At 43.4% G+C, this 129,639-nt stretch overlaps 2 protein-coding genes across 4 annotated transcripts; one reads left to right on the top strand and one right to left on the bottom strand.

Moving 5' to 3' along the window:
• The first annotated feature begins 16,577 nt into the window (after window positions 1-16,577).
• TEK (TEK receptor tyrosine kinase) lies at window positions 16,578-78,804 on the top strand. 3 transcript variants are annotated; one of them, XM_030567412.1, is made up of 23 exons: window positions 16,579-16,832; window positions 32,602-32,913; window positions 38,093-38,203; window positions 39,449-39,601; window positions 42,195-42,326; window positions 47,018-47,158; window positions 48,310-48,438; window positions 49,798-49,952; window positions 51,291-51,429; window positions 53,946-54,107; window positions 55,659-55,793; window positions 57,340-57,636; window positions 60,925-61,224; window positions 61,813-61,970; window positions 63,011-63,221; window positions 67,449-67,559; window positions 68,550-68,740; window positions 71,885-71,998; window positions 73,747-73,817; window positions 75,469-75,509; window positions 76,818-76,914; window positions 77,615-77,714; window positions 77,898-78,804. In XM_030567412.1, the coding sequence occupies exons 1-23, from the start codon at window positions 16,781-16,783 to the stop codon at window positions 77,970-77,972; spliced, it is 3,387 nt and encodes a 1,128-aa protein (XP_030423272.1). In that variant the 5' UTR covers window positions 16,579-16,780; the 3' UTR covers window positions 77,973-78,804. The 3 variants fall into 3 exon arrangements, with proteins under 3 accessions (XP_030423274.1, XP_030423272.1, XP_030423273.1); XM_030567413.1 differs by lacking the exon at window positions 53,946-54,107 and having other exon boundaries at window positions 16,580-16,832; XM_030567414.1 differs by lacking the exons at window positions 53,946-54,107; window positions 55,659-55,793 and having other exon boundaries at window positions 16,578-16,832.
• A 4,529-nt stretch (window positions 78,805-83,333) lies between these two features.
• Window positions 83,334-120,563, bottom strand: LOC115653390 (RNA exonuclease 1 homolog). Its single transcript, XM_030566646.1, has 16 exons — window positions 120,416-120,563; window positions 115,745-117,210; window positions 114,902-114,997; window positions 110,821-111,028; window positions 108,165-108,307; window positions 105,776-105,913; window positions 103,786-103,900; window positions 99,748-99,810; window positions 99,055-99,204; window positions 98,272-98,385; window positions 97,856-97,929; window positions 91,159-91,269; window positions 90,538-90,653; window positions 89,505-89,643; window positions 88,221-88,341; window positions 83,334-83,425 (listed from the first exon to the last, which is right to left on the bottom strand). Exons 1-16 carry the CDS (start codon window positions 120,561-120,563, stop codon window positions 83,334-83,336), a joined length of 3,294 nt encoding a protein of 1,097 aa, XP_030422506.1.
• Between the last annotated feature and the right edge of the window lie 9,076 nt (window positions 120,564-129,639).

Below are 129,639 nucleotides of genomic sequence, written 5' to 3'. Positions count from 1 at the left end.
AACAACAAAAAAAACCCACACACATAATTGGAAATCCCTTTGTAAGAATCTGCTATGAGTGGATTCCTTGGAAATAACGTCTGCTTCTCGCTGATAAGCTATCTAGGGGAGGGTGTATCTTGCAATGAGTAGAAAAAGTTGGATTCAGAAATCAACAAATCAGAATGGATTTAATAAAATACAGTCCAAAGACGATACTAGCCTTCTGCAGGCACTTTGCCCTAGATATAGAGATGTGCGTTCTCTGAAATAGCTTTTTCTCTTTCTTTCCCCATTTAGGGTTGTATGTGGATTTGGGACTTAGGAAAGGACTGCCTTGGAGACAAGTGCTATGTTATCCAGAGAACAGGTACAGTGACAGGTGTATAAGGGACTCAGCACACTGCTAGATCAGGCCTTCAATGAGTAATGTTATGTCAATGCCTGTTAATATGAGGGTTGTATTAACATGTCATGAAATATGTTGTTCACTGATTTTAAACTAATTTTACAGCCTCACTTTACTTATACATGTGGAGGAGGGATAGCTCAGTGGTTTGAGCATTGGCCTGCTAAACCCAGGGTTGTGAGTTCAATTCTTGAAGGGGCCACTTAGGGCTCCAAAGCAAAAATCAGTACTTGGCCCTGCTAGTGAAGGCAGCAGGCTGGACTTGATGACCCTTCAGGGTCCCTTGCAGCTCTGAGATATAGGTATGCCTCCATATGTATGGTGCTTGCTAGTTAATAAACTAGACACAAATTACATTTAAATCAATAGTAGAGCCCAGTTGAAAGTTCTCATGTTTAGAAATTTTGTCAATATTTTGAAATTAAAAATTTCAAAGGAATTGTGGGGGAAAATGTGATTCCTCCCTCCCAACCCCTTTTATCAGCCAGACCTAATGATCTGTTTACACACAGGGTATGTTGTCAGTCCAGAGTTAACTTGCTCTCTTACCCCTAATCCCCTCCCACACACAAAAGCTACTCACCCAAGTTTGGTAGTGCTTGCTACCCAAGCTAGCTAGCCTGAATGGGGGTTATAGGTTAATGCATAGGTGCCGCTTTCATTCAGGCTGGTAGCCTGCCCACTTTGGAATGGGGACACAGGTCAAATAACTCTAGTGCTGATAGTCCTCCAGTGCCTTCCCACAATTCTCCCATATGCCCAGAAGGACACACAAGTTCTCCCATAATACAATAGAAAGGAGTCATAGAGCAGCTCACCTTACTGCAGCACAAAAGGCCATGGGACATAGCCCCAGAAGTCCTACTGACCCACATGGAGAAGTGCGGCAACAGTGAGGACATGTCAGTTCAGGTAAGTCTTTGCAGTTTGGTTGCTCACACTCAGGTTAAGCTAACTCGGGTGCCAATCACTCAACTGTAGTGAAGAAATACCTATTTATCATGTAAGGTGAGACAGTGCTATAGAAGATGAAATAATCTTGTACCAGTAACAGAGTTATTTTACTTTATTTCATTCTCTCTTGATCTTAACAGGTCCTGAGACCAACTGAAATCTATCAGCATATGCAACAGCTGTAGCATAGATCAGTGCACTATTCAGTTTGGCTCTGTTCCCTCCAAGTCCACCAGTTTGCACACTCAAGACCAGATTCACTGAAATATTTTGGCTGCTTTGTGCCACTCTAGTGACACGCAGCATCTGTAAATCAGTTTAACTACCTCTCTAGGTAGGTTTGTGGCTTTTCTGCATCACTAGAACATATCACTGACTGTAGATGTTAGAGTTTATATGGGAAAGTGATGTCTGGAAATTTTTTTTAAAAGTAAGAGAAAATATCAAATAAAAAATGCCCCAAATCAAAATAGCAATTTCAGGTTTGAATCTGAGTTCAAAGCTCATAGTTCTCTCCTTCATGAAAACATCCCTCCAAAAACACAAGAGCACAAAAGTTAGTCAGACGTGTATTAAATATACAGGTTTTAGAAGGTGGAGAAGGATTCTGAATCCTAGATATTCCTCTGTCATAAAAACATGTGCATAAAAACGTGACCCCTAAAGGCTCAAAATCATAGGCAAATTGAAAGAACCCAACATTTATTATTTTAAAAATCTCACAATTTTTAAATTAATCTCATATTTTTTCAGGCCTGACTCCTGACTCTTGAACATGTGGGCTCGGCAATATGTTTTCCCCATAGTCTTTGTTCCCTTCTGCACTGTGCAGGATTGTGTTTATCTAGGTTCAAAATACAGTGCAGAGTTCTTCTGGCTATGAACCAGGCGATTGCCGTAGATGTCTACATGACTTATATTCAATTAACTGTGGATGCAAAACTGGAAGCTTGGTTAAAGCTAGGTGAAAAATTATCCCTAACTTGATACCCTTTTCTAAAGATCACTAGCCAAAACAAAAGGACTCAAAATTAGAGAGGGGCCAATTTGGGGTCTTACGTGTGTCTTGTATAATTTGATCATTTCAAGGGCATATCGAGTGCTACATGTAAATACTTAATAGATAAAGTGCCAGTAGATAGTACTCCAGAATACGTAGCATAGATCCTGGGTTGCAGAGGGCCAGTAAAACGGGTGCAGTGCAAATGACTTCCTCTGGTTGCTCTTTACATCAGTTCTTAACCACTGGGTTTTCATTCTCTTGTTAACAAACATATCACATCTTTACACTGAGGAATGGGGCTCTAATTTCAAGGCAATGGACACCATTCATGGATCAATTAGAGAAGCCGAATTCTTCTTTTACTAAGGTGGCAGTTTTACCTGTGCAATGTTTGGGAGCAGACAGACAATTTGGGCAGAAGAAAGCTTTGTAAAGGCTCAAAACAAGGAAGCATTTGGTTGTAACCCCATTTTGAAAAGTGTTCCCTCCTCAGGGCAAAATCTTCTCCCTACTCCCCAGCATAGGCGCCAACATCCTCTCTACCCAGGGGGTGCTCGACAGCCTCGCCCCCGTGCCAGGCCCAACCCCCACTCCACCCAAGCCACCATCCCTGCCACACCTCTTCCTGCCCCCGCTTTGCCCCTGGCCCTATCCTTCCCTGACTCTTTCTGCTCCCTCCCTCAAGTGCACCCCATACCCCGCTCTTCCTCCTCCCTCCCAGCACTTCCTGCATGTGGTAGAACAGCTGATTGGGGCGGAGGTGCTGAGAGGGAGGGCAAGTTGATCAGCAGTGTTGCCGGTGAGCGAGAGGTGCTGGGGGGAGAGGGGGAAGCTTGGCTGCTGGTGGGTACTAAGCACCAGCTAATTTTTTTCGTGAGTGCTCCAGCCCTGGCAGCATAGCTGGGCAATGGCTACTATTGCAGCCACATGGCTGGAACAATGACTCCTAAGCTGCCCTTTGCTATGGGTAAGTGTGACAAGTTGGATCACAGAACCCCCCTTTGGAACTGCCAACTGATGTGCCAAGACTACTTCTGCCCCTGCTTTCCCTGCCAGCTTGAGACTCCAGCACCCTGCCTTGTTGAGCCAGACATGCCAGTCTGCTCCAACACAGACCCAGGGTCTGAACCACATGCCCCAAAGCTGAAGACTTAACTGAAAGCCGCTTAAGAAGTGTTCCTGTCTTTAACTCTCAGATGCCCAACTCCCAATGGGGTCCAAACCCCAAATAAATGAGTTGGCCCTGGCAGTTTATAAAGCTTATGCAGGGCAAACTCATAAATTGTTCACCCTCTATAACACTGAAAGAGAGAGATGCACCGCAGTTTGCCCCCCAGGTATTAATACATAGTCTAGGTTAATAAATAAAAAGTGATTTTATTAAATCCAGAAAGTAGGATTTAAGTGGTTCCAAGTAATAGCAGACAGAGCAAAGTGAATTACCAAGTAAAATAAAATAGAACATGCCAGTCTATGTCTAAGAAAACTGAAAACAGATAAAACCTCACCAGTTCCAGTAAGCTTCCTTTTACAGACTAGTCTCCTAGTCTGGGTCCAGCAATCATTCACACTCCCTGTAGTTACTGTCCTTTGTTCCAGTTTCTTTCAGGTATCCTTGGGGGTGGAGAGGCTATCTCCTGAGCCAGCTGAAGACAAAATGGAGAGGTCTCCCACCGGCTTAAATAGACTTTCTTTTGTGGGTGGTGACCCCCCCCCTCTTGTGCAAAGTCCAGCTCCAAGATGGAGTTTTGGAGCCCACGGGCAAGTCACATGTCCATGCATGACTCAGTTTTTACAGGCAGCAGCCATGGCTTACCTGCAACCTTGAACGTCCTCATGTAGACTTCTTATGTTGATTGGAGCCCCCCAAGATCCATTGTCCCTTAAGTGCTTCTTGACTGGGCACTTAATTTGCACATTCCTTTCTCAAGAACCTGACCAAATGCTTTACAAAGACTACTTAAAAATCAAACCAATGCCCACCCAATATTCATAACGTCAAATACAAAAATAATACATGCACACAAATAGGATTAATAGATTCAGTAGATCATAACCTTTACAGAGATATGTTACACGGCATATGTAGCATAAAACATATTCCAGCTATATCATATATACATTCATAAGCATTTTCCCATGAAGCCTTATGGGGTATACCATCACAGTAAGGACAAGCATATTCATATAGTGGCAGATCTCCAATCTTGTCAGTAAACAACGTCCACCCTCAGCACATCATCAGACAGAGAATCTTATAGAAACTTCACCCCCTCACACACCCTGCCGCCCCTGCACAAACAAGCCACACTGATTCTGCTGCAAGATAGTTTGTCACACCACAGAAGAGAGAGAAGGATTTTTCTCCATCTGGACTGGGAAACAATTCATAGGCTATATAAGCCAGATCTTGAAGCCAACAGAACTATCCTTGACTTGCACCAGCTCAGGATCTGACCCTATAAGGTATGCTGATATAAGGGGGAAAGTACTGACTAGCACCAAAGCAATTTCTTTTAGATTTTAGGTGGAAGACTACTTAGTGAAAACAGCTTTCAACTGGAAGGACGTGGTCATCCCACTGAGACCACATCAGTTAAAAATGAGGGACGAGGTAACCTACTTTTACCTATGTAGACATTTTGGAAAGCTAATGTGAGTAATAAATGAAATTTGGGGATAAAAAAATATGCAAAAGTTATTTTGATGCATCCATGGCAATAAACAAGGGGGCGACATGTATAATGCAATGTCTTTAATGCCCTGATTCAGCAAAGCACTTAAGCACATGCTTAACTTTGATTTCAGTAGAACTTAAGCACATCAACAGACAGGATGTTTAAGTGCTTCTCTGAATAGGGATGGACTTAAACATGAACTCAGGCACATGCATAAGAACTCTGCTGAATCAGGACTGATATCTGCAGTTATTTCAAAGAATAACTGTTCTTGTATTTAAAAAACAAGCTGAAATATACCAGATTTACAGCTCAGAATGTGGGTTAGATTCTAACTTGGCTAGTTACATTCTTCCCTGGCAGTTTCAGTTGGATGCAATATTCTTCACTTGCTGTTCTAAACTACTGTATAGTGTTGCTATATGCTGTTAAGTAATTGACATGCTTCACCCCAGAGATGGTTACATTTCAGTGACAGAATGATCAGTGGGCATTAAGTAATGCTTCAGAGGAAAGTGAATTATCCTCATAATGGACTTCTCCAATTATGCATGCTGTATTATAATCATGATCATCATACTTAGCCCTTATGTAGTACTTTATATCTACTAAGTGCCTTACAAATGGGGAGAGGATGGAATTCCCGCCTGATCTCTCCAGTGATCAGTTTATGCCCTGAAGAATGAGATTTGGTTATCTTACCTTGAAATAAGCTACAGACCAATGGTAACTTCATTCAGGAGCCAGGACCTGGGTTAAATGGGTTAAAACACTGAGCAAACTGACAAAGTAGACCAAAAAAAGAAAGATGCTTATTTATATCATTACCCTATTACCACATCTCCTTGGAGCCATAGTTGTGGATCATGACCCCACTGGGCTAGATGTTGTACATACAAAGAACAAAACATGGTCCATGCCCCAAAGAGTTTACAGTGTAAGTATGAGCCAACCGATAACAGATGACAGGCAGGGGAGTACAAGGAAACAGTGAGACAATAAATTAGGCCGAGTTCCTGCTAGTGATGGGTTCAATGCACAACTTTTTGACTTGCAGCCAGACTTCAAAAACCCTAGAGTTTGAGGGTGTTTAGAGTTGGGATTTTGGTTCAGCTGGTTATAAACAGAAAGGCCTTTCGTAAATAGTGGATCTGGATTCGGACTTCAAACATTCACAGAGTTTGGTGGGTTTGGGTTTTGGTGCAAGCCCGTCTTTGATTTTTTCCTCTTTAATAAGGAACTTTATCCTGAGAAAGCAGAATGAAATTTAATGCAGCGTGGGCCAGACATAATCAGCTGTATAAGGGATTTGGGGACTGAGGTATAGGCCAGTGTAAGGGGCAGTTAGTAATAAATAACACGAACAACCGGTTGGTGAAGGAAGTGAGCTGATTCTATTGCATTTTGTAATGTTAAATAATCGGCGGGTGCTCAGAGTCTGGCCTATGCACTTTTTATTATTCTAAATCAAAAGAAAATAAATAATTAAACAAATAACGTCCTTATACTGAGGATATTCAAACCAGGAATTCAAAGACTGGGGAGTGTTTGCTGGCTAGTTGGTACTTCTGCAAAGTCTGACAAACAGTTGGAGTCTCTGTGTGAACAAAAGGGATGCACTTCAGGTTTGTGAGTAAAGCAAATGATGCAATGTACCTCTGTGCCCATGTGGCACTGAAGGACACTTAAAGATGGACTTTCATGGCACACAAGTTCTGGGTCACTGCATGCAGGGAGTTGCACCCTAGGTCTGTATTTATTGTTTTGATGGGGGAACGTAAATGATTGATTCTTCTTCGAGTGATTGCTCATATCCATTCCAGTTAGGTGTACGCGCCGCGCGTGCACATTCGTCGGAAAACTTTTACCCTAGCAACCCAGTGGGCCGGCAGGTCGCCCCCTAGAGTGGCGCCACCATGGTGCTCCATATATACTCCTGCCGGCCCACCCGCTCCTCAGTTCCTTCTTACCGCCCGTGTCGGTCGTTGGAACAGTGGAGCGCGGCTTAGCTGACCTCCACTTCCCTAGCTACTCGTTTTCTCGTATATAATTATGCAGTTATAACACTTTTATATATATATTTGTATGGTTATACGTGTTTCTTTGCTAACATGGTTAGTTTAGTTAGCGGGGTTCAGGAAGTAGCCCCTTCCATGAGCCCAGTGCCGGAGCCATGCATGGCTCACCGGGTTTTAAAAGGGGCCCGGCTTGCCAGAAGCCGCGGCCGAAGAGAGATCTACATGACTCCTGTTTGAAGTCACACTTGACAGATAAGTGCCCCATTTGCAAGGCTTTTAAGCCGAGAACAAAAAGGTGCGGGACTTTCACTTACCCCTCCACCTTGGGCGCCGAGCGATGTTCAAGCGGCGGGCAGAAGCGCCTCCTCGGCACCGGACCCCGCCGGTACCACCAAGGCCTTTCGGCACCGACCGTCGCCGGCACCGATGTCGACTCGGCACCGCTCCCTTCTTCCGAGGTCGAGAGAGTCTACGATTCCTGCTGGTGCCTGGCGGCTCCCCGGCACGCGCCGTGGTTGAGCCCCCTGCTCCCGCTACTTCCGTGCCACCTGCATCGCAGCCAGAGAGCTCGCCTAAGTTGCGTTATCCGGCACCGTCACCTGCAGAGGCACCGATGACTTCGGCTCCGTCGATTCCAGTCCCCCAGGACCATGGAATCCGGTGCCTGGCAGCTCCCCGGCTCGCGCCGTGGTAGAGCTTACTGCTCCTGCTGCTTCTGTGCCAGCTGCACCACAGCTAGACAGCTCGTCTAAGATGGCTCGCCCGGCACCGACGACGTCGGCACCGTCGATCCCGGTCCCACGAGGGCCGTAGAATCCGGTGCCTGACGGCTCCCCGGCGCGCGCCGTGGTTGAGCTACTGCTCCTGCTGCTTCCGTGCCAGCGGCACCGCAGCCAGAGAGCTCGTCTAAGTCGGATCGCCCGGCGCCGACACCTGCTACGGCACCGATGACGTCGTCACCGTCGATCCCGGTCCCACAAGGGCCGTAGAATCCGGTGCCTGACGGCTCCCCGGCACGCGCCGTGGTTGAGCGTATTGCTCCTGCTGCTTCCGTGCCAGCGGCACCGCAGCCAGAGAGCTCGTCTAAGTCGGATCGCCCGGCGCCGACACCTGCTACGGCACCGATGACGTCGTCACCGTCGATCCCGGTCCCACAAGGGCCGTAGAATCCGGTGCCTGACGGCTCCCCGGCACGCGCCGTGGTTGAGCGTATTGCTCCTGCTGCTTCCGTGCCAGCGGCACCACAGCCAGAGGGCTCGTCTAAGTCGGATCGCCCGGCACCGGCACCTGCTGCGGCACCAATGACGTCGGCTCCGTCGATTCCGGTCCCACAAGGGCCGTAGAATCCGGTGCCTGACGGCTCCCCGGCGCGCGCCGTGGTTGAGCTACTGCTCCTGCTGCTTCCGTGCCAACGGCACCGCAGCCAGAGAGCTCGTCTACGTCGGATCGCCCGGCACCGACACCTGTTGCGGCACCGATGACGTCGGCACCGTCGATCCCCGGTCCCGCAAGGGCCGTAGGATCCGGTGCCTGGCGGCTCCCCGGCACGCGCCGTGGTCGAGCTAAGGCTCCGGCTGCTTCCGTGCCAACAGCACCGCAGCCAGAGGGCTAGTCTAAGTCGGAGCGCCCGGCACCGACACCTGCTGCGGCACCGATGACGTCGGCACCGTCGATCCCAGTCCCGCAAGGGCCGTAGAATCCGGTGCCTGACGGCTCCCCGGCACGCGCCGTGGTTGAGCTCCTGCTCCGGCTGCTTCCATGCCAACGGCACCGCAGCCAGAGGGCTAGTCTATGTCGGATTGCCCGGCACTGAAGCCTCTGAGGCACCGACAACATCGGCACCGTCGATTCCAGTCCCACAAGGGCTATCGAATCCGGTGCCCGATGGCTCCCCGGCACGCGCCGTGGTTGAGCGTATTACTCCCGCTGCTTCAGTGCTGACGGCACCGCAGCCAGACAGCTTATCTAACTCGATTCGCCCGGCACCGGCACCTACCGAAGCTCTGATGACCTCGGTACCGTGGATCCCGGTCCCACGAGGGCCGTCGAATCCGGTGCCTGACAGCTCCCCAGTACGCACTGTGGTTGAGCCTGCTGTTCCCTTCACGCCGGAGATGTTACCAACGGCGAGGGCTCTCAGTGCCATGACAGAGTCAGTGCTGCCTGACCCGGGCACCGCCGGTACGGGTAATACAGTCTCTTCAGGGGACTGTCCCCTGTCAGTACAGCAGAGCGGCACCGTTCATGATCACGGTCCCGCAGACACTCCAAGTCCTGTCGGCACGCCGGACACCACTGGCAGTCCCGGTGCTGTTTTCCTCGGTACTGGTCACACTCGCTGCACCGGTCGGTATCCCGTTCGCCGACCCGCTATCGGCACCGTTCCGACATCTGGCACCGGGGCAGGTACCTTGACTCCTGTAGCTCTTCTCCGAGCCTCGAGATCTCGGTCGACCTCCCGACACCGTTCTGGTTGCGGGTCTGGATCTCGTTCCAGGTACCGATACGCCTCCCGATGCCGGTCCCCGGTGCCGAGTTGGGCAAGGTCCGAGTGAGTCAGAGACTCGGCCCGTGCCTTCTTTTAGTACCTCCATGGCCATCCGGACACGCATCCGTGTCATCCCATATGCGCAGATTTTATGCTCAGGACCACGATCCTGATATGATGGCCAGCGGGCGCCAGCCCCGAAGCAGAAAGAGCCTTGGCGAATGCAAGGTGTACTCTGCAGGGGCCCTGCAGCTCTGGGTAGCAAAGCAACAAGCCTTGCTTAGCTGCGATAATTATAGCACCTGGGTGAAGGAGTTTCTCCCTCAAAACTCCCACCTGGAGTTCGCTGCCGTCTTGGAGGACGGGGGAAAGAATTTACCCTTTGTTGGTAAAGGCATCTTCGCGGCAGAGACAGCCCCAGACTGCGAAGCCTGCTGGACAATAGGGTCCTAATGCGTCTCAGCATGTATACGCCAGCGACCAAACGCAGGCCTTTATGGCCCCAGCCGCCATACTCTGTGCCTAGCCAGAGGCAGAACTCTGGAAAACGGCAAGGCCAAGGTGGTCGCAGACAAACGTCAGGCCCCCTAAAAAGCCAAAGTCAAGGTCCCTCGCAATTACCACTGGGACCAAAGACGGACCTTCCAAGGTTCGCCGGAGGGCGGTGTACCAGTCGCAGGACGGGATCCCGATCCCGCTTTCTCCTGGCATGGCCCCAGTTACTTTTAGATCGCTGGGTCCTGCGCACGATGGAGCATAGGTACCACCTTTAAATTGCTCCAGCCCTGTCCCCCTTCAGCGGACGAAAGGGGCAAAGGGTTTTACTCCCGTTATGCCCTAGTCCCCCACTCGAACACAGGTCTCAGACCTCCCTGGTCCTGCATGGACTCAACCGGTTTGGGATAAGGTTGAAGTTCTGCATGGTATCCCTGGGAACCATTGTTCCATCCTTGCCTCCTGGGGGCTACTATGCCGCCCTGGATATGAAGGACGCGTACTTTCACAATGCCATCTTCCCTCCGCACGGGAGATGCCTCCGCTTTATAGCCAGCGGTGAATACTCCCGGTTTACGGCCATAGTCGCCGCCTACCGTCGCTGATGTCGGATATGCGTTTTTCCGTATTTGGACGATTCGCTTATCCGAGGAGACTCTGAGACACAAACCACTCAGCCCGTGGGCATCGTCACGGTCTTATTCACAGGTCAAGGCCTGCTGTTTATTATAGAGCAATCCACTCTGGTTCCCACGCAGAGGTTGGGCTTCCTAGGGGCTATCTTGGTCTCCTACCTAGCCGGAGCCTGCTTATCACAACTGCGGTTTTAGGCGATGGCAACAATCATCTGAGGTCTGAAGGCTTTCCCAACGACCTCAGCTCGTTCTTGTCTCAGTCTCCTGGGTCCATGGTTGCCCGCAAGTTTGTAACCAAACACGCCAAGCTCCGCCTCCGTCCTCTCCAAGTCCGGCTCACCTCGGCGTACCACCCGGACAGGGAGCCAATGGTCATGGTAGTCACCGTTCCCTCGAACGCCTTAGGCTCCCTAGAGTGGTGGCTAACTCCCTCCTTGGTGTGGACAGGGATGCGGTTTCATCCGCCCCAGCCCTCACTGCCCCTGACGGCGGACGCATCATCTCTCTGCTCGAGTGCTCATGGTCACCTCCGAGCTTAAGGCCTTCGGTCTTCTAGGGAGCTGGCATTCCTCATTAATGCCCCAAAAATGAGAGTAGTCCGCCTGGCATGCCAGGGGTTCCAGCGGCAGCTGCGAGGCCGTTGTATCTCGGTGTTTACAGCCAACACAATGGCCAGGTGCTTCATAAGTATTCAGGGGGGACATAGTCCTCCCCCCTTTTTTGTCAGGAGGCCATCCATTTCCGGGTCTTTTGCATGGCCCACTCGATGGAGCTGGCGACGTCCTTTCTCCCAGGCGTTCGGAACGTCTTAACTCTTTGACTCAGCAGGTCTTTCCTGTCTTACGAGTGATCACTCTGCCCCATGTGAGGCGTCCCGCTTTCCGGAAGTGGAGATGGTTCCTCACACAGCCCTGTTCGCTAACCGCGAGAGCAGGAAATGCCAGGTGTTCTCCTCCTTCCAAGGTCTCTCCTCGGAATCGATCTTGGACGCATTCCTGATGCCGTGGAACGGCCAACTGCATTATGCCTTCCCACTGTTCCCACTGGTTCGTTAGGTCCTGCTCAAACTCCGCAGGGGCAGAGCGCGCATCATCATGATCACTCCAGAGTGGTCCAGGCAGCACTGACATACCACGTTGCTCGGCCTGTCAGCCCAGACCTCATCACTCAGGGCAATGACAGGCTTCGTCACTCGGACCTGCAGCCTCTTCGCCTCACGGTGGCTCCTGCGTACCTGAGTCGGGGTGACAGGCAGCCTTCCACCTGGTCAACGTACCGGGCCAGGTGGAAGCGTTTCCTTTACAGCTGCAGTACGCTCGATCTTGCTCCTGCTGAGGTCTCGATCCCCTCTATTTGGCCTGCCTCTGGCCTTCAGCGGCAGGATCTGGCGGTATCATCGCTGAGGATACTCTCAGCAGCCATCCCTACCTTCCAGCAGGCTAAGATGGACGTTCAGTGTCCCACGCTCTATGGGTTCGAGGTCCCTCAAGGGCTTGGAGCGCTTGCACCCTCGGGTGCGCCGCCCAGCCCCGCCCTGGGACCTCAACCTAGTCTTGGCCAGACGGGTCTCTGAGATCAGAACTCTTACGAAGGTTCCACAAAGACAAGGTGCAGTTATGACCGCACCCGGCTTTCCTCCCTAAGGTGTTTTGGCCTTTCATGTTACCCACAGCTCAACGCAATGGGCATAACCGTTGCACTCCTTGGACATCTGTGGAGTGCTCGCATTATATTGTGCTGACAGAATCATTTCCTAAGGTGCCCCAGCTCTGCCCCGGTAGCGGGCCAAAGGGAGGGCTTGCTTGTTTTCCTCTCAGAGGATCTCATCTTGGGTGATGGCGGACATCCCCACTTGTTATGATTTGGCTCATATTTCCCCAAGCCACATCACCGTGCATTCTACCAGGGCTCAGGCTTCATCTGCCGCCTTGCTGACTCGTGTTTCTACCCACGAGATCTGTCGCGAAGCTCCATTGGTCCTCGGTCCTTACCTTTGCTTCGCAGTATGCCCTGGTTCAGCAGTCAAGAGAGGCTGTAGCCTCTGGCTCAGCAGTTTTATTCTGCCACATTTCACTCCGACCCCACCGCCTTTGTAAGGCTTGGGATTCACCTAACTGGAATGGATATGAGCAATCACTCGAAGAAGAAAAGACGGTTACTCACCTTTGTAACTGTTGTTCTTCGAGATGTGTTGCTCATATCCATTCCGCACCCGCCCTCCTTCCCCACTGTCGGAGTAGCCGGCAAGAAGGAACTGAGGAGCGGGTGGGCCGGCAGGAGTATATATGGAGCGCCATGGTGGCGCCACTCTAGGGGGCGACCTGCCGGCCCACTGGGTTGCTAGGGTAAAAGTTTTCCGACGAATGTGCACGCGCGGCGCGTACACCTAACTGGAATGGATATGAGCAACACATCTCGAAGAACAACAGTTACAAAGGTGAGTAACCGTCTTTTCTAGGGGAACAACTGCTGAGCCAGCCTGCTGCAAGCTAAACCTGTGACGTGCACAAATTCTACCTGCATTTCTTGACATCTGGGAACCTTTTGCAGAGCACATCCTGGGACCCAATCCTACTCCCATTGAAATCAATGGGAATTTTCCTAATGTCTTCACCTGGAAGGAGAATCAGCCCCATAACTCACTTCCCAGAGGAGACTGAGAACTGATTTCTCTGTTCTTGAAGTGTCATTCTGGGTGTTGGCATCTTGGCAAGACTACAGTGCGCGAGTGCATTGGATTGTCAGAGACGGCCTATCAGGCTTGGGGATGTGGGGGCTCTGGGTGCAGCTCTCACTCACTCAGCTGAGCTAGCAGCATCTGATGGGGGACCGGTAAGCATGAGCTGCTATGATTAATTAAATGTATTGAGTATGATGTTGTTTCCACAGCACTACAGGCTGTACAAAGTGGAACAAGTCATGCAGATCTCAGGTGATTTCAGGAGCAACAGTAAACGCACAGGTCAGGGATCGCCATCCAGGAACCCAGACAAATGCTGTTCATGGGAGGGAACCTTGGCATAGGACAATTGTCAGTGTGGTCCAGAGATCAGTGGCACCATGCACGTGGCATAGCTACAAGAAAAGTTTTCATGAATTCGTACAATTTCAGGAGCAGGAAGGCCAGTTGACAATGTGGCCCATTACAGAGGAACAGGTGCTGCGGTAAATGCTGTCATTGGCAATCCATCAACTGGCATCCTCTACAATCTCGAATCGCCTTTCAGCCATTACATTTGTCAGTAGGCTAACTGGCTACCCAGATCCTTGCAGGGGTTTCTTAGTTTGAAGATTTTTGGAGGGATGGTCGCATAGCGGTGGATCCAGGGAGGATTTCCATCGTCCCATCAGGGTTTCCATGCTCAGGGACCTCCTTCACATCCTCAGTGTCATATGTAATAGCGCACAGGAGGTGTCCCTATTCAGGGCACCATTCTTGACTGCATTTTTTCAGTGCTTTCAGGATCAGTGAGCTAGTGCCTGGGTCCATCAGGGATTCTACGGGAAAGGCTTTGGAATTTCATAAGCTGGCACAAGCATGCAGTGATATTACACTTGCGAAGGTCAAAGACTGATTAAGTCGGCTGGGGTGCATTCGTTACCCTCTGGGAGGGTGGCGAGCCTGGGGTCTGCCCCATTTGGGCCCTGAGGGCCTGCATGGCAGTACGGTGGAAGGGAGAAGGCCCCCTTTTTGTATGTGGAGACTGGAGTCCCCTCACGGCATGTTGAGATGGGGGCTAACAAGGTTGGAGCTGTCAGTCCATGAATTCAATTCCCACTCATACAGAATGGGGTGGCTATGGCAGCAGCGCAGATAGGTATGGAAGCAAAGGCTATTCAGGCGCTGACAGTCTAATGCATACAGAACGTATGTAAGACCACAGGTGGAAAATCAACGTTAATTGGTTGTGTTCTCATTTTAGATATGGGACAGCCAGCTACGCACACGAGGGTGTGGATCTGTGGGCACAATATTGTGTTTTGGGTGCATAGGCATACATCCAGGTTGCCCGAGGGCTCCCAGCTGGGATTCGGTGGCAAAGCATTACTCAGTTGACATGCACGGAGGAGCATGTTAGGGGATCTACTGATACCACTGTTGTATGCTTTGAGGATGTGTCAGCTGTCACCGGATATATTGGTGATAGACCTGGGAAAAAATGATCTGGGAACACTTAAAGGGGTGGAGTTAATGCTTCGAACTAGGAGGGACCTGATGCAGATCCTGGCAATTTTTCCGGGCGTTAACATTGTCTGGTTGGATACGCTTCAGTGCAGGGTCTGGCAGGGAGCCATGAACCCCACCAGGGTGGACAAAACCAGGAAGAATGTGAACAGGGAAGTTGCCAAATTCTTGTTGCCCTTGGAGGGGACAGTAATTTCACATCCTGGCATATACTATGGGGCATCAGAGTTATTTCAGGAGGATGGCATGCACCTGTCAGACTCAGGTGCTGCCATATTTTTGGCAGATATAAAAGAGGGCATTGGGAAATGTCTGGGAACCCGGCTGTGTGTGGGGAGGAGGCAGCCAATGGCGCCTCCTTGTGGCAGATGTTCAGTGCAGGTGCTCCATAAATTAAGGCACAAAAGAACAGAAAAATGGCTTGGAAAAGGACTTAAAGAGAGGTGCTTGGTAATTGAGCAAGCCTGGGCCAGTTGGGGACTCCTATGATTGGTACAGCTGGAAGCCAACCCCTCCATCGTTATAGTCCACCATAACCCCTCCAACTAGGGGGCGTGGTCAGTAAGGTAGTGGCAAGGAAATTGCTGGAGGGACCTGGATAAATGGGGGAGGCAGCTGTGGAAGGTCTCCCCCAAAAAAAATTGGCTGGAATTGAAGGGTTCCGGCAGTGGATCTGCTGGAGGGACATACAATTTGCACGTGCACTGCACATTTTAGCCACCAGGTTAGTCCCAGACATCTATCTAATAATAAAGTTGTGGCCTGATTAAACCTAATGTCTCCTGTCATTCTTTCACTATAGCCAGTCAGCCCCGCAACTCACTTTCCAGAGGAGACTGAGAACTGATTTCTCTGTTCTCCTTGAAGTGTCATTCTGGGTGTTGGCATCTTGGCAAGACTACAGTGTCTTCTAATACAATAACCTGGGTTTATTTTTAGTCAAGTGGTTGTAAATAAGATTGCCCTTTATTTGCAATTATATTGATTTGTCTGAGCGCTACCTCTCCACTTGTATGATTAATTTTCCTCTGTTCATGTGGTTTTACTTTCTAGGTTTTTATCTTGTTTATTTTTGTGCTGTTAACTTTGCTCCCAGGCCCCTCCAGTGCTGTGGCATTTAGGTTCCACTGAAGTCAAAACAAATCTTGTTGTGATTTATTATTACATCAAATTTCTGAGTCTGTTCCAGTCTTGGAATGAAAAAATAATAATTTCCAGTAAAATACATGAAGTAAAGGGGTGGTTTGCTGGAGAGTTCTAGGTTTTGGTCTTTATCGGATTTGACATGTTGTTTTGTTAGGTTCTCCTTAATGTTTGTATTGTAGATGCCTTGCAGTAAGCGCCTTCTGAGTGGATTAAATAAATAAATTAAAAGGCTTTTGCCTCCCGAAAGCCCTTCACTGAAGTGCTGAAGCGTAAAGTGATCTCTGGAGCAATTAGCAGATCTGTAGTTTGAGCAGAGGCTGGGATGACAATTTCCACATGCTGTACATAGATGGAGAGCTTGTTATTTACCCTATTCCGCCTATTGGAGGATGCCACTATTGTTCCTGACATTGCTGACCATGACCCGTTGCCGGCTCTCTGAGAGCAATCCCCTGCCTCTCCAACTGCCCCAGATAAGTGTTATGATGTATTGCTAGATGGACAGGGTTTGCAGCGCCTCACAGTCCTGTTGATACAAAATGCCTTTAAGATCCTGCCTTTCCCATCCTAATCTACAAAGGAAACAGGAAAAAGGAACTTAAACTCCCTGTACTCAGACAGCAATGAGACTGTTATAGCCCACTCCAGCACTGCAATTTCTTGCCTCTGACTTGTAAACAAGAGTCCTCATACCATGCAAGGGAAGAGTAACCAAGGTCTACCCCACTGAAAGGATAATCCTAACCCCATGAGCTGCTGTGGAAACTGGATGGAGGTATTTTGGAAAGCATGGACTCTTTAGCACATTTAATTCTCTGTGGATTCAGCCTGATGATTTCAGGTAAGACTTTGCGTTAGTTACTGAGCTAGCATTGTCGAGGTGCCGTGGCTTTATGTTTCTCACGCAATGTACAGACAAAAGTGTCTGATCCTAAAATCCACACTCCGCTGAGATATCTCTACTAGCATAATTCTCACATTAACTTCAGTGGGATATATGAGTAAGGATCTCTCACTTTGGGTGAAGATAGCAGGATTATGCCCTGATTCTTTGTCAGAGGGTAGCTGAAAGTGTTTGGGATCTGTAGCTAAATCCTTTTTAATCTACCTGCTGTTTGTTCACACTTACAAACACTACAGTGTGGATTTCTCTGCTGAGCCAGTAAACTTTTTCTCTGAGCCAGTCGCTTGGAAATGATCACCACATGTGTTTTTTTTTTTTTGTAAAATCTGTTGTAAATGTTGACTCTTACTGTCCACCTCACAAATATAGAGGTGAAACACACCCTAACCGATAAAAATCAGATACGTGTTCTATCTAGTATTTCTTTTTAGCTAGTCTTTTTCAGCTGCTGAGTCTAGACACTAATTATTGTACACTGAAGCTTGAATAATATGCATTAAATACAACGGATTGGTTCATTGCAAATACTGTTTAAAAACAAGTCTGAATCAACAATATTATTACCAGACATCATTTGCTTGTCTAAATAGTACTAATTCTTAGGTACGGATTTCCCATATCTGGTAAATGTATATTTATGGTTTTATTAGTGCAAAGTTTATTTCATAGCATTAAGAGCCTTAAGGGTTAGAGATGCTTTACTCAAATACTCATTGTTCTGAGTATTATCTTCTTTCCATGTGGTTCTCTCTCAGCATTGACGTGTAAGCTCACACCACTATGTCTCCATCTGACCTGTTTCTAGGCAATCTCCTCAGTGGAAGATACAAAGCATAAACCTGATAAACCTAGAGAGGGGCCTCCAACCAGCACCCCAGATTTTTAGTCATCCCTGAAAGTGTAGCTTCAGATCTTATTTTTCTGGCTCCAGGCCATCTCTAGATAAAATGTAATCTGCTACATAGCTGCAGGCTGCTACAGTAAGAGACAGACAGTAATAACAAAAGAAAACAGAATTGTTCACTGCAATATAATTTGTTCTACAATCTCTTGATCTTTATGGGTCACAAAAACGTTCAGAAGTATGATGAATGGTCAAGAAGAAGGTCTGGGGTTTTAAGGGTCTTTTTTAGTATCTGGAAAGGTCTGTGGCTATATGCAGGCCAAAAAGTTTACATAAAATGTGGTGAGTATGTATGTATTGCTATATAATTATTTCTGCATTAGGCTGTATAGTGTGTATTCCTCTTTTGTGGTGTGGGTTGCTTGCTTGCTGTAGATGTATAGCAATGCACCCTGTTTAACTCTCAGATCAGTACTGACTTTTCACTTTAGCGGCAGATAGGCTATGCACTGAGAGTTACATACAGAAGATAAAAAAGAGCTTTGTTAACTTACACTGAATGGGACAACACTACACCCTTCTCAGAGTCAAATCTCCCCTGGGTCTCCCTTCCTTAAGGCCAGCTCATAGTGTATACCTGATTGCTACAGGAAGCAAGTAAATCCATGAAGTCATAGGAATGTGTGAGAAACAAAAGCAAGCTTCACAGATTAGCAATAAACATAGACAGTGTGCTCGTTTGAGTTTGGCATTGAAGAGCTGCCAGTCACAGCCCTTTCCACAGGACTTGACCAGTTAGGTGTGTATCGTAGTCACACCCATCTCAATAGATCTGTCAGCTTTCCCGCTTTTGTTCAAGTGTGATATCATGTTTCCTGGGGCGAGCAGTGGAAGACAATGCTAACCCCCTTTCCTCTAGATATAACAGGCGGAGTTCAGGAAAGCGGTATTGACATTCCCTGAGCAGGGGACACATTAAAGTCAATGCAATTGGCAGACTGTGAACTGCCTTAACCTTGTCCCAAATAGTTGTGGGCTTTTGTGGGCGTGCTGCTGGGTAGGCAAAAATGTACTCCACCCTTGTTCCAAGGTGGGGACCATCCCTCTGGGCTTGACTCCTGGTTACATTAAATGCCCTGTAATTTCCTTTACTTCATCATCATCCACAGCCAAAAGACTTGATTCCCAAAGATGCTGTTGAAGTGAGATATAATGAATGCCTCTCTCCAACAGTACACAATCCAAAGTACATCTCCATCATATTGACAAAAGGGACAGGTTTAATGCTAGTGATAAACCTGAAACAAAACCAGGAATGTGAACACTCCTACCTTCCGTGGAGGTTCTGTTCTACACTTTGCACTTAGCATCATGATGGGCTGAACCAAAGCCTTGGATCCACCCCCACTCCCCAACATTTATGGAAGTTTGGATTCAAATCCCAACTTCATGGCTTGAGCACCAATCAGTTTCATTCAGAACGGGAGCAGTTTTCAGTGCTCTTATATTCACTTTAAAGGACCAAGCAGGGATGTTATTAGGAATAAACATTATAACTTGTCCTTGGCCTGTTAGCAGGATTCCGAACCAGACTGGGAACCTATTTACAGTCTCTCACACTGGGCTTAAGCAATGTTAGTGTCTGAGCCTCATTTTAACAGCCGCGAGCCTGGAAAAGTCAACAGCAATTAAAAACATGTTCTAATACATTTTGCCAGCTATTGCAGGTGGGAAGCTTATGAATTTTCAGACTACTAGGATGAGCAACATTGGTGAAGTTTTGCTTCCTACCAAGCATGAGACCATCCAGACGGTTCCTAAAACTTAGGGATGGGAGAACCCAGTGGATTCCTAAAACTGCTAGAGTTATTTTTTCTTATTTTATTTCAATCCATATATGGTGAAAACTGACCTTCAAAGGCTTGCAGCAAAAGCATCTTTACAGTATAACTGTAATTCAATGTGTGTGTGAGTGTGCGTAAAGCTAAACAACTATAATCAAAACATACCAAAACCATATTATACCATATACCAAACTATATAAACCATACTGTACTAGAGGTTCTTCAGAATGAGGCATAATGAAATTAAAGGAAATGAAAAGACAAATGAGTGCTGTTTCTCATCATGTGTTTTTAGCTGCACCTCTAAATTTTGAAAAAAGTTCTAACCTGGAATAGCTGCTAAAGGAGAAACAGAGCCAGGGTTTCTAGTCCCTCCTCCCCAGGAGGGGTGAGTTGTGGTGTCTAACGATTCTTTCTGTCTGCAGCACTTGGATTAGTTACAGTAGGTAGTGGCACAGTGTCCTGGTATTTTTCTAATGGCTCCAGCAGTTTCTGCAGAATTTAAACTCTTTGTCAAAGCTAATCCAGAAGATATGGGCTTGATGCAGAAGTCATGGGGTGAAATGCTCTGACTGCCTGGAAAACTGTAATTTTATATAGGAGGTCAATCTAGATGATCATAATGGTCTCTTCTGGCTGTAAAATCTATAGGTTTGGGTTTTTTATTAACTTTCTAAGTACATGTGTGCAAAGAAAACCTTGCAAATGTGACGTAATGCACAACCTAAGGGGTTGCAAAGGTGGCTCTGTGTCACCTTGGTAGTTATACAGCGCTGCTCTGTGTCTGCTGTTGGTGTAAGTTAGAGCAGGGCTATTCTAATAAGAGGAGTTCCAGCAGCTGGGAATAGCTAGAGCACAGAGGCCTTGGGCCAGGCCTGAACCCATCAAATTCACAAAAGTGAAGTGAAATCCCATGATAATCTGAAGGAGATGGACATATTGTGTCACGAGTAGAGCTAGTCAGAACATTGTCACTGAAATTACATTTTGGTAAAAAAATGCTGATTCGTCAAAGCTGAAACGTTTTGCAGGGATGTATCAGTTGCCATGAAACTTTCATCAGGAGAGTTTTGGGTCAAAGAAAGAGAAAGCGACTGACTGTAGCTTGGTGGTTAGGGCCTAGGCCTGGGATGTGGAATACTCAAGTTCTTCCTCTGATTCATAGTGGTCTGGGATGAAAAACTGTGCTCTGGATCAAGTAGACCAGGGACTCGAATTTGGTCTCCCAGGTCAGTGCCCTAACCACACACAAAAGACTTTCATTGTGATTACAATGAAACTCACTGGAAAGTGACTGGCTGGATTGCAGGGATCTGCGATGAAGCAGTTAAAACACATGTAACTTTTTAAATATACATGTATGATACCCATCCTCCAGTTAAGTCTGATAAATCTGTCCCAAACTCAGCAAATACATTAACATTTGCAAGATAAGGGTCAAATGCAGAGAAAAGAGCCAGCTCACCGAAAAGGGCTGTATAATTCACCAACATATTTGCAAATCCGTTTTTTTTATTATCCAGTCAACTCTAGTTAATGACAAAACCGTACATTTTTAAAACTAAAATAATTTCAACCATAGGTTTTCCTTTTCACCATTTATGCTGTTTGTTTACTTTTTGCATTTTATTCAGCCTGAAGGGGGAAATTAGACTGGGTCAATTTCACTTTCAGTTTCCAGCAAGTGTCTCTCTCTGGTTCTCATGTACCAGCACAATGCAGTTGTGTTTGCCTTTCTGACAATGCAAAACAGTGTTTGCATCTGAAACAACTGTTTTCTTAGGCTTTTCTCTTTTCATGTTGTGAAAACATTTGTATTCTCTCTAGGTTTTGTACTCCCACCCCTTATTTTTAGAAAACTGAAATGTGGGACCTGAATCTCAATTTATGACAGTGTTTCTTTGAAAATCAGTTTAGATTAGCTTTTCCATCATTTTAAGAGATTACACAGATGACCAATAAAATAGACTAAAATATGTAGGAAGCCAAGGGATTGATTCTCCTCTTATGTCAGTTGTATACCATGATGATAACTGGATTAGCTTTACGGGAGCTGCTCCTGAATTACAGAGCAAATGAGAGGAGAATCAGACCCACTATGTACAAGTGACACATCATTCACTTTAACTTTCTTCATCGCTGGTTTCAAAATGAGACTGTCAGCAATGGCAAAGTGCTGATCCACTTTTCACCACAAAGCAAATACTGTTTAATGGTTCAGGCTCCCACCCAAATCCCTCCCTTACTCTTGGTAGAAGAACTCATCTTCTGCTAGGGTATCTTTATCATCACCACGTTAGCTTATAAAACCCAACAGAGGATAACACCAAGCTTCTCCTGTTTCAAGAAGAAGTCTTCAATGTTGTGTGAGATATACTCAGTCCCACAGAGTCTGGATATCTGAAGGATATGAGATCCATTCTTTACACAGAGCAGGCACATAATTGTCTTGGAGTAGGTGAATGAATAAGAAGAAAACAGAACAGGGGAATCAATTGATGTCTATATTTTAAATGGTAAGTTCTTAAATCAGTGGGACTCTTTCCACTGACTATAATCAGAGGCTTCAAGTTTTATTCCTTACCGCTATTTATCAGTGATAGTTTTAATTTTATTATTTCTGGATGTTAAGTGGCAGAGACAGGCTTGAACAATAATAATGTATTTACAATGATGTATCAGCTTTGTCTTTCTGCTGAGGCTGAGCTTTCAAGGGGGTAATTAGTTTGGTAGGAGGCAGTTTGGTCTTCCGGCTACTGCACTGGATGAGGACTCTGAAGAGTGGAGATCTCAGCCTGGCTCTATCAATAGCTTGCTGGATGACCTTAGACAAGTCACTTTGCCTTGGTTTCCCCCTTTCTGCAGTTGGGATGATGACATTTATTTACCTTTGTGAAGTGCTTTGAGATCATCTGATCAAAAGCGCTAGGCGTTATTGCCTAGAGCTAGGACAAGATGTAATGGGCTTAATCTGCAGCAAGGGAGATTTAGGTTAGAGAGTAGGAAAAACTTTCTAACTATAAGAGTAGTTAAGCATGGGAATAGTTTTCTAAGGGAAGTTGTGAATTCCCCATCTTTGGAGGTTTTTAAGAAAAAGGTTGGACAAACACCTGCCAGGGATGGCCTACATTTGCTTGGTCCTGCCTCAGCACAGGGGGCTGGATTTGATAATTTCTCGAGGTCCCTGCCAGCCCTACATTTCTATGATTATTATGAACAAAACTCAGATGCAAGAATTTGACTACATTTGAGAAAGTACGTGGTTATTGTTATCTTTTAGTCACCAAAAACTTTTGACATTTTTCATGTCATCAGTGGACTTGGGATTCCATAAGATGGACTCTGGACACCAGAGCCCATAATATTCAGCAAATACTTTAAATTAAAAATAAAAAAGAAGGGAGAACTGTTTCTCATGAACCTATGCTTATGGCCCAATTCTGCAACCCTTATTCATGTCAGAAGTTCTTACAGTTCACTTCAGCAACTCTCACTAGTTAAGGAGATCTGGAATTTTGAAATGGAAAATGTTGACAAAACTTTTATTGAACATTTCAAATATTGTCAACCATAAAATCATAGAAATGTAGGGCTGGAAGGGACCTTGAGAAGTCAAGGCCAGCCCCGTGTGCTGAGGCAGGATCAAGTAAAGCAGACCATCCCTGAAAGGCATTTGTGTAACCTATCAATAACTCTCTTCTCCCTCCCAATAATAACAGGATGGTAACCCTGACCTCTGTTTGCCAGAAGCTGGGAATGAGCGACAGGGAATGGATCACTTGATGATTACCTGTTCTGTTCTTTCCCTCTGGGGCACCTGGCATTGGCCACTGTTGCAAGACAGGATACTGGGCTAGATGGACCTTTGGTCTGACCCGGTATGGCCATTCTTATGTTCTTATGTTATGTTCTTATGAATTTTTTGTGAAAATTTGGATCCATTTTTCAACCAACTCTATTAGGAAAGATTGTTCTATTCTTATAAGTAAGTGTGGCAAGATTAGGTCTATAATTGGTGCATTTCTTTGTGAGGCCCAACAAAATTATAACTGTAAATTTCAGTATTGGTTAATTTAGTATTGCACTTATAATAATAAATAAAATACTGCATTTCATTTTAAAGATTTGTTAGAGGAGCTGTCAGGTTTGATTACTTTCTTTAACAATATTGCTAAAATGATATACTTCTTGGTTTCTAAATAGATTTAGTAGTACTACTACTAATATGAATTTGTTTAGAGCCACCAAAGTGCCAATATACTCTTTTCTGTACAATACACAAAAATAAAGACAGGGCAAAGAACTTTCAATCTAAAACATAGACACCCTGAGAAATCCAGAGGTGCAGGAGATTTAGTGGTTGGGGTTTGTTTTAGACTTTTGTGGGCTTCATGGAAGAAATGTTTTTTTAAAGGGGCTTGAAAGACGTGAGGTTGATGCCTGGGCCAACTGAGCTGTCTGTTTTCAATATACTCCAAATTAGTCTTAAACCCCATAGTTGCATAATGTCATATAACAAATACACAGCAGATGGTCCTACATTTACCTGCTAATGTGCCATGCTCTCTATGCTGAGGTTGAAGGCCAAGTACAGACTCTAGCCATCCTGTTGCTAGGGTGTCCATTTGGCTTATATTCATATACCCAGGTGGGTCACTAGAAAAACTAATTTAATTTCTCAACAATAGCAAAGGTCTGTATAAATCCAGCCTAAACTTTTGGGATTTATTACATTATAGTCTCCATTTAATGACGCTGTTTTTACCCACGATGATAAAAGGGTTTGATGTGTGAATTGAAGTGATTCCTTGGATAAGTTTCCACCTCCCCAAAGGTTATAGAAGGGTTCTCCACTACAAAGCAAGAGGGTGGTAATTGGAACAATCAAATTACCACTGTAATAGTACTTGGCATTTCTGCAAGTTCCACTCCAGGATCTTAACATAGTTTACATACAAATACAAATGAAGTCAATCCCACCACACCCCACTCTCATCTCATTTTATCGATGGGGAAAACGAGTCACAGAAAGGTTAAGTGACTTGTGGCAAAGCAAGGAATCTAAGCCAGCTTTCTCCACACTCCCATATCTGTGTTTTAATCATGAGATCTGTTCCAAGCTGCTATCTTATGTGCAAGAATCTAAGCTTTCATTGAAGAAAAATAATAAGTTTCTAGTCTGCACTGAGAGTGGCATCTCAAGATGGTAGATCTTATTTTGTGGGTTTATTTTTTCCCCTTTCACTCCCTGATTCAGACTGGATAGTGTTCATGGAGTGTTCAGTGCTCTCAACTCCCACTGAAGTTCAGTGGCAACTGAAGGTGTTGAGCATCTCACCGGAGCAGCTCAGCACTTCAGGAGGGGCTTCTCTCTATCTGTTCACAGTGGAGGAGGAAACGCAGGTCCATGTAGGCCCCAAGTACACACAGACATTGCCCACGTCCTTAAGGATATTTCAAAAGTTTCATGTAATTAGTTCGTGCCAGCTGTTGCCTGGCCACGTGATCCTGGCTGCAATGGAGGCAATGGGAGTTTTGCCCCTGGTTTCAGTGGGGCAGGATTTTGTACTGGGCACTACAGTCATGTTACCTGAATCCATTTGAAAATTCTTTTGGGATATGGCCAATTTCCCTTTCCAGAGAGGAAATTCTCTGCCAGTGCTTCCTGAGCAGCTTCTTCCTGCCTCCGATTTCTCCTTGGAGGAAAGGAATTAATTGTATTTGAAGTGTGAAGAAATCCAGCCTACTTGGTCCCTATGTGCTGAGCACAGCCCTCCAAGGCAACTCTCCCTATAAAAGCAGCAAAGAATCCTGTGGCACCTTATAGACTAACAGACGTTTTGAAGCATGAGCTTTCATGGGTGAATACCCACTTCCCTTAAAAACAGCAAAGACCTCCACCTCAACAGAATACCAGTGCCAAAAGAAACAAGCAGATCAACTTAATACCAGGGGAAAAGAATGAAAAAACAGGGCACGGGTGGGTCATAGGGTCAAAACAAAGCTTCCCAGAAAGTGATACAGAGCAGGGAACACTGGACAATGCCTCCTGCTCCACGAAGGGATTGAAGGAATCAGTGAATGCTTCCTGGAAGAAATCTGCCTGGATATGGGATCGAAATAGGCTGCACAGTGACAAAGTAACCCAGAGCACTAGGGAGGTCTCTGGGCCTTGATTCCCAGTCCACTCCTCTACTAGATAGACCCTGCATGGTACTCACATACCCAGCTCTCTCTTGGTGTTGCTCTTGTTATATTCTTACTATGCTCAGAATTCAAAGGGGATCTGGTTTTGATGCTGAACATTCCCAACTCCTAATTACATCATGTTGTTAATAAGGAACCCTAAAATCCAGACTCCTACCCTAACAAGCTCTTTTCCTTCCACCTTTCCGCTGTTGCCTTCCTTCCCTGTGTCTCACATTGCTTCCTCATAATACTAATGAATAAATAGTTGATGCACTTATATAGCACTTTACATATTCAAAGCACTGTATAAATATTAACCAGTTCTCAGATAGGTGGTTGGGTTTTTTGTTTCCTCAGAGCTCTCTGTTGATCTGGTTGGCACAGCTACACTGAGTGACTGCTCTTCTGAAGGAAAGCTAGGGACTCCATACTTGAAGGTTATCAGGCAATTTTTCAAAGTGCTCTCACATCCCCACACATACTCACATTGTCGTGCAAACTGCCATGCCTTATCGGGGCCCAGGGGGCGTAAGGGGTGCAAATTTTGGATTATTGAGTCAAGGGGTTCCGTTCCAGAGGTCTGGTGCCAAGAAATAAAAGACTTGTCATTACCTTTATCCCACTCTTATGATATTTTTGCAAACTATGGCACTGATCTCCCCCAAACAGATTACCATATCAACTTTAGCCTCAGCTAGTGTCTGGGGCAGCAATATTAAAAAAAATTATTAGAGAGGCTTTCTAGGTCTGCAAATTGGCATGCACCTAGGATGAGTGCCAGAGAATTCCTCTAAGCCATCTCTTCCAGTTACTCCTGACGGAGCACTAACTGGGGAAATAGCATGGCACAGAGGACCGGTGGGGTACATGGCAGTGTGTGAATGCCATTGCAAAGGAGGAGTTTTGGTGGACAAATATGCAAAGGGTTGCGGAGAAAGTGCAGAGTACTCTTATATTCCTAGGGCGGCACACGACTCCTGCATTTTGGGAGGTTGGGTGTGAGCACTGGAAGCTTCCTAGAAGTGTAGGGGGGCTCCAGCTCCTGAACCATGGCCCTTCCCCCACCCTTGCTCAGCATTCTCCCCCGAGGCCCCACTCATACACCACCCCCATTTCACCCCAGGCCCTGCTCTGCCCCTTCCCCGAGGCTCCCCCTACCTTTTCCCCCCTTTCCTGAGGCCCTCCGCCTGCTGCCTTTTTCCCCCACCCCCCAGACCCTCCCTTCTTTTCCCCCATCCCATGAAGCGCCCCCCTCCGCCCCTCCCAGAGAGGGCAGAGAGGCATGAGCAGTGGGCAGGGGGGACCTCGGGGGAAGAGGCAGAGCGGGGATGGAAAAAGGAGCAGTGTGGGCCGGGCCACGAGGGAAGAGAACAAGTGGGAATGGGGCCTTGGGGCTGAGCCCATGGGGGGCTAGGGCCCGGGCACCTTTTCGGCCTCCAGAGGATGGTGCGCTGCATCCTGTTTGGGGCAGCTTAGCCTTCCCTGGCCTCTTGTACCCACCACCCATTTTCTTCTTGGCATCCCTCATGTACTATCAACCACTGGAAGTGATGGTGAGAGCTGTGCTGACCTCTTACAGTATTCCCTGGATCTGTCCTGCTACACACTGTCTAGTGAGGGATAGTGCAACCCTTGGATTAGTTGTGCTCAAGTGGATTTGTGCTGAGCACTATGAGTATCTACATGGGCAATTCCTGTCTCCACAGAGGTAAAGTGTGTGTGTGGAGGTGCAGTGGAACAGACATTACTTTAACTCTGTATTTCCTGGTTAGCGGAGGATTACGTTTATCCACACTCCTGGTTCTGGAACAGCCCAAGGCAGCGCTGGGCAGCCATAACTCTGTGTCAATAGTCTTTTGGCAGTGAATTCGCTGTAAGTTACACCTCCCATTTCCAATGTTCGCCGCTTGCGGGTGCCTCCTTTTCCCAACCTCCCTTTGCATACACAGCAAATCTCCTTCCTGCAGAGGTCAGTCCTACAAGGAGAGGGGCAGGAGTCAAAGGATTTTTTCAAGGAAGCACAGGGGATCTTCACTGATACAGAGAAAGGCTGTTTCCTGTCTGTGTTTATTGCGTTCTCAGAGAGCGAAATCCTTCAGTCACAGGTTGGGCAAAACTCCCATTGACTTCAAGGCTTAGTTTTGCATGAGTTTTGCCACATTAAGGAGTGGGAGTTCCTCTCGAATAAGAATAGCAGGATTTGGCCATGAGAGGCGGCTAAGCAGTATGCTGTAGGCAGTTGGCTTGCAGCAGAAATCTACTTTATCAGCACTTTCCCCTTGGGGCTTGTCTGTATGGTCAGATAGAACACAGCAAGCTGGGATGTAAATCTACTTTGCACTAGCCTGCTGCACTTTAACGCAGTGGCTCTCAACCTTTCCAGACTACTGTACCCTTTTTAGGAGTCTGACTTGTCTTGCGTACCCCCAAGTTACATTTCACTTAAAAACTACTTGCTTACAAAATCAGACATAACAGTACAAAAGTGCCACAGCCACACTATCACTGAAAAATTGCTGACTTTCTCGTTTTTACCATATAGTTATAAAATACAACAATTGGAATATAAATATTGTACTTACATTTCAGCGTATGGTATATAGAGCAGTATAAACAAGTCATTGTCTGTATGACATTTTAGTTTGTACTAACTTTGCTCGTTCTTTTTCTGTAGCCTATTGTAAAAGCAGACAAATGTCCAGATGAGCTGATGTACCCTCTGGAAGACATCTGTGTACTACCAGGGTTCACGTACCCCTGGTTGAGACCCACTGTTCTAATGAACTGTGTGGACTCTGCTGCTGAGCACGAAAAGTTCCCTAGTGCACTGTGACTTACTCCAGTTTCAAAGCGCACCATGGAACATTTAGTGCATCGCAGCTCGGGCCACGGGGACACTTCGTGTGCAGCAAGTTCGTGCAAAGTAGATTTATACCCCAGTTTACTGAGCACTAACTGTTCATATAGACAAGCCCTACATCTAAGGGGACTAAGGATCTAATCCTTTGCCGCTTGGAGATATCAGATGTCTTTCTATTACTTCAACGGTTTTTAGTTCGAGCCCTAAAAGTCCAGTCCTACAGATGCCGAAGCCAGTGGGAGTTGAGAGAGCTATTCTCCTCTCAGGAAATGCTCAGCACCTTGTGGGATCAGGCCCTCATTGGGAACATCTATCTAGAGATGGACGTTTCATTAGCTCAGAATTTGCACCTGGTCTATATTTTCATCTCCAGCTGAAATGGATTCCAGCTATGAGACTTTGATCCCCAAGGAATAAATGACTCTTGGGTAGCCAGACTGTCAGTTCCACTGGGATAGTCTCATGTACTGGGCATGCCTACAGTACAGCTGCTACATTGGCACAGTTGTGTCGATGCTGCTTACATCAGTGGAAAAGGTTTTTCCTTTGATATAGTTAATCCATCTAGCTCAGGGGCGGTAGCTAGATTGACAGAAGTCGTCTTCCATCAACCTAGCTAAGAGGTTAGGTTGACCTACCTATTGTGTTCAGGGTGTGAGCAACCCTCACAGCCCTGAGCAATGTAGTTAGATGATTTCATTTTTAAGCGTAGGCCAGGCCTTAGATAAACTATGGGCCTGAGTCTCCATTGTTCTGTGCTTTGTGTTTAGTCATTTCACTTCTGCAAAGAAAGAGCAAATAGGGTGTAAAGTGCCACCATTCCGATTTGACACTCATTATACCCACTTTGCACCGGGATCAATGCCTACACAAGACTTGGGTTCCAGACTAAGATTCTACTGCTTTGGAGGGATATTAAAATTCTCCTGCAATGCGGGAGAAAGATGTTCTCTTTATTTTTTGAAACCTATGTTCATATAAGCAAATTACCTGACTGCACATTAAAGGCAGGTAGGGGGAGCGTTCTCTGACTTGTCAAAAAGATATGTACCCCTTTAAGGGCTAGACATCTGGAAAATGACTTGCTGCGGCAGCTTCAGACCAGGTCAGCATGGGGATGCTGACCCATCCCACCCCCACAGGTGACCAGAAAGGGGGCGGGGAGATATATTTGTGTCCATGTAGGTGCTATGGAAGCCCTTCCCTCTCAGCTATATCAATGCATTTTCATTCTAATTTGCAACCTTGCTTCAAACTCCACCACTCCTGGGGAACACGATACATGTAACAATCCCCCACAGTCATGGAGCTGGGATCCAGATTTGAATCTGAACTTCTCAAGAGATTGGGGAAATTAGGATCCAGTGTTGGTCCAGGTCCACGTCTAGTTATGGATTGCTAGAATATGGGATGGCTCCTCAGCTGCTCTAAATTGCCATCCCCTTGACTTCTATAGAGGTATGCTTCTTTCCAGTAAGCACTCGATGCTCTGTAGGAAACATCCATAGACAACTATTGTAGAACCTTCATCCTTAAATATTGACTTCAGTGGAGTGGCTTCTGATTTACCCTGGTTAAAAGCAAGAGGAGATTTGACCCTAGAGTGAGCAAGGAAGAACTGCTCTTATGAGTAGAGACTGCAAGCTTAGACCCTAAATATGCAGTAAATAAAAAATAAATAAAATGCACACACCCTTGATTGCATTGTACAGCTACTTAACTTTAGCTGTATTCAAACAAGTCATTTCTGTAATGTGCTACAGGATGACTTGACTTCTTTGACCCTTGGCTTTATGCAACATTTATTTTAATGGCTGCTACATCCTTTCCAGAAGGTTTTATCTCTCTGTTATGTAACATAAGTTATCTGGGTTGGCACATGAAAGGGTGGTAACTGCAGCGCTCTGGCTGAGAGGGATGGCTGTCAGTGTGTTTTAAGATATTACTTTCCCCTGAGAAGCAGCTGGCATTGCATGCTATGAGGTACCTCCTCCCTTGGACTAAAGCACAGAATGCACACGAACACATTCAAAATCTGCAGTAAGCACTGCTCCCCTTTGACCTCTTTATCTAGGGCTAGACTCCTTGCTTCAAATCTGAAAGCTGTTTGCAAACAGAATGGCACAAAATATTGATTGCAGAGAGCCTGCTGGTATACACACAAAATACAGCTGAATCTAAAGTTGGAAAATAAAGGCGATGCTTAACAGAAATCCGTTATTATTTGCATTTTAGCTGAAAAATGACAGCATTCCCCTACTCCTTACCCTTATTTCCAAAACCGAAAGCACTGAGCATAAGGGATTCTTTATCTCACTCCCTCAACAACTAAGACTTACAACACTTTCCAAGAGAAAACATTGTAATTATCCTTCTCTCTGTATTTATCTGCTGTTTTTAAACAGTACCTATCACCATAGTATTTTAAGTCAGTTAAATTTATTAAAGGGAGCCTTATCTATTGGAAAACTCACAAGATTAGAAGTTAGAAAGTCTGGTTTATGTCTCTGCCACAGACTTCTTATGTCCTCTGGAATGTCACTTAACCTCCTTTTTTGCCTCAGTTTTCCAGTCTGTAAAATGGAGATAATAATACTTACATCTTGGCCATTGGTTAAATGGTTGAAAAACACTTTCAGATCTATGGGAGACACCTCAGATGTCCAAAGTATTTGTTCTTATTATTATTATTAGTTCCTATGGCTATGTGACATGTCCAGACTATCAAAATGTAAGTAATATGTACTTGTTGGAAAGCCAGTAAGCATGTGCTGGAACTTAAGTGCTTTCTTAAATTGCGGGTCTTTAACTGTTGGAAGTACTGATCACTGAAAACTGTAAGGAGCCCCTGTAACTCTGTTGTTTGTTATTCTCATTTGGGTTTAAAGCAATAACCATATTAGACTGTAGATCAGTGAGGGAAGGGGGTAATGGGAGAGAGTTTAAGTTTTTAGTTTTAAAGTGATTTTATGTCTGTAGAGCACGAAACAGCCAACATATAACTAGCAATGTTACAGTAAGAAAAGCGGGGTTTTCTTTCATGCAAACAGGGGTCTGATTCTCCACTGCCCTGCACTTTGCCTAGCCATTGGCACCTTGGCAAAGTGGACATAAAGAGGGTGTTTTGATTTGGTAATGTTTTCCATTTAGATGTGCATGGGTCACAAGGTACAAAGCAGTGGAGAAGCTGGCTCAGAAATTTGAAATATGGGAGCACGACTGGCTCTTAGAGGCATATTTTCAGATACTGGTCTCAATTGTTCCCGGTACAAATTCTTCCCATAAAAATTAAGGCCCAGATAAGGAAGCTCATGAATGATAAAATAGATGCTATTATTTTTATACATCAGTTGATGGCTACTTGGAGCAAGTGCATGGCCACTGATCCATGCATGCAATTATATCCACAGTGATGACACAACAGTCTCCCTGTGCCCCTACTTCTTAGTGCTGGCCTTAAAGGATATCCCATAGGTTTTAGATGTATGATCCATGAAGAGGTGTGAGGAAAGGGTCTGTGTTGCCAGAGAAGTGGCTCACTTCCCATTCTGCACAAACTGGGGAAAGCCATGAGTGGAGGGTCCTCTCCTTCCACACATTCCAAAGGCACAATCTGGGTTCAGGGTTTGCTCCCAAAGTAACTAGAACAGAATATTTACATGCACCCATTTTATTTTAGTTCAGTGTTCAGTAAGCATTGGGGAAGCCCTCAGTGTGGGGAAGGAATAGCTCAGTGGTTTTCGCATTAGCCTTCTAAACCCAGGGTTGTGAGCTCAGTGCTTGAGGAGGCTGATTATGGATCTGGGGCAAAATAGCAGGGGCTGGTCTGAATGACCTTTCAGGGTCCCTTCCAGCTCTATGAGGTAGGTATATCTCCAAATATTATTACTTCAAAAGCCTTTATGTGAACAATCAGAACTAAAAGAAAGACTCTGCAGAAAAATCCTTTTACCTGTTGTTTGTTTGTAGGTAAAGTGGAGGCAGCGCTGGACCTGATGTTGATCAATTCAGTCCCTCTAGTGGGCAACTCGGAGACATCGCTTATCTGTATTGCAGACAGATGGCGTTCCCGCGAGTCTGTCACAATAGGGCGAGACTATGAGGCCTTGATGAGCCAACACCAGGACCCTCTGGAAGTTACTGAAGATGAGAAGAGAGGAACAGCCAAAAAAGTAGTGTGGAAAAGGGAACAAGCTGGTGAAACTATTGGAGCTTACTACTGTGAAGGGAAAGTCAAAGACGAGGTGACGAGGATACGTACAATGAAGATGCCACTAGGAGGTACTGTATGCAGGTCAGACCAGAGATGTGCGAGCCCCACTAGGGCACATCTGCTTGCAGTTTGGCTGCTACCCTTAAATAACAGGAGCAGGTACAGTAATGGATCCAGAGTGGGCAAACTGGCTTGGATTCATTAAGAACTTATCTGGCCCAAATCCAAACCAATCTTTTCTGAGACTCAGAAACATTTGGTTAATGTTCTGAGTTAGTATTTTTCTCTTACATTTTTGCATGTTTTGTCCATTTCTGGTTATATCCAGCAGCATAAAATGGAAGCAATAAAATATGGCAAGAAAAACCATTGTGGCCTCATTGAACCCACAAAGCAATAACTACAGTAACTCTTACATTGAGCCTTTCATCTTCAAAGCACTTTAAAAACGTGACCCCTACCCCAAGTAATTTCCATAATCTGAGAAAAGCCAGAGGGCTTGTCTACACAGTACAGCAAATCTCACTCTAACTTGTTACACTCTAACTGCCCCATGTAGACCCTGCTGGTGCGCTTTAAAAAGTACCTTTTAGAGTGCATCAGCAAGGTCTATATGGAGCAGTTAGAGTACAACACAGAGCACTTTATAAACTGAGTTCCTCTAGTGCACTTTGCCATGCTGTATACTCAAGCCAAGAGACTCCACACAGTCCACCAAGAATTTCACTATTGCCAGCCAACTCTTTTATGTGGAAGGTGCTCTGATATCAATGTGGTGAGCAACAGTATTAGATAGATAGATAGATAGATAGATAGATAGATAGATAGATAGATAGATAGATAGATAGATAGATAGATAGATAGATAGATAGATGAGTTTAAAAGCTAGGAGCTATTGCTATACTCTGATTCCTAGGCCATGCCTATTCATAATGGAAATTTCATATGTATCTTGATCTCATGAGACTTCCAGGCTAAGTTCCAAAGCAAAGAGCTTGGCATAAGCTCCAGAGAAATATAAGAACTTTTAGATAATTTTCTGCACTTCATCAAACATTAAAACCTTTGGAAGTTCACTCATCACTAATATTTAGCACAATCTGTTATGGTACCAACAGTTCAAACACCCCCACTCAGCCTGCAAATCCATTATTGTGCACAAATACTGTCAAGATGATGGAAATTGTAGAGTGAACATATAATAACACTTTCTCTTGCTCTCTCTCTCCAGTGAGCAGGGCTGAAGTTTCTTTGTTGTAATGTGGTGTGAACAGGCCAGGTGGATTTTGCATTTTGCTCTGAAGGTGATAAGGTTTGTGGTTGTTCTGGCTTCTACTGAGAGGGCACTCCTGATTCTCAGGCCTTTCACCCAGAAAGCTCTGTCCCTTGTACTCACATATGTCTCAGGTTGCCAGTTCCATTGTTCTGTTCAATGGGGGTGAGGGGTATTCATGATCAGGCAGGTGAGGCAGACCCTCAGGTAACAATCTACAAAAGGCTTTGAAGATGGGGGCCAAAATCTTGAATTTGGCCTTGTATCTAACAGGAAGCCAATGTAGATAGCAGGTTGTTGGGGTGATGTTCTCTTGATTTCTTGTGTTCAGCAGATGAGATGAAGGGTTCTGAGCCCATTGTAGCTCTTTAAGGTCAAGGACTACGTGCCTGGGAAGAGAGACTTACAATAACCAAGACTTGAGAGCCCAGCACATGGGTCACCCAAGCTAAATCTGCTATATTCAGAGGAGAGATAATCTTCTTACCAGCTGTACATGGATTTAGAAGCGGCATTTTGGGGGTCTTGATTATTGCATTTCTACTTTTCAGATGATCTTTGCTGAAAGCTCTGGCTGATATGGTTTGAGTTGGATCTCATCAGAGAGCCTATTATATGCACTGAGTAGTAAGCTTCTGGATGGGTGAGAAAGAGACATGGTAGAAATTCTCAAAGCTATTAAAGGCCACAGGGAGAGGAAAGAGAGGTGAGGGAAGGGCTGTGAGGTTTGGCAAAACTACCGTAGCTGGCAAATAGGCCTTTTTCCTCTCCACAGTTATTATCTGAATAATTTTAAAGGCTTCTGAAAACACTAAGGGTTTCTTCTCATCTGATGAGTTGAAAGTTGCACTGTGTCCAACTGAAGACAACAGGAGCTGTTGAATGATTGGCCATTTTGAAAATCTAGCAGTTGCTTTGGGCCCCTATCCATCACACTACTTAAGCATGTGCTTAACTTTAAGTATATGAATAGCTCCATTGACTTTAATGGGATTGCTCACATGCTTAAGTATATGCTTATATGCTTTACTGGGGCCTATGTGTCTATATATAGACGTAAGAGCCTAACTTAAGCTGTTCATGTTTGACAATCTTGGCCTTTATAATGTAAAATGTAAAGGAAGAACATTTTTCTGCACGTAGAGGGCCAGTTCTCCTATATCCTGTATACTCTAGACTTACATGGCATATGGTATGTATAATATAGAATCTATTCCTAGTGACTGAAGGGGAAAAAATTGTAACACAACAGAATCTCTCTACAGAGGAAGGGATGGTTATGGATTTACAGACATGTAAACCAAAGAGATCTGGGGCACTTCTACAACTCAGTTCATTGTGTCTCTTTAAGGCGTGGGCTCATATTGTTAAATAATTAATTAAATGCAGATTATAAGCTAAAAATACATTGGAACTGAGCCCACCAAGGAATGTGGGTTCCTTTCCATTACAACAATGTTGTGAAGAAAAGGTCCCATGGATAAACTAAACAACTCACACAAAGAAAATAGAAAGGAAAAATAAAAGCTGAACTGTAAAGCAAATTTCTCATGAAAAACAATTAATACCAGCTGTCTACATTGAAAACAAAAAGCCATCGAACCAAACACCCCAATACTTGGAGATAGAGTACAGTTCCCAGCTAACACAGACATACTCGTGCTAGCTCTCAGTGAGCTAGCTGCACTCAAAAAGTAGTGTAGCCGTGGTAACATAAGTAGCAGCAGGAGGTGACATGAGCTATCAGCCCTGAGGCCAATCCATACTTGGGGTGGCAAGTCCATACGGCTGCTTGCTGCTTCCAAAGCTGTCATGCCTACATTGCTCTTTTTAGCTCGCTAGCTCAATGAGAGCTGGTGCACATATGTCTACGTGTGTCGGGAATCACACCCCCAGCTCCGATTGTGGATGTAATCATAGGATCAAACACTTTAGTAGAGCTGGTTGAATCCATGTTGCAAGAAACTTGTTTTTAAAAATGTTGCTTTATTTTCTGTTCACAAATAGATTGCAGTTTTAGAAATGAGTTTGTTTCTTGTGAAAGCTATTGAGTTGGCAACAATCTGGGGTTATTCACAAATTTGTTGGTTGTAGGAAGCAGTCATTTGATTATTCAGTTCTTGGAATTCCCTATTTGGCTGTGTGATTGGCCAGGCAAGTCCAGATGCTAATACCTAGATAATATTGTGCAAGGCCGCAAACCTGCAAACACTTATGCATGTGCTTAACTTTACGCACATGAGTAGTTTCACTGAAGTGAATAGAACTACTTGCATAGTTGGACCAACTTCTGTTGGTGAGACAGACAAGAAGGGACACTCTGAGTTAGTTTCCTAGACTTGAAGACCTAAACGTCTGTGTGGCTCAGAAGCTTGTCTCCCTCATCAACAGAAATTGGTCTAATAAAAAATATTACCTCACCCACATTGTCTCTCTAATATCCTGGGACCAACACAGCTAAAACAACACTTCATATAATATAATACAGCAGTTAAAGTGTTTTTATACGTCATTTCAAAATGGAAATAAGGCTTGATTTAATTTCGTATCAAAATCTTTTGCAACTAAAGTTTTGTGTAATTTTGACTTAAAATGTCATTTGGGTTTTTTTTTCCGTTATTGGTTTCTGGATTTTCAGGTTTCTTGCTCCCCTACTCCCTTTTCTCCACTGGTAAAGAGACAAAAAGGGTTTGAAAATGAATGAAACTCACTTTTACACTTATTTACTGTTTTCCAGCTGGAAAAGATTGGAAAACAGCAGGAAAATGTGTGAAAGTAGGTTTCTGTTTTGGGCATTTTTTTTGTTTTGAATTTTCCAGTTAAAGAATTTTTAAAAAATGCATTGAACTTCATATTTTCCCATGGAACCAGGGCTGGTGCAACCATTTAGTTGACCTAGGTGGTTGCCTAGGGCACTGGGATTTGGGGGCAGCATTTTCTTCAGCAGCGACCATGGCAGCCGGATCTTCGGCCACCCCGGTCGCCGTAGGCATTTAGGCAGAGGGAGCTGGGGCAGGGGAGCGTGGGGAGGACTGCCTGCAGCAAGTAAGGGGGGGGCAGCACGCAGGGGAACTCCCCGACCCAGCTCACCCCTACCCCGCCTCCTCCCTGAGCACACCGTGGCTGCTTCTCGTGAAGCAGCGACAAGGTGCTCGGGGAGGTGCCTCAAGGCAGAGGGTGTGGGGTGGGGAGCTGTCGCAGGGGGGGCACCTCAGGGCAGAGGGGGGGAGCTGTCGCTGGGGTGGGCTCCTCAGGGTGAGGGCTCAGGGACGGGGAAGGGCGCAAGTTGGAAGTTTCGCCTAGGGCGCGAAACATCCTTGCACTGGCCTTGCATGGAACATTTAGATTTTGATGAAAAGATATATTCAGATAGAAAAAATTTTGGTTGAAAAATGTTGCCCAACCCTTCTCAGAATACATTTATTCTGTTGTCCTCAGTAAGGAATAGTGTCCTTCAGTACTTGTGGAAAGTGTGGTGAGCTAATTTTGAGCACTACATTATGCTATTCCTGTCTTCCAGTAGCCTTATATGACACTGATGTCCTAACACTACATCATAGAAACTTTCTTTGCCGGTGGAAGATCTTTTCCTAGTAAATTTACCCAGTACCTTGCCCAATCTATTTATAAAAATTGTCCCTAGGGCTAAAAAAGACTTGGGAGATTATTCTACAACTGGTTGGTTCTCTTGTTAGGAATTGTTTCCAGTTATCCAGCCAGTATTAACATTCTTATTAATTTCCTTGCCTTGCTTCTAGTTACATCCCCTTATTGTTCAAGCACCTATATGCCCTCCCCCAATGCCACTGCTGAAACACAGAGCAGGGACTGCTGATGGCAAAGAAAATCTAAACATATGAATCACCAGTAGTGATTCTGCTGTAGATTATCCTCCAGCTTTCATCTTAGGGGACTCACAGTCATTGATAATATTTATAGTCATTGATCCCATGTTTTGACCATTTTCATTTTAGCTTCCTTCCTCCCAGTGGCCTTAACTATGACAGTGAACAAGGGAGAACATGTGAACATTTCCTTCATCAGAAAGATTGCAAAGGAGGAAGATGCAGTGATCTACAAAAACGGTAACAATTCTCTCTCTCTATTCCCCCCTCACCCATCACTGTGATATCCTCGCACCTGGGTCACTACATTAAAATAATTACTGATGACGCTCTTGCTGTGCAATTGAAGGAAGCATCATGTCGTGTGCATTTAGTGCTCAGTGAAGGAGCCAGATTGCCAACCCAAGAAACAGAGTTCATCAAATTATTTGCTTCCCCTCCACAATCTCTTGTGCTCTCCAGTTCCCCAGTTGTTGTGCCTTTGCTTTTAATCTTACAACTCCCTGCCTTTGTATCTCTGCCTTGCATCCCTCAATATCTCCTGTGCTATGCTGCTCTAAGTGCTTCTGCCCCACTTCCTCTTTTTCTGTTTACTTGCTGCCTTCCGAGTTCTCTTCCCCTTCCCCCCGCCCCCAACTCCCCCTGAGCACTCCAGAAGCTGGGCGTCTGACTGAGCTCTCTCTCTGCTCCATGGCTACATAGCTTACCCCCTGCCCGAGCTTAAGCAATGGCGAGACCAACAGGATTCCACAAGGGAGTAAGGGTCTGTGTTTGTGAATCACTTTACATGATCAGGGCCTAACTAATGGCCAACACTTGTATATGTATGACAGTGAGAAACCATAGAGAAGAGGCCATCCAAAGTGACCTTATTCATAAAAGGAAATATTTGCAAATATACATACACATGTACCACGCCATGCGAATCAGCTGGCATCTGACTAGCTGAAGCACAAGGTGAGCTGATCCTCTAAACCAAGCAGAATTCTGCAGTTCACTGACGGCACGAGCATCCCTGCAGCTACATTTTTCAGACATTAATTACCATGTTGTCACGGCCGGCTCCAGGCACCAGCTTATCAAGCAGGTGCTTGGGGTGGCAACAGAGAGCAAGACGGCATTTTCAGGTATTCGGCAGCAATTCGGTGGAGGGTCCCTCACTCCCGCTGGGAGCGAAGGTCCTCCTCTTGAATTGCCACAGATCACGATAGCGGCTTTTTTTTTTTTTTTTTTTGGCTGCTTGGGGCGGAAAAACCCCTGGACCCAACCCTGCATGTTGTTCAACTCCTACGCAGTGGTAGCTGGAGGCGAGGCAAAGAAGAGGTTTTGTGCCCTAGCCGTGTCATGATCAACAGATTTGTTTTGCGTGGTAGACAGCTTGCTTCATCTGAGATGACCTCACCCACTGGCTGACCTGAGTTCCTCTTGTGAAGGGATGAATGGATGTTCTGCTCTGTTATGATGTTTTTTATGCTCTTCTCTCAGGTTCTTTCATTCACGCTGTGCCCAGGCATGAAGTGCCAAATGTGCTAGAAGTGACCTACTCTGAAGTCCTGCTGCAGGATGCAGGGGTCTACTCTGCCAGATACATAGGAGGAAACACCTTCACCTCTGCTTATACAAGGCTGATAGTAAGACGTAAGTTTCCTTCTTTTGTGTTTTGATCATTCTTTATTTTTGTGTTTTGAAGATGGAGAGCCAACCTTTGTAAAAACAAAATAGGGGCCAAATTCTCAGGTGGTGCAAACTGAGACCATTTGACTCGAAGTAGGGATTTTGGCCCTATCTGCCTACTGTGTGCATGCTGATGCTGCTTTTGAAAAGGTGGGAGCCCAGCTTTCAAAAATTCTGTCTTGGGCAGCTCAATCAACATGACTCTGGCCCAGAATTTGGTCTTTGGGGGTTTACCATAGGATTTCCTAGTAGGTGCCAGCCAGTGAAAATTCTATTTAGATGTCTAGAGGACTTGGGGCCTCTTTTGACATCCAAATGCCATGTTGACACATTAAATGCAAGCTTAGATCTGAAAATTCCAGCCCAAGTCTGGATTTCTCTAGTCATGTTTCTCTGTTATTGGAGCTGCCTCAAGAATTTTCCATCATCACCTTCACAATCATGGCTTTGCATTAGAAAATCATAGGAAGTATAGTGACTGAGAGAGGGTCACAGACTGAACACTGCTGAGCCCTGGCAGCTCCCTGCAGTTCCTACAGCATCTTGCAGGAACAGGTCTGGCATACATACTCTGATGTTTGTGCTTGTAATGGAGTTTAGGGACTGGTCTTTGCTCCTCTTAAAGATAATGAAAAAAATTTCTATTGGTTTCCAGAGTTCAGGAACAGATCCTTAGTAACTTATCAGCCTAGGAAATGGTAAACAATGATCAAGACAGGAGTTTGTGTTCAGGGTTCACTCTAGGTTTTTTGCCATCCCAAGCAAAAAATTTGCTGCCCCATGCTCAGGTGGGGCTGGGGCTCACAGGCAGCACTGGAAGCGGAGAGAGTGATGTCACCTTCTCCCAGCACCTGGAGGGGCTTTTCCCCCTCCCCCCCAGCTGTGCAGAGAAGCCCTGATATAAGGGGTGGCACAAGGCAGTGCAGCAGCCTGTTGTGGAAAATCAACCACACGGTTGATTTTAGATCAGACAGCCTGAGGCACCTTTATTTCATACAAGCATATATGCAGGGAGAGACAGCATAGACCCCAAGCAAGTGGCAGGCTGCTCTCCCCTTTACAATTTTACCAAGCTTATAAAGTTTAAAACCGCAAAACGTTACACATAACATACCCATATTTGGGTGATATTGCTAACACTGCAATTTAAGATTAATATTTTACCGTATCTGGCATAAAATATTGCAAATCAGCAAGCTATTTTAACATGTTTCATGTGTTTTGGCAGTTGTTGCGCTGGTCATTTTGTAATCCCTCCTTGCGATTACCTTAAGTAAGCAATATTTGCCACACTATACTTGCCTAAAGCTGAGCTGGCACCCAAGGGACCCCTTGTCCTCCTCCCAGTTCCTCTTTTGCCAGTGTTTCATACCCTATTTCTTCATACCTAGTTTCTTCATACCCTAGTTTCTTCATGCCCCAGTGCTCAGTATGCTAATAAACAATTTGTTCTTTTTTAGCAGTGGTTTAGTTAAAGCCTGAGGCCTGCATATAGGGGCCTGTAAAAATAATTGCAAAGCTCTTCTAACTATAAAACAATGGCAAATCTTATCTAATGAGGCGGGGCGGGGGTTATGTTCCCTATCAAGCCAGTGTGCAGATGAGGTGGCACAGCCTGTGCTCCCCGGCAGGACTCAGTCTCTCCTCCCCAGGTTGCGGCTGGGCCCTGGCAGCTCAGCATCCCAGGCTGGGGCTTCCCCTTCCCGCTGCGGCTGGGGGCGTGGTGCCCTTGCCCTGTCTAAGTGGCAGAGCTCTGAGAGCACAACTGCCCCGAAAAAAAGAGAATGACTGGAATGTTGCCCCTAGAAATGTGGCACCCCAAGCACATGCTTGCTTTGCTGGTGTCTAGAGCCAGTCCTGTTTGTGTTTACACTTCTATTAATTGTTTTTAAACAGTTTCTAAAGATAACAGTGTGCCATATTGATCCCTGGTATAACTCCCGCAAAGACAATGGGTGAATTAGCCCTAATATGTTTCTGTCTCCTTGAAAGAAGAATACTGTGACAGAAATTTTCTCAGATTGCTAACCACAGGCACAAAGCCAAAAATGTTCAGCTTAAACCTGCTGGCATATTATAAGCACCACCTCTTTCAGAGCAGATGTAACTGAGCTCCTGCGTATTTGTAGTCAAAGTCCTGGGCATTTATCAGAGCAGAAGTGTTAAACGTAACATCCTTGACCAGACAGAGCAACTCTACTGAATACCAGAAAGTGCAACTCTTCCTGCATTAAATCCTCCCTTCAGTTTCAAATAGCAAAATTCTACTTTGCTTCCTTTCTTAAAAGCATGGTGAAGAGTTACAGTGCGCTGATAAACAGCTGCTCTGTTCCTCTTGAGAAGTGACTGTATTTCTGTAGCAAACAAAGTAACACTTAATATACTGTGTATAGTTTGTAAGGTTTTTAAAGCTCTTTAGGGTCCCTATGAAACAGAGGCGCTATAGACAAAGCCAGTGTTATTGTTTTGATCAGATAGATCATCGTGGTTTGTATAGTGTGTGTGTGTGTGAGAGAGAGAAAGGAAACAATTTACTATTATACTTTTTGCATAAAAGGCTGTGCAGCTCAGAAGTGGGGCCCAAGGTGCAGCTCCATCTGCCCGGTGTGCATGAACAATGGCATATGTCATGAAGATACTGGAGAATGCATTTGCCCTCCAGGTTTTATGGGGAAAACATGCGAGAAGGGTAAGTACACACTTTCTCTTCAGATGTATCATTTATTTCTACACAGCAATGTTGGCAAAAGTTCCAACTGGACCTCAGTACCAACCACTGTGGCTTTAAGGGCCTGCTTGTTACAGGAGAGGAGGGTCCATGGTTGAGTCAACATGCCCAGTGCTGCCTACTATAACATGTGGGATGCATGATAGAATGTTCGGAGCTTAATATTCTGATTGTAGTGCGGTGCTGCAGATATCAGAACTGAACTATAGAAAGATCTGACATCTGAGCAGTGGTACTACAGAACAGATACATTCAATCCTGTAATCTCAGGAAAGTGAAATTAATTAAGGCCTGATCTTGGAAACATTTACGTATGCACCTAACTTTAAATAGGTAAGAAGTCCCACTGAGGCCAATGGCACTACTCGCCTGCTTGAAATTATATATATCTATATATCTGTATAGATGTTAGGGCTGTTGATTAATTGAAGTTAACTCACGTGATTAAATCAAAAAAATTAATCATGATTAAAAAAAAGAATTATGATTAATTGCAGTTTTAATCGCACTGTTAAACAGTAGAATACCAATGGAAATTTATTAAATAGTTTGGATGTTTTTCTACATTTTCATATATATTGTATTCTGTGTTCTAATTGAAATCAAAGTGTATATTATTTTTATTATAAATATTTGAACTGTAAAAATGATCAACAAAATAAATAGAATTTTTCAATTTACCTCATACAAGTATTGTAGTGCAATCTCTTTGTGTGAAAGTGCAACTTACACATGTACATTTTTTTGTTACATAACTGCACTAAAAAACAAAACAATGTAAAACTTCAGAGCCTACAAGTCCACTCAGTCCTACTTATTGTTCAGCCAATCGCTAAGACAAACAAGTTTGTTTACATTTACAGGAGATAATGCAGCCCTCTTCTTATTTACAATGTCACCAGAAAATGAGAACAGGTATTTGCGTGGCCCTTTTGTAGCTGGCATTGCAAGGTATTTACATGCCAGATATGCTAAACATTCATATTCCCCTTTATGCTTCAGCCACTATTCCAGAGGACATGCTTGTTAAAAAAATGTGTTAATTACATTTGTGACTGAACGCCTTGGTGCAGAAGTGTATGTCCCCTGCTCTGTTTTACCTGCATTCTGCCATATATTTCATGTGATAGCAGTCTTGGATGATGACCCAGCACACGTTGTTCATTTTAAGAATACTTTCACTGCAGATTTCACAAAACGCAAAGAAGGTACCAATATAAGATTTCTAAAGATAGCTACAGCACTCAGCCCAAGGTTTAAGAATCTGAAGCGCCTTCCAAAATCTTAGAGGGATGAAGTGTGAAGCATGCTTTCAGAAGTCTTAAAAGAGCAACACTCCGATGCGGAAATTACAGAACCCAAACCACTAAAAAAGAAAATCAGCCTTCTGCTGGTGACATCTGACTCAGATAATGAATGTGAGCATGCACTGGTCCTGTCATAAACAGATAGTTAAGGGTTAATGTCTCTTTTACCTGTAAAGGGTTAACAAACCGGGAACCAAACACCTGACCAAGGGACCAATCAGGGACAAGATACTTTCAAATCTCGGTGGAGGGAAGCCTTTGTTTGTGTTTTTTGGGTTTTGCTTTGTTCTCTCTGGGCTCTAAGAGTGACCATACGTACCTACAGGCTCTCTAATCTTCTATTCCAATTTAATAAGTACAAAAGGTAGAAAGGCGGTTTAGTCTTTTTAATTGTTTTTGCTTTATTTGCAAATGTGTATCTGGCTGGTAGGGGTCTAATGTGTATTTGGCTAAAAGTATTTTAAATTGTATTTCTGCTGGAGGAGGCTTTTTTCTCCAGTTTCTATAAGCTGACAGACCCTGTAATATTCCATCTTGAATTTACAGTGATTTTCTTTATTCTTTTTTCTTCTATTAAAAGTTTTGCTTTTAAGACCTGTCTGATTTTTCCCCTTGTTGAGGCTCAAGGGAATTGAGTCTGTACTTAACAGGGAAAGAGAAGGGAGGGGGAGAGAAAGGGGGGGAACCCACCTGATTTCTCTGTGTTATGATTCAAGGAGTTTGAATCACGGTGATCTCCTAGTGTACCCAGGGCGGGAAAGATCTGGGAGGAAGAAAGGAGAAGGGGGAATCCCTTTGTTTAGATTCACGGAGCTTGAATCTGTATATCTCTCCAGGAGCCCAGGGAGGGAATACCTGGAGGGGAGGAGGGGGAAGGGAAATGATTTATTGCCCTTTGTTGTGAGACTCAAGGAATTTGGGTCTTGGGGTCCCCAGGAAAGGTTTTGGGGGAGACCAGAGTTTATCAGGCACTCTACTCTAAGTCCTGATTGGTGGCAGCACTACAGGATCTAAGCTGGTAATTAAGCTTAGGGGAATTCAGGCTAGTACCCATATTTTGGACGCTAGGGTTCAGAATTGGGAATTATATTATGACAGGTCCGCACTGCTTTGGACTGTTATCGAGCAGAACTCATCATCAGCATGGGCTCGTGTTCCCCGGAATGGTGGTTAAAGCATGAAGGGACATATGAATCTTTAGTGCATCTGGCATGTAAATATCTGGCGATGTTGGTTACAACAGTGCCATGTGAACGCCGGTTCTCACTTTCAGGTGACATTGTAAATAAGAAGAGGGCTGCATTATCTCCTGCAAATGTAAACAAATTTGCTTGTCTGAGTGATTGACTGAACAAGAAGTAAGACTGCGTGGAATTGTTGGCTCTAAAGTTTTACACTGTTTTGTTTTTGAGTGCAGTATTTTTTGTATATAATTCTTCATTTGTAAGTTCAACTTCCATGATAAAGAGATTGCACTACAGTATTTGTATTAGGTAAACTGATAAATGCTTTTTATAGTGCAAATACTTGTAATCAAAAATAAATATAAAGTGAGCATGATACACTTTGTATCCTGTGTTGTAACTGAAATCAATATATTTGAAAATGTAGAAACATCCAAATACATTTATATAAATGGTATTCTATTATTATTTAATGGCGCAATTAATCACGATTAATTTTTTTATTTGCTTGACCGCCCTAATAGACACTTCTACCTCGATATAACACTGTCCTTGGGAGCCAAAAAATCTTACCGCATTATAGGTGAAACCACGTTATATCGAACTTGCTTTGATCTGCCAGAGTGAGCAGCCTTGGAGCGCTGCTTTACCACGTTATATCCTAATTCGTGTTATATCGGGTTGCGTTATATCAGGGTAGAGGTATATATATATACATACACATACACGTGTGTGTGTGTGTATACACATATGTTTAAATTCAAGCAGGTGTGCAGTGTATATGTATGTGTGTGTATATATATATCTATAAGTGTGTGTGTGTGTGTGTGTACATATATATATATATATACTGTATTGTGTTACAGCAGGGCTAGGGGGCAGCAGGAGAGTGATAGAGGGAGTCATATAAGCCCCTCCCTGTGGACTGAGGAGAGGTTACTACAGATTAATTAGAGCACCTTCAGCCAATTAAGGCCCTGCCAGAAACCTAATAAAACCCCCCTACTTCAGTCAGACTGGAGGAGTGAAGGAGTTCTGACTGTAGTTTAGAGGAGTACTGTTATTGACCAGAGGATCAGAATACCAAGGGAAGGGAAACCCTGCCCAAGCAGAGCCAAGGGACTCCCCTGGCACAGAGGACTGAGAGATACCCTGCCCAAGGGGAAAGAGAGTAAGAAGCCTGAGAAGCTGAAGGGACTGGGACCTGGAGTAGGATCTCTTCCCCGCTCACCTTCACCAGGTCCCTTCCCCGCTCACCTTTTCTCCCCCACTAGGGCACTACCGATGCCATTGACACCCAAGAGTAGGGGGAAGGGGCGGCGCCCTGACCGCATCACACCAAGGAAAAGCATGGGACCCACCACAATAGCATCAGGCATTTGCCACTATATATATAAATATGGTCCTGATTTATGATGTTATCCCTGGTAGAACAGTGTTGGAAGAGACCATCGACCATTCACTACTGTATTTGTTTGTTTAATTATAACTGCCATGGCTATAATGTCACTCATGGATATAACATGGCTGTTTACTCTCAAGCTGATGTGTTATTCAGCATTTTGTTTTATTCTGAATTACAATGGCAGATCTGGAGGTTTTTCTTGACCCTTTGCTGTGAACAACACCCTCAAAGAAAGAAAACTTACCTCTCCTTGAAAACATGAGGTTAAATCCTGGCCCTCATTCTGGCAAAACTACCATTGACTTCATTGAGCCCAAGAGTTCCTACTAGGTTGGAAACGTCCAAGATTTCAGCCATAATCAAGTTCGGAGGAAAGTGCTAGGTCAGGTCCTCAGTTGGTGTAACCATAGCTCCATCAAATTCAAAGGGGTTACGGTGACTTGCACCAGGTGAAGATCTGACCTTGAATATTCAAAGCACTAGATGTTCTTATATTTCGTCACCTTAAAGAAAAGCCAAGCTTGTTTTCATTGCTTAAAGTTATCTTCACTGCAGCAGCAGCGTAGGTCATGCCTGGAATCTTGCCTGCTGATTGACATAGTTACGGATTTTAATGGACCCAATATTTGGGGGTAAAAATATTTATTTTCCATTTTTTTTCTATTTCTTTAACGTTGCCTAATGATGTATCACTGGAAGAACAAGCACTTTCATGGCCTTGACGCTGTTGGGCCATTTTTTTCCCCCCTTCTATAGCTTGCGGAGACAATACATTTGGCAGAACCTGCAAAGAAATCTGTAAAGAGAACTCAGGCTGCAAATATTATATGTTCTGTCTACCAGATCCATATGGCTGCTCTTGTGCTACAGGATGGAAGGGCCTGGCATGTGATGAAGGTACAGTCATAAATATGGTGCATTCATTGAAAGTTTGCTGCTGCTGCTGCTTAGTGTGTGTAAAACCCAAAAAGAAAAGCAATGGCAGTAGGACAGAGCCAGGCTGTTTATGCCCAGCCCACGTACCATCAATTTCCCTATCTATGAAATAGAGATAATAATCAGATCTACCCCAGAGGAGCATATGAGGTTTGCAGATGAAAGGTGCTGTATAAGTGCAAAATATTGCCAGTATCTCATAAATCAACTGATTCTGTAACCAAAATTTAAAACATTCTATAACCTGGGGTACATAGGTGCTGGAACTAGTGGTGCTGTGGGTGTTGTTGCACCTCCTGGCTCAAAGTGCTTTCCATATGTACAGGGTTTATAGTTTGGTTAAATGGTGCTCAGCATTCCTCCCCTCCCTGCCCTGTAAAAATTGACCCCTGCCTTGAGGGTCCTGTCATATTTCTAGGGATAAAAGTGGGCTACATCAGTACCCATTCCTGCAAACTGCCAAGCATCTTCGGCTTCCATTGACTATACATTAGACTGTAATCTCTTTAGGACAGGGACCAAGTTTTCCTGTCTGTCTTTGCAGCATCTAGCACAATGGTGCCATAATCCTGATAGGAGTACTAGCACAACTCAAATCATAATGTCTTCACTGGAAGTTGAAGATGCTTGCAACTTTGCAGGGTGACAAGTACAGAAACAGCTTTGCTCTGTTTTGTTGCCGTCGTGATCCTCGAGACCCTGTATTGATGCTTTAAGCACAAAAGCCTTCACAAACTCAGTGCAACTGGATCTGTGGTGGGCAATCTGTGGCCCGCGGGCTGCATGTGGCCCATCAGGGTAATCCGCTGGTGAGTCGCCAGACTGTTTAGATGCCGGACAACCCTTCCCGCAGCTCTCATTGGCCAGGAACGGCGAACCACGGCCACTGGGAGCTGCAGGCAGCCGTGCAAATGTAAAGAAATAGTCTGGCGGCCCGCCAGTGGATTACTCTGATGGACCACACTCATCACTGAACTGAATGGAATGAACTCAGCGTCAGATTCCGATGCGTAAGATTCTAAAGCAGTGGACGAAAATCTGTAGCATGCAAGGCAACTTGCTTTTATTCATTCCGTGTTATTAACACTTACCCTGAACACCTGTGCTTGCAGAGTGCCAATCTGGTTTTTATGGGCCGGACTGTAAACTCAAGTGTAATTGCAACAATCGGGGGAAATGCGACAGATTTAAGGGCTGCCTCTGTCAGTTTGGCTGGCGCGGTCTACACTGTGAAAAAGAAGGTAAAGCAAGGTAACACTATCGTAAATGGCCTCTTCCAGTGTGATTGAAACAAATCTTCATGCTGGCGTAACATCTCCAGCTATGGTTGATAGCCCATGGCAGCTGCCCCGTTTCATTCTGGAGGGCACAGGACCTGGGTCCAAATCTTTTCTCTAGTGCAATGGCTGCCAGCCTCTGTTAGGCGCACCATGTCTGGTGCCTCAGGTTTACGAGCACTAGTCTAGGATACCTCTCCCTACATTGGAGCTAGATTACACAACCCTTCCTCACACAGGCTTTGACTCTGACATGGACGTCAGTGGAATACTTGTGTAAGTACTTACTGATATGAGCAAGGGTTGCACATCTAGCACTTACTGATGACTCTCAGCGCTGGCTCATGGGGCACTGCCACTTCCTTTGTCCCATTCAGCTGGGCATGTTCTTGCACCAAGTGTCTCTTGCTGTTCACCAGACTGGGATTTGAATCAACACTAGCTCCATGGGGAGTTAAGCCTTGCACAGCTGAAAGGGAGACAGTAGGCAGCAGCTGACGCAGGAGAGTCAGGAGGCTAAGCTCTGTACTGATTCACACTCTGTGCAACCCCACTGAATTCAGTGGAGTTGTCCAGGGTATAAATCAGCATGGAATTTGGTTTTTACCTGGTAAACTGATAGAATAGCCCCAAAAGATTGGGCTCTATGTTTTAGACTACGGTGCCCAGACGTTCCGATATTATCAGGACCATCCCAATATTAGGGGCTTTGTCTGATACATGCAACTATTCCGCCTGTCCCCCTTCCCCTCCAAAAAAAAGTGTCCCGATTTTTCACACTTCCTATCTGATCATCCTATTGTAGTCCCACAGTAGCCTTCAAATTCTCAAGAGATAGGCGACAGGAAGGAACATGCATATATTGTTCCTGGCTCACAAGGTCTTTCAAGCTCAAGAAGTGTGGGGAGGGTTGAGATCATGATCAGATTGTAGCACTTCTGCGCTACCCAGATGTCACTGCTGTCTTCTTATGGGCCTGGGCAATGATGAGCTGCAGGGGTGTTTCACATTAACTCAGAGAATACAATGTGTGATTTTGCAAAAGCTAGATTGTGCTTGGTATGTTTTGGGTCTGAATCTTTTCTGACTTAGTTTTACACTGGTGTAACACCCTGGACTTTGGTGGAATTATTTCTGATTTAGTCCTGTGTAAGTGAGAGGAGAATCAGGCCCTCTGTACCTAAGGTCTACAATTTGTTCAACATATGCACTGAATTTGAATTGTAGCTGCTTTTTTTAACCTCTTAGCCTGCTCTGTTTTATCTGTGAGGGGGAGAAGCAATCAGCAGAGGTCATGTTGTGAATATTGGGTTCCTTACACAGGTTCAGCTGATGTACCACCTCAGATAAAGCACTTGCCAAACCACGTGGAACTCAATTCTGGCACAGAGTTTAAGCCTATATGTATAGCCACTGGCAAGCCACTCCCTGTTATTGAAGACTTTAAACTGTTGAAACAAGATGGGACTGTCTTCAAGGTAAGTCCCTGGTTTGTTTAGACTCTGTTTCTTATTTTATTATTATTGTTACGTTTATTTGTGAGTTATTGCACACTAAATACATTTTGACCAAGTACATTTCCTTGGTGGTATGAAAATGCCACGAGATCTTCAGGGCTAAATTTTCAGCCAGTTTCTATGAACTTGCCTAGACTCATAGAGGCTCCAATTCAGGAAGCTATCCCTATTCCACAAAAGCACTTAGCAGATGGTCATCTGTCTAGGGACAGACTTACGCATGTGCTTCAGTGCTTTCCTAAATCAAGTCCAGAACTTGCTGTGTAATGGTGAAAAAGTGTGTGAGCATTTGCTCAAATTCCCATTGGTTGCTAAGTTCATCCGTGTTTGTGCCACTTTTTATTCACTGTTCATGACAATTTGTGGGGACAGACTTCTGTTTGCACTATTGTTTGGGGGAATGTCTGTCCTTTATACAAATTCCCCTACTTTGCATACAAACCCTGATATTTGTCTGTGAAAAAGAGTGTTTGCTGTTCTGTTTGTCATTCTTCATTTGTTTTTCCCCTGTTTAAATAGTTTAAGAAATAGTAGAAAAATATCATGTGACTTGGATGACTAGCCAAACACAGTGAATAATAAATAGCAAATGACTGAAATTAACTGTTCATGGACAACACATTTGCTCAGAATTCACCACCTAAACTATTCAGCAAAGACTGAATAATTAATGCTCTTGCAAACCTCAAAACAGAAAAAGGGCTGAGTTCTTTAGATGGTTTATGGATAATTGCTAATTCAACCAGTTGTAGCAGCAAAACTGAGTAAATAACACTGATGTGCAATGGCTGTAAAATTTCCTGCAGAGTTAGCTACATTTTGCAGATGGGTGAAGAGGGCTCATACATGCAGGGCAGGAAATCAATGGAAGTTTTGTCACTGAGGCCAATAGAAGAGGGACTTTCTCTGAAGTACTTTGGGTTTTTTGAGAGGACAGGTATTATAAATGGAAGCTATATTTATTATTGTCCCATGTTAAAATCTACATTAAAGGAAAGTGAAGGTTGTAGAGTGAAACACGCAGTAGTCCGGAAATAACATCGCTACAGTGAGATCAAAATCAGAAGTTACCAGGGCCATTTTGTCTGCACTAGAAAACTCCTGACTGGGGTGTAATATACTGCATGTAATGACTACATGCAATATACTAAGGGCCTGATCCAAAGCTCATTGAGGTTAATAGGAGACTTGCCATTGACATTAATGGATTTGAGACCCTAGATTAGGAGGAGACATGACTCGGAGGAGGTTTTTCATTGTTCAGGTTTGTCAGACCCTTCTTATGATTTGTCATTTCAGCCCATCTCATTTGTTAGCAATCGCTCAGAGGCGAAGTTTCATATCAATAGAATCCAGCCCCCTGACTCGGGAATATGGGTTTGCAGTGTTCAGACAGTAGCGGGGATGGCAGAAGAGTCTTTCCATGTTACAGTTAAAGGTAAAGTTCTCTGAATCATGTGCTTTTAGATGTCCTCGCATCCCTCTTTTAACCCGGGCAAGCTAACACCATTAAATATCCATACCATTCCTGAGATGCTATCTATCATTCTAGCAGTTTCTGTTCAGAGATCTGATAATGCATTGAGTTGAGTCATGAGCCTATTTCTTTATGTCATGTTTATGTTTGTTTATACAAATACTTAAACCTTTCCATGTATATTATCCTGCTCCATCAGTTATGCTCCAGCTATGCTTACAGGGCCTGAACCAAAGCCTACATTATTAAACTCAGTGGAAGTCCTTCCACTGACTGGAAAGAGCTGTGAATCAGGCCCAGAGCTTGCTGCTTTGCTGATATTTAATGTAGTACGGAAAATCTTCTTCAGAGACTAGACAAGTATCTTCAAGCATAGATGTGTAAATTAGGCATTGCCATCCATATTAACTCATCTTAATAAAAGAAGCCCAATTGCCATGTGTACTGAGCACCTAGAAAACCCAGAGACTTCAGAGATACAGGTGCTCAGAGTGGTGCTTTGGGGTTCAAATCAGACCAGTAAGAGGTTGTGTCGCCGCCTGCCCTGCAACTTTGGATGCGTCAGTGCTATGCTGCTATGGTTCACAGCCCGAACACCAAGAGCCAGCATACAAGCAGGCAGGTCCCACCCTGGCTTCCACAACCCAGTTACTTTTTGCAGAGTGACCCCCAATACTCTCAGTCCCAAATTTCCCCCAAACCGTCTGCCAGTGTGACAATGTGCTGAGGTTCCCAGAATCGAGAGTTACTGCGTTACCCCTCTCTGCCTCAGTAAGTGAGAGTTTTGCTACTGCTAAGCTCTGTCACAGCTCCCTGACACACCAGTTTGTCTGCCTTGGCAGCAAACTCCTCAAGATTCTGCCAGTCCAAACCTTGCCCTGCAGGTAACAAACAGTGACTCCTAACTTCCAAGTTCCCCAGAAACGTCTCCCAGCAATGTCCTCTCCTGAAAGGCTCGAGAAGTTATTAGTTCATTGCTCCTTTAAAGAGACAATACACTCCAATTCATTAATTTAACTTGAGTTCAACAAACACTCTTACTTCAATCACTGCATAGAATTGATGTATAGTAAAAGAAAAATAAATTTATTAAGCAAAATGTCAAAGGTCTAGGTGATACCAAATATAAAGGAGTAAAGGTAGAAAGGGTTACAAACAAACAAAAGTAAAAAATACTCTTCTAAGACTAAAAGTTAATTTCAGCAAGTTACAGTCTTTGCCTAAGCAGGTTTCTCACCTATATATGGTTCCCAGAAACTTCAGCCCCCTTGGTTGAAGGCTCCAATGTCCTGTGATTTGAAGGGCTCTGGCCCCTTGAATTTTACGGGGCTCTCTCCCCTTTCTTTGTAATCTTTGGATAGTAAACCAGCCCAAACTTCTCTTTCCTGCTGGGATGTAGACACCAGGCTGTTTTCCCAAAGTTCATTTACCCGGTTAAAGATGCAGGAAGGCTTCCTGTTGATTTTCCATCCCTGTGCTGATCGACATGTAAACCAGGCTTACATTGTTTTGATAATGCTTCATTTACCTTGGAGACAGTAGATAGCTACCTTCCCTGCTGTCTCTCTTTGTACACACCCATCCATATCTCATGCAAAAATATTAATGATCAGTGAGTTATCGGTTTTCCAGTGATACATTACACGCTACCTTTTGGGTCTATATCATGACAACAGTGTATTAGGTGTAGTGAGTATGTCAGTCTTGACAAGAGTTGCTAACACTGAGAAGTGAACCACCAATGGGCCTTTGTGTCTCCCTCAGCAGCTCTAAAAATCAGGGTATGTAAGTGCTACTCATAGTGAATAAGAGTTATAGAAATCGGACCCTTACAGTAGGGAGTATATTAAACATAAGGGGACACTATCTAGACCAAAACCCATGTTTTAACAGTCTTTCTTCCTCTTGATAGTCCTACCTGGGATTATTAAAGCTGAAAGAATTTTAAAAATCTGATATATTTTCATTGTGGATAACATTTGTTTACTTTCTTGGCATTTCACTCAGCCTGGACAATGTTTCCAATCAGTTTCACTTTCTGGTTCTCATAGACTGGCATAAGATTGAAAAGGTTTTTATTGACAACACTACAGGGAAATGTTTAAACAAACATCTGCATTCAAAACATTAAAACAGTCCTACCTTGAACAGCCACCTCTTGCATTGTAATTTTTATGAATTGGCAAATGAATGGGACGGTAAAGATTGAAAAAAAATCCAAGCATTTGGAAAGGGATCTAAACCCTCATTTTTTAGGGTATAATCCCACCTCCAACTAATGGAAGTTAGGAAGAAACTTTCCCTACCACAAAGAAATGTTGTTGAAGTAGCTGTCAGAAACAGGGTACTGGAGTAGACGGACCATTGCTCTGATACAGTCTGGCAATACCTGTATTCCTATGACTCCAGGTAGATGCCACAGTTTTATTAATACAGACAAATAAAAGATCTGGTCTAATAGCCACATTCTTGCTCAGTTCCTCCTGTGCCTCAGTATGCTCCCAGGATGATAGAGGGTGGACATAATTTTCTCACCATCGATATCAATGCTGACTCCCATACTGGCGATGGACCGATTGTGTCAACCAAGCTCCTGTATAAGCCTGCTAAAGGTTATCAGCCCTGGATGTCAGTGGAAGGTAAGGGTCAGTCCTTTCATCCCATCAATCATACAGAAACCTCATCTACAATCAAGCTGAAGCAAAATTAGAATGTGGTGTTTACTCTAAAGTAAAATTTTGTTCTGAAAAATGACTTTTACTTATACAGGGCTCAAAAGAACCTACGGCTGGTCCTGGCAAGTGTAATTTTTACATAGTTTTTAAACTAAAAAGATATTAAAGCAGCAGCAGAAGCAAATGGCCTCCTGTCTCAGGTTTTTATAAGGCTCCTATCACCGTGGTACCCAAGTACTGGCTTCTAGGACTTCTAAAGACCAAGGGCAAAGTTCGGAAGTGAGTCAAGTGAATTTAAGTAGCCTAGAGGAGAGGATAGCTTACCACTTCATCCAGTCCCCTCAATGTACATTAAAGCTATATAGACTTTTCCTAGATTGCCGCAGGGCTCACTTACACGGTGTGTGAGTAACTTACAAACACACACCTTACACATCAGCTCTAAATTTGACCCACTGAGTGCAAGGGAATGTAAACAAATGTATTTCAGACTCTGACAGGCCAGAAGCGAGGAGCGTAGCTAAAAAAACCAATGAACTGCAAGATGTAAGAATGTGTAATCTAAAGCAACTCCCTCAACTGACACCTTCTGATTCCTCAATGTGTAATTTACGCCAGCTTGGTTTCCCTTACATATACACCTCTACCCTGATATAATGTGACCCGATATAACACAAATTTGGATATAACGCGGTCAAGCGGTGCTCTGGTGTGGGGTGGGGCAGCGCACTCCGGCGGATCAAAGCAAGTTCGATATAACGTGGTTTCATCTATAACGCAGTGAGATTTTTTGGCTCCTGAGGACAGCGTTATATCAAGGTAGATGTGTAAATAACTGGATATAAGGGTAGATATAAGGGAGTATGCCTGATTGTATGGGAGTCTAACCTATATCACTTTACACATCATCTTCATTAGTCACCAGGTCTCTTTGCTGGGATCTCTTGATGAAACACAGATACATCAACACTGAGCATTCTTGAGCCTTTAACCAACACGTTCATGGGTATTCGGGATTCCAATTTGTTCTTTCCAGGCTTATATGTTATGTCCATCATTGTGGTATCTGAACTCTTAATAGCTAGACCAATGACATCATTAAGTCTCCAAAAGAGTGAAGAGGTCTGCCTGCACATATCCAACTATAGGAGCAGATTGTAAGATCTTTGGATCGGGGCCAGCTCACTTGGGGCCAGATTTTCAGAAGTGCTCAGCACCCAGAAGCGCCTACTGAGGACCCTGAGCACTTCAATACTTTTGAAAAGCTGCCCTTTTGTATCTCATGCAAGGCTGGGCACATTGCTGGTGCTTTGACCCATAATAAGCAATACTGTCATAATGGTAATTAACAGGTACATCTAAACAGCTCACCCTAGAGTAATGGGGGTAAAGCGGAGCCCATAACGTTGACCTCTCTCAAGAGCAGATCCAGCAGTGATGCGGGATTCAGAAAATCCCTTATTATTTTTCGGAATGGAATGGAGGGTTGACCTTTCTTTCTCCTTTCGTTCCCAGTAAATGGAGAGAGCATGAAATTAGATAATCTAGAACCCAAAACAGAATATCAGTTCTGTGTTCAGCTCAGCCGGCAAGGGGATGGTGGAGAAGGGCATCCTGGGCCACAGGCAAGCTTCACAACGGCTGCACTTGGTACGTAGGACTTTTGACTTTTCACATGGGGAGCTTTCAATCAGCCTTCTTCGTTTTCTCTGCAGTATGCACAGCCACATTCAGCTGCATGCATGCCAAAGCCCACTGAAATCAATGGAAGCCTTTCCATTGATTTCATCGGGGTTTAGACCAAGCCTCAAAACAATGTTTCCCAAACAGTGTGGCCAGGGGAGGCTCAGATCCTTTCAGAGGAGTCTCAAGCAAAGCAAAGCAAAATGGGGGAAGAATTGCAAAAGTGGCTGAATATAATTTTCCCCATTTTACAGGTGGGAAAACTGAGACACAATGAAGTTAGGTAACTTGCCCAATGCCACACAGCTAGTACTCAGCTATGTTGGGGATAGAACCCCTTCTCCTGGTTACTAGTGATGGCTCTAACCATTAGACTATGTTGACTTCTTTAAGGTTAAGACTATTTAAAAATCAAAATCTCATACTTAGTCAAGGAACAGGAAGAAATCAAATACTCAAGCACTAAATAAATGACCTCTTGTTTACTGAACCCTTAAAATGGAAATGATCCAGCAATGAAAAGAGAGGGGCCTGGCCCTTTCCTCATGTTTAAAAACTTCCACTTTGCATCAGTAATCTTTCAACCATCCTCCATCCCAATGAAGGACATGAGACAAGAAAGGTACCTTTTTTGCTGACGCCCAGGTCAACAGTTCTTTAAATGGAGCTTGTGCACGCCAGCAACCAACCAAGAATCTACTAGCTGTGGAGTATTAGCTCTCTTCCCTCCACTCCATCTCCTTCAATGTCATTTGAATTCCCTAGTCTATTATCTCTGTTCTACATTGTCCCATAGCTCTGTTGTTTTATTTAACGACACACAATATAGTTATTCAGGCCCCCTCATTCTCCTTCGAAGAACTGTAGGTAGTGAGAGGGGCCTTTACTTCTGCTATTCTGATCTAGCGAATGTGACTGTGGACAAGAACTAAGTGACAGGGTCTGATTCTCCATTGCCTTGCCCTATGTGTAGTCATTTACACCTATGAAAGTGAATGCAGAATGTAGAATGCTGCCAAATTGACATATTAGCCCAAGGATCAGCAAAACTTGGCGGGCCAGGCCGGTTTGTTTACCTGCTGCATCCACAGGTTCGGCTGATCACAGCTCCCACTGGCTGCGGTTCGCCACTCCAGGCCAATGGGGGCTGTGGGAAGCCACCGCCAGCACCTTCCTGTGCCACTTCCCACAGCCCCCATTGGCCTGGAGCAGCGAACCGTGGCGAGTGGGAGCAGCGATCGGCTGAACCTGCGGACATGGCAAGTAAACAAACCGGCCCGGCCCGCCAGGGAGCTTACCTTGGCAGGCTGCGGGACAAACCTTGCTAATCCCTCTATTAGCTTTTTATGTGCACTTTGTAGCACTATAAATGATTATACACAGTGCAGAGCACTAACCACTAACCCAGAAGGCCAGTTCCAGATTATTGTTTTAATACCGTCCTTTGTGTGCAAGTATCCAAAAGACGTAAAATAAAAGTTTTTTATCTCTCTCTCTCTGTGGATTCTCCAAGGTCTTCCTCCACCAGAAGGTCTCTCCCTCCTTCCTGAAAGCAAGACATCTCTGATTTTGTCATGGCAGCCAATAGTACAGAAGCCAGAAGATGACCTTCTCGTAGAAGTGGAAAGGACGAGTGTGAATGACAACAGTGGTGATCAGGACAATGTTATCATCAGTGTGCCAGGAAATATATCCACTCTGATTATTGGTGATTTAGAACCCAGACAGCAGTATAGGTGCAGGGTACGTGTGAATACCAGGTCTGAAGGAGAGTGGAGTGATTATTTGTATGCATGGACCTACAGTGACAGTAAGTGACTGGATTCACTTTACATTATTTAATCCTTTCTCTTCCTCTACCTCCCCCCCCCCCCACAAAGCAGGATTCTGATGTTGCTAGAGGTCTCTGTAAAATGTAATTGTGACGGGTTTGGTCACAGAGACCCACTTGGGACAGTCATCTGATGTGCTGAAACTACCTCTGAACCCATCTTCCCTGCCAGCTTGGGACTCCAGAACCCTGTCTTGTTGAACCAGACATGCAAACCTACTGCAACACAGATCCAGGGTCTGAACCACGACCCCAAAGCTGCAAACTTAACTGAAAATAGCTCAGCAAGTGCTCCTGTCTCCAGCACTCAGACGTCCAACTCCCAGTGGGATCCAAACCTTAAATAAAACTATTTTACTCTGTATAAAGCTTATACATAGTAAACTCATATAGTCCACCTTCTATAAGACTGATAGAGAGATATGCACAGCTGTTTGCTTCCACAGGTACTATCACTTACGCTGGGATAATTAATAAACAAAAGTGATTTTATGAAGTATAAAAAGTAGGATTTAAGTGGTTTCAAGAAATAACAGACAGAACAAAGTAAAATAAGCAAGCAAAATAAAACAAAATACATAAGTCTAAGCCTAATACATTTAAGAAACTGAATACAAGTAAATCTGAACAAGAGTACTTATGGCAATTTAGAAACTAACAAATTTATTTCAGCATGAGCTTTTGTGAGCTACAGCTCACTTCTTTGGATGCATAGAATGGAACACACAGACAGGAGATATTTATACATACAGAGAAGATGAAAAGGTGGAAGTATGCACACCAACAGGAAGAGTCTAATCAATTGAGATGAGCTATCATCAGCAGGAGAAAAAAAACTTTTGAAGTGATAATTAAGATGACCCATAGGAAGTGTGAGGAGAACTTAACATAGGGAAATAGATTTAATTAGTGTAATGACCCAACCATTCCCAGTTTCTGTTTAGGCCTGATTTGCATATTAATTCGAGTTCAGCACACCACACACTCTCAAAGAAATTGCGAAACCACCTGATGCCGAACTCGAATTAATATGCAAATTAGATACAATTAACTCAGGCCTAAACAGAGACTGGGAATGGTTGGGTCATTACACTAATTGAATCTATTTCCCTATGTTAAGTTCTCCTCACACCTTCTATGGGTCATCTTAATTATCACTTCAAAAGTTTTTTTCTCCTGCTGATGATAGCTCATCTCAATTGATTAGACTCTTCCTGTTGGTGTGCATATTTCCAACTTTTCATGTTCTCTGTATGTATAAATATCTCCTGTCTGTGTGTTCCATTCTATGCATCCAAAGAAGTGAGCTGTAGCTCACAAAAGCTCATGCTGAAATAAATTTGTTAGTCTCTAAGGTGCCACAAGTACTCCTGTTTTTTTTTGCAGATACAGACTAACACGGCTGCTACTCTGAAACAGGTAAATCTGACCCTCAGAGATGTTCCAATAAGCTTCTTTCACAGTCTAGATTCCTTCCTAGTCTGGGCCCAATCCTTTCCCCTGGTACAGTTGTAGTTAGTTCCAGCTCAGGTGGTAACTAGGGGTTTTTCATGACTGCAGCCCCCTTTGTTCTGTTCCACCCCCTTTTATAGCTTTGGCACAAGGCAGTAATCTTTTGTCTGTCTGGGTCTCCATTCTTCCTTCTAAATGGAAAGCACCAGGTTTAACATGGATTCCAGTATCAGGTGACATGTCACTATAAGTCCTCATTCTCCATTCGTTCAGGGCTGGCCTGCATGTACCCAGGAAGGTTTGTGAGTAAACTGAGCATTCACAACCAATTGTCCTAGTTAATGGGAGCCATCAAGAGTCCAAGCCACCATTAATGGTCCACACTTTGCACAGTTACAATAGGACTTCAGAGTAATACTTCATTTTCAGATACAAGAATGATATATTCATACAAATAGGATGAACACACTCAGTAGATTATAAGCTTTGTAATGATACCTTACAAGAGACCTTTTGCATAAAGCATATTCCAGTTACATTATATGTATACTTATAAACATATTTCCATAAAACATATGCAATGCAATGTCACAGCAATCCTCTGCAATGATAGTATAGTGCTTCTGAATGCACATTTACAGCTGCTTTTAGCTATTGTTAAGAGGGATAGTTGAGGGTCAGCACTAATTCTTAGTCAGAGGGTCAGAGACTAAGGATGTGAGTTTCAAATGTTCCTAAGTGACTCAGGAGCACAGGTCTCAGTCACTTTCAATGGGACACATGCTCCTAAATCACTTTGGTGCTTTTGAAAACCCCATCCTGAGGGCCTGATTCTCAGAAGTGCTGGGCACCCACAGCTCCATCCAAGACAACAGGATCTCCATTGATTCGGAAAATCTGGCTGAGTTGTACCAAGCACTGAATGGTGAAGAGAGGGTGCAATGTTTGTGCACTACACTGGGTGCAGAGAGTAGTTGAGTCTGCCATAATGCTGGTGCTAGAATCCTCAAAGGAGGTAGGAAGGGATGAGAATGTGGTAAGGCCATAGATTCACCTGTCCCCCACAGTACTGTCACCACAGCCACACTTTCTGGGGGCTCATGAAGTCATTGTGCTTGCCTGAGGCACAGTGCTTCTAGTACGCTCCTCTGGAAGGGCACATCTCTGCACCACCCGTGCCTGCAACCTCAGTGCTAATCCCATTCACATAGGTGCTTACCCACACTGGTAAAGGTTGCACAGCTGGACCCTGCATGTATTACAAACATGACAATGGTGACCTGCTTCTGGAAATATCACCACAGGTATATTATTCTGAGGAGAACTTGTCTTGCCAGCTGTGGTTGTGGCCACCAGCTAGGGACTCAGTCCTGCTCCCATTGAAATCTGTGGGAGATTTGCAGTTGACTTCTATCCTTCCTAACGGCTGTTAGATGGATAAAGAAAACAGGCCTTAAAGCAATGAAAAGTAAGGGATACTGAAGACACAGAGGGATGCTGATCCAGTCAGGAGGTAAAATTATGCTGCCCCAATTCAAGAGGAATCCCTTTGTCTAGGATAGTACCTGGAGCAGTCTCTTCTTTTTCCTAGCAAGAAATACCATGAGGAATCTCTTGGAAGTGTTCAGCATTGCAATAGTTGGTGCCAGAATGAAATGCACATGTCAACTTTATAAAAACATAGTCAAGTTTCATTTGCTGTTGCCCTGATCCTGGTTCTCTTTAAGCCAGTGGGAGTATTGGGGAAAGGATTGGCACTAAGAGAAGGAGCAAGGATGGATGTAACCTGGAACATGTTCTTTTTTTTGTTCATAGGAATCCCACCGTCACCTGACAACATCAAGATTTTCAACATCACGGATACCTCTGCCATCATCTCTTGGTCAACTGCTGTGGGACAGTCCATCTCCTCCATCATCATCAGCTACAAGATTTATGGCAAGGCTGAGTACAACCACATTGACGTCACAATAAAAAACACAACCATCACGCAGTATCATCTCAAGGGCCTCGAGCCAAACACTGCATATCTGGTTCAGATTAGTGCACAGAACAATATTGGACCAAGTAACCCAAATGCTTCTCTTGAACTGAAGACTCTCCCGGAAACAAAAGGTTGGTTACTCCAGCGTACTGAACTCAATCCAAACCATGCCGGGATGGTCTGGGAGGCCATGTGGGTTAGCAAGCTGAGAACAGAGCTGGGGACTATGAACACCTGAGATTTTATTTATTTGTTACTCTGAATGTTTTGCATTTTAAGAAAAATATACACAATACACATCCAGACAAAGGCCTTAGAATTTGAATCCCAGCTCTGTTATTGTCTCTGGGGTAAGTCACACAATTTCCAAAAGTGGCCGCTGACTTTCAGTGCCTCAGTTATTGAGGGCCCAATGTTTCATAGATGTTTAGAGTTCAAAACCAGAAGGGATCATTAGCTCATCAAATCTGACCTCCTGCATAACACAGGCCATGGAATTTCACCAGCCTGGCCACTCATTCACTGATTTTCAGAGATGCTGAGCACCCCCAGCTCCAACTGAAATCAGTGGAACCACAGGTGCTCAGCACCACTGAAGATGAGGCCCAAGTTCTCTGGGCTTCCATTTGTGTATCTGTAAAATGAGAATGCTAATATTTACTTCCCTCAGAGGACTGTCAATGTTAACCAGGTGCTAAGTGCCATTTTCCCCTCAACAGCTCCCTTTGAATCCAAGGGAGGGAAAATGCTGCTGATTGCTATCCTTGGCTCAGCAGGAATGACCTGCCTAACAATCCTGCTGGCCTTTCTCATCATGCTGCAGCTAAAGCGAGCCAACTTCCAGCGCAGAATGGCTCAAGCCTTCCAAAACGTGGTGGTGAGTTTCCAGTTTTGCTTTGTCCATGCAGTGGTTCATCTCAGCCTCATCTGTTGTCTTTTCCTGATGGTTCCCTCCTCCTCCTCTTCCGACTTTCAAAATAAAGCTGCCCCCAATGTATGTGTTAGCATTAATAGTGTCAAGCTTTCCTACCACTGACCCAGAGGTGAGCAGGGGATTACAATTGTGGGATATGAAGTAGAGGGTCTACCTTTAGGAGGAAGACAGCTATGTACTATGTCTCCCCTTCTGCTTTGCTGCTTCTGTCTCCTTTGCAGAACTAGTTTGTGACCTGATGTGTGTGAGGACAGGAGGCATGCCCTGCCAGACCAGAGAGTCTTGTGAACACACTATTCTGTGTGGCGTGGTCTCTATTTAAGCAGCACCATGGGTTGTAAAATGCAGTGCAAGTTGCTGCTACTCTGAGCCCAGTAACTGCTCCTCCACAGTTTTTAGAGATGGGCACAGCAGGCCAGGAACCAGTCAATGGCAGCCTCACCCCTCTACCAGCTTCTTTCCTACAGTGGACAGTAAGGGCCACGATCACCAGTTGTTAGGTCCCACGGAAACTCTCCCTACACGCTTTTCTTCCACAGAAGCAAATCCTATGGGGATGTATTAATTAAAGTGAGGATGACCCTTCGAACACAGCAGACTATTTGCTGCACCACAGCCTGATTAGGCAAGGGAGAGAGTGGAGATGATTTAGTTGCTAGATGTAATAGTTTGCTCAGATATTTCACTTTCTCTTCTTTCTTCCTCAACACTGCAGTAGAACCTGCTCAATATGAAGAAGGAAGCTTATCCAACCCTGCAGCCTACTTTCTGTCAGCCTCAACTACACTATTATAAAAGTAGTCAGTAAGTGTCTGACACTGCTTTCATTTAGACAGTATAAACCAGGAATTACTCTGCAGAAGACAATAAGCAAGAGAAGGCTCAGCTCCCATATGCTTATATTGAGTGGACAATAAGTTCTGTGGTATTACTCCAAATGTTACCAACAACAACTACTAACACCTGGTTAATTTTTTTCACAGAGAGAAGAGCCAGCTGTCCAGTTTAACTCAGGAACTCTCACTCTGAGCAGGAAAGCCAAGAACAGCCCAGACCACACTATCTATCCAGTCCTCGATTGGAATGACATCAAATTTCAAGATGTGATTGGGGAGGGCAACTTTGGACAAGTCCTTAAAGCACGAATTAAGAAGGATGGCTTGCGAATGGATGCTGCCATAAAAAGGATGAAAGGTCAGCAGTTTGCATTAAAAAATGTAGAGTCTGTGAGGCCAGGGCCCTATGTTTATGTGGGATTGTACAGTGCCTGGCACAAGGGGACCTTGATTCTGACTGGGGCCTCTGGCTGCTACTGTAATATAAATACCAACTAAATAATGAGCGTGAATAATAAGATCACTGCTGCTTTTGTCTGCCCGACGTTTGCATCCCGGTGATGGCTTTTTTTCCCTCTCTGTGTGTTTCTTATAGTTTAACCTGGTATCATTGAGTGCTGACTTTTATGTGTGAGTTTCAGTCTGTCTGATGGGTCACATGAAAAGCTTATCATTTGCTACTCCACAGTGATAATGGCACAGAGCGTTTAAAACTTGCCAAGGTTGCTCTAAATAAATAGATATGGTAGCAGTATATTTGCAGGGTCATTTAAATTTCCCTCTACTTATTGTCGGGCATCACTTCTCTATCTAAGGTACTTTTAAGATGCATATCAACATGGTATCTAAGTTCCAAAAGTACTAGAATACTGCCACTATCGTGCCTGGAATACTGCAGATACTAAGATGTTGTTATGTAGCTCTCTAAGTCATTATCCAAGGAAACTGGCAGTTGTTTAAGGGTGGCCATTGTATCACTCATTCTAAGAAGAAGAAGAGAAAGCATGGTTGCTGCTGCTGCATGGAATGGTGAATGCTGAGTTTTCAATGATACCCAATGTGACCAGAATACCAGGGGAGCCGACTGAGGTCACTCAATTAGGATGAATTGCAAAGAATCAGGCAGACAATCCCCAAAGCTGGTGGATATTCCAATACTTAGATTTACCAAGCCAGCACAAAGACTTCTATAATACCTTACTGATTACCCAGAAGCCAACAACACAGTTGCCTTAAAGTAACCCAGCCTCAGGCCTTCACCCAGACACCCAAGTTAAATATGATGAGGACTAATTAAAATAGTATTAATCATATAAAAAGGTACTACCAATCCCAAAGGATCAGACATATTACCACCCAGGTTAATGAATATTCCAGACCTTACCCAAATACACTCTCCAGCCAATTCTTATTAACTAAACTAAAATGTATTAAAAAAGAAAAGGGAGAGAAGATTGGTTAGAAGATCAGTATACACAGACATGAGTACAGGGCTTGATATTCGTATTCATAGCAGAGATGGTGAGCTTTGTAGAGGCAAAAAGTTCTTTCAGAAATAGTTCATAGGTTATAGCCCAGTGTTTGTATTCAGGGCAGGCCAGTCAGAGTTGGGATCTCAGTCCTTGTGACTTAGGCTTCCCCTGCATGAAGCCTCAAGCAGATCTGAGATGACAGGATCAAGACCCAAGCCCTTTTTTATACAGTCTCAGGCTCTCTTGTGACAGCTTGGACTCCCTCGGAGAACAGTAGACCCTCATTTCCTAAGCATCGCCAGTAATTATCTGCACAGATCCTCATAAGGCAATTACCTGTTTTTCCACCATTTGCAAATGATTTGCTATACATTTCAAAGAGAGATGAATACAGCGATATCCTAGGTTTACAGTTCATTTAATTGTTAAGAATTTCTTTTGATCTCTGAATTTACAGAATACAGCATAGACGGACTGTTTGATTACATTGTTGATCACTACCCATATATATGTAAATAACAAAAACACAAACATTACCTACCCATATTTTTTTAAGGGTTGAATTTGTGTCATTTGTCCTGCAGGATGCTTAACCCTTTCTTCCTCAGTTTGGGTTTTTAATTTGATCATCAACTTTAATCTGCTCTAGAGAAACATTTTTCTGACCAATGAGTTCTTTCTGTGCTTTATCTAATTCCAGATTCACTTCTGAGGCTAGGTCTACACTGGGCGGGGGATCAACCTAAGATACGCAACTTCAACTATGTGAATAGCGTAGCTGAAGTTGGCATATCTTAGGTCGATTTACCTGGCCGTGAGGATGGCGGTGAGTTGACTGCTGCTGCTCCCCTGTTGACTCCACTTCTGCTTCTCGCCATAGTGGAGTTCCGGAGTTGACGGCAGAGTGATCGGGGATCGATCTTATCGCGTCTACACTACACATGATAAATCAATCCCCGATAGATTGATCACTACCCATTGGTCTGGTGAATAGTATAGACGTACCCTGAGATATTAGACAGACATTCAGAAACTTCATTCATATATAAACTGCTTTTCTGGACAGACACACACAGCTATTTTCCACAGACAAACATTTGGAGAATTCCTCAATAGGCAATTCCTAATAGACACAGGTTTAGGATTCTTTCTTTCCTGTGACTGGTTTATGTGCACCGGACTGAACAAAGCTTTAACATCATGCTCAATCAAAAAATTCTTAGGCAATAACTTCCTTACAGCAGCTATAACTTCATGTTTAATGCCATTCCATTCAAGGTGGATTCTGGCTAAAGGCACATTTACAGCAAACTCACAGAGGATTACAATATTCACTCTTTCACCCATTAAGTAATCTTCCTCTTTGACAAGAACCTCTTTAACAAGAGTGATGTTAGAACCTGTCATTTGCCCTAAACAGATTTTACCATTGATTTTTACATTCTCTGCCCAAGTTATGGTGTTGCCTTCACCTGAGCTCATAGTAAAAACATTTACATAAAAGGTGGCAGAGTTGGGGTATATTTTGGTTACACACAGACAACTGCCTAGAGTCAAACAACATACCAACATTGTTACAAACTGGATAGATTCTATCCCCATATTTGCTGCTGGGAGGAGCTGGCTTTTCAGGATGATACAGTTCTTTCATTCTCTTGAGCATCTCTTTCCATATTAGCTTTCTTTGCTTTTCCTGCAATCCAAGGTCTATTATCTTTTGTTCAAGTTGCTGCTGGTTTCTCACTGAAAGCATTTTCGCTGAGTCTGCTTCTTGATTACTGGCCATTAACAGATTTTTCAGTTCTTGCTCTGGGGCCTTTTATTAAAAGACAACCCCTCTGTGAGCACAATTCTTCCAGGCTTTTTCTGTCAGGATCTTTGTAGGATCTGGGTCACTAACTGTAACTGATTTTTAATCCTTAAATTCTCCAATATTAAAATTAATTTTTGACAAATGTGTGGTTTGGTCCAAAAACCCAATTAACCTGTGGTAATGTGTGTCCAAGCACGACTACACCACTGTGCCCGGAATCCCAGGGGAGCCGAGTGAGGTCAATCAATTAGGATGAACTGCAAAGAATGGGGCAAGCAATCCCCAAATCTGGTGGATATGCCAATATTTAGATTTACCAAGCCAGACTAAAACCTTCTAATACCTCACTAGTCATTCGTCACACCCAGTGTGCATCTTTTATAGATGAAAAACTGGTCTAAGTGTGGATAGCTCAGAAGGGCAGTACGACCCTGGCTATGCCAGCATGCCAGCTACAATAGACAAATACAAACGGGGACAAGAAAAATTTGTATATGGTAAATCAAAATATAAGTTTAGGGGCAAAGCTCCAGCCAAGCTCCCAATATTTATAATGTATCTTTTAATCAGAGAGATCCAAGCTCTTTAGGGATTATTATACTCAATCGACCTCCCAGTACAGTCTTTCAATTGACTTCAGGTGGGGTTAGGTTGGACCCTTAATTAAGGACAAGATGAATCATAGCTGTAGACAAGGTTTATATATAAAACCAGGCATATTCTACAGCTGTGTTTTGGTGTTTTGGATCATATCCTCATTTTTAGATGTTAAAAGATCTTTTCATCATAGGTGAGCAACAGATGGGTTCAGCTGGTTTACGACACCAGACTTCACAGAAGTCTTATTTTGTGCTGCATTGTAAGTGTGCTAGGTAAAAAATATTTCTGGTGTATTATCACATTAGCCTATCGATGGATTTTGGAATAAGCTCACTTGGCTACTTTTATTACCCTTGAATTGGATGCTTTAAGGCATTTGGTATTTGGGGACTTCAATATCAAGATCTGCTCACTCTCTTTTTTAGGCTGATGGGTTTGTATAACCTGCTAAGGCATATTGTGTCTCTATACCATAAGAGGAGTGACATATTGGGTGTGACTGTTGAAGACATTATGATGCCTCTAGGTTTTTGATTGAAGAATGATGTTATTATTTAGATAAAGACTGGAATACCATGGAGTTTATCCCTTTTCGACATCAGCCAGTAGTCCAAGTTTTTGTCTTAATGAACAGTAGCAACAGTGTGGTTTTAACTGCAGTTTAGATGAGTACATAAATAAATGTTTCTTTGATTTCCAGAGTATGCCTCAAAGGATGATCACAGAGACTTTGCTGGAGAATTGGAAGTTCTTTGTAAACTTGGACATCATCATAATATCATAAATCTTTTGGGAGCATGTGAACATCGAGGTAGGATATTTTGTTTACCTGACTTTAAAAATTATACAATAAAATAATAAAACTACATATTTGTCCAGGCCAGAAATTCTCCTTATATTAATACAATTATTGTACTCAAAAAAGGAAAAATATCATCCTGTTCATAGCATAAGCTATAAGCAGATTTTTACATAAAATATTTAGATGCATAATAAACAGAAAACATGACATAGCTAAACAGTGGTCTGTGGACCACCAGAGATCAGCAGTGCTCTTTTTGTGGTTTGCAGAATTAATCTGTTTGAAAACCAAGCAATGGGGTAGTTGAACAGGAGGTTCATTCATAAGCCAACGTTTACCTGGGATGATCAATGAAGTGAATAGATCCACACCGATTAATGATCTGGCCACATACTACAGTAGAACTTTAGAGTTACAAACACCAGAATTATGAACTGACCAGTCAACCACAGACTTCATTTGGAACTAGAAGTATGCAAGCAGGAAGCAGCAGATACAAAAAAAAAAAAAAAAAAAAGCAAGTAGAGTCCTGTGTTAAATGTAAACTACTAAAAAAATAAAGGGAAAGCTTTGAAGAAAGATTTGACAAGGTAAAGAAACTATTTCTGTACTTGGTTAATTTAAATGAAGATGGTTAAAAGCAGCATTTTTCTTCTGCACAGTAAAGTTTCAAATTATAAAGTTTTGTTCAGAGTTACGAACAACCTCCATTCCTGAGGTATTTGTAACTCTGAGGTTCTACTGTATTCCACATTGGAAACTGCTGGGCTGCAACCTTTCTGTTATGAAAAACTCTTTTTGAACTATAAAATCACAAGAATCCTTCTGAAATGGCCATCATTGCCATCTTCTTCTGCAACAAGATTGGTTTGTTTGTTTGCATCTTTTGTGGCATATTATACTGTAGTAGTGGGACCCTATCAGGGGAAATGCATAATCACTGACACTGTCTCCATTTTTAGCTTGTTATGTAATGCTGCTCTCTCTGTTTTACATTAGGGTATCTTTACCTGGCTATTGAATATGCTCCCCATGGAAATTTACTCGATTTCCTGAGGAAGAGCAGAGTGCTGGAGACAGACCCAGCATTTGCTATTGCCAACAGCACTGCCTCCACTCTGTCCTCGCAGCAGCTTCTGCATTTTGCAGCAGATGTGGCCAGAGGGATGGACTACTTAAGCCAAAAACAGGTCAGCTCTGAGCTCCTTGCCTTTTAAAAACACAGCACTTAATTTTTTAGGGCTTGATCTAATTTGGTCACCCCTATTCAGTATGTATTGGTAGTGCTACACCAGAATTGATATTTTATGCATTTCTTCGGTGAGTTATTTGTTCCTTCAATTCAGATCTCTTTCTTCTAGAATGTGGATCTATCTATCTATCTATCTGTCTATCCACTCATCATTCACCTATGTATATGGCTCTTGTCACCATATTATCTGAGAATGCATGCAACACTTAAAAATAAATCTGAATGAAACTCAAGATTATCACCAAAGAAGAAGGCATTTTAGCTTAAGTATTTCTTTGTAGAATTGGTTTATTTTCTTTTCTTCTGAGTGCCTTGTAGATTGTATCATCTCATAGTTTAGAATATGAAAGAGTAGCCTACTGGAAGGGTGACCTCATCACAATAAATATAGTGCTTCACTGCTGCTTTGCCTACTTTCAAGTTGTTCCATGAACAGGGAATATCACCTTTTGAAATAGTGACACGCCAGTGTAACATGGCTGGTTAAAGCTATACAAAAGCAAGCAGCAGAGATCAGCAGTGAAATTGTTAAGCAATCCACGCCTTTGGTGATTAGACACTATGCTAATGAGAGCACTATAAATACTAGAACGGGTCAACGTTTTCATTCAAAATATTTTTTTCAACAAATGCTCTTTTTCAAAACCTAAAACTTCTGCTAAAAGCAGTTAGAATTTTCCAAATTTCCACTTTTTTGTAGAAAGCAAAAATGTTTCAAAAAACTTCATTCGGCCCCCTTTTCCCTACTGAATGCAATAGCATGAATGATGAGTCAGGTAGGGACTTTTGTCTCTTTAAAAATTTTCTTTTTTTTTTCATTTTTCTTTTGCCACACTGTAACTTTTCCAAAATTGAGACAGGCTTGAAAAGTTAAAGTCTGGCAAAAGTTAAAATGAATTTATTTTAAAAAAGTGAAAAAACCCTGGATGTCAGAGGCTAGAAAGCAGGCAGAGAGAATCCAAAATTCAATTTTTTTGAAAGTTCAAATTTTAACATTTCAAAACATTGACCTTTTGGAGGGAATGTATGACAAAAATTTTGAACAAATAAAAAAATGGTTCCATTTCAAAGGCTATGAATTGGAAATAATTTCACAATTTCAAAATTGTCATTATTTTTTTCCCCATTTTTCCACTCTCTCTAATAAATACCTCGGTAGATAGTGACAGTTAGATGCCACCCAAGTACAGTATCAGTTCTAAGTGGGTGAGAAGGCCACCTTATAAACTTGTTCTCTCTCCTAAAAAAGTGTGTGACTTTCTTGTTATTTTAAATTTTGGCCCTTGAAATTGACAGAAAATTACTAGTGCAAGTTAAAACAAGAGCTGAATTTTGGTGTCATCCGTAAATCTGTCCAGAGGGGGAGCAGTGGGGTGGAAATTCCCTTGTTTGCTTCTGTCTCCCCTTGAAACTCCTGGACACGCCATTCTCCAGACCCCTCCATGGCTAGAGTGACAGAGGGGTATTCCAGAGGGGGATGGGGAGAGGATTAGGTGGCATTCCAGCCCAGGCCTATTACTGTAGCCATTGGCAAAAGTACACTGGCACTAAGTGGCAGGGATGTGACTATGTATAGGGATGTGAGCAGTCCAGTGCTTAATTTGTGGCAGGGTTTGTTAGGGCTCAGCCCTCGCACTTCTGGGTAAAAAATTGCTTGAGCCCTGCCACCTCTTTCATTACAAATTAAGTACTGAAGCAGTTAGACTTTGCCCTCCTTTTTAAGGCTGCTCTTACAGCCTTTTCAGGTGCACAGATGGAGGCCAGATTGTTGGGTTTATGTGGCTTCATGAGATATTTTGACATGGATGGTAATTTATGGGGGTTTAGGCATTTGCAGTTAAAACTCTCGCTGTTTTCTTCCTTTTCCTTTTTCTCTATTATATCAGAAGCTTTAATCACTATTTTCAATATACTGTCGCTATATTGTTTCCTTTGCCATGGTTTCTGCATCTGGCAGTTTTGAATGTAGCACACAGCATAATGCAAAACCCAAGGGTCATGGGTGTAGCAGGAAGAGCACCTGAGACATAAGCCCTTGAATCAGAAGCCTGGTATAAGGAAGGGCCTGCTCCCAGAATCTGGCAAGAACAGGGCTAATATTGCAGAAATACACATTTCTAAGAAGTGATAGTCACAGAGTACTCACGAACCACGTCACGATATCAAGTGGTACCAGAACACCCCGATAGCAAAGATGGTACAAAAACATTCCCCAAGAGTAACAGGAACACACTGACCTCTCCTAAAAGATAAGGCCAGGATGACAGTATGTAATAGAGATGTTTTGATTGAACCAACATGAACAAGGTGATAACTAGCCACATCAGGGGGCAGTGATTAACTATGTCAAAGGGGCAGTACTAACTTGTTTGTATCAGGTTATAAAGGTGTATCTCAGAGGGAGTATCTTTGTCCAGCTGAGGGGGGAAAGGAAAGTCCTGCCATTCACTGAGCTGCATCCACCGTCACAGGCATACATGTCTTAGTATCCTTGTAGAGTCTACCAGGTGCTATTACCCTGCTTTGTCAACAATAAACCTGGCTTGGTGCCTTCGTACCTTAATGAATCTTGTGGTCATTGGGCGGTTTGCTCGCGGTCTGCTGTGCAGGACCGGCGCTAGGGTTTCTCGCACCCTAGGAGCATAGACATTTCACCGTCCCCCCACACTGATCCCACGGCTCTGGTGGAGCTGCCACAGGCATTCCTGCGGAGGGTCCGTTGGTCCGTGGTTCCGGTGGAGCTGCCGCAGTGGTGCCTGCGAGAGATCCACTGGAGCCTCACGAGCAGCAGACTGTCCGCAGGCATGACTGCGGCAGCTCCACTGGAGCTGCAGACCAGCGGACCCTCCGCAGGCACAACTGCAGCAGGTCAACCACAGCTGCCTGCTGCCCCCCCAGCAAAATGCCGCCCCCTCAATAATCCTGGCACCCTAGGCGATTGCCTAGGCTGCCTAAATGGTAGCGCTGGCCCTGCTGCTGTGCTGGCTGTCTGCGCAGAGCTGGTGCAGTACACAGGGAGAACACACAGCCGAACATCTAACCATACTGGATTACCTGAGAATTTCTATTTTCTTTACTGTAGTTTATTCATCGTGATTTGGCAGCAAGAAACATCTTGGTTGGAGAAAACTATGTTGCAAAAATAGCAGATTTTGGATTGTCTAGAGGTCAAGAAGTTTATGTTAAAAAGACCATGGTAAGGATTGAAACAAAAATGTTCAGCATGATCATTCTTTGAGACAATCACACCTCATCGAGGGTTATCACTATGTCCTTTCTTAGGGATGGGGCCAAGAGACAAAGTTTGGGTTTTAAACTTCCTAAAGTCCACAAAGCCAGTTGCAAAAATCACATGCGAAGTTCAGGGATATTTGGATGTAGCCTTTTGGTTGAGGCCCATCACTAGCCTTTAAAAAAAAACCAAAAACCTTTCGACTATAATCTGTATTCAGATGGCTTAATTCTATTGACATAGATGGAGCTATGTCAGCTTACGTCAGCTAAGGATCCCATTGTGCAAAACAGATGTGTTAAAGCAATGGGACTAATGTTCTGTACTGATATTTGGAACAGAATAAATGTTGGTACGTATGACATTACTACTAAGTAAGATTTCAGTGGCTTTAATAATAGCATGTCACAAATACGACAAGTACAACACTTAGTCACAATTTAAGAGTACTAAAAATTGAAATTAAAAAAAGAAGAAAAAAACCAAAATAATTATTCACAGGCAGCTTTGTCTCACAACTGAAATAGTGAACTACTTAAAAAGGGTGTCACTACCACAGACAACTGTCCAGATGTGCAGAAGGCGTTCTGGGATATAACACTGTTAGGCAAGGGATGGGACTAACTCTAGCTAGAATTGTCTGATGGTTTTTTAATGAAAGGCAGACTTATTTAGAAGCAAATTGTTTGCACAAACTTAAAGTTTATACGTCAACCCTGGCCTTTATATTTATTTCATGAATGTATTGATGAAAAATGAAATAGCAATGTAAAGGCACGTAACTGATTCTTATTTTCCAATTTGATATTTACAAAATTCATATATGAAAGTGAATCCCTCCATGATCTGCACTGGTGTAAAGCCAGTGCCCTGAGATTAGGATCAGGGCCTGAGAAAGTAGTGATACTGAATATTGATGAATCATCAGCTCAAAATATCTTGCATGCTCCCCTAGAGGTGCCATTGAGGAGTGGGTGGGAGTGATGAGATGGACTCCTATGAGCAAGGATCCTCAGGGAGGAAGACCAGTTCCCAGGCACTAAACCCTTGGAATCACTTAAAGAGTCAGAAGTGAACTGTCTAATGAGTCTCTTCATCCAGTTCCACATGATTCTGCAGCAAAGTCAATAACACCTTGTGTTCTATGGGAAAGGAATGGTTCACAGGATGTGAGCTATCATGCTGCATCATACAAGCAAAATTGTTTCCATTTCATACTGGGACCACACTCATTTGCAGGGGCGGCTCTAGGCATTTTGCCACCCCAAGCACGGCAGGCAGGCTGCCTTCGGTGGCATGCCTGCGGGATGTCTTCTGAAGCCGCGGGACCAGTGGACCCTCCACAGGCAAGCCACCGAAGGCAGCCTGCCTGCTGCCTTCGCGGCGACCAGCAGAGCGCCCCCTGTGGCTTGCCGCCCAAGCACGCGCTTGGTGTGCTGGGGCCTGGAGCCGCCCCTACTCATTTGGAAAGAACTTTTCTTTGCATTATTGGGAGCTGTACGCCTGGGACCTGATTGTACAACCAGTGCTCAAGTTGGGTAGCATGTACATCAGCAGGCCTATAGACTTGAAGGGGCTACCTGTGTAAGTGCTCACTAATGTAAGTAATGGTTGTCTGTGGTGCAGGTTTCAGTAAGATTGTTTTGAAACAGCTATGAACACTACCATTAATGTAATAGCCTGTAATGCATTTCTAATGGCATCACTTCCAGGGAAGGCTCCCAGTGCGATGGATGGCAATTGAATCTCTAAATTACAGCGTGTACACCACAAACAGCGATGTGTAAGTACAGTTCTTTAGCGTGTTTTTAATAAGACTTTCTTCAATAACATCAAAGCTTCATAGGGAAAAGTGTTTTTTTGCCAGCGCTTTTAATCGTGCAGCTATTAATTTATGGAACTCAGAAGACACAGGTATATGTGTCACCATGTCGGCAGACAGCTTGAGCAGACTACAACGAATAGTCTGAAAAAACTGAACCAAGCTACATTTGGGTGTGAGTCCAGATCTGAGTTTCTACAAAGTACATGTGATGTTTGGACATGAGGTTAGTTCAGGGGCATCGCTAGTTTGAAACTCAAACTCAGCTGCACCTTTGGAAGGCCCATACGAACACCAGTTTCTGCCAGCAAAGTGCAGCAAGAATCCAGGAAAACAGCAAAAGTTCAGATCTGTGCTGTCAGTATTTGCCAGGAAACCAGATAGAATTGGCCAAGCTCTACAGGCTTGATCATGCAAAGCACTTAAATATGTGCATAACTGTAAGTACTTGAGCTGGCTCATTAAAGCTTGGGGGGGCTTAAGTGCCTTGCTGAAATTTTCTGTATAGACTATAGTGTTGGTTCATTTCTAGGCAATATCTGTGACGTGTGGTCATTTTCTATGGAACTTAGGCTCTGTAAACCTTTAAGTAAAGAGACAAAAAGGAGGTACAGCGTAATTTTCCTTTGTATGACCGTCTCTTCTGGAATCACACAAATAAAATAGCAGAGTATAATCGTAGCTAAAAAAGAACCCTCATAAGAAGGTTTGGCAGAAGCTGGGAATGGGTGACAAGGGATGGAGCATTTGATGATTACCTGTTCTGGTCATTCCTTCTGAAGCTCCTGGCATTGGCCACTGTTGGAAGACAGGACACTTTGGTCTGCCCCAATATGGCTGTTTAAGAGCCAGTTTCTGCCCATCTGACCAGTGCTATTGAAGTCAGTGGGCTAAATTCTGCCCTGGGGTACATTGTTGTAAACCGGGAGTACGTCCTCAAAGTCAGTAGAATTACTCTGGATTTATGCCACTTAACAGAGCTGAATTTGGTCCCATGGGCCTACTTGCATGAACAAACTAAGCAAGATTTGCCAAGAACTTTCACAGGAAAGAAAAAATTTCCTTCTCCCCCAGAATGAGGAAATTTCTGCTTGTGTCCTGGGCAAACAGGGCATCTTGGAGAGAAAGGACCACACACAAAACAATTTAGAATTAGAATGGAGTGAAGGTGGAGGACGATGGGGGAAAAGCGTGATCCCCTTGGACATGCAAATGGAGCTAGGTTCTTTGGATATGAATTCCACCAGTGTAAATCCAGCATAAATTCATTAACTTCAGTGAAGTTGTCCTGGGATTACACTGAGTTTTTGGCACTTTGTGTAATAAATGAGACCAAGACAGTGAGGAAATGGACCAAATCCTCAGGTGGTGTAAATCAGTGTCACTCCATAGAAGTCAATGCTACAATGCTCATTTACACCTGCTGACGAGCTGGTCTTAGATGTTTTAAAGCCTGGATCCTTACTACCAAACAGAAAATTGATCAGAAATAGTGAATTGAAACTTATATTCTCTGTATATTAGCAAAGTATCTTGCTCAATAACACACCTGCTCATTTTTAATCATTGTTCCTGTTAAGGTATGAGTGCTTTGTCTTTGTCCCTGTTGCAGGTGGTCATATGGTGTCCTATTATGGGAAATAGTTAGTTTAGGTAAGTATCCATTTTTGTTGGTACACAACTAAACCAATGTGGGATATTCTAGTACAGTACCCTCCCTACTAGGCATTCGGGGCTCTCAGCCGTGCACACAGCCCACTAAGCCATTCCTCACTTTCAAACATCTTCCACTGTTTTCTTTTGATTTATTAACTACATCCTGCATTGGTCACAATACCCTTGAAAAACAAATGGTCACAATTCCAACTCAGTCCAGGTCAGGCCCCACGCTACCTGAGAAAGGTAGAGTGAGCCTCTTTTCCTTAGCCCATGACAAGGCATTTACAGCAGGTACTTTTTACATAATGAATATTCCAAGGGCTAGATTCAGAAAAGGACCAGGGCACTTAACTGCCAGTTTAAGCACTTACATCCCAGGCTGCACTGGGATTCACAAAACCGCTGCTCAGGAACCCTGTAGGCACCTCTTTTTCTGCCTCTGAGCATGCACACTTCAGCCATGCTAGGTGTCTGCATGCCTAAGCCCCAGAGCCATACGGAAACCAGGAGCAGCTAGGCGTTCTTTCACCTGCATTACCTATAGGGCCCAATCTGGTAAGCATGCTCAGAGTATGCTTACTGGATTGGGCCCCTAGAGGTGAGTTTTATGCAAAATAGGTGGAGGAGGAGGAACCCATATCCCTCAGCTTGGCAGCTCCCGTTGCTTAGCTTAGGCAAGATCCACCTAGCATGCTGGCTTTTGTGAATCCCATTCTGAGGCGCTGATTTTTCCACATTCATTGTATGGGGAGCCTAGGCGCCAAACTCAGGCTTTGTGAATCACAGAGATTTTCTAGGCCTCGCTAGTCAATGTCACCAGGCCTAAGTTTCTTTGTGTGCCTAGCCCTAAGATTACTCTTCAACTATAACGTAGCGCCTGAGCCTGCAAACAGTTACTACCACTGGTCATATGGGACCTAAGTTTGTTCTTACACTGCCATCCGTAGTGTTAGTTCTGATTTACACTGCTGCAAGTAAGTGAAATCAGAATCAGGCCACTGACAGTAAGAATTTTGGGAAGCCACATTAGCAATGGAACTACGCCAGTTTACACCTGCTGAGGCTCTGGCCCGTTTGCCTTTTACTTTATAAAAACATTGTGCATGGTTTTAACAGAGCATAACTAATGAATAAAATTATTACATCCAATTACTCAGTAAACGCTTCCTTCAGCTTTATCTGCCTTCATCAAATATTTTGTTGCTGAGCCAGCCTGTGGCTCTTGTGCTAAGCGCGGTTATCCTTATTTGTGATAGCACCAGAAAAATTTGCTTATGCCAATGTTAAACTCCTGTGTTTCAGGTGGAACACCGTACTGTGGGATGACATGTGCAGAACTCTATGAGAAATTGCCACAAGGGTACAGACTGGAAAAGCCTCTCAATTGTGATGATGAGGTGTAAGCAAACAAGTGCATTAATTATTGTATTTTCTTTGTTTACTGCGAAGCTAGCAGTTTTCAAGGATGCCATGATTTAGCAACTGTGTGATTTTTTTTTTTTTCATATTCAATAATCTAGCAATTCTCCTCCAAAGGTGCTATACTTTGGCTGTCCTTTTGAAAACCATCACAAGTTTCCACGCAAAAAATCAACTTCAAGGAGGCCAATATGGGAAATTTAAGCCCAAATATGGATGTTTGAAGGCAAAAAAGCATGTTTTAATTAACATTGGTTTGCTACCTTAGCAGACCTGGGCAACACCAATATAATTAGTACTACGCTGGTGGAAGCCATGGAAGAGATCATAAACATGGATATGTGCCATGCAGTAAAGCCAATTCCTTTGCGGGAGTCTGGGAGTGCCTAATGAGCTTCTCAGGTGGTGAAACAATGCTAGAACAGCTCCTGTACCTCCTGCTTCCCCACCTATGGTACAGTGGATGTGTTCTGGGAGGCCTGGAGGAGGGGGAGGGTGTGTGGCCATTCAATTCTCAGCATGGCTGTCAGGGCTGATTGCTACACCTCTTAGAGGTCCGTCTGAAAAAATCCAGCCTTAAACTGGGGTTGCGTGTCATGGACTTAAGATGGACTCTGCACACCTTGTGTTCGGTGACATGCTTCCCTGTCATCATGGGTTGTGTCTGATTTTTTTTAAAGGTATGACCTAATGCGACAGTGTTGGCGGGAGAAACCATATGAAAGGCCATCATTTGCTCAGATCCTGGTGTCACTGAACAGGATGTTAGAGGAACGAAAGGTAAGGCTGAATAGCTGTGCTAGCTTGAAGTCCAAAGGCTAAATCTTTCCATGGCATATGTGTGTAAAGTTCATGAGATACAATTAGTGAGGTCTATAGCCTGCTCAATAATTAGCGCACAGCTTGGTGCACTTGAGAAAAAAAAATGTATCACCTCCTTCAACTACTCTCATTTTTTTTCAGACATATGTGAATACCACGCTGTATGAGAAGTTTACCTATGCAGGCATCGACTGCTCTGCTGAAGAAGCTGCTTAAGACCGAAAAAAAAATCATCATATATTAAACAAACCAAAAACTCAGTCTCCTGGGGCACAAATGGGATATGCTGTGTAGAACTGTGTATAGCTCTTTGTATAATATTGTTGAACTACAGATAACATTGTGTATATCTTACAGCAAGCTCTGTCTCCATAGACTGTAGGAGTGTATATACTGTTTTGAGTGGTAATGGACTGACGTCATAAATTCTGAGCTACATCTCACACACAATAGAATCTTTTTTCAGGAAATGTGAAGATTACTTTAAGTAGCCCATGCGGACATACTTATTGAAATGCATTGTACATTGCTACCCTAGGTATTTTCCAAGCGTTAATGATAACATAGAATATCTCAGTAGCTAAATTTTATGGTAAGTCTAACACAACACGTTTTGTGTATGTGCCAAAACAGCGCCATGTCTCCAGAGAACAGACAATGCTGTAGCAGTACCCGACAACACCGCTTTAGGAAATCAGCAGTAAAAGTGAGCCCTGAAAATAATTTGTTGCTAGAGCTTTGGAACTAGCAGACATCTTTGCGATACAAGCAATTGCTGTTTGTCATTCAGTTTAATAGCCAATTTCTTGTATTAAATATCAATGTTTAACTTGATAATATAAGTATTAGAAAGTGGTGTTATTTTAGAAAGTCACATGGTGTTTATCACAAAGAATGGGCATTCATAAATGTATTACATATTGTAAAACACATTTCTAAGAAGTCTCTTTGGCTACAAGTGCAGCTTTTTCATTTTTGTATTTGAGTCTAATAATGCACTGACTAACTATAGATCATTAGTTAATTATAAACAGGCAAGGTTCACTTACTTGCTTGTGGCCAGCCTATTTCTTGTGTGCCTGCCTATAGTTTACTGTGTGGCCTTTAACAAATGTACTAAAAGCCTTTGAAATATTTTCCTTCAGTGGCATTATTAAAAGGGTCTCAACTCCTACACATCATTCAGCTAATGTATATGATGTTCAAGAGGATAGGAATATTTTTTACATTTCAGTATAATGGCCTTCCGTATTTGTGTGTCTGACAACTGAATCCGGACGCTTCCTGTCAGATGATGATCTTTAATTTTAATTTGCTCTCAGCCCCTGGGTGACAGGTATAATAGGACACCTGGGCTGTGGTGGTCCCTCCCTGCTGCTGCTGCCTGGTGACTCTTCCTCCACTCCACGCCCAACCCCACTGCCCCCAGGTCCTCGCCACCACCTCTCATCGCATTCCCTCCTCACCATCCTTCCCCCACAGAGGCAGGACATTGAGGAGGGACAGGTTAAGCCACACTGATGCTAATCCTTTAGTATCTAAAAGTTTATTTATTAAAAAAAAAAGGTGAGCATTAAAATTGCAGTAATTACAAAGTTCTTGGTTCAAAATTGTAGCAGTGTTGGAATAAACTGCTAGTTTAAGTAAGTCAAGAGGCTGGAATATAGCCACAGCTTGGATGAGTCGTTCAGAGCTTCAATTGGTAGCAAAGCTCCTCCAGAAGTAAGAAGCAGGATTGAAGACAAAATGGAGAGGTTTCCAGGCCCTTTTGCCATGTGGAGGGAATCCCATGTTCTTACTGTGGAAAAGTACAGCAACAAGATGGAGTTTGGTGTCACATTGGCAAGTCACATGTCCATGCATTTTGCCTAATCACAGCAGGAAATTCCATTAAGTGTAGATGGGCGTGCCCATGGTCCATTGTCAGTTAAATGTGCTTTTGTTGGGTCACTCAATTTGAATAGTCCTGCCAAGATGTGCTTGCTAATAATTTTGTGGGCCTTACCCGAGGAGCAAACATTTGCAATCCAGATATACAGCCAATAGTTATTGTCAAAAAAAGAAAAAAAAGATATGTGCATACACGTAGCATAATCTTAACCAGCAAATCATAGACACCTCACTTGACAACCTTTGTACAAGATTCACTGCAAATATATAACAGTGGTTGCAACAATTTTAATCAGATATCACAAGCGAGTCAAAAAATTATCAGCCCATTTTACAGATAGACAGGGAAATGCCACAGAGCAAGATCTGAAAATTGAATCTACGGCTTGCTCCTGAGTCCAATGTCAGTGCTTTAAGTACATGTTAAACTGTATCTCTCCATGACCCTAATCTAATTTGCTTAGGGGTAGGCAACCTACGACACGCGTGAGCTGATTTTCAGTGGCCCTCACACTGCCCAGGTCCTGGCCATCAGTCCGAGGGGCTCTGCATTTTAATTTAATTTTAAATTAAGCTTCTTTAAAACTTTTACCTACTTTACATAAAACTATAGTTTAGTTATATATTATAGATTTATAGAAAGAGTCCTTCTAAAAACGTTAAAATGTATTACTGGCATGCGAAACCTGAAATGAGAATGAAGACACGACACACCACTTCTGAAAGGTTGCCGACCCCTGAATTAGCTATTTTCTTTGCCGTCCCATTGCCATAATCTCTGTATATCAACACGATGCCTCTTGGGTCATTGGAAGTTTCTGGTAGTGCATAGAGAAGCCAAGCTTTAAAGGGAAAAAAACTACTGGGAAGAATGGCATGGCGGCAGAAGGGGCTGTAAAGGCTTTTCCATTTGCTACAGGAAAACAAAGTTCTACCATATATAAAGACAATATATACAGGCATAAAGATATGTTTTAGATCTATGTGCATCAGCGATGCAAAAATGAGATTGGCCACAGTCTGCCTAAAGTGCAGATCACTTTATATAATGTCACAGCTGTAATATTTTTTAAAATTGCTGAAGAATGTTAAAGCTGTTCAGACAAATTATAACAGACCAATACCCCTACATCAGGGTCACACTCTGCACACCAGTTGGCTTGTTAAGGTACCTATGTGTAATGCTATTTACATTGCACATTTGGGGGGCACAAATTTGCAGTTGGTCAAGGGGGTGGGGCATCCATTTACTTTTTCAAAATGCCTTGTAAATGCAAAACCTAGACAAAGTCTCGTGTTCCCAGATATATCAAGGACAATTATATGAAACCTGGTGGGGGGAAAAAGACTTTAAAGTGACATGTTCAAGGTACCACACATTCTTCCTCCCCCCAAAAAACCCAAAGAAACAAACAAAACAACCAAACATTTATATCAGTGTATGAAAGTACCTGCTCAAGCCATAATCATGCAAGTTAACATTTTGATCAATCACATTTTACAATAAACTGTTAAGACCTCCCTCACCCTGCCCCTCCTCCAGTTCTGCAAAGGACTCTAGCACTACAGGCCTGGTGCTAGCATGAGCTTTTTTCCCCACACCGACCCTAAAGAGGTACTTCATTCCAGACTGGGGACACTAAGTGGGGGCCTGAATTTGTAGCTACTCCATTAGATGGTATAATGGCTACATCAGTCCACAGGCTGCCTATTAAAATTCTTTATGTAGCTATAAGTAAACATACAGCCGTAGCTGTGTATATACAGCATTACATTTTATAAATTAATCATGTCCAAGACAAATTTCAGAGCTATGTGTATATTAACTCATTTGATTGTTTTAAGCCATATTTGCATTCAGCCTTCTTCCTGGGGCAGAGAAGTTCTGATTAAACATTGTCTCTCCTTGGCCAGCACACACAACCACCAATTAAAAAAAAACCACCCCAAAACAAGCATCCCCCTTTCACTGCAGTTTCCCTCTCCTCAAACAATAACACACTCATGAGCAGAGTTTTTAGTTACAGGCCTATTTCAGGTTTTTAGAGAAAGTTTTCCACTACTTTGCTCTGATAGAAAGATTTTGGGCACTTGTATCTTTGCTATTGGAGAGTTCTGTAGACAAAAGGTTGATTAGTGCTAGCTGTGGCCTTTTCAGAGCTGAGTAACAAGTTTCTTTTGGATGTGGCAAGCACCTATCCTAAGTCTTGTAAAGTCAATATTTGAAAGGGGAAAAAAAACCCCGTCTACCTCGTGGTAGTAGTATATGTCTCCCCATTTTGGTCAAGTTTAACTTGTAATACAATCTATGTGAGGAAACGAGACATCCATGAAAGGGTAATAATGAAATTGGGCTCTTCCACAGGCAGCCTCCCATGTTTTCCAGTTATGTTCTCATTAGCTAAGTGTACTTTGTGCAAAGAACCTTCTGTCATGGTGTACTGTTGCAAAGCATTCTACCACATGGTTATTTCTAGCAGGTGCTTAACCTGGCACTGATTTGGAATATAGTTGTTTACTTCACCCTCCGTGCACTAGCACCTCCACATTTGGTGTCATTTCTTCCTTTACATTATTTCATGAATCTTAAACAAGAAAGTGCATAAATGACACAGGTATCCAGGCTAAGCTATAATACTGGAAGGATTTCAATGCACTCCATCTGCTCTCTACCACAAGAGAAATCACACCACATAGACTGCACAAGTTCAATATTTTGTGCATTAACACTTCCAAAATCTGTAGCTAGTGTACAGTATAAATTATGGATCAGATTATGGAAGCACATAAGGGTCTATGAAGAAAAACATGGTAGCTTTGTGAGAAATAAGTGGCCAACATGTCCTTTGCAGTAAAGAGTAACACCTTTAATTTGGATTTTTTTTGTAGGTTGATGATTGTAACTGACAGCTTATTGTTTTTTAACTATTCTTCATTAAAAAAAAAAAAGTGACCATACTAAAACACCTTTATAAAGCAAGTTTAACAAAAACAGGTCAAAATAAAAGATAAATCATTAGGTTCGCCATAAACAAGATTACAGATAGCCTAACTTCTTTGTGTTTTAGCTGGATTTTACTTCTTAACATACACATTTATTGGGAAAAACTGACATAAGTGAGAAGATTGTAGTGTTTCTCCACTTTATTGTTTTTCTATACCACTCTTTTGGGGGGGGGGGTGGAGAGAAGAAAGGCACAGGGTCAAAGAGAAGTAGGAGAGAAATTTACTTTCAGTGGGTGATTTGCAGACAGCAGCAGTGGCACCTTAAAGGAAGTCAGGTAGATTAGTTCTTTGTTTAGTATTGTAAGATAATTTAGCACAAGTTTTAAAAATTGAAAAACCAAGTTCTTGTTTCTTAGTGTTCAGATCATCAGCAGTGCAAAGCTGTTAAATAGGAGGTACAGAACCAACGCCTCCACCTAACCACATTTTTACACTGAACAAAAATTATACACTGAATAGCAAACATTCAAAATTAAATAATTCTTGTACAAAAATCCTTACAGACTGTTTAAGTACACTCCACTGAATATTCAGTGTAATTACAGAGGGCTTGATATACTTTGACACTAGCACTATTAGTAACAGCACCCATTGTCTGCAACATACACAAAATGTGCTTAATACTGAAATATTATGGAAAAGGAAGTGGTTTCATGTTGATTATGATGTTCTTGAAGAAAATCACCATTTTCTCCCCTTAGTATCCTCCTTTACTTTCCAAAGCATCAGTTCCATACAAGCAGCAGCATCTTCACTAGAATCATGGCCACCAACTATGAAGGAACAAAATAGATTCATATTTAAGTAGTAGTAAACAGCAACATTTTCCCATTAGATAGTGTCCATCACAAAGAGAAAAAACATAGCATGCAAAAGAGTCAATTATTCTAGAACTGACTGATGTAGAGGGCCCAGCTTCACTACTGGCTAGTGAACTATAGGATAGAAAACCAGCAACCTACCAAATAATATTTACATCAACCTGGGACATCTGTAGCATACTGCATATATAAGTATTGCATTTAAAACTAATTTAGTGACATGAGAAAGTAGAGGATGGATGAGATGCAGTGGAAGGAAGAGAAACAGAAGTAAAGAAAAAGATCCTACAAGAACGGTGGTGTTGCAGATCATCATAACTGGCGTACAGCAGTAAAATTAAGTTAGGAATGGGAAGCTGGAGGGGCAATAACTGAAAGGGGGAGGGCTGGTGGCATGATCTACATCACTTATTTGCCCATCATTTGTGAGAAAGCATATGGACAAACAAGAAAATATCATTGAAAGATCAATTGTCTCAAGTATAGAGTCTTGAAAAAAAACTGCAAGGTAAGTTTGCTTGTTACTAACTACGTAATACTTTTCCATATGCAGTTTGTTATGGCTCTTGTATTGTTCACAAACATCCTATCAAACATCAGGACCAAACCTGACTATCTTGCAGGAAACAGTTGAAATTCAGTATTTAGACTGATATGACAGGAATTTGCAAAAGCACTTCCATAGCAACATATAAGGAGTACCAAACTCTTCAGCAGTAATAGGTACAAATATGCATTTTTATTGATATTTCACTAAGAAAGGGTAGAACTATCTCGTACGGAGTAGCTAAATTGAAGTGAGCATTCCCTGACTGTCTGCCAGGTGTACTTATCCTTGATTTTAGTAGAACAGAAAAATGTTTGGCATGTACTCTACACAGGAAAAATGATCAAGGCTAGCATTCACCCGTCCACATGCATCTATTATATCCTGACTGTCTCATTGCACAGTTCAGTTAATTTATGTTTTTGCAAGTCTACTTTAAAATGAAATCACCCAGCTGGGAAGGTAAGATAGTAATGCACTGCTTTTATAGTAAAATTAGACCTGTCTCTGCCTCACACAGAATGAGAAGTTCAACACCTGGCCTTTGGCATGAGACCACCTGATAGAACATCCTGCTGGGAAAACTGAACTTCGACAATAGCTAGAGCTAAATCTAAAATTAGAAGGTCTATAAAAGTTAAGAGGAATAATCTGGGATGAAAAGATTTTTTCCCTCCAGCTACACATTTGCAGCTCCTATTGACTTAAATAAAAGTTGTGACCTGCCTGTTTTGTCATTAACACTTAAAAAAAAAAAGGTGATGTATCTTCAGTGGCTGGCAATAAGATTTCAGAAAGTTCAGGAGGCTGTAAAATCTATTCCTTTTCCAGTTTTCCTTGAAGCATTTAAACCTGCAGAACTCATTTCCCATTTGTCCTTCAGAACATGCAGGCAGCCATCCTTTCTCTTTGTCTTTGAGCTAATGGTGGGCATTTCCATCTGGTAGCATGAGGTGAGGTGGTTGATGGGGAATGTTGTCCAAAGCAGACAGAACTGTTTGGTGTTCTGCTTCATGAGATATGCAAGACTTATATAGACAACAGAACAACTAGCCCAGAAGCTATTAAACTAAGCCCCCATATAAAACAGTGGTGTTCAAAGGCTAGAAACAAGCTTTAAACCACCTTTTTAAAAGAAAAAATATGGTGCCATCACATATACAAACTACATCTATAAGGATGAGTGATATGAGTACAAACAAAAGAAGTTAATACCATTTAAGAACATGATTTTATTTATTTATTTATTTATTTATTTTTTACATAGAATCCACTCAAGTCACTGAAGTGGCAAAATTTCCATCAACTCAAAGAAGCAGAGCCCAACAACAGAGGTACTGAATCCTGAATATTGTACCTTCCAGATTCATTGGAAGAAATATAATTTGCACAAGTTAAGATAATAAAATACAAGTACCAGCTCTGTAAATACTTAATACAACATATTAAGTACTGTGTCATCTCCAAACAAATTCCTATGTCATAATATGGACTTCTTTCAAAGACCTTTTGTATCCTATACAAAAACATTTAAAGTTGTCTTCATCATATGGCAAGTTTCTTCCATCAGAAAGCAAACAGGAGGCTTTAACTTCATGAATTTAGTTCTAGCTTTGTTGGTATAAAAGTCTGCATTGCTGGTTACCTGTTTAGTTACATATTTATTGACTATTACTGAAATTCTCACACATTCAGAAAGGATCTCAGACATCTTTTAGCCAGGACGTTGATACACTTAACTTGGAGACTGAGATCTGAAAGTGAAGAACTCTTGTAAGTGCATCAGTTACCTAATTTATTGAGACCTCTCTCTCATATATATCTTAGACGTACATTTCTTCAAAATGTATGTTCTAGGAAGGTTTGTAAGGAGTTAGGTGGTAACACAACTGTTCGCTAAAAGAATTCCCCTCCCCGCACAAAAACACCCCAACAAACACTGGAAAAAACACTTAGTTTCCATTTTTAAAAAGTCTGATTTAAATCCAACTTAACAGATTTAGCTGAAAATTCCCAGGAGTTCAAACATCACCCACAGATTGTGTCCTGCCAGTCTGGGGAAAAGACACTATTCTGCATTCTCTGAATGTCTGCTTTAAGTGAAAAACTGAATCCAGGCTTAATGTAGAGATGCTATTGTACCTCTGTAATTACGAAGCTCTAAGACAAGGCAGTAGCCAAGAAAGATTCAAACACAGAAGTTCAAAAGGTACAAGTCATCTTGTGTCAGATATTTGCTTAGAGAGATCAAAAGTAGAATACTTATTTTTTTAAAGACTTTATTGATTAAAACTATTAAATGAAAGACAAATATTGTTGACTACAGAGAAAGTAGTTCAGGATATGACTGAACATTTCCACATGAGCTCTGGACACCACCACTTGTTTTACAATATCAAAAAGCAGGCTAGGCACCTCATATCAGACATGTTCCCTGCCCCTGAAGTGATTATAATCTGACACTGGACATGACAGAGTGGCCAGAATAGTAGCAAGGGATTCAGGTGACGAAGGAGTCAAGTAAAAGCAACAAGATCACGCCATTACTTTGGTTAATTATGTGCGGACGTTTTCTGTTTGATAAGCCATTATTGAAAAGCCTATTAACATCAGGTATTAATTCACAGTTTGTAGGCACCACAGAAATTCTAAGTTTCAAGGAAACTATGCCTAACAACAATTTCATAATCTAAACTTGTGTAGTATGTAGAATTTAGAAGCCAAGGAATGTGAGATATTAGATCCAGGGTGTCTTTGGAGAACATTTACCTTTATACAAACTAAGTGCTTATTGAAAGGAAGCCTTCAACTAGTCATCCAGACCACATGATCACAGACAGTTGCCAGTTAGGAGCCTCGTAGACCTGGAGTTTGAGTGCAAATGCATTCAGATACAAGTTGTGTTCAAAACTTGTATAACTTAAAGGTTGTGCCCGCTCTTCCTTGGAATCCCTTTTTTGCCCCTTTTCCTCCCCAAGCACGCTTATGTCTCATTCAGTTGGACAGCCATACAAATAGAAGCACTCTGAAAGTGAGAACTGATTGTCAATCAAGACAGTATTTGAAGAACTGTGTTAACAAAGAGCTAAATACAGAAATGCTAATCTGAAGAACAGTTTCCATTTTTTTCTCCCCAAGACTCAAAAAAGTGTGTGTCTAGGAACTCATTAAAATAGTGCTTTCAATTAGATGACTAATAATGTACAGCATGTCTCATTTTAGTCTAAAGTAGTAATTGTACACGTATACTGTGTATGTAGTTTTACTGATTTTTCTTTTAAGCCCAACTGAGCAATTCATTTTTAATTTTAAAACTGAAATCCAATGAAATTTTAAGGATGGTATTTTGTATCCTAAAAAAACCTTCTGTGTCATGTCTCTAGCTAGCATGTGTGAATGTGTGTTTAAAATATGCATGTAAAATATTTATCAGCCATAACCCATTATGTTCTCCATTTTGATTCTCAGATATTTGACTCCCTCAAATTGGTTTCCCTGTTAGTGCTACTTGTAGACAATATGATTTCCTTGCTCACGTTTCTCTACATTTGATACATACATCTGTTTTGTATAAAGAATTTTATTTTAAAAAAATGAAGTCACTATTAGAACTTTTGCGTCTAGGAGAGAAAAAAATATTAAAAACACTGAATATTGCATTTGAAAAGTGGATTAAAAGTAATCCTCCAAAATAATTGACATGTGGATAAATGAAAATGGCTGAAACAGAGGTACACAACTTGCACTTTGAAAGTTAATTCTGCTTTGAGAGAGATGACTCACGGGAGAGAAAATGGAAAAGAGTCTCAAAGTGAAGAAATGTTAAAGTGCAACTAATGTAAAAGGCAATCTTACACAGGTTCTTACACAGGTTCTATCCCTTAATTAGTGAAATTAAGAGCGTCATTCCCACACAAAAAAAATAGTTGGCAAGTTTAAGGGTGACATTTGTGCCTTAAATACTTCCACATCTACACTTGCAGTATTTTATATATATTATATATATATATATATATATACACACACACACACACACACACTACAATGAGCGCTGCAAATGCTGAGGTAATTTCATCTAAGACAAAGTTAGCAAGTTTTTAAATGGCAACAATCATACTATGAGATTGGTTGTTGCTTGGTGCTTTTCCTTTTATTATGCAAATCACCAATGGATATATAGAAACTAAAATAAGCGCCTACCATCATCTTGAATAATTCGTCTGAGGTAATCAGCCATTAGATTTCTAAGTGCTCTTTTATGAGGCAAGCCTAGCCGATGAGGAAACACCACTGCTGTGTCCACAACAGTGTTATGAATCAGCTGTTAAAAAAAAATTGCAGTAGTCTGTGTTAAGGACATCCGTGATCACAAGTCCAATTACATTTTTCCCTTTAATAAAATAAAACTGTTCTTAAAAATTCTCATGGTTAAAACACTACCTCTGTCACGTATAAATACCTTTTTATAACCCACTTCCTTCAACTGGTCTCACCCTTGATTTCTTCATACTATTCCTGTTTTATCCGGTCTTATTAGATTGTAAATTCTTAAGGGCAGGGGCTGTCTTTATATGTTCTGAAAAGTGTTATGTATATTACTTCCACAACCTAGAAGTTTGCTAATTTGATGTACAGTCAACAACTATCAACTATTTTCAGGCCACAAGCTAATATTTTACCACTTTTTATTCTTGCCAGAAAACTATGTGAAAAGCACCCTGATAAGTTTGTATGTCATATGAAAACAATTCACCGTTGTAGCTTCTGAATATCAATCAACGGCAGGGACTCCCTACTAGGATTGCCAAATGCTTGGTTTTTTTTTTACATTTGGCTGAAATCTTCCATTGAGTACTAGTGCCTTTCACAGGTTTAAATATAACTAGTGTCAGTCCTATAAATTCTGACTGTTAGAAACCTGAGTACTGAATACATACAGCAAGAAGTTGTGTTGAACGATGCTTGCTTCAGCAGTGATTCAGTACAAATATATGCTCAATTATTTAAAGGTGCACCCACTGTTTTAAGGCAATTATAAGCAGTCGGTGAATTCATTAGTTTATGCTAAAAAGGCAAATAGTGGCAGATTTCTCCCCCCCCCCCATTTAACAACAAGGAAAATATAATGCAAGGGTGATGTGAAAATGCATAGTTAAAAGCACACAAAAAAAATCAAAAGAAAAAGGAATTCATTGACGTTTGCTTGCTTGATACCTTTTTCTATTCTGTATCTAAGTATATGAAAGCTATTCATTTAATCTGTCATAATGTGTACGATGAACCACAGCATGTGTAATGCTGACACATTAATCTGCCAAAATCTTAACTTATTTCCTATTTCATTCCTTTAACTGGGCACCATTATATCCTGCAATAAGTTCAGTTTTAGTCTAAAGATATTCTCCCAAAGACCAGCTGCTCTGAAGTTAAAGTTAGTGACAGCACAGGTTTAAATTTCATGGAACTAACGTTTAAATGTTTTACCTTAAGAGCAAATAAATCATTTTCTAAGCTGTGTCCAATTAAAATAGTATCTGCACTGAACAAGTTTAGCAATATTGCCTGCACATCCCGAATAGATGAGGATGTGTTCTTCAAGTCCTCTTCTGTCACTCCAGAAAATCTAAGATAGATTTAAAAGAGCTTCAGTAAGTGAGAAATATATCCTCTGGATTCCTTTTTGTAGCAGTCAAATTCCAAAACTGGGTAGAGTTAGAAGTAGAACAATTTTTATTCTCCTCTCCAGCATAGGTGCCAGGACAATGAGGTTACTGGCTTTGGCCCTGCTTTCAGAAAAACTACTGTGACAGCTGGCTGCAGATGAATGAAGGAGGATTTGGGATACTGCAAGGACGCAGGTCCCGCTATTGACAGATTGAGGCAAGAACCACAGACTTGGCATTTGCTGGGCTTCTTCCTCCTCCTCCCCTTTGACAGGGGATCAGAGCAGGTAAAAAGCAAACATCTCTAAAAAGGTTGTCTTGCCTTAAGACATTTGCTGCTACTTCAGCAAAGAGAAATCAAGACTTCGAAACAGAATGCATGAGGATCCTGAGGAGGTTGAAGCCAAAAAGCTTTTGCATCCCGGATGGATGCCTCTTGCCTGATTGACAGGGAGATAGCACATGCACAGAATCTGCATTAATAGCAGCCAGATTCATCAAATCTTATTCCAGTAAGTTTTTAAGTTTAAATAACAAAGTTGTCATGCTTCAGACAGGGATCACAAACGCCCCATCTGTAAATGTGTAAAAGTCACATGAAAATGCAACTATTCATTTGGGGAGAAACAGGGAAAATTTACATAATGTAGAAAAGAGGTTTTTGTTTTAAGTTAAAGGGGGTAGCCAATTGTTTTGTATCTAAATTTACCTCCAATAGGCAGAAGAAAGTTTAACAAAAGTAAATATATATGTAACTTCTCAGAACTGAGTTTTTACTGAATTAAAATGAACAGTTCACGAATTAAGGCACTATCATCTTCAAATGTTACAGTTTTCTTTAAAGATACGCATACCTAGTATTATAGTCTATGATTTCATTATCTGGTTTAACAAGTGTATCATAGGCAACCTGTAGGCTGGAATCAACCACTGTCACTCTAGTAAGTTCCAGACCCTGTGTTGTATAACACTAAAAAGAAAAACAAAACAAGTATTAAATGAGAATTTAGAATGTGTGAGTCACCTCTGTGCTTTTTGCTCTTTATACAAGGTATGTAACATGAAAGAACCACACAGATACTGTGGAGTCCAAATAATCATGTTACCTACCCTTTCCTGCAACCACATTTTTATGTAGTTTCATTTCCCTTCCCAAAAAACACAATGCAGATTGCTGCAACGGTTAAGTTTCTCTATATCGATTGCTCCTTAAGGAAAGATTGAGACGTAGTCTCTGGATGTAATAACAGCAGTCACGTTTTATTTAGCTCATACTAAACAGTCTCCAATTCTGTATCATTCTTCATAGATAAAATGCATCCAGTTTAGCCTAAATCTTAATGGAAAACCATTCCACCACTTTTTATTCCTAGAACAAAATTATACACAGTATTTCCTATGAAGCAACATTCAAAAGTAGCTGACAAATGTTTGGTTTGAGCTGAATATTTCAAGAAGCCTAAAGTTAACCATACCATCTCACAGTCGAGTGCAAACACACCATGATTTCCATCAGCTGCAGTTAGTTTGATAAACGTCTTCACAAAGCCTTCCAGGTTCTCCTTTCGGCCATCATGGACATGGAGCTGTGAAGTTTCCATTAGCATTAAAACATGATTAATAAGCATCTTATTGCTATGCCAGCATAACTCCATAGTTATAGAGATACAGCCTATGCTGATGGAAGTGGTTTTTCCTATCAGTGTATGGCCACCATCTCCCCATCCAAATGTAGCTAGATCAAGGGAAAAAAAAGACGGTTACTCACCTTTGTAACTGTTGTTCTTCGAGATGTGTTGCTCATATCCATTCCAGGTAGGTGTGTGCGCGCCGCGTGCACGTTCGGAGAAACTTTTACCCTAGCAACCCAGGCGGGTCGGCTGGGCGCCCCTTGGAGTGACGCCGCTATGGCGCCCAATATATATCCCAGCCTACCCGGCCACCCTTCAGTTCCTTCTTGCTGGCTATTCCGACAGTGGGGAAGGAGGGTGGCTTTGGAATGGATATGAGCAACACATCTCGAAGAACAACAGTTACAAAGGTGAGTAAACGTCTTTTCTTCTTCGAGTGATTGCTCATATCCATTCCAGGTAGGCGATTCCCAAGCCTTACCTAGGCGGTGGGGTTGGAGTGAGACGTGGCAGTATTTAAAACTGCTACGCCAAAGGCTGCATCATCTCTTGATTGTCTGACTAGCGCATAGTGTGCGGTGAATGTGTGGACCAATGACCAGGTCGCTGAACGGCATATCTCCTGGATAGGCATGTGCGCCAGGAAGGCTGCCTACGCCGCCTGAGCTCTCGTGGAATGTGCCGTGAGATGGCTAGAGGGGACACGAGCTAGGTCGTAGCATGCGCGAATGCATGCAGTCACCCAGGAGGAAATCCTCCGAGAGGAAATTGGTTGACCCCTCATCGCCACAAACAGCTGAGGGAACTTCCGGAATGGCTTTGTTCGCTCAATGTAGAAAGCGAGCGCTCTGCGTACATCTAAGGAGTGTAGCTGCTGCTCTCTCCGAGAAGAGTGTGGCTTCGGGAAGAAGACCGGGACGAAGATGTCCTGGTTGGTATGGAAAGCAGAAACAACCTTAGGGAGGAAAGCCGGGTGGGGTCGCAGGTGCACTTTGTCCTTATGGAAGACGGTGTAGGGTGGGTCCACTGTGAGAGCTCTCAGCTCGGAGACCCATCTGGCCGATGTAATGGCCACCAAGAAGGCCGTCTTCCATGACAGGTACGTGAGCGAGCAAGTCGCCAGTGGCTCGAATGGCGGGAGCGTGAGCCTGTTCAGGACCAAGTTAAGATCCCAGGTAGGAGCAGGGCGGCGTACGGTGGGGGTAGAGACGCTCCAGGCCTTTAACAAATCTGGAGACTAAGGGGTGGGAGAATACGGAGCGGCCACCCTCTCCTGGTCGAAAGGCGGATATGGCCGCTAAGTGTACCTTTAAGGAGGATGTCGCCAGGCCCTGCTGCTTAAGGTACCAGAGGTAGTCTAGGACCGTGGGAATCGGGGCCTGCGTAGGGTTCATCCCCTGAGTAGCGCACCAGCAAGAGAAGCACTTCCACTTGGCCCTGTATGTTCAGCGAGTGGAAGGCTTCCTGCTGTTAAGGAGGATATGCTGGACCGGTGCGGAGCAGCTGAGCTCCACTGTGTTCAGCCATGCAGGAGCCACGCTGTGAGGTGCAGGGCTCGTAGGTCCGGGTGACAGAGCCTGCCGTGATCCTGCGTAATCAGGTCTGGGTGGAGAGGAAGGGGAATTGGAGGGTCCACAGATAGGTCCAGCAAGGCGGTGAACCAGTGCTGTCTGGGCCACGCAGGTCCGATCAGGATTAGATGTGCTTTGTCCCTGCGTAGTTTCAACAGGACTTTGTGCACCAGAGGGAACGGAGGGAAGGCATGCAGTAGGTGGCGGGTCCATGGCAGGAGAAATGCGTCCATGATCGACCCGGGAGAGAGACCCTGAAAGGAGCAAAACTCCTGGCACTTCCTGTTGGACTTGGTCGCGAAGAGGTCTATGCAGGGAAATCCCCACCTCTGGAAGATGGAATGGATGACATCTGGTCTGATTGACCATTCGTGGCATAGGAAGGATCGGCTGAGTCTGTCCGCCAGTGTGTTCTTGACCCCTGGGAGGAAGGATGCCACCAGATCTATCAACTGGGCTATGCAGAAGTCCCAGAGTCGAATGGCTTCCTGACACAGGGAAGACGAACGGGTTCCCCCGTTAGTTGATATAATACATGGCCGTTGTGTTGTCCGTGAGTACGGAAACACAACGGCCGTGCAGGCGTCGTTGAAACGCCTGGCAGGTGAGGCGGACTGCCCTCAACTCCCGGACATTTATGTGGAGTGACAGCTCTTGGGACGACCAGAGGCCCTGGGTGCGCAGGTGTCCTAGGTGGGCCCCCCACCCCAGGGATGATGCATCGGTTGTTAGAGTCATTGACGGTTGCTGTGGATGGAACGGCATCCCCGTGCATACTAGGGATGGGGTCAGCCACCAGTTGAGGGAGCGGAGAGGGTCGGGGGGGACCATCACCAATACATCCAGGTGGTTCCTGCCTGGGCGGAATACGGAATGAAGCCACGTTTGGAAGGGCCTCATCCGGAGCCTGGCATACTTCGTCACGTAAGTGCATGCGGCCATATGCCCTAGTAGTGTGAGGCAGGTGCGAGCCGAGGTGATTGGGGTGGCCTGCAAGCTCCGTATGATCACGACGATCGTCTGGAAGCGGGGTTGAGGTAAGTAAGCCCTGGCTTGGGTAGAGTCCAGAGTCGCGCCTATGAAGTCCAACCTCTGTGTGGGGACCAGGCTGGATTTCTCGGCATTGAGAAGCAGGCCTAGCTGGGAGAAGAGGTCCGTAACGGCCTCGACATGTCGCCGCACCTGCGACTGGGAGGTCCCTTTCAGGAGCCAGTCGTCGAGGTACGGAAAGACGTGGATTTTCCGCTGACGGAGGTGGGCGGCCACAATGGCCATGCACTTGGTAAACACCCTCGGGGCCGTGGAGAGGCCGAAGGGTAGGACTGCGAACTGGAAGTGCTGATGTCTGACCGTGAAGCGAAGGTACTTCCTGTGCAGTGGAAAGATGGCGATATGGAAGTACGCGTCTTTCTTGTCGAGGGCGGCATACCAGTATCCAGGATCCAGGGATGGGATAATGGTTCCCAGGGAGATCATGCGGAACTTCAACTTGAGCATCCATTTGTTGAGGCCCCGCAGGTCTAGGATGGGTCTAAGACCTCCCTTGGACTTGGGGATCAGAAAATATCGGGAGTAGAACCCCTTGCCTCTCTCGCCTAGAGGTACCTCCTCTATAGCTCCCGCTGCAAGGAGGGAACAAACCTCCTGCAGGAGGGTTTGCTCGTGAGAGGGGTCCCTGAAGACAGACCGGGAAAGGGGTGAGGAAGCAAATTGCAGATGGTATCCGTGCTTCACTGTGCGTAGCACCCAACGGTCTGAAGTTAACCGGGACCACGCCGGGAGGAAGTGGGAGAGGCGGTTGGAGAAGGTAGGGGAAGGATCCTGTCTTGCGTCTGGTATGCCGTCCCCGGGCGCACCTTCAAAAGCCAGACTTGGAGCCCGGTGGTGCCACCTTCTTACTCTCCTCCAGGAACGCATTAAATTCCGGGCGTGAGTCCTGGGGTAGAAGTTCGGAGAACTTACCCACCTCCACCCATATATTATAGTTATAACGTCCCAGTAGGGCCTGCTGGTTGGCCACATGGAGTTGCAAGGCCCCAGCCGAATACACCTTGCGCCCCATGAGGTCCATTCGCCTAGCTTCCTTGGCCTTAGGGGCCGGAGCCTGTTGGCCGTGCCGTTCCCTGTCGTTGACAGACTGGACAACTAGGGAGGAAGGTGGACATATAGGTACTCGTACCCCCGAGAGGGTACCATGTACTTCCTTTCCACTCCCTTAGCTGTTGGCGGGATGGAGGCTGGTGACTGCCACAGGTTATCGGCGGTAGACTTGACAGTCTTTATGAATGGGAGGGCTACCCGGGTAGGTGCATCAGCCGAGAGAATGCTCACTACCGGGTCCTCAACCTCTGGGACCTCCTCCACAGGTAGGTAGATATTAAGGGCCACTCTACGGAGGAGGTCCTGGTGGGCCCTAAGGTCTATCGGTGGGGGTCCTGACGCTGAAGACCCAGCCACTGCCTTATCTGGCGAGGAGGAGGAGGAGGATACTCCGGGGATGAGGGCATCCTGTGCGGTCTCCTGTTCCTGGCCTAGTTCCTGCTCGAGTTGACCCGGGGAGCCTTGTGGCGGCTGTTTGTCCGACTCAACCACGGGGGGGGGCGGGAAACAGTGGCCTCTGGCACCCGATGTTCTGAGGCGGTAGAACGTGTCTGGGGCACGGGGGCACCCTGGGCCTGATGATATGCCCAGGGTGTCCAAAAACTCCACTGTTGGGCACCCGCGTCCTGCGGGTGGGGGTCCTGGAACACTCCCAGCGGTACTTCGGGATCCTGGTCCCGTTCGTAGTAGCTACCCGCCTGGGAGGATGCCGACGTGCCTCTAGATGGCCAAGGTAGAGCGGTGAAAGTCGGTGCCGAGGTACCGACAGACCTTACACCTCTGGGTAGTGGCGACCAGTGTCGGTATTGGTGACGGTGTTGAGAGCGAGACCGGGACCTGCGACCGGCTCGGTGCCGGGAGGTCGACCGGGATCCCGAGTGCCTCTGTCTCGATCTGCTCCTGGAGGCGCGGTGCCCACCGTGGTGCCGTGAGCTGGAGCGGTACCGGGAGTACCGGGTTGACGCTCAGGACGTCGACTGGTGCCGGGAGCCTGACCGGTGCCGGGAGCGTGAGCGGTACCAAGGTGATCGGTGCCGGGACCGAGATCGACGTCGGAAGCATGAGCGACGCCTCGATGCAGAGCGTTCGCGGGACCGCGATCTGGAGCGGTGCCAGTCTGCTACGCTGACCGAAGCTGGTCTGGTCAGGGTCGGTTTGCCCATGGAGTGTAGGACCCGCACTGGCGGTGCCGGGGGTAAGGGCAACGGTGCCTCGGTGATCGCGATCAGATCCCTCGCTGCGGCAAACATCTCCGGGGTAGAAGGCGAAGCAGGCTCTACCACGGTGTGCACCGGGGAGCCGCCAGGTGCCGGACTCGACGGTCCTCGTGGGGTCGGGGTCAACGGTACCGGCTTCGATGGTGCCGCAGCAGGTATCGGTGCCTGGCGATTCGTCTTTGGCGCAGGCTTTGACTGCGAGGCAGTTGGTGGCGGGATGATCTGCGCCTTCGCCGCGTTCGGCCTCGGGGAGAGGGAGCAGCTCGGAGTCGGTTTCGGTGCCGGCTTCTTGGTGGCAGCACTCGGTGCCGTGGCAGTGCCCTTGCTTACCGGCTGACTTGTGCTCGGTGCCGAGGGCGGAGGTGTCAGGGCCGCTTCCATAAGGAGCTGTCTTAATCTAATGTCACACTCCTTCTTGGTTCTCGGCTTGAAAGACTTGCAGATTGAGCACTTGGCCGATAAGTGCGACTCCCGAGGCACTTCAAGCAGGAGTCATGGGGGTCTCCAACTGGCATGGGCTTGTGATAAGCCGAGCACTGCTTGAAGCCCAATGAGCTGGGCATGAGCTCCGGCTCCCGGTGCGGGGAGGGGGGGGACCCCGATCCCCTCAAACTACAACTAATAACACTAGATAACTGACTAACTAATAACTATATATATACACACACACACACATATATTATATACACACACACACACACACACACACACACACACACATATATATTATACACACACACACACACCAATAAACTATAACTAATATATACAACGATAGCGAAATGAGCTGCTAGGGAGTGTGGAGGTTAGCAAAGCTGCACTCCACAGTTCCAACGACCGACACGGGTGGTAAGAAGGAACTGAAGGGTGGCCGGGTCGGCTGGGATATATATTGGGCGCTATAGCGGCGCCACTCCAGGGGGCGCCCAGCCAACCCGCCTGGGATGCTAAGGTAAAAGTTTCTCCAACGAACGTGCACGCAGCACGCACACACCTACCTGGATTGGATATGAGCAATAACTCGAAGAACAACCTTTTTTCCATTGACCTAGCTGCATCTACACTGGGTGGTTAGATTAGCATAGCTATTTCATTCAGTGGCACAGATTTTTTATACCTCTGAACAACGCAAGTCTGTCAGTCTACATTTTAAGTGCAGACCAGGTGTTATTCAATTGCTGAGTAAGTTATCTTTGATACAGACTAACTAGAGTTAAACAGGAGAGCTTTTTATTTAACATTCTCCGCTCAACCTACTAAATCTTAGTACAGAAACCCAAGCTTCTGTAAAGATAGATGTCAAGTTTATGAAGCAATATGACAACTGGTGGGTCATGGGTAACTGGCTGGTCACAAGGTGCTGGCTCCCCTTTTTCCTGAAGAGAGAAATGAATGGAGGAAAAAGGACACAAGAAGCAAAATTAAATGCAGTTCTTTTTGGAAAAAAGAACCCTAATTATATTAGAAATAGCTGAAACTATACAACTGCTTTCCTATTTCATTTCCATGAAAATAGCCACAGGGCTATTTTGTGATCATAAGTATACAGCCCCTGCTATTGGAGTGGAAAGTGGGTCCCTGAGACACTGTTTCTTAAGATGTGATCCCCACCGTGAAAAAGTTTGAGAAGCGATGCTAACAACATGTTCCTACCTTTGCAACCTGGCATCCAGGAGACCCAACTACTCCCTCACAACAGCTATACCGTGTTTCCAAGCCACCAGGAACTGCCATAAAAGGAAAATTCAAAAAGCAGTCAAACAACTAAAACAAATCACTACTTGTTTTACTTTCAAGCAAGGGACATGTTTTAATGCACCTATACTTGACTTCATGATGGTGTCTCTAGGTTAGCAGAACCCAGGCTTCTTACACATGGACATTTGATATGTTGCTAGGTATCCACAATCCTCAGGGCACAGCAGATATTTCTAGTTTTACCTGTATCCCGATCCAAGCACACTTCAAGGTGGTAAACAACATCGTAATATGAAACAATGGCAATTAAAAAGTTTTTACATGATTTTTGATAGTGGCTTACATCAAGAACGAACAAGAACTATACTAACCTTTTTGTTTTAGTACTCTACCAGAATGGTAGTTGCATTCTTCTTTACGAATGTGCTTTCCAGAAGCAGTAACAGTGTATATTTCTCCACATCTACAACACACTCTTTTGGAAGCTGAAAATAGTATGATAGTTCAATGCCTAATTAAAATTCAGCCTTGAAAAAATCCTACTTGCCCTATTCTGGGCAAATGAAACAATACAAAATCTTCCTTTTCAATTATCAGAGAAGTAATAGGCATAGTAATTGGTTGCCTAGCTAAGTAAATACATTTTTATGACAAGTTTTCCAAGGCTGGTCAAGTTATTTTTTTAAGCACTAAAATAGTATGAATTCCTGTGGCATAATCCTGATACGTGCTTCAGTTATAAGAATTTAAAAAATTCTTAAAGCTTTTTTTAAAAACTCACAAATTAAATTCTTGAAGTATTATCTTTTATTAATCCAATTGCTTAAGTCAAAGACTCAAACCTTTTTGGTTTACAAATACTGTACTGTGGACAGAATATGCAATTCTGGGCAAGAATTTTACTCTTGAATAGTTTTTACTAACATTAATGGAATTATTTGAGAATAAAACCTAAAGAATTTTGTAACAGTTTGCAACAACCAGGGCCCAAGTAGTTATGTAATACTACTGTACACAATTTCAATACAATACATACCAGATGCCAAAAGGAAGTTAAGTTTAAGAGAAAAAAGTTTTGTTTAAAAAAAAAATCAGTTTTTTCCATATCAACTGTTATAGCTATACATTTACAAATTCTGGTTTCATTTACTTACCATCAGATACAGCTGTTTTTGTAATGCCATTACCCAACATAGCACTGCCAGGTTTTTCAGGATTTGGTTGTGGGTAGCCATTCTCATGTAATTGTTCCTCAGTCAGAACATAGTCTTTTAGAATTCTATAGAGAACAATTCCTGAAAAATCTAATAGCATTTAAAGACATGTTAGAGCAGATATGACAATGAATTTCAAAACAAACATTTTACATCTTAGATGCACATTTAAGGTTTTGATTCAGTTATACTGAATCATCTTACTGTTTGTTTACCTGATCATCTCAGAAATTATACACTTGTAGCATCTGACAGCAAATAAAATTAACAAAAACCAAAACTTTACAAAGAGTAAGATATTAAAATGACTTCCAACAAGTTACTACCTAACATTAACAAAAGGTTGCAAAACCACAATTCTGAAAAGCATTCTTGCTTCGTACAGAAATTCAATTCTTTCCTTGTCTTTAGAAAGATCAGTGGTTTGAAAAATAGCATCCTCAATCTGTTTTAGAAGTTGGTCATATGTTGGTCCTGGGTGGCATTTGGGGCTGATACCTAAAATCTAACAATAGGAATAAGGACCAGGAAACTGGGTATGAAAATTCATTTCATGTTGAAAAAAGTTGCCCCAGTTTATACGTAAATGTGAGAAACTACATATTTTAGGTAAGAACTATCAGATTGTTTTACCATTCTTCTCTTCCGATTTTCTAGATCCAGTGGTATTAGTACATCTGCTACCACAAGACTGCCCTAAAAACAGAAAAAAACACTTAAATGCATCTTTCAAACTTCAGACTTCCTGTTGCAGTTAGTGAAGTCTTTAAAGATTAAAACATTGCATCTCATTGGTAACCTTTTAGAAGCATGGGCTTGGCAACACTGGAGAGCTGCAGCACTGGTGGTGGCTTTACAGCGCTTGCAACTCACACACCGTCCACACTTGCAAGGCACAGAGTGCTGTATCTCCCTGGCTACAGCGCTTGGCTGTACCCCACCTTGGCCTGGGGAATAATGACTGCAGCGCTGGTGATGCAGTGCTGCTCCACCAGTGTGGCCACCAAAAGCGCTGTTATTGACCTTCAGAGGTATCCCAGAATGCCTGTTCAGCCACTCTGCTCATCAATTCGAACTCTACTGCCTTGGCCTCAGGTGACCCACCCTTTAAATGCCCTGGGAATTTTAAAAATCTCCTTCCTGTTTGCCCAGCCAGGTGTGGAGTGCAATCAGTGAATCTTTCCAGGTGATCATGCCGCCACGCATCAAACAAGGCCTAGCATGGAGCAATGGAGAGTTGCTGGACCTCAGTGTTGGGGGGCGGGAGGGGGAAGCTGTGCAGTCCCAGCTGCTCTCCAGCTGTAGGAATTATGATACCTTTGGGCAGGTATCAAGGGCTATGCTGGAAAGGGGCCATGACTGGGAGGCACTGCAGTGCAGGGTTAAAGTGAAGGAGCTGCGGAGAGCCTATGGCAAAGCCCATGAGGGGAACCGCCGCTCCGGCACTGCTGCCACGACCTGCCGTTTTTACAAAGAGCTGAACACAATACTTGGGGGTGACCCCACCACCAATCCGAGGACCACGATGGACACTTCAGAGCAGGGGGGAGGAGGAGGAAACCGAGAGTGAGGGTACTGGGCTGGGGGGAGACACCCCTGAGTCCCTGGAGGCATACAGCCACGAGCTCTTCTCAAGCCAGGAGGAAGGTAGCCAGTCACAGCAGCCGGTACTTGGTGGAGGACAAACAGAGGAGCGGGTTCCCGGTAAGCGGCTTTTATTTTCAGGATGAAAATTTTTCGGGAGAGGAGGGAGGGTTCTGCATGCCTGCCTGCCTGCCTAGATGTGGAATAGCGAGGGGTGGGGGGGACCGGGGACCATTGCTGCACACAGGCAAACTGCATAGGGGCCAGGGCGGAATCTGCATTGCTGTACAAGACCCTCCCGCTCTTCCCAGGTGACCCACAGCAGCGAGATATCTTCCAGGATCAACTCCTGTGGAAAACTTAGGGATAGTGTTCAGTGTAGGTGCCCCCTACAGCTGTTTGGCTTCCCCAATGCACAGAAACCCTGAGGACAGTATAACCCTGAAGCAATCAGTCCCCCTTACTCACCATTTTGGGGCTCCTGTGGGTTACGTGCGCTCTTTGGTATGGGAAAATTATGCTATTGTGAAGAAAGTTACTCCTTCACCGTGTGGGAATAACTGTTTGAGACATAAACAATGCTGCCTCTGTTAAGTGTTGCCTTTTTTGCCTTTCCACAAGCAACCTTGAGTTCTCGGCTGTCCGTGTTATCAACAGCTGAAAGACTACAAAACCTCCGGAAGAAGCCACGAGAAAGCAAAGACGACCTGCTGCAAGCAGTTATGGATCACTCTGCCACAGAGAATCAAAAATCGTGCAGGATTGGAGGGACAGGGAAAGCAGAATCTGCCAGAAAAACGCAGCAGCCAGGAAGAAAAGAACAAAGCAGCTGATAAGCATCCTGGCGTGCCAAGCGGACTCTATCCAGGAGCTCGTAGCCATGCAGGCAGAGCACTACCATGCTGGCCCCCTACCCCATCCCAAAGCTCTTTCCCTTGTGCCCCAATGTCAGCTCAAAACCCCCTTCCCCAGCATCCAGATTCTTCGCACCACCAGCTGCCTCCAACACCTGTACGTTCACCAATCAGCCCTGAGAACTACAACCCTTACCCTCTGCACTCAACCCCCATCACCATGCAGTATAGGCATCCTGAAGTGCAGCAGTCATTGCACAGGACTCCAGACAGGACATATTCAAACCTCTGACTGTACAGTTCACCACCCCACCCCTCTGCCCTTTTAGGGTACCAAAATGTTGTGTGTCTGTCAGTAAAGTTATTTTCTTTACAATGAATGAATTCTTGGCTTAGAAAACAAACAGTCTTTATTATTGCAGAAAGTCAAAGATACCTTAGCCCAGGAAAGAAACAGGCACTGCAAATCAGCTTAGGAAAAACAGATTCCTACTAACATTGTAACCACTGCACTTCACTCCCGTGCAAGGCACCAAACATTACTGTTGGTTTTCAGCCTCAAATTCCTCCCTCAAGGCATCCCTAATCCTTGAAGCCCTGTGCTAGGCCTCTCTAGTAGCCCTGCCCTCTGGCTGTGCAAATTCAGCCTTCAGGCGCTGAACCTCGGAGGTCCATGCCTGACTGAATGTTTCACCCTTTCCTTCACAAATATTATGGAGGGTACAGCACGCAGATATAACCGTGGGGATGCTGCTTTCCCCCAAGTCTAGCTTCCCATACAGAGATCGCCAGCGCTCCTTTAAACGGCCAAAAGCACACTCCAGTCATTTGGCACCGGCTCAGCCTTTAGTTGATCCGGTCCTTGCTCCTGTCAAGCTTCCCTACATACGCTTTCATGACCCAAGGCATTAACAGGTAAACGGGGTCTCCAAGGATCACAATGGGCATTTCGACGTCTCCTATTGCAATCTTCCGCTCTGGGGAAAAGAGTCCCTGCCTGCAGCTTCCTGAACAGGCCAGTGTTCCAAAAGATGTGCTCATCATGCACCTTTCCAGACCAGCCTGTGTTAATATCAATGAAACGCCCATGGTGATCCACAAGTGCCTGGAGAACCATAGAGAAATACCCCTTCCGATTAACATACTCGGATGCTAGGTGGGGTGGTGCCAGAATAGGAATATGCGTCCCATCTATCACTCCTCCACAGTTAGGGAAACCCATTAGTGCAAAGCCATCCACGATGTCCTGTACGTTCCCCAGAGTCACAGTTCTTCTTAGCAGGATGCGATTAATGGCCCTGCGAACTTGCATCAACATGATTCCAAGGGTCAACTTTCCCATTCCAAACTGGTTCCCAACTGATCAGTAGCTGTCTAGAGTTCCCAGCTTCCAGACTGCAATAGCCACCCGCTTCTCCATCAGCAGGGCAGCTCTCAATCTCGTGTCCTTGCGCCGCAGGGTGGGGGGTGAGCTCAGCACACAGTCCCATGAAAGTGGCTTTTCTCATCCAAAAGTTCTGCAGCCACTGCTCGTCATCCCAGACCTCCATGACAATGTGATCCCACCACTCAGTGCTTGTTTCCAAAGCCCAAAAGTGGCGTTCTACGGTGCTGAGCATTTCCGTGAATGGCAGAAGCAATTTAGTGTCATACGCGTCAGGCAACTTGCGATCATCGTCGGACTCCTCATCACTTTGTACCTTAAGAAATAGCTCAATTGCCAAACGTGACGTGCTGGCGAGACTTGCCAGTATACTCCTCTGCAGTTCAGGCTCCATTTCCCACACAAAAACCGTTGAGTCAAGATGGCGCCAAATGTGGACGGAAAAACAGGGATTGCTGGGATGTGAAGCAATGCATCACGGGGCGTTGGGACAGGAAGCAGAATGACCCGCACCCTCCGCTCCCTTCCCACAACCCATGGAGCCAAAATGGGACCAGGTGCTCTGTGGGATAGCTGACCATAATGCACCACTCCCAACACCGCTGCAAATGTGGCCACACTGCAGCACTGGTAGCTGTCAGTGTGGCCACGCTCCAGCGCTCTCCCTACACATCTGTATGAAGACAGCTTTAACTCCTAATGCTGCACACCTGCAAGTGTAGCCAAACCCCATGTTTACACCAGCAATTTAAATAAAATCCTCATTAATGAGGCAAAACAATGATCTTTATCTGTGTCAGACAGCATCACTTCTTTCTTCCCCCCCAATTTCCCTACATAATTTCTTACCATTTGGAGAGAGACTACCTTGATCCCTCAGCTTTTTAAGGGTGTTCACAGCTATGTTCAGATACATATTTTTACTGCCACAACGATCATAAATTGCTTTTTCTTCTACCAATGCCTACATTTAAAAGAGTAAGACCAAAATTTAAGGGCATACAGTTTATTGTAAATTTTGCAGTTTTGTTAGTCAGAGTCTAAGAAAGTTTTGCTGTCAAAAATGTCTTCAGTTCTAAGCTGTAATGTCCTAAACACTTCAGTGCTACATTAATCATAGACTATCATATTTTAGTAAGTTGTGCAAATATTTGGAAGTAATACTTAGAAAAAACTCCATTTCAGGAACTAGAAAGTAAACACATCTGAGTGAAAATAAGAGTGATACTTTAAATAAATCCTAAATATAAATTTATAGATAGGGATTACTGGAATCTTGTCTTGCAAATAGATGAAACTGAATGATATAAAGAGCATCATTACACAACTACGTGAAACATTGTTAGTGTAACATTAAAGTCTGAAGATTTTCTTGCATAGAAGGAAAATAACGGTCAGGGCTTCCTTTGGAGGGTAGATATTATTTCCACTCCCATTTTTTGAAGCCCTAAGCAGTAAAGTCTGATCTGTCTTATTTTATTATTTACTTTAATTTATGTTTGTATTTTATTATTGCCTGGCAGATTCTGCATGTGCTATTTCAAGGCAATTTAGTACTATGACACTTGGGGACAGATATAAGCAATACCACAGAGCATCCCAGAAGTCAGTAGCTGCTATAACATTTTTAGGGCTAGGAAAATTTCCCCAAGCTTCCTCTTGTAAAGGTGTAGTGGAAGAAGTTGAAGGAATGAAGCAATTTGACTGAAGAGGAAAGAGCTAATGAGATAGGTTTGTAGAGTGAACCTGCTGCAGCGAACCTAGCTTTCTGTTTTGGAGAACACTTGATAGCAAAAATTTGTTGCTGTCTCTCAGAGGCAACAGTTACTTCTCCTCTCCTTGGTTTTACACGTTGCAAATTGAGGGGGATAATTAGAGACCAAGGGCTTGTCTTCACTACCGGGATAAGTCAACCTAAGTTACACTACACCAGCTGAGTTGACATAGCTTAGGTCGACTTGCAGCACAGTGAAAACACTGGGATAAGTCGATGGGAGATGCTCTCCGGTCAACTTCCGTTAATCTTCTCAGAGAGGTGGAGTATCAGAGTCAACAGGAGAGCGCTCTGCCATCGATTTAGTGAGTCTTCACTGGACCTGCTAAATTAATCAACTCCTGCTGAATAGATTGCAGCAGTGTCAGTCTCCCTGTAGTGAAGACCAATCCCCAGGGCAGGAAAATGAAAGGATAAAACAAGTTTAAGAATAAAAGGAAAGACACGAGAGACTATGGAGCACAGAAACAAGGAATTACAAACATTTATCTGGGACCCTAGCAGAACAGCTTCACAGAACACCCTCAAATTTGCAATAATCAAGAAATTTGGCTCACACTGAAGATGTTGCCCAGGCTGCTAGTGCCCGTGAGCCCATCTCTAGAGTATAATTATACCATCCACCCCACCCCAAGTAAATACAATAGAATCTCCAGAGAAAACAATGGCCTGGACCATTGTAGCTGCTTTTTGAATGAGGATTGTTGCCAAACAGGTGACCACAAACATGAATAGCACTAAGGTATTAATTTGTCTCATAAAAGATGTAAATGATGACATTTTAAAGGGAACTTATTTACTTTATGATAGTTTCCAAGCATATTTTACACTTGGACATGAGAGAAATGAACGGGGTAAGGAAGAAGAGAAAAACCAAGTAAATTGCTAGTTTTTGTCTGCTAATGACTAGACTATTTTCAAATGGCTTACACACATACTTGATTTTAATGGGTCTTCTCAGTTTAACATTTTTCCCCAACCATGTATAGCAAGCAGCGTTTTCATTTACTTGAAAAGTTTAAGTGTTATACATCTTTAAAGCTTTTCTTCATAACCAATACAAACCTTATCAAAAGCTTCATTTACTGTTCTACAAACTTTCAAATATTCTTCAACAAAAAAGTTGACATATCGTTGTCTTGTGTCATGTGGAACTTTGGATCCAGATTCTGGAATTATAGAAAGCCTTCTCCGACTAGAAACCTTAGAGAGAACATTCAATATTCAGTTCATATGTTGTTATACCAAGGAGCTGAATAATATACATAATTCAGTTTTTACTCAAATTAAAAAATAATTTAGTCCAGAATAAAGTATAAAAATTCAGCTAAAAATGTTTCAAAAAGTCAAGAGCAAACAAAAAGCAGAGTTAGACAGAATACAGTGTTACCCTCACAAAGAGTTACCAGCTCCAGCTATCATCTAATAGTCAACAGTTTCTATTTTTGGCCTGTCTCTAAATATTTTTTCATTCAGAATACAGACTGAAGGCACACTGCAGGAGTTAATTTGGTACAATCTACTAGCTTTGTCATTTAGAAAAAAAAAGAGAGTTTGTAATTAGATGTAAAATATCCCAAGGCTTGCCATAATAGAATTTAAATTTGTTTAATAAGAAGTGGAGGATAAACCTGTCAAATCCAGAAGTCTGGTGTGATAACATGCCTTACTTTAAAATTTTGTCCAAACAGGGTCGCTATTAAACAAGCTGTTTACTTATAATATTAGTCCCACTTATTCTCACAGAATGGTTGGCTTATGTAGTGATACTGAATGATCATCACCATCTAAATGATATTTACCAACATCTAGAAGTAGTTTTGGTAGAAGAGAAAGATAGATAAGGATACTCTCATCACCCTCTAATTTTGTCAGTCTCTTTCTAGAGAACGTTAGCCACAATGCCTTCCAGAATGTAGTTTTAAGAGAGATCAAAAAAGCAAGTTTGAGAAGCAGGCATAAACAATTTGGTACTTGGGACAGATCATCATTGAAGTGTAAATGAATTTGGTCTTTAAAAATCTTCAAAAATGTATGTTTCAATCAATTTCAAACTACTTCACAACACTGAAGTAGTAATCTAGTAAGCAGTTTTAATTGAAAATTGTGTTTAATAGCCTACAAAAGATATGGGGTGGCATGCTAAGCTACTATGCTATTACTGTACTGATTTATTCACTTTGGGTTATGTTTTTTTTAATTTAAACTCGATTATTGAAGTTCTGCTTGACATGTATATTTACCTAGCTTACTCTGAAACTTAGAGCTTTAAAGTACACTGTCATAAGTGATTTTTACTTTATCCCCCAAACTTTCATGCCTTCTGTCAGTAAATCACGATTAGAGGAATCTTTGAAAGCAGGCAAGACCAATGGTCCTCTACACAGAAGCTGGTTGCTCAAGATGACAGAGCACTTCTGTGCTAACACACTATAAACCTACTGCAACCAAGCACTACTACTTGGACTCACATTAAAAGGAGTTTCTATAAATCTTTCAACCTCTTCTTTCTAGAAGAGGAAAAATACTTTATTGAATAAAGCCAGAGAAGCCATCCCCTTCACATCTTGTATAAAACATTTCTATGACAACCTGCTATCATGCTAAGTTACGTCACAATATCATATGTATAAATAATTTCAGGTGCACTTGTCTTTATTAACTCTAGCCAGTACAACTGTAAGATAACTATTTTACAATAATTTTATTTGGCCTAACTAGACTAAAGCAAGCCATGGAACACAGTAACACCATCATTAATTACCTTTAGATTGATCTGAAGTTCTACCATGGGAGTTAGATGACAGTATTACAGTTTAACAAGTTTACTGTGCAAGCACTGCTCAGCCTTTTAAGAAATGCTGCATTGTTAGTTGTGAGATTTTCTTTTTGGAAGAGCAGTTACCAACAGGATATTTTGCTTTCTGCCTTAATCTTTAACTAGTAAATTGCTTCCTAAAACCTACCACTGGAGATTTGGCTGAGATTCTTGAAATAAAGAATTGCCTAAATGCAGTCTGACCACCTCTATTAAAGGTCTGCTGTATTTAGTGTAAGTAAAACACGCAACAATATCATCCAGACACCTAATCACTGCTATCTATTCCCACATGAAACCACTTGCAATGCCCCAATGTCTGCAACTTCTCAGCAGAAGGTTGATAGTTATGAGAAGGCAGGAGAGTGAGCTACTGTTCTGCTAGTATACAATACTGACCACTAAAATCTGACCACTTGTAACCACACAGAATAACACCAATTGTTAGCATTATTAAATGGACTCGAAAGCAGTACTTACTGTATGATGTGATTATGAAATATTCAGAAAAAAGTTAACATTTAAAATTTACATATCCTGCAGTGCTTAGCAAGGAAGCCTCTGTATAAAATCAATAGTTGTTGTTCCAGGTAACTGCACTATTTGGGCACTTATATTTTACTACTATTATAGTACCTTAATAGGCATGGGAGCAATCCTTTTTACTGAAATATTAGAAGGTCTGCATGGCATTGCTGTTACACCATTTCCTTGAAGGAATACATTCAGTTGACCACTGCTGGTTGCAACAGGCTGAACTTCAAGCAAATTTAGACATACTGAAACAACAGAAGGTAATTACATATAGTTATTCATTAAGAATGAAGTTTTACTGCTCAATCCCCTTTCACTAAATGGCAGATTTGTATAATTTTGGTGGTGCCCAGAATGAGTGCAAGCCCCCACTCCCTTCCCCCCACCTAAGACTCTGGGAAGGAGTTTGGATGCAGTGCGGGCTCTGGAAGGACATTTGGGTGCAGACTCTGGGATAGGGCAGGGGTGCGGGAGGGGATGAGGGGTGTGAGGCTTACCTTGGGTAGCTCCCACCCCTCTGGCAGCAGGTCCTAAGTGGGGTGGGGTGGGGTGTCTCTGGGTGCCATAGCCCACAGCCACTGCCCCCGCAGCTCCCACTGGCCACAATTCCAATGGCAGTCAGTGCTTGGGGAAGGGGAAGCATACAGAGACATCCCCCACCCCCATGGGGCCACAAGGATGTGCTGGCTGCTTCCAAGAGTGGCACACCATGCAAAGTGAGGGCAAGCAGGAAGTCACTTTAGCCTCGCTGTGCTGCCAATGGTTGCCCCCAGGCCCTTTTTAATGGCCCGGGGGTGGCAGGCGGGACCAGAAGATGCTCCAAAGGAGGCATGCTTGGGTGGCAGGCAGTGCCAGGGGAGAGAGACCTGGTCCCGAACATTGGTGGATCCGGGCCCCTGTGCTCTGAATATTCCTGGAGCACAGGTACCATGGGCCCACAGAATTCACCACCCCTGCCACATAGGAGACACATTCTTTATGATTTTATTTTGGTAACCAAATTCAAAGTTAGCTGAACTCTAGGACAATAGCTAGAGACTCCAAAAAGCACACCAGTAACTTCACTTTACTAATCTACTTTATGTGGAAGGCACTCATATTACAGAGATGAGCAGCAGGATGGTAAAGTAAAATACTTATTCAGGTAAACTTTTAAAAACTTGATATAAAACTTTAGTTTGAGCTCTCCAAGTGCTTTACTAATATAAGATCAGAACAAACCTTTGAGGCGTGTAAGTAAAATCTAACTCCAAAAATGGGCAAACCACACCACAAGAAAAGTAAATAAACAAAGTTTAGAAATAGGCCCCAAGACCAGGGTACAGTGTATGGATCGTAGCTATTACGCTAAATTAGGGGTGGGCAACCTGCAGCCCGTCAGGGTTATCTGCTGGTGGGCCGTGACACAGTTTGTTTACATTGACCATCCCATTGGTCAGGAACGGGAACAGCAAACTGCAGCCACTGGGAGCTGTAGGTAGCCGGGCCTACGGACAGTTGATGTAAAACTGTCGTGGCCCATCAGCAGATTACCCTGACAGGCTGCCCACCAGTTTGCTAAATAGATCCTCTCGGTATCAATTTCTACCACACTGTTGAATGGACTAGAAAGTGAGAAGACAATTATACAGCTTGAGAAACACTCACTTATCCATTACATTCTAAGTTACATGTGCTCACTTGAAATGAATGAACTGAAAAAACAGGCTTGTACAACCAAAAAGCCTTCAGGCTACCTATAAAGTACTAAATTAATCCCTAGTGCAATTCTTGATATCAGTGGAGTTACTACATGGAATATTTTTGCCCAAAGGCCTTGTTAGTAAATACCTAAAATTACTTGCTGAAAAATTAAGAGGAAAAAAAATAGATATATTAAACACACACTTTGGGCATTTGACAACATTGAATACATAGACCCCACTCAAAATAGGGTAACTTTCACATAGCAAAGAAAGAACTTTAAAAAAATTTTAACAGCACAACTGGCAGAGTACTCATTTTAAAAGAGGTATATTTTCAAAATAAAAATAGCGTCATGATGATTTTAATGTCAGCATGAAAATAGAGATATCCAAATGTTAAGTTATTGGTATTTTCTTTCAAACTAAAGCAGCGGTTCTCAAACATCTCAAACTGAGACCCCCTTTGATAACAAAAATCACTACATGATCTGAGAGAAAAGAAGTCTGGAGCCTGAGCCTCACTGCCCCAGGCTAAAGCCCTCAGGCTTTGGCATCAGCCCTGAGTGGCTGGGGTAAGGCTTGGGCCCCAGCAAGTCGAACACTGGCCCTGGCGACCTCATTAAAATGGGATCCTGACCCACAATTTGAGAACCACTGAACTAGAGGAAGGCTTTCAGGAAAGCAAATACATACAGGCGGGAAAGAAAGAGTGATTGCCATGCTTTAGGGCTTCTGAGAAACCCTACATACTTGACAGTAACTTGAAACAATTATAAATGTTGAAAGTTGTTTCATTCCAGCCCCCCAGAACTGCCTCCAAACATTTGAGAGAACTTCACCCAAAACAAAACACAAAACTAACTGAATTAACGTAAACTGACATTAAAATGTTGACTCAGCCAGGATACTTAGAACAATAAAATGAATTAAGGGTTCACTCAGGCATCCAGAATGTTTAAGAATACTCACATTTGGAACAAAAACAAACTGATCAAATATTTTAAAGTAATCTGAAGACCAAAATTTATTTAAAAAACCTGGTTTATCTCACTTTGCGAAGCGAGATCTCATACCCATTGGTCCTACGTTCTGAATCTGAGTAGTTGACAATACAGGTACAGTTTTCTTCTGTCCAGAAGTTGCAGCAACAAAAGCCTGTCCACTTTTAACAGCAGCTGTTATCTGCACTGCCTGTTGCTGTGCCTGCAGGATTCTGGTAGGACAAGATTGCTGTGGAAGAGGTGCCTTAAAAGGCACCAGTATTTCTTTGTTGGTCTGTACCTAATGGGCATGAAAATTAGAATGTTCAACCAATTGCACATTTGTCAAAATACACTTCCAAATTTACAAGTTAACAAAGTCGTAGGATAATACATTTACAGTGTATTTTATTATAGAAGACTGCATCCAAACATATACTTCCACCATCTCTTCTACAATCCTTCTCAAATAATTTATTTTCCAAAAAGACAAGCTATAGGGCCAGATTCTCAGCAAACATAAGTCAACAGAACTCCACTGAAGGCAATGGAGGTCAACTAAGACAATGGAGGTCAACTAATTCATATCAGCTGAGGTTCAGGCCGTATAGTCTTTATACTTTTTTTTTTTAAATCCCACAATACTCATCCAAGCAACTGCAAAGTAACCCAGCTGATATCAAACACCAGGATAAGGAAAGGGGGAGAGGAGGGAGAGAGAGAGAGAGAGAATAGTCTAAGGGTATGTCTACATCTACAATTTTGCAGCGCTGGTTGTTACAGCTGTATTAGTACAGCTGTATAGGGCCAGCGCTGCAGAGTGGCCACACTTACAGCAACCAGCGCTGCAAGTGGTGTTAGATGTGGCCACACTGCAGCGCTGTTGGGCGGCTTCAAGGGGGGTTTGGGGAACGCGAGAGCAAACCGGGGAAGGAGACCAGCTTCGCCGCGGTTTGCTCTCGCGTTCCCCGAACCCTCCTGCAAACCGCAGGGAAGGAGACCTGCTTGCTCGGGGGTTTGGGGAACGCGAGAGCAAACCGCAGGGAAGGAGACCTGCTTGCACGGAGGTTCGGGGAACGCGAGAGCAAACCGGGGAAGGAGACCAGCTTCGCTGCGGTTTGCTCTCGCGTTCCCCGAACCCCCCTGCAAACCGCAGGGAAGGAGACCTGCTTGCACGGGGGTTTGGGGAACGCGAGAGCAAACCTGGAAAGGAGACCAGCTTCGCCGTGGTTTGCTCTCGCGTTCCCCGAACCCCCCTGCAAACCGGGGAAGGAGACCTGCTTGATTACCAGATGCTTCCTCAGGTATGCTGGGATACCTGCTTATTCCACGGAGGTCAAGAAAAGCGCTGGTAAGTGTCTACACTTGATTACCAGCGCTGGATCACCAGCGCTGGATCCTCTACACCCGAGACAAAACGGGAGTACGGCCAGCGCTGCAAACAGGGAGTTGCAGCACTGGTGATGCCCTGCAGATGTGTACACCTCCTAAGTTGCAGCGCTGTAACCCCCTCACCAGCGCTGCAACTTTGTGATGTAGACAAGCCCTAAGATACCTAGGACTGAAACAAAGGACTTTAGAAATTCAAGTCAAGTCACCATTTTATAGACCATCTAAATACAAACTGAATGGCAGCTTTTGGAGAACAGGCCAACATGCCTCCTATATGAAAGCAGTGAATCACAGTTTGCATATGTTTCCCAATGATCTTCCGATAAAGACCTGTGGAGAGCATATGACCAGTAAGTCAAATGGAAAGCAAAAAATACTATGCACAATACTGACAAAATCCTCAAAAGACACCCTTAAACCAACAAGGCCTGACCCTGCAGTCATCCATATGCAAAGTCACACTTGGTGAAAAATGTTAGTTACAGGATTTTATTTGAATCTATTCAATTAAAAAAAGTTATATACACAAGTATATATTATATAGAGAGAGATGGTGCAGTTGGCCTGGGATACCATAGTAGATGTCAAGCAGAATTAGGGTGACCAGACAGCAAGTGTGAAAAATCAGGATGGAGATGGGCGGGGGTAGGGGGAGAATAGGAGCCTATATAAGAAAGACCCAAAAATCAGGACTGTCCCTATAAAATCAGGACATCTGGTCACCCTAAGCAGAATATCAGATTAAATGTGAAATACAGTATGTTTCATCCCTAGAAGATAAGGATAATTAACCTTTTACACATAAATGTAATCTGATTCAAGGTTATCAGTGGAGTTAGGTATATAGTAGAGTATACAGTACTGAAGAATGTAAATCAGTAAGAGACTAGATGTTGAGACTGCCACACACACTAATTCGTACTTTATGTTTTACATTTCATACTAAGAGCCAAGCTCAGAACTTTGTTTCTCCTGTGGCTGATATTAACATCTGAAGGCAGTTCCCCATAATGGGTATGACAACAGTAGCAGGATAAATCCTCCAGTCTTGTAATGTAGGCCTCAACTGAAGAGTTCTAGCGTATCTTAGTTCTAGAAACAGGAACATTTCAAATACAATGCAGATACAGGCCTTAAAATATTTTGTAATTAAAAGAACTGTTGAAAAGAAATGTACGGCACTGCTTGCTCATCCTGTGTATATAAAATACAATTTCTTTTTAAAAAAGCTCATGCACTGCGCATCAGGACACTTTCAGCTGAAGGAGGTTCATTCATAAGTCAGAGAGCTCAATGAAGTATAATTAAGTGTTGTGTTTTCAACAGTCACCTCAGGACACGCTTAATAAGCAAGCAAACAGTCCCAATGACCTTCAGTGGAACTACACTCACTGTTTATTAAGCAATTGTTCGAATGCAATTCAAAAGAGAAAAGAAGTGTCCATATATAACATAATACATCTCTACCCCGATATAAGGCGACCCAATAGAACACGGGTTCGCATACAATGCGGTAAAGCTCTTACATGCTGCTCTGAGCAGTGTGTTAAGGGTGCCGGGACGGGGCTGAGGAGTTGGATAAGGGGCAGAGGGTCTTGGTGGTGGTCAGGGGCTCCCTTCCCTTGCCCCAGGCCCAGCTGTGTCACTCAGGGGAGAGGACTTGGGGCAAGGGAATCCCCCATGCACCCACTGGCTGTGACAGATGCGGAGCAGCCCGGCTCCAGCCCGCTCTACTCCACCAGCTCCCAGCTGCAGTGCTCAGCTTCCTGCAGCAGATGAGTGTGGGACCTTTCCCCAACCCCACCTCAGCAACACAGCTGGTGCCAGGGCAAGGAAAGTGTCCTTTCCCCAACTCCCCGTACTCTCCAGCGGCAGGAAGCGGAGCACTGCGGCTAGTAGCTGCTGGAGTGGAATGGGCTGGGGCCACATTGCTGCGCTTCCTGCCGCTGCCAGTGAGTGCCTGTCAGGGGGCAGGAGGTGTGGATAGGGGTTGGAGCAGTCAGGGGACAGGGAGCAAGGGGATTGGGGTCCTGGGGGTGATTAGGGACTGGATCTCTGGAGGGGGCATTCAGGGAACAAGGAACTGGGGCGAGAGGGCAAAGCAAGTTCGGTATAACGATGTCCCACCTATAATGTGGTGAGATTTTTTTTCGTCTCTCGAGGACCGCATTGTATCGGGGTAGAGGCGTATAGCAGGATCTCTAGCAGGTAATGCAAGCTTTCAACTAGGGTGTTCAAAAACAAATAGTTTTGCTACTGTTTCCAAGTTGATGCTGTAATTGGAACTTATGAAAACAGCATTTAGGTATATTTGTATTGCAACAGTTTGTAGAATGGCTAGTGTCTGCCAGCTCAAAATGGGCCACCCTTTTCCTAAATTAGAACAAGTTCTGAGCAAAATTACACATTGGAGTCAATGGCACCCTACATTTAATACTTTCTTCAATTTATTCTGACAGCCTGATCTACATTGTGGTTGTAGGTTCACTGTGAGAGCTCAGTGAAGCAGAAATATACATCTCAATATGAGGTCTACAGTTCAGTCACTAGTAGTCTTGGAGTTTGCTAATGTTAATTGTAATTTATAGAGGCTGAAGAAAGGATTTACAAGTAAGAAGTTTTCACTAAAACTGAACATGAACTTTTAGCTTAACATACCTCACTTAAGATGAGCCTCAAAAGGAATTAACTTTAAGTTGAAGATTAGTAAAAAAATACTAGTTATTTAATTGTTGATATTATATAGGCATAGTTCTAAAAAAATTCCCAGAAGAAAACTCACATCGAATTTTGCAGTGTGCGCAATTCTTTTCTTCTGCCCAGAAACCATATTTGTCTTGGTATCCAATGTATCTACTTCAACATGAGCTCCAAGAGCCTATTAAAATTAAGAATAAAAGATAATACAGGTTTTTTCTTTTATTAGCTACACAATGTAGAAACTGCTTTGACTAAATGTCATAATTCACTAGTTAGGCTTTCAACTGTTTCAACTAATGGAAGAAATTCAAACTTTTCCAATCTAAAGTTACAACAACTGAAGTATATACCTTCACCAAGATTCAGCTACAGGACTTCATCTTTATGTTCACATGAAAAAAGATGGTATATTTTCATTATTAGGAATAATTTTAATAGCATAAGTAGATTTTTCAAAATAGAGAGTCTCCTACAAGTCAGTCTGTTTAGTAAATGTACCAAACTTGAGAAACACATCAAAGAGGTTATGTAGTTAATTCAAAATTTACTAAGCCTAACACACTTTAGACTTCCCATACACTGCATCTGGCCACTTCTAAAGATAAAACACTATTGCTAAAAATGTTTTTAAGAGTGTCCACTAATTTTGGATGCCCAACTCAAGCATTTAGTGTATGATCTTCAAATATGCTGAGCAGGGAAAGCTCCCAATTACTTGAATTGGGGTTGACTGTGCTCAACAGTTTTGAGTATTTGGCCCTGTGTCCTAATCTGACCACGCAATATTAGTGGACATTTTCCAAAATGTGGATCTAGATGATTAGAGAAAACACTAGTAAAAAGTATTACAGAATGTATGGAACACTTATCTCTTTGCATCCCCATGAAAGAGGGAAGTGCACATGTACAACAAAACGTACCGCACCTGCTTAGCAATTTCTTGCTTCTGTGCTTCACTTTCAACAAACTCATTGAAAATTCTCCGGCATTCCTCTATAGGGTCATCCGATTCAGACAGTTCAGTATCCTCTTCACTACACTCCATCTCTTCTTCTGAAGAAGAATCTAATACAATTATTTCACTTTCTTGGATGGTAGTGTTCACAGTATTACTATTACTTTCTCCACTACAGTTTTTAGTCAAGAGATCTACATCATGACAAATTTTCTCACCCAAATTCAAGGGAGTGCTGGGATGAATGGGTGCATTTCCCAACACTTCATTTTCTCCATTTTCATGTATGAGCTGAATTTTTCCTATATTTACAGGTAATTTTTTACAAGTTCCTTGTGCAGTTAGCACAGTTTGGTCTTTTGAGCTGGCTTCAAAATACAGGCTAGTTTGGGCCTCTCTCTTGCAACTTGGTGTGTTTTTATCTTTGTTAGTACTCAATTCTTCAACAGACGTTTTCACTGATATTTCACTCTTTGGATCTTCTTTCTTCAAAGTTTCATTCTGCATCTGTGCCTTAATATGAGAAATTGAAGATACATTATTTTCCTGAGAGACAGTAAAAGGTTTTCTTTGTTCACAAAGGTTATTTAAAGACTTCAAAGCATTAATTTTCACATCAGGCAAATATGCACTTTGAGTTTTTGGTGGCGTTTTCAGTGATTTTTCAGGGTTGCTTACATCTGTGTTGTCATCCTTTCGCAGAGTTACAGTAACTTCTGCTCGTTTTTCCTCAATATACTTAAGAGGATCTTCTCCTATGTTACTATTCTGCAGATTTTCTGCACATGTTATAGCAGCTTGTTTGTTTTCTTCCCTATTCCAGTTTTTAAAGCTCCTATTTATTCTTGGCTTCTTAGTGACAGTCAATGGTGGAGCATCAATAACCAGAATATCATCATCATCAGATTCTTGGAGCTTTATTTCAAGCTTTATTGGTGAATAGCTTCTTGATCTCTTCTTTGGGGATCCATGCCGATTTCCACATGGAGACATTTTTGGAGACTCCATGTGAAAATCAGCAAGAGGCATTTTCACCCGCTTAAATTGCTGTGTGTCATTTTCCTGCTCTTTCATTATGGAAGAGCTGAGTAGGCCTGCAGAATAATTTAGCAGTGGATCATATTCAAGGTCAGTTGCTGGACAGCTATGGTCAATGACATATTTACTGGATACCAAATGACAGCCTTTGCTAGAGTACTTAGAGACTGGAGCTACAAGACATTTGTCTTTTGTAAGAGAGCTACACAGATCATCATCATCATCTGGGGAACTTTTATTTCCTTTAACATCATTTGTTTTAGATGTCAGAGAGTTTTTAGGTATTTCATCTTGCAAATTATACTGTGAGAGTTTCTTCTGCCCTTCTTCAACTTCAGTCTTGACTGACTCAATTGCTTTTTTGATTCTTTCCAATTCTTGTATACTTTTACCTAGCTCTGTTGATGGAAGAAAATCATGTCATCCACTGATCTCTCTTAAATACTACAAGTATTAAGTTACAATTTCACAGAGTTCAGCTGAAAAATATCTTCTACGTAATAAATATTGCAGTCTGTGGCAAAGCTCTACAAATATACAGGTTTATGATCCAGACAACAGTTTTGTTATTCAGTCACTTAAATTATGTTTTTAAGCTGTTATATTCATAACCTTTATAAGTTTCAAGACAAGCATATATCATCTGTAAGCTCAGTATCAGCTCTAAGACGGCTTGAAACTCCAATTAGTATTGTACTTAAACATAATTTGGTATACCAAGAAGCATTCGGTATATCAATCTTTTTAAACTATTACAGACACTGTTCTTTGTTTGTTTGTTTTTTAACTGCATTTCAGTGGAGCACAAAGTACACTGAAACCTCAGCTCTAAGGCGAGCTTCTTAAAGTGGTGCTGCTGCAGTGTATCCAGGGAAGGGGAGTGCTCTACCGCAATTGAACAAACAGTAGATACAGAAGGAATGAGTTGATCCTTCACTCTCTTCCCTGTCTCCGGTTGGGTGCTAGTGACAACTGGATTCTGCTAATTTTTCTTTTTCTCAGCCCTATGAGGAAGTGCTGCTTAGTCTGTGACCCCTTTGTAACACCCATGAGCTTGGACTCCCATGGGTTGAGAATCTACAATCTCCACTAATCATAAACCAACTGTAAACATGGAAATCCAGTTGCACTAATCTGGAAGTTAAGTCTTCCATCATGGAGGCAAGATAAAGACTACATGGGGTAAGAGTCACTCATGGCTCTCACATATAACACAATTGCCCTAAAAAGGTGAAACAGCAAAGGATCAGTAAGAAGCGCAATCATTTACAACCCCAAATTAACAACAGACTATATGCTTAAAACTGTGCACATCTAAAATAAGACTGGGAACATCCAGCTACACTCCCTTTTGTCTTTAAGCACTAATTAAGGTTATCAATTCTTTCAAGGGAAATAGATTTCAGAAGAAAAAAAGTTAGTAAATCAAATGAAAAAGAAACTACATTTTTATTTTTTAAGAAGCTGAAATGCAATTCAGGTTTTTAAAACCTACATTTACAGCATTCTTTTCTTATTTGGGGATATTAAAGTGGTTAAGATCAAGTTTTGTTGTACACCTTTGAATGAACTTAGCCCACTACTGTACGAACAGCCCAGATTTCCCACCAAATTACACACTACCATTTGTCATGCAAAAATCAACTCAGAAACTGACACACAAGTGCCTGAAAATGACAATTCATAAGAGGAACAAAGTCCCTCGCAGAAAAGTCATCAGAGAGAGTAAAAACAAACCAGATGTGACAGATGTTAGTCACATTGCTTAATGCACTACTGAAAGGCACTCAGGCCACGTCCAGACTAGGTATTAAAATCAATTTTAGATACGCAACTTCAGCTACGGGAATAACGTAGCTGAAGTCGAATTTCTAAAATCGAGGTACCCATCTGGACGGCGCGGCATCGATGTCCGCGGCTCTCCGTGTCGATTCCGGAACTCCGTTCGGGTTGATGGAGTTCCGGAATCGATGTAAGCGCGCTCGGGGATCGATACATCGCGTCCAGACTAGACGCGATATATCGATCCCTGAGCAATCGATTTTAACCCGCCAATGCCGCGGGTTAGTCTGGACTTGGGCTCAGATACTACAGTGTTGGAAGGTGGCATAAAACCCATCTGGAACATCACATTCCCTATGAAGTTCTATTAGGCTCTTCATTAACTGACATACTCCTACCTGGAAAGGAGTGCTCACCTTCAGAAAAGCTGTAAATATTTACAATACACCTCTACCCTTCCTCAGAAAGACTATTGCTCACAGGAATAGCTCAAGATTAAAAAAGAACAAAACACCACACACTTAAAAACCAAGTTTTGAATCCAGGAAGCATCTCCAACTTCTATTTATGCCACAGGGAGTTACAGGGGTTCAACATCTCTCAGAATCAGCCCTCACATTTTCTATGTTGCTAATCAAAACTGGAAGAAACGCAAGAATAAATGCTAGAAAACACTAATTTTATATTTAATTTCTAAGCAATTCACTCCCTGGTTTTCATGCACCATCTCCACAACATTGCAGCAGAGACTCTGCAGAGAACTGCATTTTATTTTAGTTTCTATTTTTTAATAGTATAATTGAAACATTTCTATTTCTTTTGCTGGGGCTACATTTAAAATTCTGAGAAAGAGGCAAGAAGAGAGGCTATGCGACCCCCAGTAATTTATTTATGAAGCCACCAGATGACACTTTACTATACCTAACCGGCACAGTGAAGCCAAGGCTCTGACTCCGGTCTGAGCATATGCCCCTCTTTTGTCCAAACACAAATCAGTCTGACACAGGTCAACAAACATTCAAGATTTAGGCCCTAGGACCATGCCACAGGCTGGATCAGAGCACAAACTTTCACTGAGACTCACTTCCAAGCCCTAGCCCTGTTGTTTTGCAGCATGGACTTGAGTAAGGGTGGCATTGCTCAACACAGACACATTAGCACGGCTGCAAGACACGGGCCCAGCAAGTACAAACCCAGGCTCAAAATGCAGCGTGGACACTCAAAAGCAGGCTTGGAAACACTGTGTCCCACATGCCACAGCTTACAATGCCTAACTTACCCTAACCTAAGCCTTGAGTAAACAGCATTTTGGGGTGCATCTACCTAGCTACACCTGCAGTCAACAGCCAGGTATCTATGGCAGGTGGGGTGGGGGGAGAACCACAGGGCAGCAATTGAGGCCATGGCAGCCATCCCCTAAAGCCTGGCTAGTGGTCACACGGCACTGCTGTGCTGGTGTGGAACCAGCGCCATGGGCTACTAGTCACCACAGGGCGTGGGTGGCAATCAGAGACACACAGGTACCAATGCCAAGGAAAGCCCCCCCCCAGCCCCATAGCTCCAGTGGCGGGTCCCAGTGCAGTAGGAAGCACAGTCCCAGGTGGCCTGCCCCACACAGCCGGGAGCAGTAGGCTGCAGAGCCCCCAGAAAGGCTGGGAGAAGGGGGTGAAGTTAAGGTATAAATAGCAGACAGCAGAGACTAGGGGGTGGGGGGGTCCAGGCTACCCCCGCCTCACAGGTCCCCCAACGGGGAGGAGGAGCTCAGTGGGGTCCCCGACTCCCTCAGCCCTCTAACAACGTGGGCAGCGCCCCCGTCCTCACCCATGGCAGGGGCGTCGCTCAGCGGCTGCTGCTGCCCGCTCCGTCCCGCCTCGTGCCTGTACTGGCAGTGAGGCCGCGGGCAGCCGCCGCCTGAGGCGCCATCGAAAGGGCAGGAAAAGCCACTGAAGTAACCCGCGGAGCGCAGCATCCCCGCCCCGCCCTCAGCCAGCCAGCGCGCGGCCCAGCGAGCGTCGCGCGCGCGGAGCCGGCCGTTGGGGGCGGCACGGCCAGAGCCACGCGCTCCCCCCCGCGGCGGGAAAAGGCCAGCGCCCGCAGTAACTGCCCCACCCCGGCTACGCCCTCTCCCCGCGGCCGCGGCTGGTCAGCCTCCTCTGTATTTATAGAGAGCGGGGGCGGGGCCCGGGGCCCCGAGTCGCCGTTAAGCCTCTGGAACCAGAGAGGGGCGGAGTCTCCCGGGAAAGGAACGTTCGGAAAGTTCGCCGAGCCTCGCGCGCCCGTGGTTGTTAGGTTGCCCGCTGCGGGTGGAAGCCGCGAGCCTGCAAACCTAGGATGCCCCATTGCAGCGTGGGGCAGCGGGGGTGATCCATAGTGGGTGTGCAAGAGCCACGAGCACCAGGGGTGCTCCCAGTGTCACTGTTGCAACGTAATTTTTAACTGACGAAACAGTGTGCCACCAGAGTTGATTTCAGTGGAAGTTAGAAGCCTGGATACCTGCGTGGATCTGGGCATAAGGTACTAATCAAAATGAATAAGGTGAAAGAACCTGGCCCTGGGTTAACAGGGTTTATAAAGTATGCCCTTTTCAGTCGTGAATTCCCCTTTACCCTTGTGTCAGTGGGAGATTTGGGACAGTCAGAACTTTCAAAATATTTAAAATATTTTTAAACGATTAAGATAACAGAATAACAACGTGAATGCTGGTTTAATTGTTGGTAGCAGTAAACCTTGAGAGAAAAAGCTTGTTTTGTCAGTCACCAAGAAAGTTAATATATTGAAGATAGCGTAAGATAAAGGCAAAGAAAAACTCCTTTTGTATTTGGGACACTTAAATCAATACTGGTGGTTTTGCACTGAAAGTTCATTGAAGTGGAAAGAGTTCCATAGACTTCAGTCAGCTTTGGATCAGACCCTAGTTAGTGTGGTTAAACAGGTATACAGTATTTTAAATCCTTGTGTTGTCTTCAAGGGGTTAAATTCAGTATGGGTTTGGAAATCCTGCATTTTTATTGACCCTTCACTTAAAAAAAAATATTTCAAGGCAGTCCCCCTAGAAGGATAATACCTATAACACTTTTCCTTCCCCTCCCCCTTCCACAGGGCAGTCAGCACTATCAGCCGCAGAATCACACAATCTCCTCTTTAATCTGCTGCTTCTATTTGGTAGTAACAGGGGCACAGATGTGATAATATGGGTAACAAGATGAAAAAAGGGGAATGTAAGACACAAATGGGACAGAGAGGCAGGAGTAGACAAAAAGGAAGGGGAAGCTAAACTGGTGGAATTGAATGTTAATTTATAACCAAATATCGGGGTAGCCATGTCAGTCTGAGGTTTTTTTTCCCACGAAGTCTTAGGGTAAAGTGCCACTGGACTCCTTGGTGAATTTATAACCAAGATCATTCCCTACAAGGAAGTAGGTTTAGGAGCCTGGTTGAAATCTTTTCTATTTGTATTTATAGTCTATTATTAATGTTAGACTCTGTAAATGTTTTGTTTTCTCCAACCTTGCAGAGTCTGCTTTATTTCAAATAGTAGTTACCATATTTTATAGAGGGAGTTAGGTCCAGATCCTCAAAGGGATTTAGGTGTCTAATTCCTGTTGATTTCAGTGGAAGTTGGGTACCTTTAAAGACCACCTTCGAAGCAGACTACTCAGTATTTAAGGAGGGCTCTAGGGAGAGGACCTATAGTACTTATAAATTTAAACATTTAAAATAAGGATTAATTTGGTGTTTAAAAGTATGTATGTGGTTCCCGCTATTGCAGGGGTGGGCAAACTTTTTGGCCTGAGGACCACATCCGGGTGGGGAAATTGCATGCAGGGCCATGAATGTAGGACTGGGGCAGGGGATCGGCGTGTGGGAGGGGGTGCGGTGTGCATGAAGGGGCTCAGGGCAAGGGGCTGAGGCAGAGGAGGAGTGAAGGGAAGGAGATTGGGGTGCAGGGAGGGTGTGGAGTGTGGGAGGGCTCAGGGTTGGGGTGCAGGGGAGGTGTGAGGTGCAGCAGGGGTCTCGGAAGGGGGTTGGAGTGCAGGAGGGGTGTGGCAGGGGCTCGGCAGGAGATTGAGGTGTAAGGTGCAGCAGAGGGTTGGGGTGCAGGAGAGGTGTGGGGGTGCAGCAGGGGATTGGGGTGCAGGGGGAGGCATGGGGCTCAGGGCAGGGGGTTGGGGTGCAAGGAGGGTTGAGGTATGGGCTCTGACCTGGCACCACTTACCTGGAGCAGCTCCAGAGTGGCAGTGGCATGCACTGGGGCTAGGGCAGGCTCCCTGCCTGCCTGCCCTGGGCCCATGCCACTCCCAGAAGCAGCCGGCAGCACCTCCCTGCAGCACGCAGAGCCCTCTGCCCCCTCTCCTCCAGGGGCCACAGGGACATGGTACTGGCCCCTTCTGGGCGCAGCTTGGGGCCCACAGCACCACAGGGGTGGCAATCCCAGGGGCAGGATCCAAAGCCCTGAGGGGCTGGATCCGGCCCGTAGTTTGCCCACCCCTGCTCTGTTGAGAAGAACTATCAAATTGCATTGCACCTTTGACTGTTCCGATAGGAATCTGATATTAGCACAACACCTTTGAGCTGCATGGTCCTACAGTGTTTTACTGCTGTACCTACATGGAGTCCCACAACAAGTTGGGGTCTACATACAGGAATACTTCTGCTGAAATGCAGCCATAACTTACAAAAACATTCATTAAACCTAGGTTGTGACATTGCACTCCATATGTTTAATAAAAATATGTTTATACGTGTGGATATGATGTAACTGGAATATGCTTTATGCAGAAGTTCTCGTATGAAGTATCATTACAAAGCTTATGATCTACTGAGTGTGTTCATTCTCTTTGTATGTATGTATCATTCTTGTATCTAAAACTAGAAATATGAAGTATAACTCTGAGGGTCTATTATAATTATGCAAAGTGTGGGCCATTAATGATGGTTTAGAATCTTGATGGCTCCTATTGTCTAGGACAATTGACTGTAGATGGTTCTGATTACCTGCAAGTCTCCACTGCATATGTGTGGACCAGTTATGAAGAAATGGCCTAGTTACCAGCTGAGCTGGACCTAACAAGGTTTGTACTGAGGGAAAGGATTGGGCCTAGACCAGGTAGGAATCTAGTCTGTGAAAGAAGCTTATTGGAACATCTCTGGGGGTGAGATTTACTTGTACTCAATTTCTTAATGTATTAGGCTTAGACTTGTGTTTTGTTTTATTTTGCTTGGTAACTTACTTTGTTCTGACTGTTATTACTTGGAACCACTTAATCCTATTTTGTATACTTAATAAAATCACGTTTGTTTATTAATTATCCCAGAGTAAGTGATTAATACCTGGGGGAGCAAACAGCTGTGCACATCTCTCTATCGACATCATAGAGGGTGGGCAGTTTATGAGTTTACCCTATATAAGCTTTATACAGAGAAAAACTGATTTATTTGGTGTTTGGATCCCACTGGGAACTGGGTGTCTGGGTGCTGGAGATAGGAATACTTGCAAAGCTGTTTTCAGTTAAGTCTTCAGCTTTGGTATCATGGTTCAGACCCTGAGTCTGTGTTGCAGCAGGCTTCCGTGTCTGGCTCAAGAAGACAGGGTTCTGGAGTCCCAAACTGGCAGAGAAAATGGGGTCAGAGGTAATCTCAGCACAACACGTGACGGTCCCCAGGGGAGTCTCTGTGACCAAACCTGTCACACAGGTATTATTTGTCTCTCTCAGACTTGAAAGGCTATTCTCACTGAAATTCTCAGTGTCTGTTTAAGAAAATAGTTTAATGCTAATATTTTTAATATCTTTTTTGATACAAGATAGCTATTATTGAAAAAATCTTTCAAAAAGGTGATTTATTGCTTCGAGATTACATCATTACAAATCTATATATGCCCCTGGTATTGGCTTATATGGCCTTGAATTTACTTCACTTCACTTCACTTCACTTCACAAGGTCACTATAGTAAATCACAACAACAGAGTTCCTGGGATAGACTTCTTAGGTCCTCCTTTTGCCTACATGTAGCGTTGTGTAGATGACGGTATTTAAAAGCCAATTTTGTTCTGTTCCTTTTACCCGTGATTCTGAAGCACTTAGAGTATAGTACGCCTGCAAACATTTGTGATCCAGATTTAATTTCAAGTCCCTTTCCCTTCTCCCTTTTCTATCAGAATTTAAAGTTAGCTCTGCCTCCTTCGTGTAATTGCAAGTTGTAAACTTTAATGAATCGCAAATGCATGCTATTTTTATAAAAGTAGCTGCAGCATTTTTTGTTTGTTTTTATACCAGCAGCATCAGGGTTCAAAGGTTTTGTCAATCCTGCACTCAGCTGATTGGTTTATAGCTCATTTTCGCTTGTTTTTGAGGCTTTAAATGAAGTAGCTCCACTGCGAGTTGATTCATCAGAAATTGATGATACATCATCTACTGACTTTATATTGGATAATGTTCTTGTTTTTGAATGTCTAGACTGTGAATTGCTCCTTATCTCTGACAGTGTTTTTTCATCCCACATACTACTGTCTGCAGTCTTAGAAAAAGAAGAATCAGATACTCCTTCCAAAGGCTGAAAATAAGATAGGTATGCCAGTCTCTGTTGCTCAGCATGAGTGGTGGAGGCATTACTAGAACCCCTGAAACACAAAAAGAAAAAAAAATTTACTCATTAAATATTATTTTGAGAACAAACACCGTAGTCATTCTTGGAATTGCATATAAATTACCAAGCTTTCACTTTTCAAGATTTTAACACCTAAGCAGGAAAAGTTAATGTATTTGATAAGAACGCTGCAGTACATAGACTTCCTAGATTCAACCTTTCTTTAAGCATTTGTGATTTTCTTGCTTTTTGCCTGAAGGGGAAAATGTTACCAAAGTGATTGAATGTATGTGTGCCTTTTCCCAAACAGGAGAGAAAATAGAAGTTGGATTTGTTTTTATTTGGTTGCTAAACATTTTGCACAGTTCTACATAAAACTGTAGTATCACTTAAATGTTAACAATAGCAACCTTACATCTTAAAACCTTTATGCATTTCAACACGTAATTCTTTTCTTAAAGCATATGTATTTCAACATGTAATTATCTTCAATATAAGAATATTACCCTTCACTGTTAAACTGCTTTACCACTTCTGTGTACTGGAGAAGAGCAGTAGTTTTCTTTTAAGAGTTAATATTCTATTAGAACATGAATACCTTAACAGAAACATATCAGGTGTGGGCGGCATTCTGGGGTCTAGCAGTACATCCCTGCTCCATATACATGGTGCATTAGGCAGCACTGTTGCGGATAATTAGAAACAATAGGCTTATGCGTAAGTCTGCTCATACTTCCTAGGGTAAAATCCTGAGCTCTTGAAGCGACACAAAAGAGCCATTGTCTTATGGGAAGTAGAAATAACTGAGGTCTCTTAACCTGGATGTTGTCACCACCATTACACCAAAGACAAACTCAGCTATCCCATATGGGAGCTCAGAGGTGCAATGGGGAGGCCTGTACAGAACAGGTATTTTCATCATAGCCTCCTCCCAGGACTCAGACTCCATGTGATAGGAATACTTACTTTTTTTGTTTGCTGAACTGGCTGAGAGTCATACCACAGCATATCATAAATATGATTAAAATGATAAGAGTTGTAGATGATACAGCAAGCATTAGTATTTCCCTTACATCTTTTTTTCTTCCTACATTTGCTGCCTTCTTTTGAATAAGATCACCCTTATCCGACACTAGAAAAATAAAACCAGACCAAGCAAATTCAAACAATGAATGCCATGTACATAGAAATGATGATTTTTAAAAAAAGATTATACCAGTAGGTTCTGCATCAACAAATGAGCAGACTGATAAAAAGGCTAGACATGCCTCTGTATAGATCCCATGCTTGAGACCTGTTTATTTGACCTTTGCATTCACGACCACAATTTAGCCCAAAGTGAAGATCTTCAAATCACTGCCACATCCAGATCTGTCCCAGAGGACGTTCTGGTAGAAGTTTAACAGCCCCCATGGAGTACAGAGATCTATGAACATTTTTAGTTTAATCAAAATACTTTCCCCTCACCCCCCCCAAACAAATATGACCTTGTGTTCGTGAGTATTCTTGAGCTCTATCATCTCCATGATCCCAGAAGATTATTGTCTGGGAAATCAATAAGATTATAGTAAGTACTGTACTGTGTTCTTACTTGGTACTGGTTTAAAAAACATGTTTCTTGGGTGATATTCTGTCTCATTGAACTCAGGAGTTTGGTTATCCAGTTCTGCTGGAAAGCAAAAAAACCTGATGCAGTGAAAACACAGGTGATGTAATGTGCCCTGTTTCCCTACCCCCTGACATATGAAGTAAATTCTTTTGCTTCAGAATGGAAACAAAGACAATGTAATCTGAAGGGGCAAGGTGGATGAGATAATATCTTTTATTGGACCAACATCTGCTCGTGAGAGGAAAGCTTTCGAGCTTACCCAAAGCTCTTCCGAGCCACCTTGTCTCTAATATATCCTGGGACAAACATTGCTACAACATCATTCCATACAGTAATGTAATCTGCAAGCAGTTGACCATATTATAAATTATTTAATTGCAACTATTATAATAGATCTTGATTTGGTTATATCCTTTTGTATGTAAAAATTTAGGGTCAGATTCTCAGGCGTTGTAAATGGGTGTAACTTTGGTTAAGTCAATGGAGCTATGCTGATTTACATTACCTGGAGATTTGGGCCATTGACTTCAATGGGGCCAGAATTTCACCGTGGCCTTTAGTTGTTGTGCAGTCTGTTTTTTGCTTGCACTGATTTTTTTTAAGACCTACTTGCATCTGGATTCTCTTTTATTTCTTGATTGCAATATGTTCTAATAAGCAATAGCAATCAGATTAACACATTTAATTGTCTTTTAGCACATATGCAGTTTCTAAACGCCAATTAATTTCCTACCATAAGTGTTTTCAAAGGGGCAACAAAACTATTTGCATAAATCAGCCAGAAATTCCCTGTCTGTAGACTTTTACCAGCAGATAAGTCTTTCAAAATTGGGTCCTTGTAAATGTTCACAGGTTTTGCTCTTAGATCTGTAAAAGGATGACAAGAATCCGTCAGTAGTATTTCAGTCATTGCACAGTAAAACTAATAGCAAGTAACTTATTTTCATCTGTTTAGGTCTGATACACAAGTTCATAATAAATAAGCATGTTGTAGAGCCATTTCTTTCCTTACGAGCTGGATTAAATTTGGTCTTTAAAAATATTTTTGCTAAGATGTTCTTTACATGGAAACAAAAGAAGTTAAGCTTATTTTTCAGAAACACTGAGGAGAAACAAATGACAATTCAGACACATGGTGATTTGCCTTGCCAAAGGCATGAATTCTTATGTTATTATTAGGAACTTTGCAAGTGAGCCCAAACAGAAAAAGAATATATGACTCGAAAGGCCAAATTATGCCTTTGCATAAACAAGTGTCTTATTCAGTGAAAGCCCCACATAGACCTCTGGGATTAAGGGTAATATGTTCCTTCGTGGTCAGCCCAGTTCCAAAATGGTAATAAATCTTTGGTTGTTCATAGAAGGAAAAAAATTAATCCCAGAGATACAGACTAGAGAATTCTTCAAGAATTTGGTGTGAGCGCATGTTCTAGGGTTTAAAGCACATGACAGGGTATCAGGAAACCTTGGTTCAGTTCCTTTCTCTGACTTGCTTGGGTAAGTTTTTGTACCCCAGTTTCCCCATTTTTAAAATAGGGACAATAATACTTGCATACTTCCTGGGAGTGTTGTGAGGCTTATTTAACCCTTTACACTGCTTTGAAATCCTTGGATGAAAGGGGCTACCATAAGTGCAAAACATTTTTATAAAACCTGGGTATGGTTATCAACTATGTTAGAGTCAATGTAGATATTTTGGAGTCAATGTAGATGTAGAATTACAGTCTCTTTAATTCAGTTTTCTTTGTTAATTTCACTTTTGTCAATTGCATTCAGAATATTTTGAGAAGTCAGCATTGTTTTCTTGTGTAATTTATTATTACAATTATTTTAAGTTTTAATTTGGCCATTTTAACTGTGAAAAGATGTTTTGATGATTTCATCATACCATACCTCCACTAAGTGATTCCTCGACTGGGTCTTGAGTGATAATGTTGAGATAATGAGGTCCAAATTTGGATTCTAGAAAAAAGAGTTGCAAAGACTATTTACAGTTCAACACAGCCTTGTCGCTAACAGCAAAAAAAAAAAGTTGTTGTGCTTGTCCTTATTCATAACAAAATGGGAAATGTTGAAGCAGCACTCCAAGATCTCTTGACAGGATAGCACAATGTATCACTAGTACCCATATTTAATGAAAGAAACATCTAAGAATCATTCAGTTACGTATTAGCATTGTCAAACAGAACTTTCGGTTTTAATGTAAAAGCAGCAAAGAGTCCTGTGGCACCTTATAGACTAACAGAAGTTTTGGAGCATGAGCTTTCGTGGGTGAATAACCACTTCATTGGATGCACGGTTTTAATGTATTATATTCCGTTGTCTGCAAGTCAAGACCTTTGTGCTGGTACAATGATATACATAGCTCTTCAAACAGTAGAAAGAGAAGTTATTGTCCTTGTATTAGACATGATTTTGTTATCAACCTCCTTACCCATCATTTTGTCAGCAATTCTTTCTTTTGTTTTTAGCTAGCTGAATCTATGAGTTCTTGAAGTCAAGTACTGACTTGAATCCTCTAATTCAGGTCCCATTTCTATTTATTTGCTGTCCAGTTCAGTGCAAAATACTTGTATCTTATTGATGTCTCCTACTCCAAATGTGTGCCTTTGCAGAACCGACAACGTGATCTAGATGCTACCTTCTTTTGGGCAAAGGGGAGGCGCCTCTCTTAGCCTGAGGTTCACAGCAGTGAACCTGCTCCTGAAGTTATGTGCTTAAGCCAAGGCAGCCCTGTAGTGCAGTGTACTCAATCAGAATGTGGGCGGCCCAGGGCAGATCCCCTCTCTGCGTGATTTAGAGTAGGGAGTTGAACTCAGGAGAGTCCCCTAATCATCAGGCTATTGGGTA

The sequence above is a fragment of the Gopherus evgoodei genome, chromosome 6 (genome assembly GCF_007399415.2).
Source record: "Gopherus evgoodei ecotype Sinaloan lineage chromosome 6, rGopEvg1_v1.p, whole genome shotgun sequence".
In the NCBI taxonomy this organism is placed as follows: domain Eukaryota; kingdom Metazoa; phylum Chordata; order Testudines; family Testudinidae; genus Gopherus; species Gopherus evgoodei.
This window is presented reverse-complemented; position numbering and strand designations above follow the sequence as displayed.

Excerpts from the sequence above, each read along its gene's own strand:
- TEK (XM_030567412.1), top strand. The coding sequence starts at position 16,781 with ATGGACTCTTTAGCACATTTAATTCTCTGTGGATTCAGCCTGATGATT. Across the intron at positions 49,953-51,290 it reads AAGATGGGACTGTCTTCAAG|CCCATCTCATTTGTTAGCAA; the intron begins GTAAGTCCCTGG and ends TTGTCATTTCAG. Across the intron at positions 61,971-63,010 it reads AAGCCTTCCAAAACGTGGTG|AGAGAAGAGCCAGCTGTCCA; the intron begins GTGAGTTTCCAG and ends TTTTTTTCACAG.
- LOC115653390 (XM_030566646.1), bottom strand. The coding sequence starts at position 120,563 with ATGCTGCGCTCCGCGGGTTACTTCAGTGGCTTTTCCTGCCCTTTCGAT. Across the intron at positions 90,654-91,158 it reads TTGCACTCGACTGTGAGATG|TGTTATACAACACAGGGTCT; the intron begins GTATGGTTAACT and ends TTTTCTTTTTAG. Across the intron at positions 89,644-90,537 it reads ATCATAGACTATAATACTAG|ATTTTCTGGAGTGACAGAAG; the intron begins GTATGCGTATCT and ends AATCTATCTTAG.